This window comes from Gymnoscopelus braueri, assembly GCF_963280865.1.
Source record: "Gymnoscopelus braueri genome assembly, chromosome: 22".
Taxonomy (NCBI): domain Eukaryota; kingdom Metazoa; phylum Chordata; class Actinopteri; order Myctophiformes; family Myctophidae; genus Gymnoscopelus; species Gymnoscopelus braueri.
In genome coordinates this window covers 6248733-6392911 of record NC_137624.1, presented here as the reverse complement: position 1 = coordinate 6392911, position 144179 = coordinate 6248733, and the positions used below count along the sequence as shown (strand labels likewise).

General features: G+C 42.0%; 6 protein-coding genes and 3 long non-coding RNA genes across 9 annotated transcripts; 6 read left to right on the top strand and 3 right to left on the bottom strand.

The window, feature by feature from the left end:
* Nucleotides 1-13069: 13069 nt before the first annotated feature.
* LOC308078337 (extracellular calcium-sensing receptor-like) lies at nt 13070-24933 on the bottom strand (the record flags this gene model as incomplete). The annotated part of the gene is made up of 11 exons (XM_080419458.1): nt 13070-13983; nt 14063-14186; nt 16596-16823; nt 17312-17587; nt 19397-19603; nt 21017-21286; nt 21885-21971; nt 22845-22993; nt 23969-24107; nt 24713-24723; nt 24882-24933. The coding sequence occupies 11 exons, from the start codon at nt 24931-24933 to the stop codon at nt 13070-13072; spliced, it is 2457 nt and encodes an 818-aa protein (XP_080275584.1).
* A 2509-nt stretch (nt 24934-27442) lies between these two features.
* Nucleotides 27443-35565, bottom strand: LOC308078336 (extracellular calcium-sensing receptor-like; the record flags this gene model as incomplete). The annotated part of the gene is made up of 9 exons (XM_080419457.1): nt 27443-28356; nt 28461-28584; nt 30072-30130; nt 31139-31277; nt 32221-32454; nt 32928-33014; nt 33665-33692; nt 34090-34220; nt 35509-35565. 9 exons carry the CDS (start codon nt 35563-35565, stop codon nt 27443-27445), a joined length of 1773 nt encoding a protein of 590 aa, XP_080275583.1.
* A 5001-nt stretch (nt 35566-40566) lies between these two features.
* LOC308078334 (extracellular calcium-sensing receptor-like) lies at nt 40567-48340 on the bottom strand (the record flags this gene model as incomplete). The annotated part of the gene is made up of 8 exons (XM_080419452.1): nt 40567-41480; nt 41570-41693; nt 44388-44657; nt 45074-45160; nt 45697-45970; nt 46117-46247; nt 46896-47049; nt 48258-48340. The coding sequence occupies 8 exons, from the start codon at nt 48338-48340 to the stop codon at nt 40567-40569; spliced, it is 2037 nt and encodes a 678-aa protein (XP_080275578.1).
* A 20296-nt stretch (nt 48341-68636) lies between these two features.
* Nucleotides 68637-78159, top strand: LOC308078333 (extracellular calcium-sensing receptor-like; the record flags this gene model as incomplete). The annotated part of the gene is made up of 9 exons (XM_080419451.1): nt 68637-68746; nt 68887-69181; nt 71066-71152; nt 71842-72111; nt 72839-73030; nt 74553-74828; nt 76712-76939; nt 77040-77163; nt 77246-78159. The coding sequence occupies 9 exons, from the start codon at nt 68637-68639 to the stop codon at nt 78157-78159; spliced, it is 2496 nt and encodes an 831-aa protein (XP_080275577.1).
* Nucleotides 78160-82246: 4087 nt separating this feature from the next.
* Nucleotides 82247-94130, top strand: LOC308078332 (extracellular calcium-sensing receptor-like; the record flags this gene model as incomplete). The annotated part of the gene is made up of 9 exons (XM_080419450.1): nt 82247-82379; nt 82743-82984; nt 85896-86023; nt 86730-86997; nt 88332-88418; nt 88935-89213; nt 90353-90487; nt 93009-93132; nt 93217-94130. 9 exons carry the CDS (start codon nt 82247-82249, stop codon nt 94128-94130), a joined length of 2310 nt encoding a protein of 769 aa, XP_080275576.1.
* Nucleotides 94131-95608: 1478 nt separating this feature from the next.
* LOC308077775 (chronophin-like) lies at nt 95609-116005 on the top strand. Its single transcript, XM_080418697.1, has 4 exons — nt 95609-95990; nt 97139-97262; nt 100382-100652; nt 112155-116005. Exons 1-4 carry the CDS (start codon nt 95752-95754, stop codon nt 112532-112534), a joined length of 1014 nt encoding a protein of 337 aa, XP_080274823.1. The 5' UTR covers nt 95609-95751; the 3' UTR covers nt 112535-116005.
* Nucleotides 116006-123594: 7589 nt separating this feature from the next.
* LOC308078522 lies at nt 123595-125442 on the top strand. The gene is made up of 4 exons (XR_013932529.1): nt 123595-123616; nt 123845-123954; nt 124220-124354; nt 125337-125442. It is a non-coding gene; the product is annotated as an uncharacterized lncRNA (long non-coding RNA).
* Nucleotides 125443-127339: 1897 nt separating this feature from the next.
* On the top strand, nt 127340-128872 carry LOC308078365. Its single transcript, XR_013932506.1, has 3 exons — nt 127340-127392; nt 127650-127784; nt 128767-128872. It is a non-coding gene; the product is annotated as an uncharacterized lncRNA (long non-coding RNA).
* Nucleotides 128873-130755: 1883 nt separating this feature from the next.
* On the top strand, nt 130756-142969 carry LOC308077929. Its single transcript, XR_013932473.1, has 3 exons — nt 130756-130808; nt 131066-131200; nt 142864-142969. It is a non-coding gene; the product is annotated as an uncharacterized lncRNA (long non-coding RNA).
* Nucleotides 142970-144179: the final 1210 nt, after the last annotated feature.

Genomic DNA, 144179 nt, shown 5'->3' with positions numbered 1-144179 from the left:
GGGCATCCTTTCCGAAAAAGGCAGAGCAAGGAATTTTTGCTCTCGCCATCTTGTTTTTGAAAGAAAGTCTTTTTGGGATCCCGTTACTCTTTAATTTTAAGGTCCTTGTACTTTTACATTCTGTTTACTAAGTCTTTAATCTAAATTCTAAATCTTAGCCCTAAGTTCTTTTTGGCTGTTTCGCCTTTCCTAAGAAAGGATTCCCCATTAGGGTTAACCATTTTCCCTTTCTTCAAAGTTTAGGTTTTTAGGCATGTTTACAAACTATAAATAAAATTGCCAGTGAGCTTTGTGAGGAATGTTCACTGGGGACTGTGCATGGCAGGTACGTCCAGTCATCCTGAGTCCCACCTTAGTTGGACTGCATACCAAAATTCATCCATAGTCTCATTATAAGAATGGTACAGGATTAGGACTCAATAAAAGATTTTAGGAAAACAAATATAGTTATGGACCCAACCGCGATGGAGGGGCGCAGTCTCAAGCGAACTTGAGCCACGAGAGGCACCACCGAGCGCGCTAAGGCGCGCGAGTTGCCGTGCCGAACGTTGCGAAGTTCGCTTTGAGCCTACTCAGCCCCGTCCGAATTATGTACCGATAGGCACAGAATAGTAAATGATGTTTGTGGGGACTGCGTTTGCCCCAACTGAACCTCCCAGTGACTACTGGTCAATTCTAGTGCGTCTTTGCTGGGACTGACACCATTCTCCATTTCTGCTACAAGGGTTAGGGTTTAGAGTAATGAGGACCTTAAAACATTTAATTTTAAGGTCCTTATTATTTCACATTTGTTCATCTAAGTCTTCCTAGGTCCATTGTTTGATTATGTGTGTCTTAACCCACTTAGTCCTTTTGAAGGTTTGAGTGGGCATTTGGTTTGAGTACCCTCACACCTATTTGGGTTTTAAGCTATGGGTCAGGAAGAAGCCCCTTGTCTTCCCATAGGGTCGTTGATGCTTCTGTGTTTGTCCTTAATCTAGTATCCCGGTCAGGCGTTACTCCTCCTTCCTCTGAGTGGGTCCTTGTTCTTTTAGTTCTCTCTGAGTACCTGGTGGTCTCTTTGTGTTTCTGTGAGTTTGTTTGATTGAATTAAGAAGGGTTGTTTTGTGTGTTTCTAGTGTTTGTCATATTAAGTCCCTCTGGAAAAATTGTACCTAATCTGTTTATCCATTGTCTTTCGTTATATTGCCTTTGTCCTAGTGTCCAATTTGGGTTATGTTCTAGGCCAGAGACTTTTAGGGAATTTATTCCATGTGTCATAAAGTGTTGAACAATTATTAAATTGGTCTTCTTGGCATTATTTATATTATATCTATGCTGGTTTAATCTGGTGGCGATTGTGTTTTGTGTTTCACCCACATATTGAAGGTTACATTTGGTGCAGGTGATTAAGTAAATACAGTTTTTAGTGTTAGCTTGTATTTTTTGTTTAATGCCAAACACCCTTTTGTTGTGTCTGTTGGTCACCATTTGGGTGCTTTTAAAGTAATGTGGTCTCCTGTTAGTTGGTCCATTCGTTCCTTTAAGAGTGCTGTGGACTAGATAATCTTTGAGATTCTTATTTTTTCTGTAGGCTGAAATGATTTTACACCCATTTAAAAGAGTGTTTCCTCTGTTCTGGAAATTCCTTTTTATCCTGGTGTTAGCCAATTTGCTTTGTGAGGAGTATGTAGTTACCAGAGCCAGCTGTGGGCCCTGGTATTTTTCCTTTACTTCCAGAAAGGTGTCTTGGGCCTTTCGTAGGAAGGTCCTTGTGTACCCTCTTTTTCGTAGGGCGCAGAATAAGATCTTGCAGGCTGTCTTAAAATCCTGTTCTTGTGTGCAAATTCTGTGGAATCTTAGTAGCTGTGATTTAACAATCCCTGTGTAACAGTGTGGTGGGTGGAATGACGTTTTATGTAAGAGAGCGTGGGTGTCAGTTTCCTTAAAGTAGACTTTGAGATCTAATTTTCCACTGGTGTTAAACAGTGGTCCTTTGAAAATGGTTACATCCAGAAAATCAATTTTGTCTGTGTCTGTTACAAATTTTATAGTGATGGATCGGTGATGTGTGTTTAGAACTTCAATAAAATCTTCAAATTCCTCCTTGGAGTGCTCCCAGATCCCAAAAATATCATCCAAGAATCTAAAATAGTGGGTTGGTTTTAGAATACATTTTTTTAATGCTGTTTCCTCCCACATTGCCATGTAAATATTAGCATACGAAGGAGCAAACCGTTTTCCCATTGCTGTCCCCTTTGTTTGTAAATAAAACTTATTGTTAAATTCAAAATCGTTCTTGGTCAGATTAAGGCTTAACAATTCTAATAATTCAGCATCTGGCCTTCCCCTATCCGGATATTTGTTGAAAATTTCTTTCACTGCCTTCAACCCTGCATCCGTCTCAATGTTGGTGTATAGGCTGTCAATATCAATTGAGAATAACAAGGCCGTTTGTGGCATTGTTATTTTCTTGATTTTTTCAACAAAGTCATAAGTGTCTTTCACATAGCTCGGATGTTGGGTTGAGAGAGGTTTCAGGAAATATTCAACAAATTCTGCTGTCTGATAGGTTTCGCTGCCACAGTCAGAAACTATTGGTCGGCCCGGTGGGATTTCAAAGGGTACGGTCCATGTGGCCGGGTCTTTATGTATTTTTGGCAATAGATAGAAAACTCTTGGTCGCGGTGTATCCTGACCCGAGAGGTAGGCCTCTTGTTTGCTACTTATTAATTTCTTCTCTTTCAATTGTTTTATAATCCTCTTAGCTTCAATTGCTGTGTTTTTGTAGATTGGTTCCCTCAATTCTTTGTAATGGTTTTTATTACTAAGTTGTCTCTCTGCTTCAAAAATGTATTGGTATCGGTCCATTATTACTATGCAGGATCCTTTGTCAGCAGGTTTGATTATAATGTCTTTATTCTTTGCTAGTTGTCTAAGTGCCCTTACCTGTGGAGTTGTCATGTTGTCTGTTTCTTTCAAGTGTCCTGGGATCCTGCTCAATATCTTACTGTCTTCTCTCAGTAGTATTTTAAGGCTGTCTGGGAGGGAGCCGTCTGTTGGTTCCCAGGTGGAGCTCGTCTGGAACGGTGTTATTTCTCCCCTCTGTCCCATTCCAAAATGAGTGGCTAACTTTATCCTTCTATGATAATCTGATACATCTTTTTCCAGTCGCTTGGTCTGTTGTTTGTAGATGTCCAGTGTGGGAACAAATGATAATCCTTTCTCCAGAACGTCTCTTTGAGCTTGGTCTGGTTTGAAATAGTGTGATAAGTTAATTATGTTTGATTTTTGCCCCGTCTGCATTAGCCTTGTAGGGCATTCCAGTTTAAACTAGTAATCCAATTCTCTAGCATTGCTTTGGCTGTTTCTGGTACCCAGTGTATTTTGTCCCCTTCGGTTTTGAAATCCCTGTCTTCCAATTTGGGGGTGTGTTTTACCTGTGAGATGGACCTGTTTAGGTTGTCTAGTCTCCTCTGTTCTGGTACCCTGAGTTTGTCTGAGTAGTTAATCAAAGCTATGTGTATGTTGGCACAAGGAAATTTTTTAGTTGCCCAGTGAAGGGTTTGTAGCATCTTTTTATGTCCTGTTTGGTCTGTTTTGTTTTGTTTGTGGTTGATACCTACTGAAATGAGGCAGTGCGCCACCTTGTTGTTTTCCATGGTGTGGTCTTTCAGTAGGTCCACGCAGGATTGGAAGTCCATCCCTGGGAAGCTTTCGATCTGGATGTCACTTCTGGCAAAAGGTGGGATCCTTGCCAGGTTTGAGTCACCGAAAATCAGAATCTTCTTCTCTGGGTTAAGTCTCCAATTCTTCTTGTATTTGGACCCTGGGTGCCTGTGTGGTATTGTCAGGGGACCTTCTCTCCCGTCTGTTTCGTTGGTGTCCTCCTGTTGTGGTTCTGATCCCTCCTGGATGGCTTCTTGTGGTGTGGTGTCTGGGTTGGTTTGTGTCTCCGTGGTTTGGCTTGGTGCTGGGGAGATTTGGTTTGGGTCCTCCTGTGTTCCTTTGGGCTTCCTTCTCTTCCTCTGTTTCTTTGGTGATGTGGTCTTCCTTTGTGATGTTGCTAGGTCTGGATAGTTTTCCTGTGTCAGGTGTAGTGCTGAGGGTCCCATCTCCCGGATTACCTGTGCTTGGACTACGATGGTGTTTCTTGGTGGAATGCTGGGTCCTGGTGTGGGTATTCTTCTGGTGTCCCTTTCCGGTGGATCTGTGGATTGGGGGGGATGGGTTGGGGGAGGGGGGGTGGTTTGGATTGATGGGGTAGGGGTGGGGACCCGAGGGTGGGGGGAGGTTGGATGGGAGGAGATGAAGGGTGGGGGTGTGTCTGGTCTTAGCTCAGCGATCGCTGTCAGGGCCTGATCTAAGTCTGTTTGTTTTAATCTTTTGCCTAAATTTTTTCTTGCCCATTTGGTTGCTATGGAAAAAGGGTTTTTCCATTCCTCTGTTAGGCAGTCGGAGAGCTCTTGTTTAATTGTTGTCAAGTGTGTCATGTAGTGGTCTTTAAGAATCAATATTGTAGTGTGTTCCCAATTCCTTGCATTTCCCTCCAGCATGAGAGTGGTGTTTTGACTTGGCTGTGCCGGTTTAATCAAGGTCATTAATTCGTGTGTTTTTTTGGCTATGCTGGCTGGTGCCTTTTCAGAACGGGTTATGTTCTGGAGGTGGTGTGTGCAAACTATAAATTTGTTTAATAATCTAATTGTTTTAAGGAATTGGTCCCTTTCAAAGGGATCTGTGTGTGTGTGTGTGTGTGTGTTCTGCTCCTCTGTACCTGTCTGGTTTCTGGTCACTCTGGCTCCTGCTCCGTGGTTGTGACCGGAGCGAGGGTGTTCAGGTCTCTGCTCCTGGTGGACTCTACGTTGTTGATTCCAATCCCATTGGGGCCAGTGGTTCTGCTGTTTCCAGCGATCTCCTTGGTCCCAATGGTTCTGGTGGCGTCCTCCGTGGTGCCAGGTCTCCCCATCTCTCATTCCCGGTCTGTGGTTGTTTCCTTGGAGTTGATGGTTCGGTCTGTTCCAAGTTCCAGGTCTCCCCTGGTTTCTCATTCCGTGGTGTCTCTGCGCTCCTAGTTGATTCATACTTTGCAACGTTTCGGACTCTGTTTGTCCTTCGTCAGGCAATTGTGTTTGATTCCAATCCCATTGGGGCCAGTGGTTCTGCTGTTTCCAGCGATCTCCTTGGTCCCAATGGTTCTGGTGGCGTCCTCCGTGGTGCCAGGTCTCCCCATCTCTCATTCCCGGTCTGTGGTTGTTTCCTTGGAGTTGATGGTTCGGTCTGTTCCAAGTTCCAGGTCTCCCCTGGTTTCTCATTCCGTGGTGTCTCTGCGCTCCTAGTTGATTCATACTTTGCAACGTTTCGGACTCTGTTTGTCCTTCGTCAGGCAATGAGACAGAAAACTAATGCAATAAAATAAACAAAGTAAGTAGTAAAAAATAAATAAATAAAAATCAACAATGGAATGACCTTGTAAATAATAACAGCACCGAATGTCCCATGTTCAAATAAGATCATGCTATTATACTTGAGCATGCAGTACTTTGTATAAATGGTATGTTAGGGTTAGGGTTAGGGTTAGTGTTAGGGTTAGTACTGTATACCTTAAATTCAATATCTGTGTTGGGCCACGTTACTAGGAGCATGTTAACATTTCAAATATAGTAAATACCTATAGACCTATATTTTAAATGGCAGGAAGTGAGTGGTCTATGTAATAGATATTGAAAGATATGTATCTATACTTACATCTACATACATACATCCACACATCCACACACACATTTGTACCCACCTACAAAAATACCCACATACACCATACATACGTGTCAGTCGTTCAGAAGTCGTCGGTCCACTTAAGTCCTTTGTCATGAAAAAGCTAAATGAGGTATTTTTCTGAGGTCAAAGCTGGAATCAAATTAGTTTAAAATTACCTCGGTCATAGTTTTAGACCGTCTACAAGTACATTTTTGTTTCATCTGGGCGTCCCCAGAGTTGAAGGATTGTTTGCTTTTTTAATTTTCTCTTTAGTGATACTAATGTAATCCAGAAAGCCCTTTAAATTTTGTCAGGGCGAGGTGCTAATGAGTCGAACATCCAAATATATAGTTTAAACTATAAGATTACAAATCACAGCGGAAGAGCTGTAACGCGAGACGTCTCATTGTCTCCGCCAGGCCGAAAGGCATGGCGAGAGAGTATGTTTTACCCTCCGTCCGTCCGTCCGTGTGTCCGTGTGTCCGTGTGTGTGTCCGTCTGTGTTACATTCCACTATGGTTGCTCTGTGGTTTTCTCCTGTCTATCTCTCCCCTCTGTCACTCACTACAGGTCTGAAGTCACCAACCCATCAGCTGTCCATCAAACTGTTACCTGGCCCCGCCTTCATCCAATCACCACCATCTGCTGCCTATAAAAGGCTGGGTTCCACCTCAGCTCACTCTCTCACCAACATTTCACCTGTATACAGCTATATGCCCAGAGCTAACCAGAAGCTACTGAAATTGTTATACAGTTAAACCTGCTATGTGTATGCTGCTGCCTTGGGACAGGAAAGACAGAGGCCTCTGTACATAGCCATCACGTAGGAAGAACATTGTTAAGCACACTAGGTAAGGGGTGTTTGCCACCTATGTATTTTGACACTGGTCATTGTTAGTGTAGTTAGGTAGGCAGTCTTTTGTTTTGTACTAGTTACGATTTAGTCAGGTAGTTAAGCTGTTCTTTGTTCCCTAGCTGTTTTGTTTGTTATTTTGGCAACACCCGAGTCCCCTGGTAGTGGCTTACTTTTGTTTTGGTTACATCTTATGCCCTGTGCATACTTCCATGTACATATTGTAAATAAGACTGTTGCAGAGTAAAAGCACCTAGCACCTTTTGCTCAACCATTGTTTCGCCTCCATTATTTGCACACCCTTGCTCAACAATCCGTTTTTTCCATCCTGTGTTACAAACCCAGACCTAGACCCTAAAGGGTTTTCGTAACAGTCTGTCACCAGCTAATCTCCGCCACCGTTGGCTTGATCGCAACAAAACTGTGCACACACACTCCCTGGATGCCAATTCTGAACTTCTGCCCCAAATTTTTCACATGGGCCTTTTATAGCGTCACCAGGAGGCCGATTTGTGCAAAACATATTTTGACAGTACTCCTACAGATTTTGTCCGCAAATCTGTACACAGTATCTCTATAGTCATTAAACGAAACGCCTCTTTCAGATTTTTCATATTCCATCCTGATTGGCTAAAAATGGCTTCCAAAGTTTGCATGAGTGCTCCGTTTTCAACAAAATGCCTCAAATCATGAACACAGCATGCAATTTCGGTGAAAATTTTCACGCATATTTCCACTATGCCAAGGAAGAAATGCCACTAAAAAAATTCAAATCAGCCTCATGGTGGCGCTATAACAGGCCGATTCATGTTTTTACCTATAACTGCACCGATCTGTGTAAAACTTTGTATGCGCACTCCCTAGAGGTCAAGGAAAAACCTTTGCCCTGCATTTTTCACATCTGCCTTTTATAGCGCCACCAGGAGGCCGACTTATGTAAAACACATTTCTTTATATTACTCCTTCCGATTTTATCCAAATTTCACGCAAATCGGTACACATGATCTCCATAGTCATGTGATCAAGACGGATGTGTTTGATTTTTCATATTCCATCCTCATTGGCTAAGATTGACATCTAAAGTTTGCAGTAGTGGCTTGTTTTGAACAAAATTCCGCAAATCATGAACGCACCGTCCGATTGCGGTCAAACTTTGCACACACATTCACACTATGTTGAGGAACAAATGCCACCCTTTTAACATTGGCCTGTTATAGCGCCACCAGCAGGTCTAATTTAGCAAAACATTTTTTTTGCACAAAATGCCTCAAACCATCAAGACCTAAGAACAAATGGCACCCTTTAAACATTGGCCTATTATAGCGCCACCAGGAGGCCACAATAACCTACCTGACCTGGCGGAGACCTGTGCTCCGAGGAGCACTTTTTCTAGTTTCATTTCATTTCATTTCAGTTGACTGTGTCTGAATAACAACAATTGAGAATGACAATCAACTACTTATCACATCCAATCCCTACACCAAACACAGCTGAGCGTGGTATGGCGGTTATTCTAGATGTATAGAATAAATATAGATACACTAGTTTACCTGGTCATTAACCTATGTTAACATAGCACAAGAGTAGCTGCTCCCAGGGAGCAGCTACATGCCACTAGGCTCTTGTGATCGATGTGAACATAGCACAAAAGTAACAATTTGATTTGATTTGATTTATTTGAAAAGCCAAAACCACATGGTCACCGCAGTTCGAGGATTACACAAGAAAGTCGTGAGACTTATTTCCGTTGAGGTCCTCTTACAATTAACAGTCAACACGTTAAAATACATTACAGTACAAAACATGTAACTAACGTCACACTACAAAGACACAAGTAACATACACAGTAAAGCCACAGTACACATTCACGTTACGCAACAATACAAAAACATTAGACATACACAGTACATGCATACAAACAATACAAGAACACAAGTAACATACACAGTATACATATACAAACAAGTGCTACCTTATCTTTCCTAGTCTAAAGACCCTCTATAGGGGAACCTTTTCTAATAGACATGATTTAGTTTTCTGCTTAAAAGTCCTCAGATTGGTTGTCAGTTTGAAACTGTTTTCGAGGTCATTCCACTGTGTGGCTCCTATGTAAGTAAATGATTCTCTGCCAACTTTACTTTTAAAAGCCGGATGGCTCACATCAAATGCTGCACGCTCATTTCAAGTTCAGGAGAGTTTGGAAAAGGCAGTTCTCTTGAAAGCTGCCTTCGAGTATGGCATGGAAAGGGGGCATTTGCATTTCTTTCACCATAGGAAATGCTGAATTCATGGTCTGGAGAGGGCACTTTTAACAGACGGGTAAAAGGAAAGGGGCTTAATCCTCCTTTGTGTGTCTATGTGTGCTCGTGCCTGGCAGAGGGGTCTCTGAATGCTAGGACCAGGGGCCTCCTCACCTCAATCTGTCCCTGTGTCCCTGTATGCTCTGGGGCATGCCCTCCATGACCTGTTGCAATGTGTGCCATGCAGGTAGAGGGCCTTTCATTGGGCACAGCTGTGCCAGTTTGCAGATAATACTACCATGACAGGTGTGTGCTAAGTCAGAGTGTTTAAGTAACCAAACACTGGTGTGTGTGTGTGTGTGTGTGTGTGTGTGTGTGTGTGTGTGTGTGTGTGTGTGTGTGTGTGTGTGTGTGTGTGTGTGTGTGTGTGTGTGTGTGTGTGTGTGTGTGTGTGTGTGTGTGTGTGTGTGTGTGTGTGAGAGAGAGAATGCAGAGTGAGAGTGAGAGAGAGAATGCAGAGTGAGTGAGTACAGCTTTCATGGAAACATGATGACATAATGACAATTAGTAGGGGGTACTAAGTGAAAAATCGTTACGCGGCGGATAAAAGCATGAAATTTGATACAGATGTCCCTTGGGTCATCCTAAAACATCCTAGAAGGGGTGCCCAAAAAAATCTTAAACAGGAAGTGAGTTATGGACAAAATCCAAAATGGCCACGTAAACTGTTGACCGTTGACTCAAAAGACATCAAAAGAATCTCCAAAAAGCATAAAATTTGGCACACATGTCCCTTGGGTCATCCTAAGACATCCTAGAAGGGGTGCCCAAAAGAATCTGAAACAGGAAGTGAGTTATTGACCAAATTGAAAATGGCCGCCTAGTGTTGTCGATTGACTCAAAAGACAACTAAAGAATCTCCAAAAAGCATAAAATTTGGCACACATGTCCCTTGGGTCATCCTAAGACATCCTAGAAGGGGTGCCCAAAACATTCTTCAACAGGAAGTGAGTTATTGACAAAATTTAAAATGGCCGCCTACAGTGTTGGCGATTGGCTCAAAAAGCCTATAGAATCTCCAAAAAGCATACAATTTGGCACATATGTCCCTTGGGTCATCCTAACACATCCTAGAAGGGGTGCTCAAAATAATCTGAAACAGGAAGTGAGTTATTGACTAAATTGAAAATGGCCGCCTACAGTGTGAAAGATCATGCAAGATACCTAAAGAATCTCATAAAAGCATGAAATGGGGTACAAATGTCCCTTGGGTGATCTGAACGCATCCTACAAGGGGTGCCCAAAGAGGTTTTAAACAGGAAGTGACCGCCTAAAGCAGTTGACACAAAAGAAAACATAAAGGGACGTCATAAAAGTGTATCATTTGGTACGTACATTGAGTGCTTCTTAATATATCCTAGAAGGTGTTATTTCTTTGTTTGTTTGCTTGTTTATTAAACTTTTTAGGAAGGGACCATGTTGAAGAAATTCTAAATGGCTGTTTAAACAGTTGACCACGGCAGTCTGCATATTATGCAGACTCAATACGACAGGTTATGCAGCGCATAACCTGCCTTATTTTGTAGTCTACCTTCTGTTTTCATTTCTACATCATCTTATTTATTTTACATTCTGCATTTTTTATTTTATTTTACTCTTTGAATCTTCTTTATTTATCTAACTCTCTGCATATTCTTATTTATTTTACTCTGCATCTTATCTTACTCTGCATATTCTTATTTTACTCTCTGCATCTTATTTATTTTGCACTCTTCTTGCTGGTTTTACACTCTATCTTCTCATGTATTTTCTTCTTGATCATTACTGTTTTTTTGTGATTAGTGTTTAGTAACTACATGTATTCATGTGTGCCATTTCGCAATTACCAGCACATTGGCATAATGCTCTGCAAGGTAACCCAGCATCCCGGCATCTACACTTTCTCGAACAGAAGGGCTCAGCTTTGCAGCCACACTTGAGTTCTCTACAAACTTTGGCAGACTCTGGCAAGAGTGTCCATAAAGGTGTCCACGAATCAGTGACTTTAATCCATCCATATTTGTCAGGAGATGGTAGAGATTGCATAGCTTTCAGGCTTCTGGACCAAATGCCAGATTGGCAAACTGCTCGATTTGAATGTTGTAGCAGTGCAGCCCGTGGGGGAGGAGTGTTTTCCATTGAGAGACTATTAAAACTTTTTTTTGGCACCCCTTAAGATGCATTCAGATCACCCAAGGGACATTTGTACCAAATTTCATGCTTTTATGAGATTATTTTTTATGAGTGTCTTCTGCATCATCTGTCAACACTGTACACGGCCATTTTCAATTTAGTCAATAACTCACTTCCTGTTTCAGATCATTTCAGGCACCCCTTCTAGGATGTCTTAGGATGACCCAAGGGACATGTATGCCAAATTGTATGCTTTTATGAGATTCTTTAGTTGTCTGTTGAGTCAATCGACAACACTGTAGGTGGTCATTTTCAATTTTGTCAATAACTCACTTCCTGTTTAAGATTTTTTTGGGCACCCCTTCTGGGATGTCTTGGGATGACCCAAGGGACATGTATGCCAAATTGTATGCTTTTATGAGATTCTTTAGTTGTCTTTTGAGTCAATCGATAACACTGTAGGCGGTCATTTTAAAATGTGTCAATAACTCACTTCCTGTTTAAGATTTTTTTGGGCACCCCTTCTAGGATGTCTTAGGATGACCCAAGGGACATGTGTGCCAAATTTTATGCTTTTATGAGATTCTTTAGTTGTCTTTTGAGTCAATCGACAACACTAGGCGGCCATTTTCAATTTCGTCAATAACTCACTTCCTGTTTCAGATTCCTTTGGGCACCCCTTCTAGGATGTCTTAGGATGACCCAAGGGACATATGTGCCAAATTTTATGCTTTTATCCGCCGCGTAACGATTTGGCCATTTTTTGTGCTTAGTACCCCCTACTAAATGTCTCATTGTTTCTGATGTTGGGGTCACTTTGGGTATCTTATATGCCTGTGTTTGTGTATTTATGGAGCTGCCAGTCAGATTATGACACTCATTTGGTCATTTGGGAGCAGAGTTTGATGCAGAAACGCATCTGGTGAGATGAAGATGCCTTAGGGATCACACTTGTTTTCTCTCTATCAGAAGCCTGACTACACGTTTTCAGATATACCCAGACCATCCTTATTTTTCTAGAAGGGATGTCACTATGATAAAATACCAATGAAAATTACATTTATAAATATTGAATCAAACAACTTGTGGGGGCAAGGGGGGTACGTAAAATTCAGTGAGAAAATTCCCTTTAATGTGAGTAATTTAATGTGAAACAGCTGTCCCTTAACTGCATAGGGTCCAGTCACAGACCCCCCCTGCTGCTGTTATTTGGTGGTGGGGTCAGGCAACCAATTACAATTAACGTGTTAATAAGTTTATGTGAAAGATGTTTACATGATATCAATGTCTGCTTTCTGTCACACTGAAAAAGAACAGTTCCGTGAATGTGTTGATGTCATTGCTAACTACACAATGCAACATAGAGTTGGTGGTCTCTGTACTTTGTGCTTTTATTTCACTGAATAATCCACCATAGTGGGAAGCAAGGCTATATGTGGGGTGAGCAGCCAGGGACATTCCTTGGAGTTTCAACAGATCTAGAGTTGGACCAACAATTGGAAACATGATTAAAAAAGGAAGAAAACTTTGGGGGGAACAAAAAAATCTATCAACATGGATGGCTGGCATATATTGGTTGGTATTGTTATGAAAGGGTAGGGTGGTCCATTTTAACCCTATAATTGGGTACTTGTCCGACAGCCCATTATTCAGAGACACCCTATAGTCCGACAAATGAAGTTAGTGTAAGCTTAGAGACTAGAGTTAGGGTTGGGGTTGGGGTTAGGCTTAGTGATAATGTGTGCAGCCCAACAAATGGTGCTTCGCTCGGAATGAAGAACCACCGGTCGATTGCCATGGTAACATATAGGTTGCCTCTTACATACCTGTAGTACTTAGAGAATATAGGTTTAAAATTAAAAACTTAAGGGACCATAATCAACTTTTTACCAACGTTTCTTTATGATAGATCATACATGTTTACATCTCTGACTGGGTTACTGATTTTAGTTTAATCTGCTAGAAAACAGAATCTTATACTAACAAGGTTATCGGCATTCAGATATATCCATAAACACTTATTGTTATAAAATACACACAAATAATCTGTTTAGTCATTGAATTTGTACTTTTATGTCTTGGTGGCACCTCTACTCATGATGGATTTCTTAGTGTTTCTCTCAGGTTTCAAAAGGATTATATAACACTTTGGTCCAAAAAGTGCCACCAAAATGCCAAAACTAGATGCTAAAATAGCAAATACCTCCACTACATCTGCATATTTACCCGGAGAGCTGATATACGCTGGGATGAAGGCTATCCACACGGCACAGAAGATCAACATGCTGAAAGTGATTAACTTGGCTTCATTGAAGTTGTCTGGAAGATTCCTTGCCATAAATGCCAGGACAAAGCTAAGGAGTGCCAGTAAACCGATATAACCTAACAAGACTGCAAAACCAACTGTTGACCCAACATCACACTCATAGACTATCTTATTATGGTGGTATTGTGTGTTTTTATGAGGAGTTGGTGAGGCAGACACAAGCCAGGCTGTGCAGATCATTGCCTGGATGAAAGTAAGAATCAGAACTGTTCCTCTTTGCTGCATAGGACCAAACCACTTCAGAATGTCTGCACCCCCAGGCTTGGAGGCCTTGAACACAGCCAACACCACCATAGTCTTTACCAGGATACACGAGACACACAGCACAAAGCTGATCCCAAATGCTGCATGCCTCAGCTGACAAGTCCAGAGCCTGGGACGGCCGATGAACAGAAGTGAGCACAAGAAACATAGTTTGAGTGACAGCAAAAGTTGGAAGCTGAGTTCTGAGTTGTTGGCGCGTACCATGGGTGTGTTTCGATGATAAATGAAGATTCCCAGGACAATGGCACAGATAAGTGAGCCAAACAATGAGATGGTTGTCAAGGAGATACTCAGGCCCTCATGGTAGGAGAGGAACTCCATGCTCTTAGGGACACACTGCTCACGCTGGGGATTGGACCAGAAGTCCTCTGGACAACTGGTGCACTCTGTAGAGTCTGACAAAGAGGACAAGATTAAAGGACTGTATGATTGTAAAGATAACCTACCACACTTTGCTATATGATTTAAACTTACCAGTCTCATTGCTGATCTCTCCCTCAGAACAAGCCATGCAGTCAAAGCAGCAGACAGGTTCTCCTTTCCTTCTGGCCAGACGGGTTCCAGCTGAACAGCTCTTACTGCACACTGACTGAGGAGGCTATAGAGGAAAGTAACAATGATCACATTCAGTCTGAACTAAATTGCATTTCCATCATGAGCTTGAATCTGGTCTGAGGACACAGACGCTATCCTACAATCCTGTTTTCACCAGACTGACTGGGGGATGTTTAAGAACACCGCTGGGAATAATATCAATGAACTCTCAGACTCGGTCACTGGCTATATCAGTAAGTGCATAGACGACATAGTTCCAAAAAAGACAGTTTGGATCTATCCAAATCAGAAACCGTGGATCAACAGCGGAGTACGTGTACAGCTGCATGAACGCTGGTTTCAGATCCGGCAACATGGAGAAGTGTGCCGCGCACGGCCCTAAACAGCGCCATCAGGAAGGCGAAAAAGGCCTACACTGCAAAGATCGAAGACCAATTCAGCAGTGGCGACATCAGGGACACGTGGTAGGCGGTACACACCTTGACGGACGGCAAGGCAAAAAACAGAATTAAAGTGAACCTGCCTGCCTCCCTCCCCAACGAACTGAATACCTACTACGGCCAGTTCGAGACCAGCTCCAACCGCGGCATCCAGGCGGGGCCATCAGCAGCACCAGCAGAGGAGACCCCTCTAACCATCTCGGAGGGCGACGTGCGCACAGCCTTCACACGGGTCAACATCCAGAAGGCGACAGGACCTGATGGGATTCCAGCCTGGGTCCTTAAAGCATGTGCAGACCAGTTGGCGGGTGTTTTCGCTGACATCTTCAACCTCTCCCTCTCCCAGGCTGTGGTCCCTGCAGGGTTGAAAATGTCAACCATTTTGCCCATTCCCAAAAAGGCCAAAGTGACATGCCTGAATGACTGGAGACCTGTCGCTCTCGCCCCGATAGTCAGCAAATGCTTTGAGGAGCTGGTGAGGGAATACATCTGCTCCACGCTACCTGCCTCACTGGACCCGTGGCAGTTTGCATTCCGCAAAAACAGATCCACCGATGACACTATTGCCATGGCTCTCCACACCGTCCTCTTGCACGTGGACAACAAGCTGCTGAAGGACAAACATGTACGTATGCTCTTCGTGGACTACAGCTCAATATTCAATACCATCGTGCCAGCAAAACTTGACACAAAGCTCAGAGACCGAGGGCTACACCCAAGCATGTGCGACTGGATACAAGACTTCCTGTCCAACCGACATCAGGTGGTGAGAATGGGCAGCATCACATCTGACCCCCTGACCCTCAACACTGGAGCACCCTAGGGGTGCGTGCTGAGCCCTCTCCTCTACTCCCTGTACATGTATGACTGCACAGGCACACATGACTCCAACACCATCATAAAGTACGCGGACGTCACAACAGTGATAGGCCGAATCGTCAACAATGACAAGTCTGACTATAGAGATGAGATCAACTCACTGGCACTCTGGTGCCGGGAGAACAACCTCTCTCTTAAAGTCCACAAGACCAAGGAGCTTATCGTGGACTTCAGGAGGCCGCGGAGAGATCATGTGCCCATCATCATCGATGGCACTGCAATGGAAAGGGTCAGCGAGTTCAAGTTCCGCTGCGTACACATCGAGGATGAGCTCAAATGTGGGACACATACCACACACGTGAGGAAAAAGGCTCAGCAGCGACTGTACTGGCTCCGCCGCCTGAAGAAGTTCGGAGTAGGACACCGCATCCTCAGGCTGTACTACAACAGCTCAGTTGAAGGTGTTCTATCAGGCTGTGTTGTGGCCTGGTATGGAAACTGTACGGCCCGAGAAATGATAAGCCTACATAATGGGAGGCGAGCTCCCCACGCTCCAGGAACTGTACAAAAAGCGGCCGGGCAAGGGGGCCTACCGCAGTATCAAGAGTAGCACTACCAGGTTCTTGAACAGTTTTCACCCGGCTGCCGTCAGACTGCTGAACAAGGCATGAGCCTTGTTCAACAGCCTGATGACAGGCGGTGCTGTCAGGTTGGTCTCGGACCTTTGCTCTTCCTTGATCCTATCTGTGGATTATACCAGGGACAAATTACTTGGATTTAGCTCTTCCTTGGACCTACTTGCGGATTATACCAGTGTCAGTCTACTTTATGTGGATTATGCGGTCGACGCGCACTGACATTTTGCACGTTAATCCCATGTACAACGCACTGACTTTTGTCTTTTTATAGTTTTTTCTAGCACCTTAACTAACGTCCATAAGTATATCATGCACAGTATACGTCTGCTGCTATGCTCACGCACCTTAATATCTTATCTCAGGTAAATATGTAGATAACTTGTTTGAGCTCCTTTCCCCCCCCCTTCCCTTAGTTTTTTTCTATGGAAATAACAATACGATGGGAACTATGCACGAAAACGAATCTCACCCACTTTTTTACTTCTGTAAACCTGTGATGTGACAATAAAGATGATTCTGATTCTGACATTAGTTATGTTAGAAAGCTGAAGTGACCTTTTTGGATTCAAAGTTCCAGAAGATTCTGTCTTCATCAAGGATGAGTTCTTCACCAGCAGAGACTGATTTCTTGACCACACCTACACTGTGAACCTTTATGCTTCCGTCAGGGAGCCACACCCAGTTCATAACATCATAGGTTGGTAAAGAATCCCCATTTTCATCAAAATACACATGATCACCAAATGATGTGGTGAAGTTGATCTTTTCCAAGTAATAAACAAGCTAGAAATGGTGAAGGGAAAAATTATGCAGACAATACAAAAAATGTAAAATCATATATATATATATATATTTTGTTTTAAATAAACTTAAACTAATATAGCCTATGCAATAGTTACATTGACAGGGATTGTATTTACTATACCCTTTTAGTATTGACAATAGACTGTATACATGAACTCTATTCTGTCCAAGCCTTCTGTCTAATGGACTTGTCAGTTGTGGCTCAGGGGACAGCATTTGTTTTCTGGACAATCATCTACCTCAACATACGGGTTCCGTGGAACTGTGGTACTGCTTCAAACACTAACAAACATATAGTGTCAAGCAGTAAGTATTACTACACATCACTATAAGAAAATGTATTATTTCATAATTCATAATGAATTCTTTGCTTTCTACCAATGTCATATTTTTACATATTCATTACAAGCCTAAATTAGGTTCAAACTATAAACATTTATGGGTAAAACTGTGAATTAATATCACACCTGCCATGGCTGTATTGTTTGCAAACTGGCACAGCTGTGCCCAATGAAAGGCCCTCTTCCTGTCACACATTGCAACATGTCATGGAGGGCATGGGCCAGAGCATACACAGCCTTGTACACATTATACTCTAGCCTAAGGTTAGACACATCAAAAAGTGTAGTGTCTGATGTTCCTAGGTCCTCTTGTCCAGTACAAACCCTTCCACCAGCATCCGCCCACTCTGATGGAAGGGGTGCAAATTTACACCGAAATGTGTGCTCCCAAAACTGCCTCACCTGAAGAAACAATGAAGACACACACACACACACACACACACACACACACACACACACACACACACACACACACACACACACACACACACACACACACACACACACACACACACACACACACACACACACACAATATCGTTTTACCACATGAGTCCAGAGATCATGCCCAGCAGTTTGTAAAAGATATATAGGAGGAGTAGCAATTACTGTGTTTTAAATTAAGTTTAAAATATCAGAACATCAAGTAATAGGGAAATGGACCGTCATGTGGAGTTGACTCCAAGGAATCCATGGGAAATAGATTTTGATTCTATGGCCTATGGGTCAAGAATTATTGGCAAAATTGTAAAGTGGGCTGTTTTACAGCCACCATGAGGCCAATTGGTGATTGTTATTGGACTGTAGGGACCTATTTTGCGCCCAAGTCGCCTTACCCACTATTTGGGGATTTAGCATGGCGCAAGGGGCGTTCCCGTGGCCAAGTTGCTATGTTCCGACACCAGCCTAACTCTGCTGCCACACGAGGTGCTTGGACACGATACCCAACATTTACATCATACGCTATAGCCTTTGATTGCCTTTCAATGATACCATATTTGATAGACATAATTATCACTCACATGTTACCGATTATAGAGTATTACCTCTTTATTACCTGCGCAATGGATTAATAAAATTGAAGTGTGTATTTTGGAGTGAATGGCATCGCGCAGCACAAATTATCTTGTTTGAATAGACTATCATACAAACACAATTGACACAAGGAATTGACACTCTCACTTCTGCTGATTATAGGAACATTTGAATCACTGAGATTCGTTGAGAATTAGGAGTGAGGGAGACCTCTGAATGTTGTGCGCCCGGCCCGACTCCAAACATGTCCATTGCAGGCGCGCTCTACCAAACAGATTGGGCATAGAGGGTGGTTTTAGAATCTGCTATGCGCTTTCCCAAACGTGTGTGGGCAAGATAGCAATTTTAGGGATAGCACAACAATACGCCCATGGCCACACCTCCAGGCGCAAATAACGGAGTTGGCATAATGGATAGCAGGTAGTGCGGCCGTAAGATACCGTTTGGGGACATTGCCAGCTGCCTTGTGCGTAATTCACGGGTAGCGGGTAGTGCCAAGGGATAGCGCAGGGTGGAAAATAGGGCCCCATACCTCCCAAGAGTGGCAAGTGTAGCCCTTGTGGTGTCCAAGAGAAAAATACTTGTCTATGGGAACATTTTATCCAGTAACAAATGTATATTAATCAAATTATAAAGCATCATTTGCTAAGCAAAATGCACATGATTCCCTATGAAGTCGATTTGACATATAACTTGTGTGCGGGCCATGAACATTGTGGGAGTAGCAGTGTGTCAAACTTTTGGGGATACTATATTTTACTACAAGAAATAAGAACAATACTGTAGTACACTAATAGGCTCTATGCACAGCAGCCATATTGGACAGAAATTGGGCCTCTTCCTTGCTTCCTTCACAGGTGTTACCAATGATACTAATGAAGGCTCTGTTCCATTTAGTGTAGCACAGTGGTCTCAAACTGTTTAATTTCGAGGACCCCCATAACTCTGAGAGTGTACAAATGTGTACACTCTCATAGTTACACCCCAACAAGGAACCATGAGGGTCCCTGGACCACACTTTGAGACCCACTAGACTAGTGTTTCCAGTGAGCCAACATGCACAATATCAACACCCTGCCTTCATTAGTATCATTGGTAACACCTGTGAAGGAAGTAAGGCCCAATTTCTTTCCAATGTGGCTGCTGTGCATAGAGCCTATTAAACAGAAGACTCACTATGCTATTTTCAAGGCTGTTGTCAGGGTCATTGTCAGGATGTATTTTTAACAAGAAGTCCTTGAGACCTGGTATCTCTCCACGACGGACGGCAATACCCAGGGTGCCTCCCAAGTACGGCATGAGGTGAGGCGTCTGGAGATTAGGATCTGTTGTCCAGCACACATCGGCTATCCATTGCAGACCTGTCACATTCTGCTTTACCACCTGTTGATTGTGTTGCACAAATGTGCATTAGTATATACAATATAAAGGCAAATATCCTAATCCAAATAATCCTGTTTTCTATAAACTTTCCAGAAAAATGCAATATAATTATATAATTATTCTAACAATATAAATATTAATAATAATCATAATAATAATAATAATCCAGGAGAAACTGTGTGGGCTCACTTAAAGCCATTATAAAGTAGAAATAGCATTTGAGAGGAATATATGTTTAAGTGTAGTAGTAGTAGTAGTAGATATAGAAAAAATATATAGTGCCGAGCCAGAATGATACATGGTGCTGTTTAGATGCCTCAATAAAATTATAGGACACAATCGTTCAGAAATACTGTTTGTTCACAAGCTGGTCCTGCTGGCTCTCATTGACTCCAATGTGAACTTCCAGATCCAGTTTTGCCTCCCATGCGCGTCAATGGCACCTGACTAGCCTTCTCCTATCATAGCCTTGTTTCCAAAAGTTGTCATAAACATTCCCTGTTCCGGGTCAGTTTCCCATAGCTTCATTTGATTGTCTCAGCAGCAAAAAAAAAAACACTTCCTGTGTGGTTCCGATTCAAATCCGCTGCTGGCCCAATCAAATGAAGCTATGGGAATATGACTCGGAACAGAACATGTTTATAACACCTTCTGGAAAAGGGAACTGCAGTTAGAATGGAATAGAATGTGAAAATAGAACTAATAAAAACGGTTTCAACTGCTGCTCATTTATTTGGGACACTGGATTTCTGCTATTCTTCATTAGACTGCTCAAGCTCCTCAAATGGGGGGGGGGGGGGGGGTATTCTATCTGTAAAATGTGTTCAGGCCATTCAATCAAATATGAAGATGCTTATATTTATTGAAATACAAGCGTATGTGACTGCGCTTATCTGCGTTTCCCCTGCGTTTGGACTGTTGGCAAAAGAAATGGCTCCGTCCTATTGGTTGGTGCCGGTCACTGCCGGGTCTGGTTCACCAATGTTGAACCCGATACGTTGGACTTCACGCTTGTGCACATGCTTAAGCTCTGTCAACTCATCGTAGCGGGACGCTCCTCGCTCTCGTTTTTCCCATAATGGGAATGGACGGCACTTCTGGCCACCCATTGCGACTGTATGCGACGGTGCCTTTAGTTATAACAGTGAGATGTGTGAATGGTGTGATTATTTGTTTGCTTATTGTGCAGAGAAGTAGTGAAATCAATGGCAAAATAAATAAAAAGTGTAAGAGAATTACACAATTGCTGAGCATTTAAATTGATGAGACCCAAAAAGATATTAAATTGCATTGCAATTAAAAAGATGCCACAATTTAATTGCAACCTATTTCTTTCATATGGATCTCTCATATGGACTAATTTCAGATTCCTTAATTATGAATCCCTAAATTCATATGTATCAAACCCCGAACCTCCTCCAATAGGTTAAACATATGGATCCCATATGCGAATACAATGACCACACGAGCTGTGGATTTCTTCATCACAGTGACAATCCTCTGAAGTTCCGTTGGGTCACTGTCCCAGGGCAGAACCTCCAAATATGCCAGACAACCAAAACCAGACTGGGCCAGCTCAGACTGGAAGATTCGGGCAGCATTGCGGCCATAGGCATCATCACCTATCAGCAGTCCAGCCCAGGTCCACTCGAACCGCCTCAATATCTGGAGCATAGCTCGCACCTGAATGAATAAAGTATGAAGTAATAAGTGCTTAGGTTAGATTAGTGATAAATCCATGAATCTCCTACACAGATTCGATGAAAAGGTCTAATCATTCTCTTTTGATGCTGTCAACAAAGACATTCAGCTCCAGCAGTAATATTCACAAGCAAATCTGAGATGATAATCAATATCAATTACATTCACTAGAGCAGATTATCCTACGTTTTTTTAAATATAATTATGGTTCATGGCCTCCTTCCTAAAATGTATTATTTATGGCCTACCAGTAGAGTCAGTGTTTTGAAACTAAGCTGCACAAATAGGCTATTTCTCAGTAGAATTTGTAAGGATTCCTAACTGCTTGTTCCTTGTGTTGTTTTTTTGTCATTTCCTAGATGTGAAAGATTTTTTTTTCTTTTTTTTGTAGAGACCTTTTAACACTTGGTTGCATTTGGCTACACTGCCATTTGAACCAAATAATAATTGTACTAAATATAATAGCAATGCAGTACATGCGTGACAAAAAAGGCTGACAAAATAATTATCTTTTGTTTTGTCAAGTGTGTGAAAAATGTACTACGTGATACCAACATATATTTTCTCTGTAGAAATTCACCTGGAAGGCACCACTTGGAATTGTTCTAAAGAAGGAGGGGAACTTATTTCGGTCACTCAAACAGGAACACATGGCATAGTAACTCACCTGCAAAAGGGACAAAACATCTGTTCTGTAATTAACACTATGTTTCTTTTTGACAGACTTCCCCAGAAATACCTCTCCACACACACTTTCGTGCTATGCTCCAAATCACTCACTACTCATGTAGATTTCGCTCACTGCTCCAACTCCAAATACAATACAATTTCACACACACGCACACACACACACACACACGCACACACGCACACACACACACACACACACACACACACACACACACACACACACACACACACACACACACACACAGTAGTCTTAAACACCGTAGGCTAACTTAATATCACACCTGCCATGGCTGTATTGTCTGCAAACTGGCACAGCTGTGCCCACTGAAAGGCCCGTTTCTTAAACTAAAAAGGTACCATAATGACTGACTATCCACAGGTTTTGTTACAATTTGTAGCAATTGTAGAAATATTAGGCTTTAAATGTCAAATGTTTCAAGCATGTTCAAATCATATTTATTTCAGACCACTTTCCAAATGCTTTATTTATGTTTTACATTTTTGAAGAAAAAAAAAGAAATAGCCATTTTAACATTGAGCTGCCCACATTGTTTGGGTGTTCACTCTTTTGGTTACCGTTTGTATACTCATATGTTAGATCTGATCATGCGACCGGCTCGACTCCGAGCCAGTCTCCTGATATACTTTCAGGTCCGGGCAGAGATTTAAACCTCAACACAAATGCACTGCATTCCGACCTGTTGAAAACCTGCTGCCACCCTACAAAAAAAATTGGCCCTCTCTGCTCACATGCTCGTTGGTTATATTTTAGATTTGTAAATATATTTAAAAAAAAATGTAAGCATATCAAAAGTGGTGATGGTACAATGGGATTCAAGTACAAACTTACCAGGGGAACTCTGTACAAACCTAAAACACTAGAGGTGGCAATAGAATGTGTTGAGGAATCAGCACCCACAATTCCGAGCACTGGAGGGGACCCAACACAGCTCTCATCCAATTGAAACTGTTCCTCTCTCCCACTGACCAATGACAAAGCTGCACGGAATGCAACTCCAAGCGAGTAACATGTATCATAGAGACTATATCCCAGAGTCACATTGGGTAGTAGGCTGGGGTTTCTGTTGATCTCAGTAATGGCAAAAGCCATAGTCTGGGCGTACCTGAACATTTCAACATCAAATCTAACACACAAAATGTCATTGAAACCATGAATATGTAGAAATAAACAACATCAGATAATCCTCTGGATCTATCTATCAAAACAAGTTCCCTGTTCTCTTGCTTGCAATTGTATTTGTGATACTCACCCATAGCAAGTGGGGTCCTGTCGTTTGGAGGTGAAAGACAGCTCAGGAAAGACAGAGAAGGAGTGTATAGTAAACAAGCCGCCCAGAACCAAGTCCCCAGTCTTGTAAACTCTATTGAGATTAAACTGTGCCTGTAACTCACAAGAAGAGGAAGGTGAGGAAGACAAAGCAGAGAATGAAGAGAACAATATCATGGACAAGTACAGGTATGAAAGCAGGTGTATGTGTAGAGAAGCCCTCATGACTGTCCTCCTCTGTCTAACCCCTTTCCCTAACCCTTTGTGCAGTTGCTACATTTTATACACAGTGTTATGCCATCCCCTGTGCTACCCTATGCCACTACGTAATCTTTCACAAGACCTATTTGGGCAGAAGCAGAAATAGGGGCAGGGCTAAACGTATAGCAATCCTGTCACACCAAATGATATGTGTCCTGTGATTTGTCGATGTGTAGTGTGTGTGTGTGTGTGTGTGTGTGTGTGTGTGTGTGTGTGTGTGTGTGTGTGTGTGTGTGTGTGTGTGTGTGTGTGTGTGTGTGTGTGTGTGTGTGTGTGTGTGTGTGTATATATAGTGTGAGTGTGCGTGCGTGCGTGCGTGTGTGCCCTCCACACCCTCCTACGTCTAGGACAGACGTAGGAGTCTACAAGTCTACAAATGCCTTCCTCAACCCATGGAGCCTCTACTCAGGATCACTGGGGTCTACCCTGGAAAGCTGTACGTAGTGGCTCCATCGTGGGGGCAACCCTGGACGGGGTGGAGGAGGTGATGAAGCTCTCTGTAGCGAGGAAGCTGGATGCTATTATGGTGTAGCAACAGGGGGGAATGATAAAGTCATTTCCACCCTGGGAACAAACCAATAGACTTACAGTAGACAGTCCTTTTCTGTTAGCTATGAAGATGTATAACGAGGCACATGTTGGCCACTCCTCTCGTTCAGCGGTCTAACTGCCCGGAAACAAGCAGCTCAGTATGGTATGCTTGTGTGCGTTCTCTTGTACTGTTACTTGTCTTGCACCATGCTTGTGCTGCTGAGGGTGACAGTCCAGGGAAGACAGAGAAGGAGTGTATAGTAAACAAGTCCCCAGTCTTGAACTCTGTTGAGATTAAACTGTGCCTGTAACTCATATGAAGAGGAAGGCGAGGAAGACAAAGCAGAGAATGAAGAGAACAATATCAAGGTCAAGTACGGGTATGAAAGCAGGTGTATTTTCATCCCTCTGGGCTATGGGATACATGTCTGTCCCTCCGGGCTATGAGGAACATGTACGTCCTTCCAGGCCATGAGACATCTTAATGGGTTAACTATCTCTATTATACATTTTGTACCATTACAGTTGAAAAGTGTGGTGTGTGTGTGTGTGTGTGTGTGTGTGTGTGTGTGTGTGTGTGTGTGTGTGTGTGTGTGTGTGTGTGTGTGTGTGTGTGTGTGCGCGCGTGTGTGTCTCACTTGCAACGTTACTGCGCACACACAGCGCCAACGACAAACAAACACACCCGTTGACCCAGATATATCACTGCCACGGAATTAAGTATTTAATTCATCCGTCTACCGTACCCTTGCCAGCAAAAACGGCACCTTTGAACCTTTTGAAAAATCCTGGAATATTCTCTCTGACCTCCTTTCTCACGGAGATTGGCTATTACAGCCCTCCAGGCCATGGGATACATGTCTGTACCTCCAGGTTATGGGATACATGTCCTCACCGTCCCTCCACGCTAAGGGATACTGTTATTGGGTATGATGTTATGCAAACTCTAGGCATTTATAGACCACTGAGAAACCCGGAACACTAGTAGTATTGCCCTCGTGGAAACATGTTTGAACTAGAAAAAGTGCTCCTCGAGCACAGGTCTCGTATATTTCCAAATAGTAGCCCGGGCGTTTAATCTACGCAAAATCGACCCTGGGCGTTTAACCCTTGCATTGTGTTAGAAACCGGCATACACTTTTGGTGTTAAATTGTTTAGCAAAAATCGGTGGAGCTATAACAGGCCCATGTGAAAAATGTGGGGCATGCAGAGGTTTTGCTCTGGCATCCAGGGAGTGTGTGTACACAAATTCACGTTGATCGGGCCAACGGTGCTGAAGATTAGCTGTCCACAGACAGACGGACGGATGGACGGACGGACGGACACGGACGGACGGACGGACGGGTGTAAAACATAGTCTCGGCCTAGCCTTCGGCCTGGCACAGACAATTAATGAATCCTAGAACAGCGGTCAACCAATCAGGCTTTTCGGTGCATCACATGGATGGGACACAGCTCTCTGGTAAACAAAGAGGACGATATGTGTGTAAATAAGCGGTCCGCTCATAATTCCAACCTCCCGTTATTTTGACGTCGCAATAGTCCGACAAATATTAGGTTAGTGTGAGTGTAGGGTTATAGGGATAGGGATAGGGTTATAATGGGGCCAGTCGGACCAATGATCTCTGGGTTTGGAATATATGACGCTAATGTGCCATCGATTTAATTTCCATTTAATCAGACAGTGACAACAATAGCAAATGTGTAGTTTTATTTCCAAGCCACACCATGCACAAACATAAACACATAATCCAAAATGTACAATACAAACTAAAGATTAATCATTTAATAAAATAATTCCGGAACAAACAATAACAGACGAAGGAAATGCAAGTAAATACAGATAAACATAAAATGTTGCATTGTCGAGAAGAGTGAGGACTAACAGTCCTGAGTGAGGGCTTTTCATAAAGGGCTGATCAAACCGCTATTGGCAATAACACCTGAAGCACACTTGCCTGCTATTGGCAATAAAATATAGGGAATTGGGGCTATTGGAGTTACTGCCATGTCCACCAGGTGTGGACAAAAGTCACAAAGGCCACACCAAAGGGTCATACTATAATCACCAAAAGTACCCGTAACCACCCAGAAATACCCCAAACTACCCAACAAAATCCCATAACCCAAACTACAACACATGCAGCCCAAACAGTTACCCAAAACAACCCAAAGTACCCTAAAGAACTAGCCTGGAATCCAGACTGAGTCTTTTTCTCACCTAGCTACTGGCCAGGGTCCTATTTGACTCGTATTTCAATTACGTAGGCAAGTCAGGAAGTGACTCGAGTTTTACATTGTACAACACTTTTATTTTTGTCTTTCTCCTCGAAAATAAAACCATATATATATACTTTCTATCTCCCTTTCATTATGTTAGAAAGCTGCCCGCATGTTTTGTGTTAGCGGGTTAAATTTGACCCGTGATTTAAATCAGATTTTTTTTATCACATGACTCCAGAGATAAAGGACAAAAACATTATCTCCGCCTCCTGGCCTTAAGGAGATAATGAACAAGGGTGTACATGCGTGTGTGTTGCGGGGCCCAATTGAACCTAATTTGATCCACAGAGCAACCCACAAATTATTTTTATGGTACATGCAATAGACATTATCACCTGCCCCGTCATATTTCACCCGTAACACCACAGAAATTATTATTATTCATATTTGTACAGACCTTCAGATTTTACTATAATGGTGAAAATGTATTTTGTTGTGTTAAAATAAATGTTTCTGAGGATATCATGTCTTGTTCCAATAAAAAAAAGTGGTACTTTTCACATACTGTTGAAAACTGGTCAAAATGTACCCTTATGCAATGGAAGGAATATATATATATATATATATATATATATATATATACACACACACACACACACACACACACACACTCACCGGCCACATCTCTCCAACTGCACGTTAGCGCAAATTTCTGATCAGGCAATCATATGGCGGCAACTCAGTGCATTTAGGGCTGTAGACATGGCCAGACGATCTGCTGCAGATCAAACCAGGCATCAGAATGGGGAAGAAAGGTGATTTAAGTGAGTTTGAATGTGGCAGGTGGTGCCAAACGGGCTGGTTTGAGTATTTTAGAAACTGCTGATACACTGGGATTTTCTTGCACAATCTCTAGGGTTTACAGAGGAAGTGGCAAAAAAAAGAGAAAATATCCATTAAACAGTAGTTCTGTGAACAAAAAAAATACTAAATGTTGCCTTTTAGTGAGGGTAATCAACTTTTAACCAACTTTTTTATGATAGATAATTGATGTTTGCATCGTTGAATGGATTACTATTTTACTTAGTTTAGTTTGGTAGTAAACTGACTCTACTATACTACCGTAATAAGGTTATCAAAGATTCTATGTCTTGGTGGTGCCTCGACCCATGATGGACTTCTTCGTGTTTCTCTCAGGTTTCAAAAGCATTATATAGCACTTTGGTCCAAACAATGCAACCAAAATGCCAAAACTAGATGCTAAAATAGCAAATACCTCCACTACATCTGCATATTTGCCTGGAGAGCTGATATATGCTGGGATGAAGGCTATCCAAACAGCACAGAAGATCAACATGCTAAAAGTTATTAACTTTGCTTCATTGAAGTTGTCTGGAAGATTCCTTGCCATGAATGCTAGAACGAAGCTGAGGAGTGCCAGTAAACCAATATAACCTAGTAACACTGCAAAACCAACTGTTGATCCAACATCACACTCATAGACTATCTTATCACTGTGGTATTGAGTGTTTTTATAAGGAGTTGGTGAGGCAGACATGAGCCAGGTTGTGCAGATCATTGCCTGGATGAAAGTAAGAAACAGAACTGTTCCCCTCTGCTGCATGGAACCAAACCACTTCAGAATGTCTGCAGCCCCAGGCTTGGAGGCCCTGAACACAGCCAACACCACCATAGTCTTTACCAGGATACACGAGACACACAGCACAAAGCTGATTCCAAATGCTGCATGCCTCAGCTGACAAGTCCAGAGCCTGGGACGGCCAATGAACAGAAGTGAACACAAAAAACATAGTTTGAGTGATAACAAGAGAAGAAAACTGAGTTCTGAGTTGTTGGCGCGTACCATAGGTGTGCTTTGATGATAGATGAAGATTCCCAGGGCAATGGCACAGATAAGAGTGCCTAACAATGAGATGGTTGTCAAGGAGATACCTAGGGCCTCGTGGTAGGAGAGGAACTCCATGCTCTTCGGGACACATTGGTTACGCTGGGGATTGGACCAGAAGTCCTCTGGACAACTGGAGCACTCTGTAGAGTCTAATAAAAAAGGTCAAGTTTAAAGGGACAGACAAGTACTGTACAGTATCATTCTAACATTCTAAAGATACTCTGCTGTACATAGCTACATGATGTAAACCTACCAGTCTCATTGCTGATCTCTCCCTCAGAACAAGCAATGCAGTCAAAGCAGCAGACAGGTTCTCCTTTCCTTATGGCCACACGGGTTCCAGGGAGACAGCTCTCACTGCACACTGACCGAGGAGGCTACAGAGGAAATGAACTATGATCAAACTCAGTCTAAACTACATTCACATCATGAGCTCAACATATACGTTAGAAAACAGTGACCTTTTTGGTTTCAAAGCTCCAGATGATTCTGTCTCCATCAAGGATGAGTTCTTCACCTGCTGAAGCTGACTTCTTGAACACACCTACTTCGAGAACCTCTGTGCTTCCATCAGGGAGCCACACCCAGTTCACAACATCATAGATTGGTAAAGGATCACCATTCTCATCAAATGATACATGATCGCCAAATTCCACAGTGAAGTTGATCTTTTGCAGGTAATGCACAAGCTAGAGCAAAATTATGAAGAGCAAAAGACGTTTACCTACTACTGTACAAAGCCTGTCAAAGTAATCAGTTGACAGGGACTTTTGTTGTATTAACTAATATAAATTGGTATATTTATTATATTGATCCCAATTCAGATTCTTTCAAAATTAGATTTCTTGTTTTCCCGTTTCTGATCCAAAATGGTAAAATATAGTATTATAGGAAAATATAGTTTAGAAAACAAAACTTTATTTTAAGCCAATGATGAAACACAATTATAGGCATAGTATTTGTGAGGTTAAGGTAATGTTCCAAACAACATTCTGTTGCAAGTTTCAACTCAGCTCATTGCAATGATTTTGTCACGTCGTGAATCATTGTCCTGAACTAGGCTTTAGTGTGCCACACATCAGCCAGTGCTAGCTACCGTATGTGGTACAAAGGACCACAATGGAAATAAGCCCTCAAGTAATTTTTCATGTTTTATGCTTTTGATAACTATGTACAAATATGTGTTCATATATGCTTTTTTTGTCAATCAATCACACATCAGCCAGTATGTTGGCATAGCCTCTCATTAGTTATAAATGGTAAAAGGATTACTGAGAAAACTGAAGAGTGACTCTTTGTGTTGATGTGTAGTACTACTGACAGTGCCTCATAGATAGCTATTAGTGATGAGCGGGCCGACCCGTAACCCGCGGGTCCCGCGGGTCAACCCGTGGCGCGGGTGGTCGAGTCAGGATTTCAGAGGCAATTATGCGGGCTGCGGGTGAGCGGGTCAGCCGCTCTCACAAAAATAAAATAAAATAAACCCTATTTTGAACAACATGCTTGTTTATTTAGCCCATGACAATGTTGTGCTGTAGACATTTAAAGAGACTTTGGATACTTAAAAGAGCACTATATAAATTTGAGCTATTATGATGATCGCGGGATCTTCCGTGTCCCAAAGTGCATCCCCCTTAACATAATAAGTACCCCCATCTCTGTAACAGTGTTACTGCTTAAATACTGATGAATGTACTGCGAGTCAATTCATATTACTACACACTCTAAGAAAATGTATACATTTTTTTCATTCGACTAGGTGTTTCTTTTCTTTCTTTCATTTTACCAATGTCTTTTTTTATGTATTCATTATTATAGTAAATTATAATCGATAAACTGGGTAAACTGTGAATTAATATCACACCTGCCATGGCTTTAATGTCTGAAAGGTGGCACAGCTGTGCCGAGTGAAAGGCCCTCTTCCTGGCACACATTGCAACATGTCATGGAGGGCATGGGCCAGAGCATACACTGCCTTGTACACATTATATTCTGGTCTGAGGTCAGACACATCCAGTAGTGTAGTTTCTGCTGTTCCTAGGTCCTCTTGTCCAGTACACACCCTTCCACCAGCATCCACCCACTCTGACGGAAGGGGTGCAAATTTACACTGAAATATGTGCCCCCATAACTTCCTCACCTGAAGAAACACAATGAAGACTTAAAGGTTTAATGACATTCACTTTTACACCACATTCAAAGTCTTTGTCCTGGTCCTTCAAAAGTGTACAAAAAGTTTTAAGTGAAAATTCCATTCCAGTGATCCATGGCAGGTGTTTTTCTCTCACATTTCTAAAGCCTTTTCAACTGCAATGAAAAAAGAAATCTTTGCCTGCGGGTGTCGCTGGTGAGGGATTTTGCCTGTCAATCATCGCCTCTGCTCCGCCCCCCCCCCAAAGGAAAGGATAGGGGAGGGGAGGGGCGAGGAGGAGAGTGGGCGGGATTAATCGACTGTGACCTCACTGTCGAAGGGCCAAGCTCAGATTACTTTTCAGCCTAATTATTCAGAAAACCCCAGACCACAGAAAATCCACTGAATGTTCTAAGTTTAGGTTTTTTGGGCGTAATTGAGGTCATAAAACCCCAAATAAAACATTGAAAATAAAAAAAGTGAAAATGAATGTCATGATACCTTTAAGGTCCGTAGACACAGGGTGCGTAAGGACCAAATTAAGCAAAAATGTGTATTCTATTCACACTTCAGTGTGAATGTACACTTGTGTGTGAATGTACTCATGAAACAAGCCTCATTTTGAAAAAAATAATAATAATAATACATTTTGGGTGAAATAATCGCAGGGAAATTAGAGTTTGAAATGGATTAAATACAAAAAAGGGGAGGAAAGAACAAATAAACACCCACTAAGGTATTTTCATGGCTGCTGTCGGGATCGTTGTCAGGATGTATTTTTGACAAGAAGTCCTTGAGACCTGGTATCTCTCCACGATGGATGGCAATACCCAGGGTGCCTCCTAGTGACGGGGTGAAGTGAGGATTCTGGAGTCCGATGTAAGCTGTCCAAGGCTCAACTGTTATCCACTGCACACCTGTTAGATTCTGCTTTACCACCTGTCGATTAGGTTGTTTAAACACAAAAGAGCACAGCAATAATCCACTGTCTGTATTTCATATCAAGACAAATAATATAATTATAGCAACATGACAATTCTTTATAGCAGTGATATGTATGAATGGTGTGATTATTTGTTTGCTCTTTGTGCAGAGAAGCAAAAAGAGAAAGTGTCTAAGGGCGGATTCACACTATGGTCCCGGGTGCGCACCCTGGACCACTTGGCTGATGTTGTGGTAGTGTGAACGTTGCGTATCGTTCCCCGAAACGGATCACCGTACCGTACCCGAAACCATCTCCGGAGGTAGTCTCGGATCCGGATCATGCGTATTTGCGTACGGAACGATGCAATGTGAATCCATCCGTACCAACAGGAGGAAGTGGACTGCTAATCATATATCATTTATATATTTTTATAATGACACATTATTTTAGCTGGGTTATACCTTCTGATAGTTCTACTTGAATGTTGACAAGAAATAATAATCCCGCTAGTGTTTGAGTAGCGCGAGCACACACTGCTTTGGTTGTGTATTGTTGTTCTGTTATTATTATAACTCAAGACAACGTGAGGATCACAGTCAAACTTTATTATTCACTTTAAACTCTGACAAGTGACTTCTTCTGTGAATGACATTCTGGATCTCCCAAAGCCCCATAGTCAACAGCGCCTCCATGAGGCACATATTTACCATTACTGCTAAATTAAATGGTCTCGAGTCTTGGCCAGTGTGAATGCTGGCCAGCCAAGCGTACTCGGGAACGGTTTGATTCAAACGGACCCAGTGTGAATCCGCCCTAAATTGCAACACTTCCAGTAAACTTCAACCTATTTTTCAATGTAATTATTTTTCCAATAATTAATGATCATTTCAGATTCCATATTACATGTAACAAATCGCTAACCTCCTTCATGAGATTAACCAAATAGCTCCCGTATACATATAGAATGACCACACGAGCTGTGGATGTCTTCATCACAGTGACGATCCTCTGAAGTTCCGATTCCTCGTGGCCCCAGGGCAGAACCTCCAAATAAGCCAGACAACCCAAGCCAGACTGGGCCAGGTCTGTCTGGAAGATTCGGGCAGCATCGCGGCCATAGTCGTTATCAATAAACAGAAATCCTACCCAAGTCCACTCAAATCGCCTCATAATCTGGAGAAAAGCTCGCACCTGAATGGATAAAGAATGGAGAGAAATGTGCTTAGGTTGGATAATTCACATACTGGTGAATCCATGAATGTCCGACCTACACAGATTACACAATGAAAAGGTTTAATAATTATCTTTTGATGCTGTCCACAAAGACCTTCAGCTCTAGTCATAATATTCAGACACAAATGAGAGGTGATTATAGTGTTTTAATGTGTGTGTGTGTGTGTGTGTGTGTGTGTGTGTGTGTGTGTGTGTGTGTGTGCGTGCGTGCGTGCGTGCGTACGTGCGTGCGTGCGTACGTGCGTGCGTGCGTACGTGCGTGCGTGCGTGCGTGCGTGCGTGTGTGGCTGTGTGAATGTGAAGAAGGCCATTGCTGAAAAATATTAAAAGGTGCTATGCATGATGAATTACACTCACTAAAGGACGTTTTTGTCAAGTGTGTGGAACATGCCCTACTTGATACCAACAGATGTTTTGTATGTAAAGTTCACCTGGACAGCAAGACTCGGGATTGTTCTAAAGAAGGAAGGAAACTGAGTCCGGTCACTCAGACAGGAGCAGGTGGAATAGTAACTTACCTGAAAAAAGACACAAAACATATTTCATTTATTTTTCCTGTACTAAATGCAAAATTGTGTTTACAATTTCCCCCTACAAGCAGAGCATGTGAATGGAGAGTGGGGAGAAATCCCTCTCTACCCTCACAAGGCTACGTTGCACTCAGAAATTCCCTGCCACACAAAATCATCACTAAAAAAAAAATGCATTTTTCCATTTCAATCTATGATGACCTGATAATGAAAACATAAAGGAATCAACAATATGGCTTTGCAAATTACAGAAAGATTTGAATGACAGAAAATCACTACGTTATAATGCATGTAACATTCTGATTATGATGACTAAAGAGGTTACACCCCTCCCTTATTATAAAAACAAAATACATTAGATCTAACCACAGGGCTGTAGGATTCAGGTCTGGGGAAAGAATCAAAGCCCTAAAGTATGCATTGTGCTATGACCTTGTAAAATCCTACACCCTACATTGAATTTCTGCCCTATCTCCACTACGCTCAAATGCTCTGCCTGCAAGTAAATATGGTCGATGTCAAGAGTATACAAAGAGTATACAGAGTACATTGTTTATACTTTTATAAAATGTAATTCATTTAAATGAAACGTGTATAAAACAGGTGATAGTAAAACTGAGTTCAAGTAGGAAACTTACCAGGGGCACCCTGTACAAACCTAATATTCTAGAGATAGCAATAGCATGTGTTGAGGAATCAGGACCCACAATTCCGAGCACTGGAGGGGACCCAACACAGCTCTCATTCAAATGAATCTGCTCCTCTCTCCCACTGACCAAGGACATTGCTGCACGGAATCCAACTCCAAGCGAGATGCAGGTGTCATAGAGACTATATCCTAGAGTCACATTGGGTAGTAGGCTGGGGTTTCTGTTGATCTCAGTAATTGCAAAAGCCATGGTCTGGGCCAGCTTGAACCCTTCAATGTTAAAACTAACACACGAAATGACACTGTAACCATGAATATTTTTCTTTGTAGAAATATACAACATCAAGCAATCCTGTGGCAATATCACTACAAGTTCCCTGTTCTCTTGTGTGTTATTGTACATGTGATACTCACCCATAGCACGTGGGGTCCTGTGGCTTGGAGGTGAAAGACAGCTCAGGGAAGACGGGGTACAGGGTGATATAAAACAAGCCGCCCAGAACAAAGTCACCAGCCTTGTAAATTCTGTTGAGATTAAACTGTGCCTGTAACTCACATGAAGAGGAAGGTGAGGAAGACAAAGCACAGAATGAAGAAAACAATATCAAGGTCAAGTACAGGTATGAAAGCAGGTGCGTTTCTAGAGAAACCCTCATGACTGTTCTCCTTTTCCAAACCCTTTGTTTAGTTGATACATTTTATACCCAGTGCTATGCCATCCCCTGTGCCAATTTATGTTGTCTTACATAATCTTTCACAAGACCCATTTGGGCACAGGCAGAAGTGGGGGCAGGGCTAAACACACATCCACAATCCTGTTACACCAAATTCTATGAACTGTCAATGTGCTCAGTTGCTAGATTATTGTATATATGTTTTAATTATTTCTATGCAATGCTTGAATTTTGTTTATTTATTCTAAGCATTTATTGTATTGCATATTTATTTTGTATTTAATTGCACTGATGCCTATTGTGACCCAGTGCTGGGAATTTCTCCTTGCTAAAATATTAAAACAAAACATACTTTATACAGTACATCTCACCACGGCTATGTTGGCCACTATTCGCCCACTGTAGGTCATAAAATGTATGGTGGATTTTAGTAAATAATTCATAATAAATAGAAGAAAGGAATGTGGTTTGATGTTTTGTGGATGTTTGTAAGGGCATGTAAACACACATGTGCAAAAACCATAAAGCTGATCACACCAGCAGTGGTATTTTGCTGCCACAATCTGACAAAGCGATGAGGATCAATGCATTGTCTATGGTAAAGAAAGACCGCCATTCACTTTCCCCAATGCACAAGGAGGCGGAACTAATCCTAAATTAAAAGGGTGGTCGGTCGGTCGGGTGGGCAGGCGGACGGGTGGTGGACGTCACAAACGTAACATGCGGTCTGGCAAGGCGCACCGTTGATCCGATCCACACCAAACTTGGCACAAACACTGGTGAGGGGTCTGCCATCAGAATAGCCATGCCATGGGCCACAGGCGCACCATTGCTCCGCCGCCTCTGTGTTCCCATTGGCTGGGGTTTAAAAAGCCATAACTCCAGTTCCCAGCATGCTATGGGCTCCAAACTTGGCGGGTGGTCTTACGGGACAGGCTGTAATTGTTTAAGCCCCGCCCCTCTGTGTTCCTATTGGCTGGGCTCTAAACAGCCATAACTCCAGTTCCCAGCATGCTAAAAGACCCAAACTTGGAGGGTGCTCTTGGACGACCAATAGGGACAGGCTGTAATTTGCTGATTCCCCGCCCCCTCTGTGTTCCTATTGGCTGGGGTTTAAACATCCATAACTCCAGTTCCCAACATGCTAAAGGCTTCAAACTTGGTTGGTGGACTTACAGGACGGGCTGTAATTGCTGAAGCCCAGCCCCTTCTGCATTCCTATTGGCTGTTGTTTAAACAGCCATAACTCCAGTTCCCAGCATGCTATAGGCTCCAGTCTCTCCGACTTCCAATTCATCAGAAACAACCACTTCCGGCTTTTCCTTCCTACTTTCGGTTTGTTGGGTTGCATTGAAACTTCACCGACACACTCTCTGAAGGGTGCAACCCGGAAGTGGATCCGTTCACTTCCAGTTTTACCAGGAGGTGGTCAAAGAGATCCTTTCCTACCCCCATTTTCAGTGTTGGGACTAACGCGTTACAAGTAACGGGTTACTGTAACGCCGTTATTTTTTTCAGTAACTAGTACTCTAACGCATTATTTTTTTAATTCAGTAACTCAGTTACCGTTACTACATGGTGCGTTACTCCGTTATTTTTTATATAGTATTTATACATACAGCGAGGCGAACAGTGACTGAGAAATGTACTTCTTTACTTTACACCAGTCTGTGTCACATGCGGAGACGCGCTGTGGGCGGTTGCCATCCTGACCGGTTAACAATGACACGGCAGTTCATTCATTATCACAGCAAATCAGGCACATTTCAAATCCTCTGCTTTGCAAGCTCTCTCTCTCTCGCTCGCTCGCTCTTTCTTTCTTTCTCTCTCTCTTAACAGCGTGTGTGTGTTTCTGGGAGAGAGAGAGAAAGAAAGAGCGTGTCACACTCACACGCTGTTAAGTTACACCTATTTCCTGTTAATAATAACCAGTGTAAAATGTGCTGCATTGGGAGGTAAATGGGAGACACTTTATTGTGAAGGTATGACCGGAAAAGTTGTTTTTGCTGCTGCGTAGTTGTTGCGACATATTATATCTGTTGTCTGCACGACAGTCAGACAGAGGGTCCGGTTATATTATATAAAGTTGTGTATTTAACAGTCAAACACAAGTTGTATCATTTCGAGTTAGAATATGTCTCAGACACTAGGCTACTACAAGGGCACTTGTGAGTAAAGTTGGCAAGTTGCCCTACAGTTTAACAACAATGCAAGTTGAAGATGAAATATCCAACACAGATGCATAAATACTCTTAACAGCTGCTATAGGCTACTGCAACTGTGGCATCCAGGTGAAATAGGCATCAACTGCCTTTAAGGCTCTGCCACTGCCTAACTATACAGTATAACCTCCTGTGAGTGAGTAGTGGTCTATAATTTATTACCCTAACAGGTCAGCTGATCCACGTTAGGATTAATCTGAAATGCCCATTTTTTTTGCAGTGCCCTTTGATTAGAAAATGCAAGCGCAATTGATCATTGAGAAACCATTACGCACGCAGCATGCGCAAATGGTAATGTAGGTAATTAATGTATTAAATACATTAATATATATTTTGTATACAGTAGCAGGGTCATCTTGCACATTATGTGCAAGATGACCCTGCTACTGTATATAAAATGTGTATATTACTCGTTCATCATGGTTCATGTTCAAATAGCTCAATCCAAAATAAAATGCTGTAGGCCTAAGTGTTAGGCTGTATTTACGCACCTGCTTGTAATTAATGCTTAAACATAATTATGACCGGTATTTTTGTATCAGATGTCCGATAAATTTGAATCATTCCGGACATTGGGACCAGCAGATTACAATCCTATAGCGCGACCCCTGGTATAGACCACATTGCTTAGCAGAGTTCAGTGATGCAAATGCATGTCAAGTTGATCAACAGATTGTATTATTCTCCAATGCAATAACAGTACTGAAATGAAGGCTATAAGGGCAATAATGGGAGCCCTTTTTTTTTAAGTAACTAAAAAGTTACTTTTCACAGTAAAGCATTACCTTTTGGTGTAAGTAACTAGTAAAGTAACTGAGTTACTTTTAAATGAAGTAACTAGTAATGTAGTAACTAGCACAACACTGCCCATTTTTAGTACAAGGAATCCAACGGTCAAGACCGGAAGTTGATCTGACCACTGGAAGTGGGTGAAATTGCAATTTATCCTCCACCCTGATAACTTTTTTGCCCCTACCCCCAAGGTAGGGGCAAAGGTCGCACAGGTATGGGTCACACAGGTATGACAGCGGACCTGGGTGCTGCAAGTGCAACAGTTTCAACATTTCAAGTGGCCACAACATCAACATCAATAACTAGAAATGTACATTTCAGAGAACTTTTTTATTGTGCCCTGCAGCTCACTAACTCTCTTGTTTTTATTTTGTCCCAGGGGCCTTGGGCCATGAGGTGCCCTCTCACCAAATAGGTTTGATTTATTTAATTACTTTCAGCCAACATGCAGAAGGTTAAAAAGACAATCGAGGATAATTATACACAGAAAAGTCATCGACTTATTTCCACTGTGGTCCCATTACACAAATCGACAGATACTGACAAACATTAATAACACAAAATACACCTATTAATAAAACATAGATTTACATTAGATACAAAAAATGGAATACTACATTTTTCATAACAATAGTCTGAAATAAATAATTTAGGAGCTCAAAACATGCTACTGCTACCCTCGCAAGTAGTCATGATTGAATTCTACCTTTAAAGTGCTAATAATTCCTCCATGCAGAAATCTGCAAACCCTGAGAACACTTCTGTTCTCCGGATCTGGAATATATGACGCTAATGTGCCATCAATTTCATTTCCTAAAGCAGCTTTCACACCTACATTTCCCTTTAATCAACCTGAGCAAACAGCATTAAAGTGGTTTATTAAACTTTTCCTGGTTCTGGACACTTTAGCCGACCGTGTCAGGATCTGGTCTGTGTCCTTATGTGTTTTATTTAGTGTTCATTGTTGTTCTGTGGTGTACTTAGGTTTTTTTTTACTGTTGTGCTTCTTTTATTTTGAACTAACGTTTTTATTGTTTCCTGTTTTCCTTGTTTCCTGTTTTCCTTGTTCCTGTTACCTGCCTTGCCTTGTTACCTTGTGATTAGTTTAATTCTCCACCTGTGTCATGTTAATCACTTAACCAATCATGTCTCAATTGTCCATCGAGTTCACCAGTGTCCTGTTAGTCGCTGTGTCTATCTAAACCCTGTGTTTGATGAATAATTTGCTAGATTGAATGTTTTTGTATAGCCATTGTGTTACTCTGTGTTCCTAGAGTTTTATTCTTTCTGGACTTGGGTTCTTTGTTTGTTCCACACATTTAGTTTTTGGGTACCAGGGTTGACTAATTGACAAACTGGGTTCTGGATGTTGTACATTAAAATCCTGTTTCCATGCACTTTCTGAGTCATTCTCCTTTTGGGTCCAAATCTAACAGACTGTGACAGACCGCCCAAGGTTCTCCAATTACAGAGACAGTGACAACAATACAACAATGGCACATTTGTTGTTTTATTTGCCAGCCACACCATGCACAAACACAAACAAAAGATTAATCAACTAATCAAATAATTACAGGCTTGATTATAAGCTCAGAAACTCAATATATAGCAGAAAAAGGAAATGCAAGTAAATACAGATCAACATCAAATATATAATTGTCAAGAAGAGTGAGGACTAACAGTCCTGAGTGAGGGCTTTTTATAGAGGCCTGATCAAACTGCTATTGACAATAACATCTGAAGCACACCTGTCTGCTATTGGCAATCAAGCAAAATAAATTATTTAGGCTATTGAGTTACAAAGGCCACGCCCATGGGTCATATTAATCACCTAATGCCAACAACAACCCAAAAGTACCAAGAACCTCCAAAAGTGCCTACAACCACCCAGAAATACCCCCAAACTATACCCACCATAACCCAGAATACCAATAAAGTACACAGAACATGCCCAAACAGTTACCCAAAACAACCCCACAACATGTGGGCAAAACATGCCAGTACAGAAACAATCCCAAACTACTGTAGTACCGCAAAATACCATAATGTATCCAAAACGACCCAGAAACATGCAAGTGTATTACCAAAAACAACCCAAAATTCCCCCCAAAAAACAAAACAAGCCTGTGCAGTTGCCCAAAACTACCCCAAAATACCCACAAAGTACCCAAAATATGTCTAGCATAATATATATAAATATATATAGATAATACACACACACACACACACACACACACACACACACACACACACACACACACACACACACACACACACACACACACACATACACACACAGCCACTTTTAGTCACTCCTTTGCAATTGCACGTTAACGCACATTTCTAATCAGACAATCATATGGCAGCAACTCAGTGCATATAGGCTTGTAGACATGGCCAGTCGATCTGCTGCAGATCAAACCAGGCATCAGAATGGGGAAGAAAGGTGATTTAAGTGAGTTTGAACGTGGCATGGTTGGTGGTGCCAAACGGGCACTGAGTATTTTAGAAACTGCTGATATACTGGGATTTTCATGCACAGCTATCTCTAGGGTTTACAGAGGATATGGCGACAAAAGAGAAAATATCAATTAAATAGCAGTTTTCCAAAAATGGCTTGCCAGAGGTCAGATGAGAACGCCAGGGGTAGGGCAGCAGAACAGGAAACTGAGGAGAGAATTCGCACAAGCTCACCAAAATTGGTCAATAATTGGTCAATAGAGGATTGGAAAAACGTTGCCTGGTTTGATGCATTCTCTGTAAACCCTAGACACACCAAGCAGCTTTAACTCATTGAAAATAGGCCTTCAAAATGATTGTTAGACAATATTAGCTGAATGTTATATTTATCCATTTTAAACCTACATATAATAATATATGTAGTATACTGTATAATAATATTAATAATAATAATATGAATAGGCTATGAATATAATTTGCCTCTTTGTACTCTGAAACACAGATAATGAATAAGTGAACATTTTATATAGATCCCAAATTGCCAAAATTACTCTTTCAGGGAACTTTCTTTGATAGATAATTTATGTTTGCATCTCTGAATGTATTACCACCGATAGTTTAGTCTCATAGTGAACTTAATCTACTACTAACATGGTTCTAAGCAAACAAAGATACCAATACACTTGTTTGATGTTATATTGTTATACAGTACAGAGATAAACTGTGTTTATTACATTTCTGTTCTATGTCTTGGTGGCACCTCGACCCATGATGGACTTCCTAGTATTTCTCTCAGGTCTCAAAAGGATGATATAACACTTTGGTCCAAACAGTGCCACCAAAATGCCAAAACTAGATGCTAAGATAGCAAATATCTCCACTGCATCTGCGTATTTGCCTGGAGAGCTGATATATGCTGGGATGAAGGCTATCCACACGGCACAGAAGATCAACATGCTGAAAGTGATTAACTTGGCTTCATTGAAGTTGTCTGGAAGATTCCTTGCCATGAATGCTAGGAGGAAGCTGAGGAGTGCCAGTAAACCAATATAACCTAACAAAACTCCAAATCCAACTGTTGATCCCACTGCACACTCATAGACTATCTTATCACTGTGGTATTGTGTGTTTTTATGAGGAGTTGGTGAGGCAGACACAAGCCAGGCTGTGCAGATCATTGCCTGGATGAAAGTAAGAGCCAGAACTGTTCCTCTCTGCTGCATGGCACCGAACCACTTCATAATGTCTGCACCTCCAGGCTTGGAGCCTTTGAACACAGCCAACACCACCATAGTCTTTACCAGGATACACGAGATACACAATACAAAGCTGATCCCAAATGCTGCATGCCTCAGCTGACAAGTCCAGACCCTGGGACGGCCAATGAACAGAAGTGAACACAAAAAACATAGTTTGAGTGACAACAAGAGAAGGAAACTGAGTTCTGAGTTGTTGGCGCGTACCATAGGTGTACTTTGATGATAGATGAAGATTCCCAGGGCAATGGCACAGATAAGTGTGCCTAACAATGAGATGGTTGTCAAGGAGATACCCAGGGCCTCATGGTATGAGAGGAACTCCATGCTCTTAGGGACACACTTGTCACGCTGGGGATTGGACCAGAAGTCCTCTGGACAGCTGGTGCACTCTGTAGAGTCTAACAAAGGGAGCAAGATTAAAAGGACAATTGCAGTATTGTGCTAAAAAAAAAAAACTACGGTACATAGCTACATTATTTAAACTTACCAGTGTCATTGCTGATCTCTCCCTCAGAACAAGCAATGCAGTCAAAGCAGCAGACAGGTTCTCCTTTCCTTCTGGCCACACGGGTTCCAGGGGAACAGCTCTCACTGCACACTGACTGAGGAGGCTGCAGAGGAAATGGACTACAATCAAACTCAGAAAGTCAGAAATTGCAGTCACTTCATGAGCTTAACATTAGTTATGTGAGAAAGTTGTGACCTTATTGGATTCAAAATTCCAGATGATTCTGTCTCCATCAAGGATGAGTTCTTCACCTGCAGAAGCTGACTTCTTGAACACACCTACTTCGAGAACCTCTGTGCTTCCATCAGGGAGCCACACCCAGTTTACGACATCATAGATTGGTAAAGGATCACCATTCTCATCAAATGATACTTGATCGCCAAATGCCATAGTGAAGTTGATCTTTTCCAGGTAATGCACAAGCTAGAGCAAAATTATGAAGAGCAAGAGACTTTTACCTACTGTACATAGTGACAGCCTGTCAATGTAACCAATTGACATGGACAAATTGGTACAGTTATGATTATAGTGATTACATTTCCAATTCTGTTTCAGAATGGATGGATGGATCTGTTTCCCCATTTATGTTCCAAAATGGTTAAAAAAAAGAAAAGAGAGAGAGGTTTAATGTTCAGCTAACAAAATATATTTTAAGCGTTAACTGAAGTAAATACTACAGTAATAATTACTGGTATTAGTACAGCCTGTGTAGTAGCACCTATAGTGCCAATCCTGAAACTTGTTTTCCTTAAACAGGTGTTTAAATTAACACAAAACAACACAGTTGTCCTGTTACATCGGCCTAAAAATGTATGTTTACTAAAGAGCTAGAGAGACCTGTTACTGAACAAATACTATCAAAATATAGAGAAATGTAACACTTATTTAAAAATGAATAACTTACTGCACCTGTAATGAATATAACCTCTAATACATTTATTACATGACAACAAAACAGAAAGCAGTAGCAGTTGAACCATTTGAGGATACCATTTCGAGCTTATTCTGTAGGTTTTATTTATGTGAAACCTACTGAACCACAGTTTGATCAACGCAATCATATATGCACACATACTAGAAGCGTGGGGTGGGGGCAATTATTTTTAGCACATAGTACACTAGTGACTGGACCTTTCAACACCATGCATAGTGGTTAGAATAATGAGTGGACATGCCGTCGATCTGATACTGTTTGTTGTGTGGCATTCTCTCAAGCCTAGGCAAACCGACAAACCAGTTTTGGAACGCCACAGGGGAAAAAATGCAGCGGTCTGTTCACTCCGACTCCGTTGCAGGTCAGCTGATGCCAACTGATGACGGATGATTGAGTTGAATTGCAAGCAGCAACGCATGCATTACGAATCACACAAACACTAATCTGTCCATCACTGTATTTTCACACACACGCACGTACACACACACACACACACACACACACACACACACACACACACACACACACACACACGCTGCTTTGAACACTGGTTACTGCTTCAAACACTGATGTATTGCCAGGCAATTCATTTTACTACACATTACTAGAAGAACATTGTTTTTTTTTTACCAATGTCACAAGTCATGTTATATTGTTCTAAACTGTATTCCAACTAGAAAACAGGTAAAGCGTGAATTCATGCCACACCTGCCATGGCTTTATTGTCTGCAAATTGGCACAGCTGTGCCCAATGTAAGGCCCTCTTCCTGGCACACACTGCAACATGTCATGGAGGGCATGGGCCAGAGCATACACAGCCTTGTATATATTATACTCTGGCCTGAGGTCAGACACATCCAGAAGTGTAGTTTCTGATGTTCCTAGGTCCTCTTGTCCAGTACACACCCTTCCACCAGCATCCACCCACTCTGACGGAAGGGGCGCAAATTTACACTGAAATGTGTGCTCCCAAAACTGCCTCACCTGAAGAAACACATGAAGTCTTTACACACCGGGTGAGTAAGGACCAAAATATGTGAAAAAGTGTAAATTCACACTTCTGTGTGAATGTACTCATGAAATGATAAATTTGGAAAATAATAATACTAATAATAATAATAACAATTATTATTATTATTACAATTACTATTATTATTAGTATTCATGTTATTATTATTATTATTATTATTAGTAGTAGTAGTAGTAGTAGTAGTAGTAGTAGTAGTAGTAGTAGTATAATAATTATAGTTTCATGTCGGTTTGAAATTGCAGCTTAAATACTAAATTAAGCAAAAGACTCACTAAAGTATTTTCATGGCTGTTTTCAGGATCATTGTCAGGATGTATTTTTAACATGAAGTCCTTGAGACCTGGTATCTCTCCACGACGGATGGCAATACCCAGGGTGCCTCCTAGTGACGGGGTGAAGTGAGGATTCTGGAGTCCGATGTAAGATGTCCAAGGCTCATTTGTTATCCACTGCAGACCTGCTGCATTCTGCTTTACCACCTGTTGTTTGTGTTTGAAGCGTAAAGGCAAATGAGCACAGCTCCACTGTGCTATACTGTAATTCATATATAAGACAATAATATAATTATAACAATATAATTAGTTATATTGTGTGTAATTATAATTTTACAAATGTTTCTGTGTGTTACAAATTTAGCATTAGTGTTAATGTTTTGTTTGAGTAGTTTTGACATAAAAAAACTAATAAAAGGTATAAACAAATAAATACTATTGCTAAGCATTTAGATTGATTAAGCTAAGAAAGTGACGTCTAAAAACTCGACGTCTTCAATTATCAATAATAATTTCAGATTCATTATGAATCCCTAAATTAACATGAAACAAAACCCTAACCTCCTTCATGAGATTAACCAAATAGCTCCCATATACAAATAGAACGACCACACGAGCTGTCGATGTCTTCATCACAGTGACGATCCTCTGAAGTTCCGACTCCTCGTGGCCCCAGGGCAGAACCTCTAAATAAGCCAGACAACCCAAACCAGACTGGGCCAGGTCTGTCTGGAAGATTCGGGCAGCATCGTGGCCATAATCGTTGTTAATAAACAGCAATCCTACCCAAGTCCACTCAAATCGCCTCATAATCTGGAGAAAAGCTCGCACCTGAATGGATAAAGAATGGAGGGATATGTACTTAGGTTACATTTTTCACATACTGGTGAATCCATCCATCTGTGTCCTACACAGATTACACAATGAAAAGGTTTAATAATTGTCTTTTGATGCTGTCAACAAAGGCCTTCAGCTCCAGCAGTACTACTCAGAAGCAAATGAGAGGTGATGATAGTGTTTTAATGTGTGTTTTAATTTCTCTGTGTGAATGTGAAGCAGGGCATTGCTGAAAAAGAGCACTTGTGCTCAGAATACCTACCCGGGGTAGATAAAAGTAAAATAGAAAAAAAAGAAGACCAAAAAAAAGGTGATATTTACTATCAATTACACTTCCTATGGACATTTTTGTCAAGTGTGTGGAACATGCCCTACTTGATACCAACAGATGTTTTGAATGTAACGTTCACCTGGACAGCAAGACTCGGGATTGTTCTAAAGAAGGAAGGAAACTGAGTCCGGTCACTCAGACAGGAGCAGGTGGAATAGTAACTTACCTGAAAAGGGTACAAAAACATGTTGTACAATTTTTCCTGTGCTAAATGCTAAATTGTGTCTATAAATTTTCCCTACAAGCAGAGCATGTGAATGGAGAGGAGTGGGGAGACATTCCTCTCTACCCTCACGAGGCTACGCTACGCTCCACTGCTCAAAGAGATCCCATGCCGTTAAAAAGCCGTTCACTGCTCTTTGATATTTCCCTCTGCTTACAACATAAAAAAAGAAAAGGGAAAATGTAAGATTATGGAGACATTTTAATGACAGGAATCCACTGTGTTATAATACATTTCACATTCTGATTGTGACCTCAAGATTACAACCTATAGCAATTATATAAATCACGAGGCCAGCCTGCCTCTGGGCCGTAGGATTCCCACTTTAAGGTCGGGGCAAAAAATTACACAGATGCATTGCACTCCAAACCTTTGAAAACCTGCACCGGCAGTAACCCTACATTCAATTTCTGCGCCCTCCACTACGCTCAAATGCTCTGCCTGCAAGTAAATATGTGATGGTGTAAGTGGGAACTTACCAGGGGCACCCTGTATAAACCTAATATTCTAGAGATAGCGATAGCATTTGTTGAGGAATCGGGACCCACAATTCCGAGCGCTGGAGGGGATCCAACACAGCTCTCATCTATTTGAAACTGCTCCTCTCTCCCACTGATCAATGACATTGCTGCACGGAATCCAACTCCAAGAGAGTAACAAGTATCATAGAGACTATATCCTAGAGTCACATTGGGCAGTAGGCTGGGGTTGCTGTTGATCTCAGTGATTGCAAAAGCCATGGTCTGGGCCCATCTGAAACCTTCAATGTTAAAACTAACACACATAACGCCACTGTAACCATGAACATTTAAAATATGCAACATTAACTAATCCTATGGTACTCTCTATCAAAACAAGTTCCCTGTTCTCTTGCTTGCTATTGTATGTGTGATACTCACCCATAGCCAGTGGGGTCCTGTGGCTTAGAGGTGAAAGACAGCTCAGGGTAGACAGGAAACAGGTTGACAACAAACAGGCCACCCAGAATAAAGTCGCCAGCCTTGTAAATTCTGTTGATATTAAACTGTGCCTGTAACTCACATGAAGAGGGAGGTGAGGAAGACAAAGGAGAGAATGAAGAGAACAATATCAAGTACAAGTACAGGTATGAAAGCATGTGTGTGTCTAGAGAAGCCCTCATGACTGTCCTCCTCTGTTTAACCCCTTCCCCCAAATCATTTGTCCAGTTGCTACATTTTATACACAGTGCTATGTCATCCCCTGTGTCACTTTATGTCACAACATCCATCTGGGCAGAGTCAGAAGTAGGGGCAGGGCTTAACATACATTATCACTCCTTTCAAATCAAAATAATCTTGTTTTAAGTGTATCCTGTATGTGTCAATGACCTCACCAGGGCTACAATGGCAAGTATTCACCCCCCGTAGGCCATGGACTGCATTATGGATTTTAGGAAATTGTTTATTTAGATATATATGTGCATGCAAACACACAGCTTTTTACATGTTAAAAACAAGAAATGTGTTCTCTCCGGCAGGCCTGGTTGCCTACCCAGGGCTGTGTCAGTTGTGGGGTGCAGCCGTCAGGACACAAGGAAGCTTCCGGGGAATAGACCCCTTAACAGACGACATCACATGAGAAGAACCAGTATGCGCGCACAGGCCGGCACCAAATGAAACCCATTCTGTCATGTCTCGCTAGGACGCGCCTCACTAGCCAACACTCGATGCGCAAAACGCTTGGTGTTGGAAGTGGTCGAGGACCGGTGCCCTTGCGTGAGGGACGTGATCCACGGAGACTCCGGAGAGGCGTGAGACGTGAGGGCGTGCTTCTGAAAGGAGGGGGTACCATTCTCACACCCTTTGATTGAGCTGTGGGTCGAGACATATAGTATGAACATGCTTTGCTATGTTGATATGTTGTCAGGATTTGTATATTGTCGGGCATAGCAGGCAACAGCACAATCAGTTAGTTCAGAAGTCACACCCCCAAGGAATAAGGAGTTACAGTGGTCTTCGGCCCTGGGCTCTGGTCTTCGAGGCCCGACTGGCTCCAATCGGACAAGGGTCTTCAATGTATTAACCCAAGCCCTACCTGAGATCCAAACACAAAATGTATTCAATCTCTCTCTGATGTGACCTTTTTCTGATGCGTGGAGCACGCAATTCTCTGATGCGTGCTGATGCGTCAGATACATGCAAACTCGGACATAACACACGTCACAACTAAGATTTAAACTTGTAGTGTTATTAAACATAACTACAAGTGACACCACCGACAAAAAAACTCACATATTAATAGGCTACCGTACCGTGTCCCGACTGTCCATTACGGAGACACGCAAGCAGCATGCCATGGCGATGCATTCATGCCATAAAGAGGCACGTTACGTGATCCAGCAGCAAATAAGTAATTAACAATGTATGGTCTACCTTTCTTTGGTGTGAATTGAGAAGAACGATGTTTAGCATTTCATATTCCCCAAGAATATCCATTGAACTGTGCAGGCATACTTGTGTTATGAAGAGCCTTATGAGCGCCATTCATTGTTCATTTTGCATTGCAAGCACTGTGCGTCACATCCACTAACACACAGGCTACTCCCAGATCGTGTAGAGACTAGACAAGAGTTATTAGCGTAATGCAGACTCATTCAATGAAAGTGGAAAGTTTCAATTCACTGGTTAATACTGCCCTGTGATGGTTGACAAGAGCTATTAATAAACTTAAAATAAATGAAAAATGGCCCGAGCCCGGCCCTAGTCAACAAGTCAGGCTAAGGCCTGTTGGGGCCCGTTGGGCATTCAGATCTCTAGTCTAGACCCCTGGGGGACTCCGGTCAACTAAGGATTTAGGGTTTAAGTGGTTAACTATAGGAAAGGGATAATGTGATTGTTTAGAAATAAACCGTCGGGGGGTTATTTATCAATAATGACCTGTTGATTATTCCGCTTATTACACGTCTACTTTATAATACATTAATTAATACCTTGACCCAAAAGTAACAACAGAACGAAGGATTTAATTTCCGCTGATAAGATTCGACTTTTTACAGGGGCCAGTTACAAATTGCAGATACCTGTCTAGGTGCTCTTTTAGGTCGGTTTTGAAGGAGGATAAGGAGTCACACTTTTGGTTGGACTGTTGGCAGGCATTCCACATTTTGGTGGCATAGCAGTAGAACGAATGTAACCCCTTGTTTGGGCTGAAACTGGGTTGAACGAGATTGGTGGAGCTCCCTCTGGTGTTGTGCTTGTGTGCGTCTTTAACGTTACTGAAGTAGTTTGACAGGTGTCTCTGTAGTGTTGCATATCTTGAAGACCAGGCCCAGGTCTTCTACCCTGAGCCGTCCCACCCTAGCATAATGAGCAGGGGTTAGGTGAGTTATAGGCGTGAGGCCTACCAGCTCCTACACGCCGGAAGACCCTAAACTGAGGCATCAAGATCCGCCAGGTCCAGAGGAAACAAGAGAGGTGTCCACTTCAATCCCGGGAATTTGTGTTGGGTTAGTGGGTTACTGGGGACAGTAGAACATCTCAGGTGGACTTTGTGTTGGGCGCTTGGGTTACTTGGGAAAGTAGAACATCTCAGATGGTCTTTAGATTGGGTGAGTGGGTTACTGGAGACAGTAGAACATCTCAGCTGGACCTTGTGTTGGTTGAGTGGGCAGCTGAGACAGTAGAACATTTCAGGTGGCGGCTATAGCGTCCCGGGCTGTTAGTGGCGGAGGGGGGACTGCCTTGGTATGTTGTGTCTGTTATGTATATTGTGCTTATTATTTGGTCAGTATGTGCAAGGGAAGGCTTGTATTGGGGTTAAGGTGTCATAGGGTTCATCTGTTATGTGTGGTAATCAGTGTGTGTCACATCAATAGAGGGGGGTGTAGTAGGGGGGTAGTAGTTGTGGTGTCGCCCGTCTCTCCATTTCCTCATGTACTTAAGTGGGTAGATAAATGTCCTCAAGACGAATCCACCGGTCATTACAATACAATACCAAACAATGTCGTTTATTGTGATATATTTACATTTGGAATAGTTTGTATAAAGAACTACTTTTTATGTACTGTTGCTCATCCCTCTCGGTAATATGACATTGAACAGAGACCTGTGTCCTCGTTAATTAATGTTGCCATGTTTTGAATCAATCTCTGGTGACCTGTCTCATTGTACCTCCAAATTAATTATTTTTCCAACGATGCACCTATTGAGCCACTATTTCATCACCCCTGGGCCAGATGTCATCACTGGTAAACACACACAGCTGCCTTTGCTTGCCCAGCCCACGACTAATTAGTTCCCACCTGGGTATAGTCTGTTGTTGCCAGACTATCAGAGATGTTTGCCTACCGACAGTGGTGTAAAGTAACTAAGTACATTTACTCAAGTAATGCACTTGAGTACAATGTTGAGGTACTTTTACTTTAATGGAGTATTTCCAATTTGTAATACTTTTACTTCTACTCCACTACATCTCAGAGATAAATATTGTACCTTTACTCCACTACAATTATTTGGAAAATTTTAGTTACTAGTTACTTTGCAGATATAAATGATTACATTATAAAACACTACTTTAGCCCTATTTTATACCTAGACTATTTGAAAATAGCCAATCTTCATCATCAAAATTCATCTGCTATTTTCAAACATTTTTGTATTTTTACTTTTGGTACTTTAAGTAGCCTACATTCTGATACCAATACTTTAAGTAAAGTAAATTTTGAATTCCGGACTTTTACTTGTAACAGAGTACTTCTACATTGCAGTATTGATACTTTTACTTAAGTAAAACATTTGATTACTTTTTCCACCACTGCCTAACGATAAGTCTGGACACTTCTGAATGCAAGGTAGTTGCAAGAACACCGGCGAGAAGACAAAGCTACGCCCACTGCTTTACAAACCAGTCATATCACCTATCCAATAGGAAGGGCCGCCCCCAAAGCCTTTGGATTGGTTCTGCAATGCAGTTAATTTTTTTGTCTTACCTCTAATTGTTTCCACCCAGTTCTTGCAATGTAAACTGAGATTGCATCACTCTCTACTAGTTGTGTGAATTGTTTAGAGACTCTGGTAATTTCTCCAGGAGCTCACAAACAACCTGTTCCTCTAGGGGACACAATGCATGACATTGATAGTTTATTTATTTATTAAAAAAACTTAATGCCACAAAAATATATATGAAAATCAGGTGTAAAGCATAAAATTGTTAATAAAAAGAGACGAGGCAGGTCTCACACAAAGGCAAGTCTACACAGCAAATATACAAACGCTATCCTACTCTAAAATGAAGAAACCCCATAATTTTCTCAAAATCTGTTTTTGTAACATAGTTCTACAGATTTTGCTCAAAGCTCACACGAATAGCACTACACATTATCGGTGGATTTGTTATATTCTATTTGGCAAATATGATGCTTTATCCGATCAACTTGTAATCACAACTTGAAGGGCCTCTACACAATGCAGAGGCAAAAGCATTTTTTTCTCTCAAATGCAACAAAAGTTGCTGTTTGTTGCAGGAAAAATGTTTTTACGGTGTGGTTATGCCCTCTTATAGAATTTGTTTTCTGTCTATAAGAGGGTTGGTCTGTGTGTCTGTTTGGCTGGAGCTAATCTCACAAACCGCTAGCCCAATCAGCACCACATTTTTTGAGCACACTGTCAATGGCCTAACTTCCTCCACAAATTGAAGTCAATGGGGCTCGGATCAGGCTGAAACCTTGCCCAAATGTGGCGTCATACATCAGATATACGTCATAGATGACTGATGTCACAGGCTGGCCGCATGTGTCTGATATCCACATTGGAGCCACACTGCTCCCATAAGGTTCCCAGGATCCACATGATTGTATTATCTATTTATGTACCTACCTACCTACCTACCTACCTACCTACCTACCTACCTACCTACCTACCTACCTACCTACCTACCTACCTACCTACCTACCTACCTACCTACCAACCAACCAATCTCCCCTAATAGGCTCTTTGCATGTAGTCCCAGGTTTCCAGAAGGTGGAATACCCGTTTCCTATTGTCCAGACTTGAACTGGACAACAAAATGTGAATCCGATTCTGTTCTGCTGTCAAGCCAATCTACTTAAAGCAGATTCAAACTTAAAAATGTGTCCAAGGCAACAAAAAAAAACACTGAAATGTAATAGACACAAAATGATTTTGTATGAGAGTATTGCAAATGCATGTTAAGCCCTGCCACTATTTCTGCCTCTGTTGTGATTTTTTTTGTTTTGTTTTTTGTTTTAATGATTTTTATTCAGCATTAGTATCAGGATGTAGTAAGTGTGGTTACAGGTACAATAAGACTCATGCCTTTTTCTTTTTTTTTCTTACGTACAGGAACAGACATTACAATACAATTCACATAACGTTTAACACTCAGCTGGTTCAGAGTACAAGGCTGGTTCAGAGTACAAGGCTGGTTCAGTTCGACACAACATTCAATTTTCCCCATACCCTCCCTCCCTCCCTCATGGGTCTTTAGTCACCGTTCATTTCACCACGTGGAAAAAAGAAAGAAAAAAAAAATCAGCAAAGTCCACAACAAGCTCTAGAGGTAAAAAAAAAAAAAAAAAAGGGAACATAACCTAAGAATGCTCCTTTCCCCTTTTTCTCTCCCTCTCCCCTCCTCCCCAACAGAGAACAAAATAGACGAAGGTAGGAAGACAGAGTGACGGCGTGAGGGACAGGTGGGGGGGGGGGGGGTCTCCAGATCAGTGGAGGGGTTTTGTCACAGGCAACCCTATGTGGCATCAGGGAGTCTTGTCAGATTAGTAAGATAGGTTATTATGGTACCCCAGGCGGACATAAATCCACCTGGTGATCCTCTTAAGTCAAATTAAATTTTCTCTAGTTTCAGGAATAACATTACATCTTTCAGCCATAGATCTGGTTTCGGGGCACATGGAGATTTCCACTCTAGGAGGATTTTCCTCCGTGCCAGCAGTGTAAGAAAGGCAATACCATTCTGTGTTAATTTATTAGAAGTCAGATCTTTGGGCAGGACCCCAAAGATAGCAGTTACAGAGCTAGGCTGTAAGCTAATGTTAAACATTTGTGATAAGTGTCTAAATATGGTAACCCAATAACTCTCCAGTCGAGGACAAGACCAAAACATATGGGTTAAATTTGCCGGGGATGTATGGCATCTATCACAGCTGTCATCCACAGTAGGGTATATTCTAGACAGTTTGGCTTTGCTATAATGAGAGCGGTGTAAGACTTTGAGTTGTATCAAGCTAAGTCGAGCACACGAGGTACTGCCATTCACTCGGATCTGAGCTTTGTTCCAGATATCGTCTGTGATGGATTCCCCAAGTCTGTTGTGAAATATTACGGAGTGACATACATTGGCACAGGGGATGGGAAAGCACTGTGTAACTAGAGGTTACGAATGTAACCCCGGTTTTAGTAGGTTCGGAGTTTACTACTCACTATGGGATATCAGCGCCCTCAGGCGATGACACAGAGCAACACACACGCTCCCGACGCCAATACTGATTGGCTAAGGGTATGTCACGAGTCCGGAAGACCCGGGAGTATAAAGCTCCCTCGTGACGTAGGCTCTTCCTCTTAACATTCTCCTCTCTGCATGCCAAATGCGCACAGAAAGGGGTGTCTGGTGAGTAGTAAACTCCGAACCTACTAAAACCGGGGTTACATTCGTAACCTCTAGTTTTACCACGGTTCTCCGTTTACTACTCACTATGGGATTCATAAACCCCCCTTGAGGTAATGAGCCACACAACCCTGACAACCCCGCACGTCCCTCAGCTCCTAGGTCACGTCCCCCCTGGACGTGACCTATGGCCCCATGGGCGCCCCCAACCCACCGGGCTGGGATGCGGGATAGATAATCAAGCTAGGCCCTGACAGACTCCAGAGTCCGCCTATTTACTAACAGGCAGACACAAGCCTGCCTCATAACTCAATATGAGGAACAGGGCCCCATCTCCTGGGAGCCAGCCCAGCTGGTCCCACGGAAACCCCAGAGGAAGTCGAGAAATAGGGAGAAAGCCCCAAGCCTACTCCCTTCCCTCCACTGGCCTGGAGGCAGCCGCTACGCCTAGGACCGCGCGCGCCAAGGATGACGCCGCCACGTCCAGGCTGTAGAAAACCGCAAAAGTCGATTGGGACGACCCATTTTGCGGCTGCACAGATCTCCTGGATCGAAGCTCCCCTGTAGAGAGCCCAGGATGTAGCCATGCCTCTAGTAGAGTGAGCCCTCAGACCCTCCGACAGGGGCACCACTACTCACATAAGCCAACCTAATGGCATCTCGGATCCATCTAGAAAACGTTGCCTTATTGACCGCCTTCCTCTGAACCCCAAGGCCCAAAAGAGACAAGGAGCTACGTCGATGAACGATTGGCCGCTGTCTTCTGACAATAGAGCTTCAACTCTCACTGGACAGAACAATGCAACCGCCTATCCTCCGCCGAAACGAAGGGAGGCGGATGGAAGGCTACCAACTCACCCGGATCCGGGGCCACCCCGGTCCTGGTAACGAACGTCAGGTTAGGTTTAAGCAAAACCCTCCTGTCATTGTTAAAACACTTCATGCACTCCGGACTCATCAAGAGTGCATGCATGTCACTGACCCGTTTAGCCGTAGACAGGGCCACCAAGAGGACCGTTTTGAGACTAAAGATCCTCAGATCCACAGACTCAAAAGGCTCGAACGATGGACAGCATAGTGCCTCCAGCACAACCGTCAGATCCCAGGCTGGGAACAGTGGCCTGTTACCCGGCCTGGCTCTCCTGGCGCCGCACAAAACCGGCGCACCAAGGGGTGCTGGCCCACCGTCTTGCCATCGAAACTTCGTGGCAAGCGAAATGGCCGCCCCAAAACACCTTCACTGTTGAGAAGGATAAATCCCGATCTAGCCTTCTCTGCAGAAAGTAAGAATGCTACACATCGAGGCCTGGAAAGCCACCACCACTGGTGACTGTTCCAACCCCCATCTGACCTCGTAAGCATTCCTCGTGGACACGGCCCTTGCGCCCTGGATGGTAGCCATCACGTCAGGGGGAAGGCCACACGAGCTCAAATTCACCCTCACGGGCCAGACCCATAGGTCTAGGTCCTGAGGGCGTCCCCCCTCCCTGCCGCAGCAAGTCCCTGCCGACAAGGAGGGCCCAAGGCACGTCGTGAAGGAGAGGAGTTATCTCCTGACCTCTACGTGTCCCATGCTGGGGCCACCAGCAACATCACCAACCCTCGGAGCCTGACCCTCCCCCACATGGGGAGGATCAGCTCTATTGGTGGGAAAGCATAAAGCAGTTCGTTCAGGAGGCTCGGCACCTGGAACGCCTGAATGGACGCGAGACGTGAGTCGCATCACAGCGCCATCTCGCACGCCAATCCGTCCAACACCAGGGAGGCCAAACCTTCCTGCTTGTTGACATAGCACATGGTCGCGGTGTTGTATGTTCTGATCGAGACAGAACAACCCGGAAACCGAGCACCGAACTGTTTGAGAGCGAGGAAAAACCCCGTGAGGCTGGCGTCCGTGGTGATGACCTTCTGTGATATCACAGCGCCTATACTGACCCCTTGGGACAGAAAAGCCACCTGCGACCACGATCCGAGTGTCTCCACGACACCCTGGAAACACCACCACTAGCTGAAAGCCTGAGGTGAGTGGGATCCGAAGAGCCCGCTGCCACCTCTATACAGGTCTCATGTAGAACCTGCCCAAGCGGAGTAAGTGAATGACTGAAGCCATGAGACTCACCGCCTGCATGCCTAGTTTGTAAGTGACTTGACGCCCTACGCGAAAAGACCTCACACAAGCTAAGACGCTGTCTAACCTGCCCTTGGACAGCCGCGTTCTGAGCGTGTTCGAGTCCAGCGAGATCCCCCAGAAGGTGGTCCGCTGAGATGGAACCAGAACGCTCTTCTGGACGTTGACTGTGAACATAGCGACGTCAGGTGGGAGAGGGCCACGGCCGTGTGCCGTGCCACCTCCTCCTCTGAGCCAGCAATTAACCAGTCGTCGAAGTTAAGTCGACAGACCGATCCCCTGTCGCCGCAGTGGAGCTATGGCCGCATTGGTACACTGCACGAGCACTCGCAGGCTCAATGACATACCAAAGGGAAAAACCGTGTACTCGTACACTCCCCTTTGTAGCCGAAGTGCAGGAATTCTCTGTGTGGAGGCCAGACTGGAACGTGGAGGCAAGCAACCTAGAGGTTGATGCCCGCCCATCAGTGCCCCTGATGTACCGTTTTGCAACAGCTTTTACGGTCGTCAACAAAGAAATGGATACTTGTTGAGGCCCTTCAGATTCAGAAAGGGCCGTACGCCCCCCCCCCCTTTTTCTCACCAGAAAAAGCTTTGAACAGAAACCCAGTCGGTTCTGATTCGTAGATATTTCTCTGGTAACGCTCATGCTCAAGAGAGAGAGAGAGAGAACCTTCTCTCTTAGAGTCATGGCTGCTTTTATCTTCCGCCTGAGATAGACACACTCGTCTGACCTAGGAAGTAACACAAGGCATGTGGAAAACACACCAGTTCAACCACAATGTGTTGTTGTTGTTCAGGGGAGCCTGGCCAGTACAACCACAGTGTGTCACTGCCGTACTGAGCTTAACCAGTAAAACACAGTGCAACGCTGATGTACTGGGATAAAAACAGATTCAGATTGCAACCCTCCCAAAAGCTGCTCACCGAGCGAGCGAGTCGGGAGGAGGCGCTGCTGTTATCAGTCCCGTGGGCAACGTGCACATTTCCACGGGGACCGATGACGTCGCCACGCGGTCCAGCGGACTCGTACTGTGGCGTCCATTAGAGACTGTTAGTGTCTGCCATGCTGTGAAACAGGCCTGTCAGGCACAAAGGGCTCATAGAGGAGGCCATCGACGCCCAGGGACCCCCTGGGACCCCTAGCGTCGTGACCTCCTGACCGGGGCTGGATTACGTGCTTGTGTATTTTAAGACATTTTCAAAGGAACAAAATAAAGCACAGAGACAGTGTAAAACAACATAAAAAGTTTAACATACTCTTATGAAAACCCTTTATGTGTGTCTCAAAGCACTCAATGAACCTGAGCCTCCATCGTGGTAGTGTAGACAAAGGGCTAACTAGCTTAGTTTGTAAGCTTAGCCTGGTCTAGTCTAGCCTAGCTACAGGTCGCTTTTAGCTTTTAGCTGCTACCTGTAGCTGTTTGGCTAACCAAGAACGAAGGAGAGCTATGCCCACCGCAGCGTTGTTTTAGGGGACTGGCTAAGCGCTGCACCAAAACAACACTGCTCTTTAACTGTGTCGATGTTAGTGAGGCTAGTCAGCCGCTAAGTGAAACAACATCAGCCTGACTCTATGGGCTCATAGAGGAGGCCCTCGACGCCCAGGGACCCCCTGGGACCCCTAGCGTCGTGACCTCCTGGCCGGGGCTGGATAATGTGCTTGTGTATTTTAGTACATTTTTAATGCAACAAAATAAAGCACAAAGACAGTGTAAAACAACATAAACAGTTTAACATACTCTTATGAAAACCCTTTATGTTTGTCTCAAGGCACCCAGTGAACCTGAGCCTCCATCGTGGTAGTGTAGACAAAGGGCTAACTAGCTTAGCCTGTAAGCTTAGCCTGGTCTAGTCTAGCCTAGCTACAGGTCGCCTTTAGCCTTTAGCTGCTACCTGTAGTTGTTTGGCTAACCAAGAACGAAGGAGAGCTATGGTCACCACGTGTTGTTTTAGGGGACTGTCTAAGCACTGCACCAAAACAACACTGCTCTTTAACTGTGTCGATGTTAGTGAGGCTAATCAGCCACTAAGTGAAACAACAGCAGTCTGACTGGAGGCTATGCCAACCTAGCATACCATAGTAATAGTCACGGTTAACTCACCAGGAGTGAAGAGACGTTGACATCCGTTTCCATGGAAACAGGTGACGTCGGCACCTAACCCACAGGGCCCGTGCAAGCGTGGGGGTCACGTGACTGAGTACGGAAGCATTCCACGCTGCTCCCTTGGTGTTTACAAAGTCCGTCGCCATCTTGTCTAGGCTTCTTGGCCTGGCTAAAGGAAGCGACGGAGCCACCTCCACCGAAGGAAGCACTCTGTCGCCCTCCAGAGGCTGGCGTGACACGGTGCTTGGCAGGTTGTAAATATTGGGGTGACCTTCGACCCGCGCCGCCATCTTGCAAACCTTCCTTCCCACAGTGGGCCTCTGGCGCCCTCTGCCGGATGGATGGTAGAATTGGAAAATTCTGGCGTGACCCATGTACACTGGTGTATAGAAATAGCAATGGGTTTATTACCTTTGTCTTGTTTATAGCATGCACAGTATTCATCCCAGCAGCGTTTGGAAAGTCACCAAGGGACTTTCCAAGCGCTTTGGGCTTATAAGGGGTGGTTATCAACACGGGGACCACCTAGTGATCCCTATGCATCGATGCACCCCGACAGTTGATGAAAACAGGCAGAGAAGTATCCCATTATTGTCTATCATGCTGTGAAAGCAGGCCTGATAGGCACAATGGGCTTATAGAGGAGGGCATCGACGCCCGGGGACCCCCAGGGACCCCTAGCGTCGTGACCTCCTGACCGGGGCTGGAAGTGTGCTTGTGTATTTTGGGAAATTTTAATGGAACAGAATAAAACACGGAAACAGCATAAACAGTTCAACATACTCTTATGAAAACCCTTTATGTGTCTCAAAGCACCCGATTGTAGCCTCGTTCTTCGTGGTACAGACGCCGGCTCTGAAGAGGCTAACGAGCTGGTGTTGTCCTAGCAAGCTAAGCTAGAACAGCGCTGCTAACAACCTGTTGCTTAGTGAGGCTAGCCATTCGTTGAAACCAGCCGCCACAGGTTCGAGGATCTCTTCCTCGGTGGCTGCGGGAGGTTCTCCCCGTCCGGGGCTCGTCGTGGACACCTCCTGGGTGTCCTGGTACGACGGGAGCTCCAGGAAATCTTCCCCGTCCTCCGCCATGTCGTCATCGTGAAGAGCCATCGACTCCTCGCTGGCAGGGGGGGGGGAGGGAGGGCCGCTGCTATCATGCTGCGGTGGGGACAAGCCCCCATCGCAGCAGCAGCGGCGGGAGGTGGCGTCAGCGTCGTGGACGCTTGACGCTCTAATCTTGGCATCGGCACCGGTGGGGGTCCCATGAGCCGGGGGGCCGCTTGTGCTGCCCGACTGGGGTCCCCGGTCCGGTGGCGGTGGAGGTCTCACCGTTATCTCGTCTAGTCCAGCCGACCAGGGTCCTAGCCCTGACGAGCCGAGCGTCAAGTTGAGAAACGGTTAACCTCGTGCAGTTAGGGCACGCATCTGTCTCACCCGGGTGGGTCCTGGCGCAGAACGCGTGATCGACCCCCAAGCAGTGGATGAAGACGCGGTGGGGGTCGTCTGCGGCGATGAGGGGGTCGCATTCCGCGAACCCGCAACTCCTCGGTGGTTCCATCTTGGTCCTCGGTCTGGGAAAACAACAGGCTAAAGCCTAGCCAGTAGCGTAGCCTAGTAGCTGCTAGTATTAGCCTAGCCACTGAAAGAATGAATGAGCTAGTAGCTGCTAACCGGTGTTAGCAGCTAACCGGCTTTTTCAGCTAACCGGCTTTTCCAGAACAGACCAAGAAATAAGGAAAACTGAGAGGATAGGTAAATAAATAAATACTTAATAATAAGTTCCGGGAGAAAACTTATTTGCAAGGATTTTCCCGTGGGGATATAATCCTTATTCCCGCTTTGGGTTATAGTTGAAAATTTCCTTGCTTTCTTGTGTGTGAATTTCTGCGCATTCGCATGCAGAGTGGAGAAAAGAGGAAGAGCCTACGTCACGAGGGAGCTTTATACTCCCGGGTCTTCCGGACTCGTGACATACCCTTAGCCAATCAGTATTGGCGTCGGGAGCGTGTGTGTTGCTCTGTGTCATCGCCTGAGGGCGCTGATATCCCATAGTGAGTAGTAAACGGAGAACCGTGGTAAAACCAACTGGCTGTGAACTCTGACAATCAAACCACTTGGTTGTCTGAAGAAAGGAACCCGCGTACGTGTGTGTGTGTGTGTGTGTGTGTGTGTGTGTGTGTGTGTGTGTGTGTGTGTGTGTGTGTGTGTGTGTGTGTGTGTGTGTGTGTCCAAAAGGAGGGCCAAGCAGTTAGCAAGTTACTGCTCATTATCAGCTATTATAGGAAGCCGCTCAATTTGGGGGAGGTGTTGTTTCCTTTATCCATGATTTATGTCCGCCGATGTCTGACTTCTCCTTGTGCTGTTTACTTTGTCGTGGTGGAGAAGCTTGTGTGTCTCCATGACCCGGGTAGCTATAACGACGGAGGCCTAGCCCCCAGCAGGTTCAACCATGTCGGGCAGGTATCCCGGGTAGAGCCCAGACAAAAAATCACCACCTGGCCCTCCAGGTTGGGGGTGGGGCGTGGGGCCAACAACCCCACCCCATAAAAATAAAACATGTTACGGAAACTAAGAAGATAAATAATTCAACAGACCTAGCAGTGGACTTGAGCCAACCCATTGGCAGCATGAACTCTCCTGATGAAAGCCTCCAGTAGGAAGTCAGAAGGGGGAAAGATTGTCTACTCGGGCCCAAAACAAACATCCGCCTAGGTGCATGGAATGTCCGCACCATGTTCAAGACATCCAAAACAGCACAGATCATTGGTGAAATGAGGAGATACAGGCTGGACATACTGGGTATTAGCAAATGCCGATGGGCCGGCTCCGGATGCCAAGCAATGAGTGATGGCTCAGTTATCCTCCACTCTGGGCATAACGATCAACACATTCGCGGTGTGGCCCTCATAATCTCCCAGGAGAAGGCCAACACCTTGTTAGAGTGGGAACCCCTCAGTGACATCAGAGCCCGCTTCAACTCCAAGCACTGCAAACTCTCCATCATTCAGTGTTATGCACCTAATGAAGCGTAGGCAAAGGACAAATAAGGTATGTGGAGTTTTTATTTTTATCCCATGATTTTGTAACCCATTTTTTCACCCAGTGCCAATTGTCTAAGTAATCCTGGGCACTACACTCCCTCTGCAAGCCTAGGGAGAGGGAAAAAATGGTCTCGCTGACGTCACCTTGAATGCAGTGTCATTGTCAATGGAAAACCATCTGAGTGCTTCAACGTAGAGTCTGATGTGCGGCAGGGGTGCGCCATGTCTCCCATTCTCTTCCTGATGGCCATCGATTGATTTGATTGATCTGATGGAGGAGGTTGGAGTTATATTATTATACCCTATGTTAATTTAAGCATTAATAATAAGAAATCTGAAGTGAGTTATATCAAATAAATCCCTTCATATATTACATAAGGTATATATATATATATATATTCAACCAAATCAAGGTAGTAGCAGAATGTGAAAGGTCTGCAATGGATAGCCGGTGCGGATTGGACAATAGAACTTGATTGATTGATTGATGTGCATCCTCACTTCAAGCCGTACATCGGAAGCATGCTGGTTGTTGCCATCCATCGTGGAGAGATACCAGGTCTAAAGGACTTCTCGTTAAAAACACATCCTGACAATGATCCTGACAGCGGCCATGGATATACCTTAGTGAGTCCTTTGTTTCATTTAGTATTCAAGCTGCAATTTCTAAGTGTTTTCATTTATACTCATGTCTTCATTGTGTTTCTTTAGGTGAGGCAGTTTTGGGAGCACACATTTCAGTGTAAATTTGCACCCCTTCCGTCAGAGTGGGTGGAGGCTGGTGGAAGGGTGTGTACTGGACAAGAGGACCTAAGAACATCAGACACTACACTTTTTGATGTGTCTAAACTCAGGGCTGAATATAATGTGTACAAGGCCATGTACTGTATGCTCTGGCCCATGCCCTCCATGACATGTTGCAATGTGTGCCATGGAGAGGGCCTTTCATTGGGCACAGCTGTGCCAGTTTGCAGACAATACAGCCATGGCAGGGGTGACATGAATTAATAGTATACCTGTATGTAATGTTCTAATTGGATGTTGTATAACAATACATACATGCAAACATGAGATTGGTGAAATGCATGAAAAATAGACAATATTTTTCTAGTGTTAGTGTTGGTTATCAGTGTTTGTGGCAGTAACACAATTCCAGAGAAGCCTTTGAGGGATACTTGTTGAGATAGATTTGTGCTAAAAACAATTTACTTTTTTCAGGCCAAGGACCCCTTAGCTGAGAGTGATGAAGCAGGGACCCCTACATATTGTATAAAAGTGTGGCTTCATTTACTTCATAGACTTGTGCACAGCACTATCATCCGTGTTGTGTAAATTCATGTTTGTGTTTATTTCAGACACTTAACCACTTGAACTGTCAATACTTTGTAAAATTGACCTCTGTACTTGGTTTGCTCCTCTTTCCCTCTACACCAAACGTCGAAGCATGGAGTTCCTCTCCTACCATGAAGCCCTGGGTATCTCCTTGACAACCATCTGTGATAGGCACACTTATCTGTGCCACTGCCCTGGGAATCTTCATCTATCATCGAGACACACCCATGGTACGCGCCAACAACTCAGAACTCAGCTTCCGACTTTTGTTATCACTCAAACTATGTTTCTTGTGCTCACTTCTGTTCATTGGCCGTCCCAGGCTTTGGACTTGTCAGCTGAGGCATGCAGCATTCGGGATCAGCTTTGTGCTGTGTGTCTCATCTATCTTGGTAAAGACTATGGTGGTGTTGGCTGTGTTCAAGGCTGGGGGTGCATACATTCTGAAGTGGTTCGGTGCAATGCAGCAGAGAGGAACAGTTCTGGTTATTACTTCCATCCAGGCAACAATCTGCACAGCCTGGCTTGTGTCTGCCTCACCAACTCCTCATAAAAACACACAATACCACAGTGATAAGATAGTCTATGAGTGTGCAGTTGGATCAACAGTTGGTTTTGCAGTGTTGCTAGGTTATATTGGTTTACTGGCACTCCTCAGCTTCGTTCTAGCATTCTTGGCAAGGAATCTTCCAGACAACTTCAATGAAGCCAAGTTAATCACTTTCAGCATGTTGATCTTCTGTGCCGTGTGGATAGCCTTCATCCCAGCATATATCAGCTCTCCAGGCAAATATGCAGATGTAGTGGAAGTATTTGCTATTTTACCATCTAGTTTTGGCCTTTTGGTGGCACTGTTTGGACCAAAGTGTTATATAATCATTTTGAAACCTGAGAGAAACACTAAGAAGTCCATTATGGGTAGAAGTCTCACCAATACGTAGAAGCAGAAATGAAATGATAATACATATCCTGTGTATTTTATAAAAAAATAAATACCTGTTTATAAGTTAGGGGTTAGGGATGTCAAACACTTAAAATTGTTAATCAGATTAATCACATATTTAAATCACAATAATAAATCATGATTAATCATCATTCATCTCTGTCACTCTCACTCTCACCCGATGTGATTTGAGACCCTTTCTATGTAAATTGTTAAGCCTTTTCTGACAATAACTCACTGTGTTTTTTCCCCCATCCCGATGTGGCTACGCACAGGTTCTCTTTCTAATGTTTCTTGTTTGGATCATTGTTTGTATTATCTATCATCCATCAGATAACAGAGCGTTAATGCGTTAATTGGCATTTCTTTTATTCTGTCAAATTAATTCCATAAATGAATTAACTAAGTTGTATTGACAGCCCTAATATAGATATATTTGATTGCTGATGACCTTGTTTTCTACCAGATTATATTAAAAGCAGTCATCCAGTCAGAGATGCAAACATATTGTAGAGAAAATATACTGCTGATAAGAAAAAATAGCACCTCTTCATCCTCTTTGGGTCAAAGTACTACAGGTATGTAGGAGCCACATTATATAGTGTGTGTGTGTGTGTGTGTGTGTGTGTGTGTGTGTGTGTGTGTGTGTGTGTGTGTGTGTGTGTGTGTGTGTGTGTGTGTGTGTGTGTGTGTGTGTGTGTGTGTGTGTGCGTGCGTGCGTGCGTGTGTGTGTGTATATATTGGTATTAGGTATTTAATTAGCTATATTATAGCTATTTCAATTTCAGGTAGTCATGTGTATTTGTTATTTGTATTTTATTGTTTGTATATGTGGGAACTGCGGATGGAAATTAGCTCAAAGCTAAATCCGGCATGAGATCATGGTCAGTTGATTGTTTTCACGTTCATGTATTGAATGTTCATATAACGTGAATTTCCCCATCCAAATAAACAAATAAAGTTTAACACTACCAACCAATGTGCACATGGCTGGCCAATGTGGCCATCCACGTTGATTTTTCTAAATCATGTTCAACTGCTGGCCTAAGTCTAAGGTCATCCTGCTAGATTTCATGATGGAATGTTCCTTGCTTTTCTCCCCTCCCATAGCCAGGCTATAACAGCCCTGCTCCCCACCATATGTCATCAACTCCTCTGAGACTCAGACTACAGAAATACTACAGACTACAGAAATGCTGCCATCTGATTATGAGCATTAGTGAGGACCATGTATATGAAGATAGGTAGATAGTGGGATTGCTTTCTTCAACATTCAGGCCTGTTTAATTAGGTTTTTACTGATAATCCATTCACTATCTTCTCATATAAAGAAGCCAATTACTGCTAATGTTTTGATGTCCTGCTGGCTGCTGTGGTTGTGTTAGGGAAAGAGGGGAAGTCCGCACACCGTTTAAGCTCCCAGTAGAAAAGTTTTATTAAAGTTAGGCAACGTTCTGACCGCAAATGGTCTTCAACAGGTCATATACATTACATGGCAAGGCATGTTAAATACAGGAGGAAAGGAACGATACAATCAAAGGCAGCTCTGTGTCACGTTCCGCCCGCAGCCCTTGGACCTTGAATGCCCATATATGGTATTAGACTCTTTAAGGCTGTTCTTTAGGCCTGGTTAGGCCATTGTTCTGTTGTATCGTTCCTATTGTATTTCTGTTACTTTGTTGTTGCCTTTTGCCCTGTTGTTGTATGCCTTTATTTTGTAGTATTGTTCTGTGCCTTCCTGTCTGCCTAGTTACTGTTCTTCTGCCTTGTCTCACCTCCCGGTGATTATTAGTTATCTCCTCCTGTGTCCTGTTAGTCCCTCTGCCTATCGTCTCTTGATTTGTCTGTTGATTGCACCTGTGTCCTGTTACCCCTGTGTCTATATGCCCCTGTTTCTTCAGTGCCTTGTAAGGCATTCGTGTAGTGTTAGTGTGTTTTGTGCAGTAGTTAGGCTGAAAACCATTTGTATATTGAGTCCTTGTTTTGCCTGCCCCATTTTATGGGAAGTTTAAGTTTGTTAAATAAACCTCCTGAACTTTGATTCCTGTCTTGTGTCGTACTGCTTTTGGGTCCTCTGAACTCGCACCCTGACACTGTAGTAGTAATTAACCTACAAACACACCCACTAGATCTACAGGCTCAGGCTGAGTAGAGTGATGCCATATAGAGAGCTTGTAGATCTAGGGAAGAGAAAAGGTGGTGGTAACGCGGTGAATTAACAACCTGGCTAACCTGGTTGCTTCTGTGTGATCATATATCTCTAACCCAGGCTGAAACGTCTTAAAGGAGTAGTTCACCCAAAAAATTACTTATTTTCTATCTATTACACACCCCATGAAGCCTTGAATTCATGGATTAGTTTTAGTTTTAGTCGCATTTTTGAGCCAATAATTTGATGACCAGTGTATTTCCGGTAGGAGACACAAAGAGTCTACTTTGTGTCTCCTGATACATTTGCATCTTTCTGCCGGTAATCAAATTATTGGCTCTGGAATGCGACAAAAACAAATCCATGAATTCAAGGCTTCATGGGGTGTGCAATTCATAGAACATACAGTAAGTCATGTTTTGGGTGAACTACTCCTTTAAGGTGAAGGATTATTTCCACTCCCTTGAGTCCGTCAGGTCTGTCCATCTGTCCGTTCATCAATGAACAACCAATCTCGGGGACCGGTGGACCGATAGCGTGAAACTTTGCACGTACACATTCCTGTCACGGCCCAATTCTCAGGCCTTGGACATTGTCCGTTTCCGTTTTCCCCAGCTTTGGGCCATTTGCTTACATCCCTGTTCTGTTTAGTTTCGGTATTCTACCCATGCCTCGTTTATAGTTTTCTTAGTCTTTGTAGTTCAGTTCTCTATTGATTCTAGTTCTGCGTTAGTTTGTTGATCTCCTGGTGTTTCTTGTGTATCTTATTTTGTAGTAATGTTCCTGTACTTCCTGTCTGCCCTTGTTGTTACCCGTCTTGCCTCATCCGCTTTGTGACTATTTAGTTATCGTCCCAACCTGTGTCCTGTTTAGTTCTAACCTATCCCTGTGTTGATTGTTGTTGAGTTCGCCTGTCTCTAGTTAGTTCCCTTTGTATTTATTACTCCCCCCAGAAAAACGTGATTATGCAATCGCATAAGTCAATGCGTAATCAGCCAAATACCGCAGATTACGGAGGGGTGATTTTTTTTTTAAGGGCGCATATTCACCTCAATAATCGTATGATTTAATAAACTCCACATTTTTACTAAAACATTCCCCAGCACTTTATGTGATGAATATGCTTGTTTCTCTGGTATGCTTGCTTACAGGAAGTAATTAGAAATGTCTCACAACGTGTCGCATAGTGACATGTTGTGAGCTTGTAGATCGGCTATTTTCAAATAGCAATGTATCCTATGTTAAAATTGGCTAATGGGCGGACGGGCAGACCACGGCCAATGTGTTTATTGAGTTTAATCATAAACTCATGGTGTTTGGGGTTCATGGTGATTGGTTTGCTATGTCACAAATAAAACAGTGATTCAAAGAAAAAATAACGTGTATCCTCCGTTTCTTGGTGCGGAACCAAACTGCAAAAACAGAATCTTGAAAAAAAGTAGTTTGTTTGTTGTTTCCCAAATAATAGAGTGTCCATCAAGACTAATCCTTCCAATCTGAAACCCACTGGTCATTGGTCGTATTTTGGGCCAGGAATAATTTTAATGTATTGTTGCTCAACCCTAACCCTAACCCTAACCCTAACCCTCTGTATTATGACACTGATAGACCCAGCTACGGTAGCACTGCTGTGTCAAAACGTGTGTTAGCATGTTTTGAAACACTCTCCAATGACTCGTCTCATTGTACCTGCAAATTAATTATCTTCCAACATCGCACCTGTTGAGTCACTATTTCATCACCCCTGGGCCAGATGTCATCACTGGTAAACACACACCTGCCTTTGCTTGCAGGCAGGTGTTTAATTAGTACCCAATGCATCTTTTTATTCTAATTGTTTCCACCCGGTTTTAGCAATGAAAGCTGAGAGATTGCATCATTCTCTAGTTACTTGCTCGTAATTTTCCAGGTGCTGGTGCTGACAAACAACCTGCTCCTCTAGGGGACACAAGGAATGCCATCCACTGTAGCAAAAAAAATGTTTTTAAGTAAATAGCACCCATTCGCCTGCACGCACATAAGTGTGCACGCAGCTTTCTGCTCGAGACGAAAAACCTCTATTAATTCATTAATTATGGTCCTCGTCTGTAGGCCTCTCTAGGCCTTCTTGGTTCTCTCTCTCTCTCTCTTTATTCTTTTATGAAAGATTTATTTTTGGCCTGGTCTTTTAGGCCTTTTTGACAGGACTGTCAAAAAAAGGACTGACAGGAAATGGGGAGAGAGAGATGGTGAGTGACATGCAGCAAAGGCCGTCGGGATCGGGACCCCGCGACACGCTGTCAGGCGACACTGAGCCTGTGTGAGAGAGAGACAGGCCTGGACCGATACGCCAGCGGTCCAAGCCTGCCTGTCTCTCTCTTTCTCTCTAGGCCTCCTTGGTTCTGTCTCTCTCTTTCTCAGCAGGCCTCCTTGGTTCTGTCTCTCTCTTTTTCTCAGTAGGCCTCCGTGGCTCCGTCTCTCTCCTGTCTCTCTAGGCCTCCTTGGTTCTGTCTCTTTCTTTCTCTGTGGTAGGCTTCCTTTGTTGTGTGTGTGCCTCCTTCTCAGAGGAGGTCCCTGGTCGTGTGATTTTCATCCCCAAAGGGCTAGTCTAAAATTAAAATTAAATTAAAATTAAAGGAAAACTGTTTTAAAAGTTCTAATCAATCATTTTACATAAGGGGATGAAACAAGTCTTCAAATAAAGGGTGCGAGCACGACTCCAGCTCTTTTCAACAATACTAAACTTTCTTACGGGGTGCACGGTCGGGAAAAGTAACTTTATAATAAATCTCTGTAGGAGAATACCAGCACTCACAGAACCTTTTAAGGCAGAAACGTACGCATTTCGGCGTTAAGCCTTCATCAGCGTTGTGTCACAACGGACACAGACACAACGCTGATGAAGGCTTAACGCCGAAACGCGTACGTTGCTGTCTGCTCTGCAGCATACTACCATGCTTAAAATATATATATATATATAAATAAAAGTGCCTTAAAAGGACTGTTCCGTGAGTGCTGGTATTCTCTTACTGAGATTTATTGTGATGAAACAAGTCTGTCTGTCTAATTTGTCTAATGATCAAGTTTAATGGTGGAATAAGCGAAACAAAACTTTAATACAGTTGCTCTCAAAGTAGTGTCCAGGGACACTCAAAATGTGTAAGGTATTTTACCACATTGCGCTCCATAAATGCCTGCAGTGTCGCACCAGATTTACAACTAAAAATGGGTCATGATACAATGGCGCTGTTAACCTGCAAGACACCGACATAATATGACATATGAAAAGAGCAGTGGTGTAAAGTACTTTTACTTCTACTCCACTACATCTCAGAGGCAAATATTGTACTTTTACTCCACTACAATTATTTGAAAGCTTTAGTTACTTGCTACTTTGCAGATATAAATTATTATATTATAAAACTTACATTAACCACTTTAACCATATTTTATACCTAGGCTATTTGAAAATAGCCGATCTACAAGCTCACAGCGCGTCCCATCGCGACGCGTTGTGAGCTTGTAGATCCGCTATTTTCAAACATTTTAGTACTTTTACTTTTGGTACTTTAAGTACATTTTGATACCAATACTCTTGTACTTTTACTCGAGTAAAATTTGAATTCCGGACTTTTACTTGTAACAGTACTTCTACATTGCAGTATTGACACTTAAGTAAAGAATTTGAGTACTTTTTCCACCACTGGAAAAGAGAGAGGTTACTCCAATATGCTTTACACAGAGCTAGGCCTGCACTCACATCTTGGACACACCCCAACACAGTTAGCACCTTAGGCTCCACGACTTGTGCCATATAGGGCCGTCAAAACAGCACATACAGTGTACATTATTGTATGTTAAGCCCTGCCCATACGTCTGCCTCTGCCCAGATGGGTGTCGTTCAAGATTACGTAGTGGCATAAGGTAGCACAAGGGATGGAATAGCACTATGTATAAAATGTAGCAACTGGACAAAGAGTTTGGGAAAGGGGTTAGACAGAGGAGAACAGTCATGAGGGCTTCTCTACACATACACCTGCTTTCATACCTGTACTTAACCTTGATATTGTTCTCTTCATTCTCTGCTTTGTCTTCCTCACCTTCCTCTTCTTGTGAGTTACAGACACCGTTTAATCTCAGTAGAATGTACCAGGCTGGTGACTTTATTCTGGGCGGCTTGTTTCCGATCCACTACTACTCTGTCTTCCCTGAGTTGTCTTTCACCTCCAAGCAACAGGAGTTAACTTGCTATGGGTGAGTATCACAAATAAAATGGCATGCAAAGAACAGGGAACTTGTTTTGATAGATAGTACCACAGGATTAGAAAATTGATATATTGATATATATTCTACAAAGACAAATATTCAAAGGTGCAGTGATGTTTTTGTGTCAGTTTTCACGTCGAAGGGTTCAGACGGGCCCTGGCCATGGCATTAGCCATTAGTGAGATCAACAGAAACCCCAGCATACTACCCAATGTGACTCTGGGATACAGCCTCCTCGATAACTGTATCACACTTGGAGTTGCGGTCCGTGCAGCTTTGTCATTGATCAGTGGGAGAGAGAAGCAGTTTCATTTGGATGAGAGCTGTGTTGGGTCCCCTCCAGTGCTCGGAATTGTGGGCGATTCTGTCTCAACCCATTCTATTTCCATCTCTAGTATAATAGGTTTGTACAGAGTGCCCCTGGTAAGTTTCCTACTTGAATCCCCTTCTTTTTTTCTTTTTCTTTTTGGGGTTACTAATTTGTCCAAATCTAAAACATTATAAACAATGTATAGTCTTTTCAACATCATTTTACTTGCAGGCAGAGCATTTGAGCAGAGAGGGCACATTTTGCATTTAGCTTGAAGCAGGCTTTCAGAAGTTAAGAACCAATCTGAATCTGTGTTAGAGGTCTGATTCATTACGGACCCAATTCCTACAGCCCCGATATTCATACAGTGATATTCAGAATTGTATATGTAGAACTTTAGAACTTTGCACTCACTGTCATACACATAATAAGGATACAACGTAATAATACAAAATACATTGCAACATGTCTTGTCTCCCCGATCTCGCAAGGTACCGCATGTGATTCCGAATGTATTTCATGTCATCCACATTTTTCTGTAATCTGCCGACGTGTGATTGCTAATTCCTTGTGTCATTGATGTTTTTGTCATCAGTAAAATCAAAGGTAAAATGGAAGTGTCAGCTTATGCTCTATAGCAAGTCAATTCAAGTGCTTACGGGAGAGAGAGAAAGAGAGAGAGAGGGAGAGAGGGGGTTAGGGTGGGGGGGGGGGGTGAAAAGAGAGATCTCACTACATCGACCTGCCATAAACAAACATGCAGAAGATACCTTTAAATAATTGTGGAAATACCGTTGCTGTGTTTAAATGCTGTTTACGCATTTCCATAATCTAGTAGGGCTGTATCTTTAATTGTACCTAGATATTTATTTTTTGTTTTTATTTCACACTTGCTTTGGCAATGTCAATGTACAATGCAGAGAAAGCCCCTTTGACAGGATTTGCAGTTATTGCCTATCTTGAAGCCAACGTCCACGTCTTTTACACTGCCCAGGAATGCATTAGGGCAGAGGTCTTCAACAGGGGGTCCGGGACCCCTAGGGGGTCCTCAGAGTTACTACAGGGGGTCCGCCAAATCTTTGTGTGATAGGATTTTAGTTTTTACATTAACCACTTGAACCCTAGCATCCCTATTCTGAGGGGAACATTAGCCGAAAATAGCCGATCTACAAGCTCACAACGCCTCGCGCTGCAAGGTGTTGTGAGCTTGTAGATCGGCTATTTTCGGCAAAGAAAGGGGGGGGAAGAGCAGACTAAGTACAGAGTGAAAGTTTACTTAGTGATGATGGTTTAAGTGGTTAAATGTCTGAAAATACACATTAACATGAAACCAACATCTATGAAAAGCTTTAATCCGCAACACAAGTTTATGCAGTATATAGTGGGGGTCCCTGCTCCATCTCTCTCTCAGAGAGAGGGGTCCTTGGCCTTGACGTTGAAGACCCCTGCATTAGGGGTTCAAATGTGGATGGTGTGCATTTTGCGACAGTGTTGCTGTCCATGGTGCTGAACCCATTAAGACCGGGAAAGCATCTGTGTCATTTTAGATTTGAGCAAAAAAAAGCATTATTTTGGCTACTAAAAAATAGCAGATCTACAAGCTCATAGCGCGCCACTTTGTGCCGCACTACGAGCTTGTAGATCTGCTATTTTTGAAAAATCACAAACATTTGTGCAAATCTTTAAATATATATGATTTTAAAGCCAACGCATTACACTCAATTCTTTGCTTCTGGGTGGTCCCTGGAACAACATATTTTGAGATGAGGGTCGGCGGACAAATACATATAATTTTGGGTGGTCCTTGACATGAAAAAGTTTGAGCACCACTGATATTGCAACATAGGTTTTTCAGAAAACTGTTAGGACTTAGGAGACATTTGCAGAATCGGGTCCTAAGGAGTATTCATTTGGGTTTGGGGGGTGGTGAGCGTCGGAGAAATGAAAAAACGAATGTAGTATTATTACAGAACAGATGTTTTATGCCTTTTTTTCAGGTAAGTTACTACTCCACCTGCTCCTGTCTGAGTGATCGGAGTCAGTTCCCATCCTTCTTTAGAACTGTCCCAAGTGATGCCTACCAGGTGAATGTATAGTTGCTATAAAGTAGTACATGGTCTATACACTTACCCCCTTTTTTTTACTGTACATACATTGATTATTATTTATTTTTTATTGTTCATCAATAATGATGTTGTTGTAAATTATTGTCCAATGACAAAAACTAAATCCATCCATCCATCAGTGGTGGAAAAAGTACTCAAATGTTTTACTTAAGTAAAAGTATCAATACTGCAATGTAAAAGTACTCTGTAAGTAAAATTCCGGAATAAAAAATGTACTTGAGTAAAAGTACAAAAGTATTGTTGTCAAAATGTACTTAAAGTACTAAAAGTAAAAGTACTAAAATGTTTGAAAATAGCAGATCTACAAGCTCACAACGCGTCGTGTCGCGATGCGTTGTGAGCTTGTAGATCGGCTATTTTCAAATAGCCTAGGTATAAAATAGGGCTAAAGTGGTTAATGTATGTTTTATAATGTAATAATTTATATCTGCAAAGTAACTAGTAACTAAAGTTTTCAAATAATAGTAGTGGAGTAAAAAGTACAAATTTGCCTCTGAGATGTAGTGGAGTAGAAGTAAAAGTACTGACAATTTAAAATACTCCAGTAAAGTAAAAAAAATCCCTCAAAATTGTACTTAAGTACAGTACTTGAGTAAATGTACTTAGTTACTTTACACCACTGTCATCCATCCATCCAATCCATTCAGGTGCGAGCTATGGTCCTGATTATGAAGCGGTTCGGGTGGACCTGGGCAGGACTGCTGATAGCTGATGATGACTATGGCCGATACGCTGCCAGATCCTTCCAGACAGACCTGGCCCAGTCTGGTTTGGGTTGTCTGGCTTATCTGGAGGTTCTGCCCTTTGACCATGACCCATCTGAACTTCAGAGGATTGTCACTGTGATGAAGAAATCCACAGCTCGTGTGGTCATTGGATTTGTATATGGCATCCATATGCAGGCTCTCATGGAGGAGGTTGGTTTTTTTTTTATTTATTTTTTTTACTCTCTTTAGATAAATTGATCCACAGATGAAAGGTGGGTGTAAACATCATCGGGATTGGTCGACCACCTCCGGATATTGTAGTAACAGCCGATAATTCAAACAATGAGTTTTGTTTGTTTGTTTTTTGCCCCTCAGGAGAACACTGGAGTTACTTGTGTTTTCAGACATATATAAGAATATAAGCCTGATTATATAAGATTATATAAGAAAGAATGAATGAATAAAGAAAGAAAGAAAGAAAAAAGGGGGGGGGGGGTTGTCATTTTACCCCCACACTTTGTTTGTGGTCCAAATGATCTAGAAGGCCCAGGTAAAAAAAAGTCATATTAAAGTGAAGACATCCTTCCATAAAAACAATATATGTTGCAGTTTAATTGCAAGCATATTTTTTATCAATCAATCTATCTATCTATCTATCTATCTATCTATCTATCTATCTATCTATCTATCTATCTATCTATCTATCTATCTATCTATCTATCTATCTATCTATCTATCTATCTATCCCCTCTCTCTCTCTCTCTCTCTCTCTCTCTCTCTCTCTCTCTCTCTCTCTCTCTCTCTCTCTCTCTCTCACACACACACACACACACACACACACACACACACACACACACACACACACACACACACACACACACACACACACACACACACACACACACACACACACACACACACACACACACATCAACAGGTGGTAAAGCAGGATGCTTCAGGTCTGCAATGGATAGCCAGTGAGCCCTGGACGACAGATACGATACTCATGACTCCTCAGTTCATGCCGTACCTGAGAGGCACCCTCGGAACTGCCGTCCGCCGTGGAGAGATACCAGGCCTCAGGGAATTCATGTTGAAAATACAACCTGACAATGAAGAAAATGGCATAGTGAGTCTTTTGTTTAGTTTATTTAAGTCATTTCAAAGCGACGTCAGTTTTTTCAATATTCTCAAGGTACATTATTACATTTATTAGGGCTGTGCATCCCTCCCTTATAAGACGATCCGATACGCATCTAGATACATGGGGCTCTGATATGGAATTATTTAATATGGAACGGTTTGTTGTGATTTGATTCATGCAATTTGATGTGATATGATAGAGTTCTTACCATTTGTTTAATGTAGACATTCATTTTCCATTATGAAGTAAAACAAGCCAATTATATAACAGTTGCATAAACTACTAACCAGTGTGCAGTGTGGTTAAATGCACTGTATACTGTCAGTACATAGTAAACACTATAATTGAATGCACTGTATATTGTCAGTCGAAAGAAACTGTGTGCTGTTTCCAATTCAGGATATATCCTATACTGTCAGTAGACAATGACAGTAAACAGTGTCGTACCAGTAGCCACAGAATACTACTTCTACAAGCTAAATATGGGCCACGATATGACAGCCTGTCAGCTTATAGATGTGTTCTTAGGCTCTAGCAATGTAGCCTACTGTATAATTAATGTTTTGTTGAGAGTGAATGAGAGTGTGTTTGTCTTAGGGTTACCTTGTGCAGGGCTGCAAGTTCAGCAAAACATGTGATTGAATATCCTCTATGTCACTCTTGTTTAATTTCATTGTTTTACTTTGATTTACAACTCTGGTATTTGAAATGAAATTTCCCCAACACCCTCAACTACAAAACAGGCTTTTAGAGGCCGTGATTACAGTAGCTCTCGCCAAGTTGTGGCTGGAAAAAGTGTTTAATCTCCATGTTCTTGCTTGAACATGGAGTAATAATAGTATCCATTGAATAATCATCACCCGCATAGATTTTACCATGTTGTTTTTCTGCCGCTGTATTTAATAATTGCTTTATAGAAATTAACAAGTGGCCAAACTTGTATCCAGTTTTTCTTCCTTCTTATAAAACCCAATCATCTTTCAAACTTTAGATTATAGTTTTGATGGTCCACTGTTGTTGTTTACCTTGAGCTCTCTCCACAAAAAAAGGTCAACACAAGAAGGTATTTATTGCAAATGAGGGGCGGTCATTAATATCTATAACTAAGTAATGACTTGTAATGACTAACCCTTTAGATCAGAGAGTTTTCCACAGCATTGATTTTACTATTTGAAGATCCTCAGTCCTAATAAAAAATTGCTAAATCAAGAGGAAGTTGATTTTCATATATAAAAAAACAGTACTGGGTTTTGTGATGTTCTATATATTGTCTGAATCAGCTTTATTTGCGTTCGTTTACGGGCTAAAAGAGTGACATTGACAGCCGTTTCACCGTAAAATGTCAATGAGGAGCATATTTTGAATTATCAATTTCTAATCAATGTAGCAATTATTCTTGATTTTGTGTCCAACTTTGGAGTTACATCATGGTAAGGTAACTACACAACCCAAACCTCTAGCCCTTTAACCTAATATATACGCTTAACTCTTCATCATGTTTCTTCAGGTGAGGCAATTTTGGGAGCAAACCTTTCGGTGTAAATTTGCACCCCTTCCGTCAGAGTGGGTGGATGCTGGTGGAAGGGTGTGTACTGGACAAGAGGACCTGGCAACAGCAGAAACTACACTTTTGGATGTGTCTGACCTCAGGGTAGAGTGTTATGCGTACAAGGGTGTGTATGCTCTGGCCCATGCCCTCCATGACATGTTGCAGTGTGTGCCAGGAAAAGGGCCTTTCACTGGGCACAGCTGTGCCAGTTTGCAGACAATACAGCCATGGCAGGTGTGATATGAATTCACAGTTTACCTGTTAATGTTTCTAGTTGGATCTAATTTAGGCATAGTTTGTAAGTATGACATTGGTAAAATAAATCACAAAGAATTGCCAAAGAAGGATGAAAGAAGTTTTATACGTTTTCTTATAGTGAGATATTGTAATACTAATTGCCTGGCAGTACATTTTTATCAGTGTTTGGAGCAGTACACAGTTATAAAGAAGCCTTTTGGGGAGATGCAAGCTGGGACAAAGAAGGACATGTTTTCCAGGCTGATTTGTTTTTCTTCTAACAGCCAGATATTTAATGCCCAAATAAAGTGACAAACTAATTGTTTCTAACCAAAATGCCATTCATAAACTTGGAACAAGACTTTTGTCAGTCATTACAGTTTTCCAGTATATTCTGGTGTTGAGCACCTTTTCTTGCAATGTAAAACAAAGAATCTGCTTCGCAGTGCCGGCCAGTGTGTGCATGCGTGTCTTTTCAACACACACACACACACACACACACACACACACACACACACACACACACACACACACACACACACACACACACACACACACACACACACACACACACACACACAGAGTCACTTGTTGAAGCGGCTGGCACCGATTAAAAATGGCTAAATTACCTTTCCATGCATCTAATAAATACATAAGAAATGCCACAGGCCCAAGCCTGGCATGCGTAGAGAGAGGAGAGGTTTAGGGTCAGACGGTTTGAGGGTGGGTAGGTTCAGGTGGGAGAGTGGAGAGAGAAATGCATAAGGTTATGAGGTGGGGATCTGAAGACATGAATAAAGTATAACAGAGAGATTAGAGGGAGAACAGGGATCTGGAGAAGACTAGGTCCAATGCTTTACCAGCTTTACGAGTAGGAGGAGAAGGAGATCTCAAATGAAGACAGAAGAGGTGAAACAGTGAGATCTTCTTCTCTGCGGGTAGGTTGAAGTCACCCAGTAGAATGAAAGGGGTGCTCTTCCAGGAAGTCCCCAAGTGGACCTGGGGGATGATAGAACGATAGAGCACAATGATGGAGAGAGGGACAGGTTGTGCAATTGAGATAGCATTGAATTGAAATGTGAAAGGAGCGAGAGAGATGAGAGAGATTAAAAACACATACATTTGGGGTGCCCACTGGCCTAGCGGTCCAGGCGCATACCACATACCACATACCACATGCGACAGCGTGTCGCAGGTTCGACTCCCGATCCCCGCGACCTTTGCTGCGTGTCACCCCCCCATCTCTCTCCCCATTTCCTGTCAGCCTACTATCCTATCAATAAAGGCAGAAAAAGCCCCAAAAGATATCTTTAAAAGAAACACAGAATTTCCACTTGGGAGATATGAGTAAACCAGTACCACTGCCTCGGCCTGAAAGTGCAGCAGGGCTAGCAGCGTTAGAAAGTGCAGCAGGGGTAGCACTGTTAGAAAGTGCAGCAGGGGTAGCAGTGTTACCTGGGGTGATCCAAGTCTCAGTGAGAGCACAGAATTGCAGAGACTGGAGGACTGAGGGACTGAAATAAATTCAGCCTTCTGGGCTGCAGTTTCAGAGACCTCCTTCCACAAGGATGTGGTGACCAGGTGACCTATAGCTGGATAGGTGAGTTAAGAGGGGTTTCTGTGGCGAGAAAATTTGCGCCTAGGACTTTGAGAAGAGGAGAGACAAATTCTGTTATAAGCAGAATCAATCAAAGAATCAAACAGAATAGATTAGTCTACGTAAGAAGACAGCAAAAAAAGAGAATCAAGGCATAAACAACAGCAAAACTTGGCAGCGATTAGTGAATAAAGTCATTGTAACAATTGTGTAATATACTGTTTTTTTGTGTTTGTTGTTTTAGTCTCTTGTTCATCATAATTCTGCTCATCACCATTTCTAGCTTATGTATTACCTGGAAAAGATCAACTTCACCACATCATTGGGTGATTATGTATCATTTGATGAAAATGGCGATCCTTTACCAAGCTATGATGTCATGAACTGGGTGTGGTTCCCTGATGGAAGTGCAGAGATTAACACTGTAGGAATGTACAAGAAGTCAGCTTCTGGAGATGAAGAACTCATCCTCGATGAAGACAGAATATTTTGGGACTTTGAAGTCAAAAAGGTCACTTCAGCTTCCTAAAAAAAACTACTGTAATGTCAAGCTCATGATGTGAATGTAATATAGCTTAGACTGAATGTGATCATTGTCATTTCCACTATAGCCTCCTCGGTCAGTGTGCAGTGAGAGCTGTCTCCCTGGAACCCGTGTGGCCAGAAGGAAAGGGCAACCTGTCTGCTGCTTTGACTGCATTGCTTGTTCTGAGGGAGAGATCAGCAATGAGACTGGTAGGTTTACATGATGTAGCTATGTATAGTAGGTTATTGATACTGTACTTGTCTGTCCCTTTAATTTTGCCCTCTTTGTCAGACTCTACAAAGTGCACCAGTTGTCCAGAGGACTTCTGGTCCAGTCCCCAGCGTGACCACTGTGTCCCTAAGAGCGTGGAGTTCCTCTCCTTCCAAGAGGCCCTAGGTATCTCTTTGACATTCATCTCATTGTTAGGAACTCTCATCTGTGCCATTACCCTGGGAATCTTCATCTCTCATCGAAGCACACCCATGGTACGCGCCAACAATTCAGAACTGAGTTACCTTCTCTTGCTGTCACTCAAACTATGTTTTTTGTGCTCACTTCTGTTCATTGGCCGTCCCATGCTCTGGACTTGTCAGCTGAGGCATGCAGCATTTGGGATCAGCTTTGTGCTGTGTGTCTCGTGTATCCTGGTAAAGACTATGGTGGTGTTGGCTGTGTTCAGGGCCTCCAAGCCTGGGGGTGGAGACATTCTGAAGTGGTTCGGTGCGATGCAGCAGAGAGGAACAGTTCTGGCTCTTACTGTCATCCAGGCAATAATCTGCATAGCCTGGCTTGTGTCTGCCTCACCAACTCCTCAGAAAAACACACAATACCACAGTGATAAGATAGTGTATGAGTGTGATGTTGGATCAACAATTGGTTTTGCAGTCTTGTTAGGTTATATCGGTTTACTGGCACTCCTCAGTTTCCTCCTAGCATTCATGGCAAGGAATCTTCCAGATAACTTCAATGAAGCCAAGTTAATCACTTTCAGCATGTTGATCTTCTGTGCCGTGTGGATAGCCTTCATCCCAGCATATATCAGCTCTCCAGGCAAATATGCAGATGTAGTGGAGGTATTTGCTATTTTAGCATCTAGTTTCGGCATTTTGGTGGCACTGTTTGGACCAAAGTGTTATATAATCCTTTTGAAACCCGAGAAAAACACGAAGAAGTCCATCATGGGTCGAGGTGCCACCAAAACATAGTTATATCAATTCTATATAATCAAACGTGCACCAGAACATGAGAAAGAGGACAAAAGTTGACTCTTCAGTGAGTGACCTCTTGTAAAGCTGGTGTCCATGTTTGGTTCAGGACCACATTGAGGCATATTAAACAAATGCCATAAGTTCTTAAAGGTTATGTCAATTGCTGACTCCCTGTGTTTCTAGTTTTTATGAATTATATCCTATCTGTGGTTCAAGTCAGCTACCTCCGGGGCTTTCTAAAAAAGACATCTAATAGACTCTGTGAAGGGAACTACAGTCATGCACAGAGCCTATTGGGCAAGGATATTTACATGAAGAAATATAGTCAAATATACAGTGTTCCTCAGTCTATATATCGAAAAATCAAAAATAAAAATGTGTAGAATATGAAGCTATGTCTACATAATAATGGTATTGTGATATTTTTTATCATCAAACAACAGGTCAAATATACAGTGTTTCTAATCTAATGATAAAAAAAAATCTGCTTCTTTTCTTAGAAATTGACATATATTACTATTATTATCATCATTGACATAATATGCATTATAATCACAGGTACATCGCTAACTGTATTCGAAGAACAGCTACAGAACTGGACACAGGCTGAATCCACTATCAACAAGTGTCCAGTGTCCCATGAGGCCTTGTATGAATTATGGGCATCACTTTCTGTTGCCAGTCATTCAATTAATTTGAGCCATCCGTGTCAGTCAATAATAATGTGGGATCACAACCTGCCTGAAATTTTTAAAAAGGGTCAAATTTACCCTATGCGGGGTCGGTAAAAGGGCCTTTCTTTGTGGAGTTTGCATGTTCTCCCTGTGTCCCCTACTCGCTCTCTGCGGGTATGGGTTCCCAAACTTTTCAGCCCGCGACCCCAAAATAATGTTGCCATTGACTCGCGACCCCACCTAACCCTGGAGGTAATTTATGCACATAGACTTGCACGTTCGGTGCGTATTTGTAATGTAAAATAATTTCGCGACCCCAAGTGGGGTCCAAACTTTGGGAACCACTGCCCTACCGTAGGTACCCTCACAAAAGAACATGCAGTAATCCTGGTCTCTATCCACAAGTTTCCTAGGGCGTTGTGGGCATCACTTCCTGTCAATTTGATCCAATCAAATCCAATGAAATCCAATGATATCCAATGAAATCGACAGGAAGTGATGCCCACAACCCCTAGGAAACGTGTGGATACTGCCTCCCCCTGGCCCCTGGTGGAGGGTAAAGGAACTGGTGGAATAACGTGTTCCTTCCACGTGCTATGTCCAACCGGGGAAACTGCATGGGGATTAAATGATGCTTGTTAAGTAACTTCAGCACTTGATAATAAGCATTGATCATTAAATTGAATCAGCTGTGTGGAGGGAGATATTGTAGAGAAAGTAAGCAGACTAATACCCTTTCAGATTTATGTCAGGTTGTGTTCCCACATTATTTTATCCCTCAATTGAATGGAATGACTGACAACAGGAAGTGATGCCCATAATTCACATACCCCCCTTCCCCTGTAAGCGTAACTTGTGGATTGGGACTCGGGAGAATTTAAGGTTAACACAATAATCAGCCCAAGTGGAACTAACAGACACATTACAAGATGAGGTGACATCTGGTGGACAGACAAGGACGCACAGGAGGAGACTGGAGGGACAGGCAGGAGAGACGCAGCCGGCAACTCCTGTACCATCATAGCATCAATTGCTTCCTAAAAGGAAAATAACAACTCTGATTAACATATTTGTACATGTATACAAATAATACTGACAAGATGAATATTGGTAAGGTACCCGCTTCAACACCATTTTGGGACAACAGTTGTTCCCCTCCCTCTGATCTGCCTTTCACCTATAGTATCTCCCTTTGTCTTCTGTCAGTTGTTCCTCTGTCACCTCTGGTTCCTCCTCCCTCTCCGACAAAGAGTAGAACATTGAGTTGTGGGTGAGCTTCTTTGTGGGTGAGGACAAATTTATAGTTAAATACATGTTTCTGAATATTCTATGTTTTAAAAAGGAAAGATTTTGCATCACGCATTTAATTAAATGGTTTGGATAAGTGTTTATATGTATATTTCAGTTTTGGGGATTCGATACAGCCGACTAGTTGCACAAGCTCCACACAGAAACGCAACCTTGTCCGCGGTTCGAACCTGAGACCTTCTTTCTGTGAAGCAACAGTGCTAACCACTGCACAAGTGTGCCACCCCTAACCCAAACAACAGAGACATGACCGACCAAACACACTTTTACAAACTTTGTTCATATACTATCTAAATAAAAATACTTAGCATCTGTGGGCAAGCAAACAGCATCTATCTATCTAAATAGAATTAAGCCACATCCCACTGAGGAAGTTACATCATCATCACCATCATCATCATCATCATCATCATCATCATCATCATCATCATCATCATCATCATCATCATTATCAGGCACATAGCAGGATGAAACACCAATGACTGCATTTTTCTTTTAATTATTCTTACCTTTTCTACCTTAAAGTAATACTAGGTAACGTTTTCAACAAAACTAAAGTTAAATTGTATATCTTTTGTGAGTGGCAAAAGTTTCACAACACCCACTCCATGAATTTCACCCCCGGAAGCCTTTTATTTATATATTTTCTATTGAACGTGGACTGGGGGGACTTTCCCGGGAAAATGACGTTCCTGGCCGACGTCATGACGTCGGCCAGGAACTACCGCAACGGTTTCCTGTTTGGCCAGGAACTATCGCGCTAATAACACAAAGGAACCTCACGCTGATTTTAAGAGAATGTAGGATTGGAAGATCGAAAAAGAAGAGAAAAAGAAAGCACAGCTCATGGTAACTAATGCTCCACTGGCTAAGAGAAACGATCCGTAGATAGTATAAAACAATTAAAAGATCGCTTTTTGAAACGCTTCCGGCTTCCGGTGAAAACGAATGGAATTCTGGGTAATCGAGGACAACGGAAAATGTAAGCAGTGACGGTAGTGACCAGCAGAGGTTGCTAAAAATCGTTATTTGTGATTCTGCATTGTACAACTTTAAGAATTAAATAATTAAAGGTTCACCCTGCACATTTCAATTGTAGAAGGGCATATTCTGACCTGGAATGGGTGCCAGAAAGGCCCTCAGAGGGTGTTTCTTATGAAGCCCAGTGGGCTGACAGGCAGAACACAGGTCAAAGTCAGGACACACTGTACACTTAAACCTGGTCCCCATAATTCTTCTCTCACAGCCGTCAACAACCATGCCAGGGTGCATGGTCTGGGGTCGTGGGGGACCACAGAATTCACCTCGAAGCTCTTTTTTTCTTTGAAAACACTTAATCAGTATAAATGAGTATAAAACTAGGAAAAGTGCTCCTCCGAGCACAGGTCTCCACCAGGTCAGGTAGGTTATTGTGGGCCAGCAATGTTCGGAATTCGCCAATCAGAATGGAATATGAGAAATCGGGCGGAACCGTCTTGATCACTTGACTATAGAGATAACATGTACCGATTTGCATGACGTTGTAGGAGTAATATTAAAAAGAAAAGTTTAGCAAAATTCGGCCTCCTGGTGGCGCTATATAATAGGGCAATGTTAAAAAGGTGGCATTTGTTCCTCAATGTAGCGTGACAAAATGTATGTATGCAAAATGTCACGGAAATTGCACACTGTGTTGATTTGAGGTATCTTGTTCAAAACGGAGCACTCCTGCAAACTCTGGAAGCAATTTTTGCCAATCAGGATGAAATATGACAGAATGACACACGGACGGACGGACGGACGAAAGGAAGGACGGACAGGGTGCAAAACATATACTCTCTCGCCATGCCTTTCGGCCTGGCGGAGACAACAATAAAACTGTAGTAATATTGCTAGTGTACGGAATATGATCAACTTAATTACTTTATTCATTTATTATTACTGTCTCTTGTAAAATGTTGGTAAATTTTTTGTCAAATTGTGTCTACTTTGTAAACTAATCTAACTTTGGTAAATGTTTGCGGACATGGGTCAAATAGCATTCACAAAATATTTGATTTGTTTAAGGTTTGTTTATTTATAATCTACTGTAGTTGGGCATGGATTTAACATAGGACAAAAGGATGAAGCGCATATCTCTGTCAGGCCAGGTGGCCTACCCAGGGCTGTGTAAGAGGCAGAATGTGATTGTAGGAATGGTGTGCCAGGGGGAGAAGACGACAGCCTCCCTGTGGCCTCCCCTGCAAGTAACAAATGGTGCAAGACCAACTTGTGAAACAGATGTTGCCACCCAATCGTCGAGCTGGAAGACCAGGGCGTAAAAGGCCGGGGGGATGTAGGTCCGAGCCAGGACGGGCGACTAATCTTCAGTAGACAGCATGGTCTGGCAACCTTCGTGAGGGATGACCTCAGCTGGACAGACAGTGGCCGTTCATCGCCTGGCTCCAGTGTTGAGTGGCTGGTCACTCAAATCCAGGAAACATCAGTGGTCAACGTCTAATAAGCCTCCTCAATCTACGTTGACCATGTTGGCACTCCCGCTGGTCCCGGCACCCGCCATCTATGCCGGGGATTTCAACTGCCAGCATACAGACTGGTGATACAGCCACACATCTGCAGATGGAGAGGCGCTGAGTGAATGGGTCTCCAATGCTCTTCTCCTGTTCGACCCCAAAGAGCACCCAAGCTTCCACTCTCCCCGATGGAACACCCCCACCAACCCAGAGCCATGTCCTTCGCCTTGTGCCACAGAGCTGACCCCACACCAGAGAGACGCATCCTTGACAGGTTCCCCTCGATCCCACCGCCGACCATCCATCATCCAGCTCCCTTCTCTGGTGCAGCCAGTAGCGGGCAAGCCTGTCAGGACATGGAACTTTAGGAAGGCCAACTGGCCGACATACACAGCAGAGACAGAAAGAACATCAGTCTGTCTCCGGGACCCAGATTCTGCTGTTGTGTGGGTTGTGCAAATGATGTGAAAATAGCAGATCTACAAGTTCGTACAAGCTTGTAGATCAGCTATTTTTCATAGTTTTTAAATGTTTTTATAATAATAGTTGTTTTTTTTTTTCAAATGCTTTGGACATGGTTTCCACCCGACAGCAATGTTTTGTGTTTGTGGAGCTTCCTGTCAGAGGATAACACTCAGCTGAGGGACTAAGCGGAGCTCTCTGGTTAGTTGAAGACGCCTAAGGCTTCACCCTTGTTTTCCCTCACGCCATAGCCACGTTAGATAGCTGACAACAACCCCTCCGACATCGTCTCTTTCGTGTTTTCTGTCTCGGTTCCCACTGGAATCTGTCTTTCAGGTCTTTTGCATCATGGGTCTCTTAAGAGCACACATGGGCAAATGGCGGCCCGGGGGCCACATGCGGCCCCCACCTTCACTTAATGCGGCCCACAGGTTAATATTGGAATACTGATATATTATTGATTTCAGCTGTTCCAATTCCAAATATGCAAACATGACCCACTTTAATTACTTCAGTCTATTAGTAGTTTAATGACTAGTATTAAAATGATATTGTCTGTTTTTTATGTCCAATGTATAAAGTTAACATACGTATAACTAAATGCATTTGAAATTAAATACAAATGTTGCTTCTAGGATTCCAATAAAAAAATAGCAAAAAAGAATTCAAGATTAAAATTCAAAAGTAACAAAAATAGCATATCTACAAGCTCAAAACGCGTCGCGATGTGACGCGTTTTGAGCTTGCAGATCTGCTATTTTTGCTACTTTTTTTGTGACATACTAGATTAACTGGAATGACTAAGACTAAGATCCTTGTGTAGAGAGTTTGATTCTGTTCGTAAAAAGAGTTGGAAAACACAAAAAAGGTACATATTGAAGGAACTACTTCTCCCATGAGCCATTGCGCACAGATTTCCAATGACTCCAGCCAAATTGATCATTTAGCTTAGTTCTGTATAACTTTAATCGTTTCTGCGATAATTTACGATTGTGTCTCTTGGCTATGGGATCAAGGAAGTAGAAACTCAGGTGAGATTGTTGATGTTGTGCTGGTGACCAACACAACATCAACACACTACATAAAACTAAGACAACATCAATTCAACACATCTACACAACAACACAGCCTCAACGCCAACACAACTACACAACGGCAACACAACATAAATAAAACTACACAACATTGACAGAACATCAACACACACACTCGCACACACACACACACACACACACACACACACGCGCACACACACACACACACACACACACACACACACACACACACACACACACACACACACACACACACACACACACACACACACACACACACACACACACACACACACACACACACACACACTCACGCGCGCGCAAACAGGCATGCAGGTGCGGGCCTGCACTAGTCCTGGTTAATGCTGTTTGTAAGAAAACAAATGGGCATAATATATTGTACAGTAGTTACTAACCATTTAAAACAAATATCAATGAACTAGAAAAAGTGCACAGGTCTCCGCCAGTTCAGGTAGGTTATTGTGGCCTCCTGGTGGCGCTATAATAGCCCAATGTGAAAAGGGTGGCATTTCTTCCTTGGCCTAGTGGGAATGTGCGTGCATTCATGATTTGAGGCATTTTGTTGCAAGAATGTGTATTGCTAAATTAGACCTGCTGGTGGCGCTTTAACAGGGCAATGTGAAAAGGGTGGCATTTCTTCCTCTGCCTAGTGGGACTGTGCGTGCAAATTTTCACGGAAATCGCACAACCGGGCCAACGGTGCCGGAGATTAGCTGCTCGCAGACAGATGGACACACGGACAGACGGACGGACGGACAGGGGGTAAAACATACTCTCTCGCCATGCCTTTCGGCCTGGTGGAGACAATAACAAATCTACAAGCTCACAACGTGATGTGATACGACGCATTGTAAGCTTGTGGATCTTCTATTTTCATTATATTTGAAATATGCCTTAAGTGCATGATTCATAATGTTCTTTTTACCCTTAATTCCTAGAAATGTAGTAGATTCAAAAGCACAATATTTGTCTTTGAAATGTAGTGGAGTGAAAGTCACTCCACTACAGTATCCAAAACTACCATGAAATGTAATGTTAGTTACTCATGACACTGGTCGTGCTGAAACTTGGCCTAATGCAGAAATGCAGCTGATTCCTTTGATTCCAGTTGACAGATTATTGACATCATGGTAAAGCATATGCCTGTATATGTGTGTGGGTCGAGGTCACTGTCTGCTAGTGATGACGTATTATTGATGTATTATTGTGTTAATCTCTCATGCTATGCTGATGAATTGAATACATAGGACCCCAATGGAAACAAGTCCCCAGGACTTGTTTGTGTTTTCCTTTTAGTCTTACCGTACCACGTGCTGTTTACATTTCTGACTAATACTGTATTCAATCAATCAATCAAATACACACTTGGAAATTGTAAGCACAAAACCCAACAGGTGAAACAAATGATAGCTGCTTCACTACAAGCACCACTGATTATTAATTATTATGTTAAGCCCTGCCCCTCCTTCTGCCACTACCCAGATGGGTGGTGTGAAAGATTACGCGATGGCATAGGCCTACGTTGGCACAGGGGATGGCATAGCACTGGGTATAAAACTTAGCAACTGGACAAAGGGTTTGGGAGAGGGGGGTTTAGACAGAGTAAAGTCATGAGGGCTTCTCTAGGCACACACCTGCTCTCACACCTGTACTTGACCTTGATATTGTTCTCTTCATTCTCTGCTTTGTCTTCCTCACCTTCCTCTTCTTGTGAGTTACAGGCACAGTTTAATCTCAACAGAATGCACAAGGATGGGGACTTTGTTCTGGGCGGCGTGTTTCCAGTCCACCGCCCTGTCTACCCCGAGTCCAATTTCACGTCCAAGCCACGCGAACCCACCTGCAGAGGGTGAGTATCACAAACACAATATCGAGCCAAGAGAGCCGGGTGCATTTTCTGTGGTTTTTAAGGGTCTAACGTGGATTTTGGGTGAAAACACAGTGTGTATTGTGCAACTTAAAGTTACAAACGGCCAAAGTGGCATTTTCAGGCACTGTTTGTTATGCTGTTTTTGAATGATTGGGCTGTACTGGCCTCTATTTACACTTTGGGGGTTAAATGACCCCTGTCCCCTGTTTAAAATGACATTTTCTAGTGTGTTTTCAAGGTGGTTCAAGATGGATATTTGAGTCAAAATATTCTAGTTACAAACAGCCAAAGTGGCATTTTCACGGAAAAGCACGCTTATGCTGTTTTTGAATGATTAGGCTGTACTGGCCTCCTTTGAATCAGAATCAGAATGTTATTGTCTAGTGGGAGCAAAATACTGTTCTCAGTAACTCATATTGCTTGTTACATTAAAAACAACACACACATTAAAAAGAGGCAACGGCATTCAAAACATAAAAAGGGAGAGAGAAAGCAGCAGTAAAATAAGGGGTAGAAAAGTGCTAATGCATTCAAAGTGCAATATATTGGCACTTTAGAGGTGTAACGGCCCCTGTCTTATATAGTACGTTACCATACGATTAGTTTATGTTGTATATTTCTACAAAGATAAATATTTAAAAAAAATAAACATTATGTGTGTTAGATTTGAAACTAAATGGTTCAGGTTCGTCCAGACCATGGCTTTCGCCGTCACCGAGATCAACAGAGACGCCGGCCTGCTACCCAATGTGACTCTGGGATACAGCCTGTATGACAGCTGTCCCGTGTTCGGGGCGTCCCGCGCTGCGTTGTCCCTGGTGGGGAGAGAGAAGCGGTTTCCGCTGGATGAGCGCTGCGTTGGCTCCCCTGCAGTGCTGGGACTGGTGGGTGCAGCAGGCTCAACAGGCTCTATCGCCATCTCTAGAATATTAGGTTTGTACAGAGTGCCCCAGGTAAGTTTCCTATATCTCAACCAGTGGTGTAAAGTAACTAAGTACATTTACTTAAGTACTGTACTTAAGTAAAATTTTTAGGTATTTTACTTTACTGGAGTATTTACAATTGTCTATACTTTTACCACTACTCCACTACATCTCAGAGACAAATATTGTGCTTTTACTCCACTACAATTATTTGAAAACTTTAGTTACTAGTTACTTTGTAGATTTTGATTATTATTACAAAACACACATTAACCACTTCAGCCCTATTTAAACTTTGGCTATTTGAAAATAGCTGATCTACAAGCTCACAACGCGTCGCGATGCAACGCGTTGTGAGCTTGTAGATCTGCTATTTTCAAAAGATTTTAACACATTTTATACATATGATACCTTGTAAAATGGGACATTCTGTATTCATGAGTACTTTTACTTTTGGTACTTTAATTCAATTTTGATACCAACACTTTTGTACTATTACTCAAGTAAATTTTGAATTCCGGACTTTTACTTGTAACGGAGTACTTCTACCATTGCAGTATTGATACTTTTACTTAAGTAAAAAAATGTAGTACTTTTTCCACCACTGCCTATAACCCTCTTTTACCGTAACCAACTTGATTACGTTTTTCTTAAAGGTTGGGTAAGTGATGTTTTCTTAAAATAAGTATTACATAGCTCTATGTTTATCATTGCTATAGAGTGTATTATTCTCTGTAATAGGAATCTCCCTGTCTCTCAAGCTCTTAACACAATGAAAATGTATTTTCAGGCCGGGATACCAATCCAATCCAATCAGGAGAGAGAACTCACACAGGATACAGGATGAACAAAGTGAAATTGGATGTGATGAGACAAAGACATGACTTGAGCAGACAAAATTGGAACTGGAACACTATAAAATGGAATCTGACAAACGGGTACTCTCTCCTGACTGGCTGAAATTGCTAACCCACCTGAAATCTATTTATTTATTGTTTATTAAAGAGCTGGAGAGACAGGGAGACCCCTGTTACTGAACAAACACTCTATAGCAATGATATACTATCACAACATTAACCACAAACACATCACTTGCCCTGTCTTGAATTAAATATGATGAACAATGTATAGTTTTTTTTACAGTTTGAAAGACATAAAATATTTTTAGTGCTAATAAAAATAAAATAGATATAGATATCCTATCTCCATATTTTTATTTTTTGTGTTTTTTGGTAGATTAATACCCGACTTGAACAAAGCATCAAAGTGTTTTGAGCTTGTAGATCTGCTACATTTGCTATTTTTGAATTTGAAAAGTAACAGTCGTGGACCACGATATTACAGATGTATTGTGTCTTTTGCAGATCAGTTTTGCTGCTACCTGCTCCTGTCTGAGTGATCGCAGTCAGTTCCCTTCGTTCTTCAGAACTGTGCCAACTGATACCTTCAGGGTAAACGTGTACTGACATAAGAGAGTTGGTATATCAACGAGGGCTCAAAATAATAGATATTATCAAATATAAAAACAATAAATAATAATAATAATTTAATTAAATACTTGTTTAATAATCAATCCCTATCTAGTCACACACACACACACACACAAACACACACACACACACACACACCCACGCACACACGCACACACGCACGCACGCACGCACGCACGCACGCACGCACGCACGCACACACACACACACAAAAATCAAAAACTTTACAGATCTGTAATGTTCACATGACACCATTGTGCGACTAAGTATGGTGCCCTTGTAGATCTGCTATTTTGGAAAGATATAGACAAATAAAAACAAAATAATGATTAATAACAACAAAAAACAGTAAAGTTTTGAATAAATTACCGTTAACTTGTTGCAGAGTATTTTTCTACACTCATGGCATTGCTACTTTTACTCAACTAACAAATCTGAAGACTTCTTCCACCACTTCAATTATTTTTATCCAACCAGGTGCGAGCTATTCTCCAGATTATCAAGCGGTTCGTGTGGACCTGGATAGGACTGCTGTTCATGGATAACGAAGCCGGCCGTAATACTGCCCGGGCCTTCCAGTCGGACCTGGCTCAGTCCGGTTTGGGTTGTCTGGCCTACGCGGAGCTTCTGCCATATGAACTAGAGAGACACGACCCAGCAGAGCTGCAGAGAATCGTCACTGTGATGAAGGGATCCACAGCTCGCGTGGTGGTTGTATTCGCATACGCCTTCAGCATGATTAATCTCATGAAGGAGGTTGGGATTATGATATCACAGCTGTTGTCAGGCAGAAACCCTCTTATTCCCATACTTTAACTTTTTATTACTAAATTAACGCTCTACTTGATCATACTACGGCGTCACACGAAAGCATCAAAAGTAGCAGATCCACACGCTCGAAACGCGGCGCGGAGCGGCGTGTTTTGAGCTTGTCGATCTGCTACCTTTGATGCTTTTGAATTTTAATCCTGAAAATTAACAGTCTCTGTCATGTGGGAGGTTTCCACCCGACAGAGCGCACAACGCATTGTGAGCTTGTAGGCTAATTTCACTTTTTACATTTTAAAGAACAAAAGCTAAATTCAATTTCTTTCCCACAAAGTCGATAATTTGTAGTAACTATTATTTATTTTTTTAAATTGGTTAAATTGATCTGTTCGATTAACTGTTGCACCTCTACATGTTGATTTAGGGATTCATAATTATGAGGTATCTGAAATGACATATTGTTGCTGTTGGGTGGAAACCTTGTATGTCTAAAACCATTACTTTTCAGGAAAAGGAGAAACAAAAGAACCTAGAAATTAGCCATATATATATATATATATATATATATATATATATATATATATATATATATATATATATATATATATATATATATATATATATATATATATATATATATATATATATATATATAAACTAAATAAGACTCGTGCAAAATCTTGTTGGACCCCGACTGGAGGTGCAGGTCAGCACAAGAGATATGTATAAAGCTAAAAGAAGAAAACCTTCAAAAGAAGGGACAGCACACTCCTCAGGACTGATTTTGCTTTTTTATTTGTTGCACAACGCGTTTCGCTTCCGCTTCCTCAGGTGCTATGAGCATAACAATGCGTTTCGCTTTCGCTTCCTCAGGTGCTATGAGCATAACACCTGAGGAAGCGGAAGCGAAACGCGTTGTGCAACAAATAAAAAAGCAAAATCAGTCGTGAGGAGTGCGGTCCCTTCTTTTGAAGGTTTTCTTCTTTTATTTTTATATATATATTTATATATATATATACAGTAGGTATACAGTATATATACAATACATTCAACAGGTGGTAAAGCAGAATGTAACTAGTCTCCAATGGATCGCCAGTGAGTGGTGGACAACCTCCCCCGTGCTGCAGACTCCTCGCTTCATGCCGTACCTGAGAGGAACTCTGAGTCTCGCTTTCCACCATGGAGACATACCAGGTTTCAAGGAATTCCTGTCAGAAACACATCCTGACAATGACCCTGACTACAGGCATGAAAATAACATGGTACGTCATATTGTCGGGCGTAAACGCCATATGTCCCAGAGTGTTACTTTCCAGGATAGAAATTCAAAAATAGCAAGTTTCAAGCTTGTAGATCTGCTACTTTCGATGCTTTTGTGTGCCGTAGCAGCTGTAGCAGGCCCGGAGCCAGGATGAAATGACGGAGGGGCCAGTTGAAAATGTAATATAGTAAAAAAATATGTTATCATTTTGTTATTCCTATTCATTGATTTAACAACTCAATAGCCCCTGAAAGGGTAAAATACAACACAAGAAAGACTACTATTTATTTCATAGTGAAGAAGTCACACATCTGAGTTTTCTCATTGATTTAAATAACCTTACATTACACAGAACCACACTGGAAAAAATAAAAAATAAAAATTTAAAGAAGAAAGTTTAAAGAAGCTGCAGGCTATATATGAAAATGAGTGTGATTACCTAAAGGTCAGCTAGTGATCAACAATTATTAAGTACTAGACCATACCCGTGGGGGGATATGCGCACATGATTTGGCGACCCGGGAGCCAGTGAACACCAAAACACTAATAAACAGCTGACATTTGGGGAAAGCGAAAAACGGGCTTCGGTTTTCCGTGCACATGGTAATGGTCAATGGTCAATTCAGATCAATAGAGGAGAACCGGGCAGAAAACATTTTGGCCTCACAACCCACACAGAGCTTTGTGGAATTATAGGAGGATTATATAGCAATTTATAATGGGTTATGATTGCATCATGAGTACTTACACGTGCTTCATAACTGTAATTATGCATTGTTCTAAGCAAAAAGTGGAAGAGACAATCAGCGTTTGCACTCGGCCCTGTGATTGACAGACGCTGATTGGCTCGTCCACATTTTGGTTTCTGCAAAACGCCCACTCAGCAATTGGGGCCAGACCGGTCTGCAGAAGACACATGATAATGTGAATTCACGCGACCGGGATGGTTTGCCAGGCTAATTATGAACTACTTTGTTGTGATTATTTTAATAAAGCATTATGAGTATTTAAGAGTGTTTATAACTAAGTATGTTAAGTATAAGCATATAAGTATGTTTCTAAGGCATTACAGACATGGGATAGATAGCAAGTGTTACCGTTTTCATTGATTGTGTTTCTTCAGGTGAGGCAGTTTTGGGAGCACACATTTCAGTGTAAATTTGCACCCCTTCCACCAGAGTGGGTGGATGCTGGTGGAAGGGTGTGTACTGGACAAGAGGACCTAGCAACAGCAGAAACGAGCCTTCTGGATATGTCTGACCTCAGGGTAGAGTATGGTGTGTACAAGGCTGCGTATGCTCTGGCCCATGCCCTCCATGACATGTTGCAATGTGTGCCAGGAAGAGGGCCTTTCATTGGGCACAGCTGTGCCAGTGTGCAGACAATACAGCCATGGCAGGTGGGATATGACTTCACAGTTTACTGGCGCTGCAACCTTTGATTATTATTATCTTAGCGATTATTCTATCAATCTCATCTATGAAATAATCAAGAAGCGTTTATCTATCTCTCTGGGATGTGCTCTCTCTCCCACAACAATGACAAGTTGATGTTTAAGCTGTTTGAGCTAAGCTATGTGTGCTAATAACACAAAGTGGATTTGAACATTGCGCGTGTGAATGGGCGTGCTGGCTATGAAGATGATATCCAAAGTGCCCTCCCGCTCATAAAACACAGTGTGTGGACACGGGCCATAAATGAAAGTCCTTTATAAGTTTGCAGCGTGTGTGTGTGTTGTGGCGTTCTCTGTTTCTTTGTTTAGTGTGCGTGTGGGAGTGTGCGTGTAAAAGTTCCTCACAATTTGCCCAAAGGTGTCGAAGATTAGCTGCTCACAGACACACGGACACACACACACACACACACACACACACACACACACACACACACACACACACACACACACACACACACACACACACACACACACACACACACACACACACACACACACACACACACACACACACACCTACACACATCCACACACATGGACGGACGGACAGACAAACAGAAGCGGCGAACAATTGGTCTCCGGCCTTTGGCTGTACGTCCGGCCTGACGGAATCAAATCATGTACTTATATCTCGCTCTCCATATTTTTTTCTAATCACCATTGCTAGCTTTTGTATTACCTGGAAAAGGTCAACTTCACCACATCATTTGGTGAATATGTATCATTTGATGATAATGGTGATTCTTTACCAATCTATGACGTTGTGAACTGGGTGTGGCTCCCTGATGGAAGCACAAAGCTTAACTATGTAGCTGTGGTCAAGAGAACACCCTCCGGAGATGAAGAACTCATCCTTGATGAAGACAGAATCTTCTGGAACTTTGAATCAAATAAGGTTTCTTAAAGCTTTCTAAAGTAGCGAATGTTGAGCTCATGAAGTGAATGTAATTTAGCTGTCTCCGCCAGGCTGAATGGCCGAAGGCCAGACGACCAAAAACAATGTTTTTGCTCCTGTCCATCCTTTTCTTTAGTTTAGACTGAAATTGATCATTGTTACTTTCCTCTGTAGCCTCCTCGGTCAGTGTGCAGTGAGAGCTGTTCCCCTGGAACTCGTCTGGCCAGAAGGAAAGGGGAACCTGTCTGCTGCTTTGACTGCATTGCTTGCTCTGACGGAGAGATCAGCAATGAGACTGGTGAGTGTACATTATGTAGAAATAGTACAGTAATCTTTAGGATGATACTGTTGTCTGTTCCTTTAATCTTGTCCTCTTTGTTAGACTCTACAGAGTGCACCAGTTGTCCAGAGGACTTCTGGTCCCATCAACAGCATGATCACTGTGTCCCTAAGATCATGGAGTTTCTCTCCTACCATGAGGCCCTGGGTATTTCCTTGACAACCATGTCATTGCTAGGCACACTTATCTGTGCCACTGTCCTTGGAATCTTCATCTATTATCGGAGCACACCCATGGTACGCGCCAACAACTCAGAACTCAGTTTCCAACTTTTGATGTCACTCAAACTGTGTTTTTTGTGCTCACTTCTGTTCATTGGCCGTCCCAGGCTCTGGACTTGTCAGCTGAGGCATGCAGCATTTGGGATCAGCTTTGTGCTGTGTGTCTCGTGTATCCTGGTAAAGACTATGGTGGTGTTGGCTGTGTTCAAGGCCTCCAAGCCTGGAGGTGCAGACATTATGAAGTGGTTCGGTGCCATGCAGCAGAGAGGAACAGTTCTGATTCTTACTTTCATCCAGGCATCAATCTGCACAGCCTGGCTTGTGTCTGCCTCACCAACTCCTCATAAAAACACACAATACCACAGTGATAAGATAGTCTATGAGTGTGCAGTGGGATCAACAGTTGGTTTTGCAGTGTTGTTAGGTTATATAGGTTTACTGGCACTCCTCAGCTTCCTCCTAGCATTCTTGGCAAGGAATCTTCCAGATAACTTCAATGAAGCCAAGTTAATCACATTCAGCATGTTGATCTTCTGTGCTGTGTGGATAGCCTTCATCCCAGCATATATCAGTTCTCCAGGCAAATATGCAGATGTAGTGGAGGTATTTGCTATTTTAGCATCTAGTTTTGGCCTTTTGGTGGCATTGTTTGGCCCAAAGTGTTATATCATCATACTGAGACCTGAGAGGAACACTAAGAAGTCTATCATGGGTCGAGGCACCCCTAAGACATAGCAGCAGTATAGCAACATCATTTTTTAAACAAATTAATTGAATAAACATAGAATCAAACTTATACCAGGAGATGATATATATTCCATGAAGAACTATCCCCTACTAAAGAACGATTTTATCTAGAGAATGGTTCTTTGTGTTTTATGGTTTTGATGTAGGCCTACCCTATTTTTGGTCAAAGTCTTTGAAGAACCAGAAATTGTTCTTCAAATAGCCATTTTTGTATGGTGCCAATCTACAAGCTCATGTAAGATTTGGTGTTCAAGGGCCCAGGGGGACTAAATGGTTCTTTAAATAACCTTGATCTTAAAAGTTATTTCTGGAACCAAAACGGTTCTTCTATGGCATCACTCTGAAGAACCAGTTTAGGTTCCAGTTGGCTCTGTATTTAATGCTGGATTTTACCGTGCTGGAGAATCATAAATGCTATGGTTAGAAAGCTCCCTTCACTATGATACGAATGTGAACAAGGAGTTAATGGAAATAATTATAATAACATGTTTACAGTAGATAACTTTAATGCATGACCTCAAGTTGTCAAATGTCTTTGACTCCATGTAATAAAATTGATATGTCCATATTTGCGTTGTCAAGTGTTTCACTTTGCTTCATATAAAATATACAGTAGCTGTAGCTTTAATCAGTAACTGTGCTGAAGCACACACACACACACACACACACACACACACACACACACACACACACACACACACACACACACACACACACACACACACACACGCACGCACGCACGCACGCACGCACGCACGCACGCACACACTAAGGTATAGGTTCTTTCCCCTTTGGTTCCACACTCCAGTCCAGTGGGTGGCGTAATGCACCTGTAAGCTGGTTAGCCAACCGTCAAAAAATATTTTGAAGTGCTAGACGGGAAGTCTTAGTTTCATTACTATGGGATTTATGTTGTTTTTCAACATCTATTTTAATACTTATTTTTTTGCATAATTACACCCCCCACCCCCACCCAAAAGAAAAATAAATTGCTCATAGGCATTGTCTCGATTGTAGTCATTTAAAATAAGACAGATAAAAAAATGTTTTTAAGACAAACTAAAATAAAGCATAATAAAAACCAACAACATAAATTAGGTGTTTTCACATACATAAATAAAAACATTGACGACAATACAAAAAAAGATAGTATTTCTGGCTTTATTAAATATTTCTGGGTTTATAAAATAAGTTTGGGTTCATACAATAATCCTGGGTTTATTACATGTTTCTGGGTTTATTGCCTAATCATGGTTTTATTTTTATTTTAAAAATCTGCTCAAAATTCTGGGTTTGTGAAATATTTCTGTGTTTATAAATAATAATAGACTTAAAAAATAAGAGATGTACCGACACCGGTTGGCACGGGTTTTATTTTGAAGTTCGAGAGGGGAAGTCCTATCCCATTCCAGAGCGTAGGGATTTATCGGTGCGGCGGTTATATTATACCTCTATGGTGCGGTGGCGGTGGACTCTTGCTTGGTTCTGGTTCCTCCCCCCTCCTTCCCAGCACCACCACCAGCAGCAGGTCCGGTGGGTCCAGCCAGTCAGTCAGTCAGTGCTCTGATCAACCAGACCAGACCAGACGTGGGGAGGACTGGACTGGGGGATGATGGCTAGCGGCAGCAGCGGGGTCGGTTGTACCGCGCGGCTGCAGGGCGGCTGCTCGGTGGTCCGCGGGGCGGAGCTCCGCGGGGTGCTGCAGCGGGCCAGCAGCGTGCTGTTCGACTGCGACGGCGTGCTGTGGAACGGCGAGGCCGCGGTGCCGCGCGCTCCCGAGGCCGTGCGGGCGCTCCAGAGCCGCGGCAAGCGCGTCTTCTTCGTCACCAACAACTGCACGAGACCCAGGTCAGCGCCGACTCTCTGTCGTACATCGGTGTCATAATAATAATATGAATAATAATAATAATATTAAGAATTATTTTATATTATAATTATTATATTAGGATAATAATATAACTAAATAGCTAAAAAAGCCAATCTGCAAGATCCCAACACACACTTTTTTTGTTGTTATTATTATAACATTATTGTTATTATTATTGTTATTACTATTGTTATTATGAATGTTGTTATTGTTATTACTATTGTTATTAGTCATTGTATTATTATTATTATCGTTATAAATATTATTATTATTATTGTTATTACTATTGTTATTACTGTTATTATTATTATTGTCCTGATATTATTATTATTATTGATATTAAAGGTAGGGTAAGTGATATTTTTTGGTTAAAACAAAAAGTATTTTGTTAAAAGGTTCAAATACTATATTCTGATAGTAATCATTGCTATAGAGTGTTTTTTCAGTAACAGATGTCTCCCTGTCTCTCCAGCTCTTTAATAAACAGAAAATACATTTTTCGGTAGGTGTCAAAATCTCAGCCAATCAGGAGAAAGTACCCATTTTTAAGCTTAATTTGTATAGTGTTCCAGTTCAAATTTTGCCTGCTCATTTCTTAGTGTCATCACTTCCAATTTCACTTGTTTAATCTGTATCCTGATTGAGTTCTCTGTCCTGGTTGGATAAAATTGGAAATGAAACTGAAACTGAAACGAAAATGCATTTTCTGTTTATTAAAGAGGTGGAGAGACAAGGAGACTCCTAATACTGAACAAACACTTTATAGCAATGAGTACTATCAGAATATAGAGCTATTTAACACTTATTTTAACCAAAGCAAATCACTTACCCTACCTTTAATTACTATTGTTATTATTATTTTTATTTCATTAAAAGTAAAAAAAAACTCAGTCAGCAAAGATTATCGATATTTTTGTAATCGATAAAGTTATCATTGATAAATCAGTTATCCATCATTCTTTATAATCTATTAAATCAATTTGTTTGATTAAATTCCCAATAGTTATTTTGAGGTCATGAAAAAAGTACTTTTGGTCAAATGTTCCCTTTTAAAACGTTGCTACATAATAATAGTTATGTAATAATAGTAATTTGTTCTTCGTGTCCAACAACTTGCACGCCGGCACAGGGCCAATTACGTCACCAAGTTCAGCCGACTGGGGTTCAGTGACATCACAGAGGAGCAGATCTTCAGCTCTGCGTACTGTTCAGCCCAGTACCTGAGAGACGTAGCCAAGGTCCAAGAAGGAAAGGTATGTACGGTGCAACAAAGTGCTCTGATCGCTTAACCACAAGAACCCCAGCATCCATATTGTTGGGGGGGGGGGGGACATTAGCCGAAAACGGCACATCTCCAAGCTCACAATGCGTCGCCTTGCTGCACGTTGTGAGGTTGGAGATCGTCTATTTCTGGTGAAGAGATTTGGTGTTGACTGAAAAAACGAGGTCCAAGTACCGAGCCAAATCAAGTCCAGCTTACTAAGTCTAGAGGGTTTAAAGGGATATTTCACTTTCAAAACTAATTTGGGTAATTTTTTATCGTCTATTCAGGCTTTTGGTTGCTTGATTCAGTATTTAGATCTTTGATATTTATTTTATCAGACACGCCCCCCTTCCTATACAAACCCATTGTAACGTTTTTTAACCCTGTTAGATTCATCATAAACACCCGTCCTTGGTTCTGGTGACTGACATTGTCCTAATATGTGAGGAGACGGTGTTTTTTCAATTACTTTTTTCATTTATTTTTAATATTCTTAAAAAAAAATCGAAAAACACGGCCCCCTCACGTATTAGGAGGGCAGGATGAGTCACCAGAACCAAGGACGGGTGTTTTTGATGAATCTAACATGTTAAAAATGTATTTATAATGGGTTTGTATAGAAAGGGGGCGTGTCTGATAAAATTAATATCAAGCAACTTAAAAACTGTCTGGGGGGCTCACAAAAGCCTGAGTAGACGATAAAATGACCAAATTATTTTTTAAGTGAAATATCCCTTTAAGTAAAAGTATGTCAAACTTGCCCACCGATGATGTTACTGGTAGGCAGGTTTCTGAACTGTCCACAGGTTCAGAATCCTGTGGACAGGGTCGTAGAGCATTAGTGAGCATTGTTGCACATCAACCTTTCGACGCAAGATTTTGACCCTTATATAACCAGATAAGTAGACTGAAAAACACTTTTATTCACAGCAAACGACTTGGGAGAGTAGGTATAAGAGAGAGGGACAGGTACACACATGTGCATGCACGCATGCACACACACATACACTATTCTGCGTCAAGTACTGTGCATATTTGGTGAATATAAAACGATTGGAAGCCCAGAAAAAGACACTACATGCCCCACAACACAACAAAGGCACAACAAAGGAATGCTATCTGTCAAGATGGTCCATTAATGGGTAACCTGAAACTTGAACTCTGTAAGATAATTGAAGGATTGTCATTCCTCACTTTTTTTTTGATTGAATATTTTATTAGGCAAAAAATGTAAAACAGCACAGTTACATTTAAAATACTTTGTCTAACAGGTCCGTTCATAACCAATGAACTACATGAAGAAAAGGTTGAAAATGGGTGACGTGGTCCTTTTAGGTGCAGTACTTGAGTGCATGTTTAGTTAACATGTAACTTTTCTCTTCTGCCCCAGATTTGAGCTAATAGAGACAGCCTGCTTGTCTAGGTGAGACATGACCTTTGACCCGATCTAAATGTCTCAATAGAAGAGCAGGGAGACAACATACAACCACCCCAATTGTATAAGTTATATTGTATTAACATACTCTACCATACGTCTTATTGGTTTCGTAACTGTTTTATTTTCACCATGCTGGGTAGTTGGCCCTGCGATGGCTAGTCTGCTGGTGGGGCTGCCACCTTGCAGCATGCTGACAGGCTACGAAAACCCCCGCGTAGAGCGAGGGATTCGGGGGCGGAACTGTTAATATGTGCCATCCTGGTACCATAAGCCCCCCTAGGGTTACAGGCCCACCGTGCACCGAGCCCGGTCAGGCACCAGGTAGGGTTAAGCCGTCACACCTCGTCAAGGTTACACAGTTCCTTGTCCTGGTGGGGGTGAGGCCCCCAGGACAGTGACAGGCCCCAGGACAGTGACAGGCCCCAGGACAGTGACAGATTGGACAAAATTACATTGTATTCATAAATAAAAAAACACATTACATTGTGCCGCTTTAAAGCGTCCACTTCAAAATCCCTCATCAGGGACTATATACTCTCCACGGAAATAACGCATTTTCAACCGAAAGTCAGTTGTTTCTGTCAATATATTATCAACGTATTTTCAGTATCCCTGTCACAATTATTACATAATCGCCTGATCACAATTATTTTAGATTATCGCAATTATTTTATGCATAATCGTCTGTACCATACAGATTGGACAAAATTACATTTAGAAAAAGTTACATAGTGCCACTTTAAGGTAGTGTAAGTGATATGTTTTGGTTAAAGGACGACTTCACCCATTTCCAACCTATCTTCATATAATTGGTCCACACTAATGCTCATGATAATTTGGTACCATTTTTGTCGACTCACTCTGTGTCTCAGAGGAGGGCTGTGGACACTTCAGAAACTCACCTACCAGTGACATTGGCTAATAACACGCTTAACAAACTTTAACTTTAAATCTTTTTTTAGCTGATCTACAAGCTGACAACGCGTTGCGTAGCGTTGTGAGCTCGTAGATCAGCTATTTTTGCTACTTTTGTGTGACACTGTAGTATGACGAATTAGTGCATTAATTTACGGGGGAAAAAATGCAATATGTTAGGATTGAAAAGAAACCAAAACACAACATGACGGCAATGTGGAACATAGGTGAAGTGCTTCTTTAACATATTAAGACAGGGAAAGCATCTGTGTCATTTTAAGATTTATTTGGCTATTAAAAAAATAGCAGATATACAAGCTCTCTACAAAAAATCTTTGAATATATATGTATACATTTTTTTAAGTGAAGATTTGTAACTCAAATCTTTGCTTCTGGGGATTCTACAAATGTCTACAAATGTCTAAATCCTAACAGTTTTCTGAAAAATGTATGTATGTTGCTATAATATCAGTGGTTCTCAAACCTTTTTCATGTCAAGGGCCCCCAAAATGATATGTATTTGGCCACGGACCCCCATCTCTAAATATGTTGTTCCAGGGACCGCCAGAAGCACAGATTTGTGTTAAAAAAAATATATATATATTCAATGATTTGCACACATATTCACGATATAAAAAAATAGTAGATCTACAAGCTCTATGAGCTATTTTTTAATAGCCAAAGAAAAAAAAATGACACCCGGTCTTAATGTGTCAAGTGCAGTACATGAGTAAATATGTACATGTTTCCTCCAGGTGTTTGTGATCGGCTGCCAGGGCATCCGTACGGAGCTCCAGGACGCCGGGGTGTCGGTGGTGGAGGACGTGGACCCGGACTCGCAGACGGGGACCATCTATGACTACCCGCTGGACCCGGACGTCCGGGCGGTCCTGGTGGGCTACGACGAGCAGTTCAACTTCATCAAGCTGGCCAAGGCCTGCTGCTACCTCCAGAACCCCGACTGCCTGTTCCTGGCCACCGACCCGGACCCCTGGCACCCGCTGAGAGGAGGCAGGATAGCACCAGGTGTGTGTGTGTGCGTGCATGCGTGCGTGTGCATGTGTGTGCGTGTGCGCGCGCGAGTGTGTGCTTGTGTGGCTGCGCGCACCAGGGTGAAACGATAGCAGGGTTGCTATTTCTTAGAAATTATTTTACCAATAACTTTTTAAACATTTTCATTTGAACCCTGTCCTGTATACGCCCATTCAACTTCAAACTCCATGTTAGCCATGTTAAAGTCATTGAAAACACATATCCCTGCTTCTGGTGACTGATATTGTCCTTCGAATGAATGTTAGACTCATTGAAAACATATGTCTCTGCTTCTGGTAAATAATATTGAACTTCTAATGAATGTTAGACTCATTGAAAACCTATGCCTCTGCTTCTGGTAAATAATATTGAACTTCTAATGAATGTTAGACTCATTGAAACCACATTAACCATCTAACGTGGTTAGCATGGAGTTTGAATGGGTTTATATACTGTTGGAGGGGGCTGTGCCTGATAAAATAATGACCGGAAATGTAAATATTGAAGCAAGCAACTTTAAAACTGCCTGGGTTGCACACAACAGCCAGAGTAGTAAAATGACCCCAGAAGTGAAATACCCCTTTAAATGTTCCCTTTTAAAACATGCTGCATTGAATAATTTGTTATATATTTAATGGTATAATATATATGTGTTACATGCATTTGTTTGTTTGTTTCACAGTTTATCTGTTAACAGTACGAAACGCCCCAAGCGATTGTAAAAGAAAATGATTCAAAAACATGATAATGGTAGTCAAACACCTAAACACCCCTTTTCCTGTCCGTCAAAAGTAACGTTAAATGCACATCAAAGGAGGTGTGTCTGCCAAATAAACTATAGATAACTGACACAAGGTGTCTGCACTTTCTCAGAAAGAAAGTACAGTGTAAAAACAAATAAAAAATATAGCTGCAAGCAGCGATAAGCGGGGCCAGGGAATAGAGAGAGAGAGAGAGAGAGAGAGAGAGAGAGAGAGAGAGAGAGAGAGAGAGAGAGAGAGAGAGAGAGAGAGAGAGAGAGAGAGAGAGAGAGAGAGAGAGAGAGAGAGAGAGAGAGAGAGAGAGAGAGAGAGAGAGAGAATAGATTGAAGAGAGAGAGAGAGACGGAATAGATTGAAGAGAGAGAGAGATAAACGGAATAGATTGAAGAGAAAGAGAGAGAGAGAGAAACGGAATAGATTGAAGAGAAAGAGAGAGAGAGAAACGGAATAGATTGAAGAGAAGAGAGAGAGAGAGAGAGAGAGAGAGAGAGAGAGAGAGAGAGAGAGAATCGGAATAGATTGAAGAGAGAGAGAGAGAGAGAGAAACGGAATAGATTGAAGAGAAAGAGAGAGAGAGAGAGAAACTGAATAGATTGAAGAGAAAGAGAGAGAGAGACTTGGAAAAGGAATAGATTGAAGAGAGAGAGAGAGACATGGAAACGGAATAGATTGAAGAGAGAGAGAGCGAGAGAGACATGGAAACGGAATAGATTGAAGAGAGAGAGAGAGACATGGAAACATAATAGACTGAAGAGAGAGAGAGATGGAAGCAGAACGGATTGAATGGACATCTCAACCTATTGCCATTAACAGGAATTGAACCCTCAACCTTTGGATTAACAGGCTGCAACACTACCTATAGTGCTATAGCTTTGTACAGATTGCGGTTGTCTGTTGAAGATAAAAGTGAACCAGTGAAAGCAGCCGACCTACAAGCTCAGAAACACGTTGCTATCTGAAAAGTTTTGAGATTGTAGATCGGAGAGAGAGAGAGAGAGACATGGAAACGGAATAGATAAGGATAATTCCTTTAACAGGTCCGTTCATGAAAGTCCTTGCGGTCTTGTTTCCAATGAGGGCCTGTGAGCAATTAGGGGTTAAGAGTCTTGCTCAGGGACAAATTTCATTTGCTGGCCTGGCCTGGAATTGTACCTGGGGCAACTAGGGCCTCTGGCTCCCTAGGCTGGCTCACTAACCACTCAGCTATGGCCGCCCCTCAAAAGAGAGAGAGAGAGAGAGAGAGACATGGAAACGGAATAGATTGAAGAGGGAGACATGGAAACGGAATAGATTGAAGAGAGAGAGAGAGAGAGAGAGAGACATGGAAACAGAATAGATTGAAGAGAGAGAGAGACATGGAAACATAATAGATTGAAGAGAGAGAGAGATGGAAGCAGAATGGATTGATTGGACATCTCAACCTATTGCCATTAACAGGAATCGAACCCTCAACCTTCGGATTGACAGGCTGCAACACTACCTATAGTGCTATAGCTTTGTCCAGGTTAAGGTTGTCTGTTGAAGATAAAAGTGAACCAGTGAAAGCAGTCGATCTACAAGCTCAGAAACACGTTGCTATCTGAAAAGTTTTGAGATTGTAGATCGGCTATTTTCAGAATGAAGTATGTCATACATTGAAAAGACATACCTTCTCAGATAAGCATTTCATGTTATCTTTATCAATTGCATATGTATTCATTAATACAGTCTTGTTGTTTGCAATGCACTTTAAATGAAGTCTCCACCAAGTGAGGCTTGAACCGGCAACCTTGCTGTTGTGAAACATTCACTTAAGCGGGAAGCCATTGGACCAACAGACCTGATCCAGTGAAAACGGAGGTCAAACAGATGATACCATTTCACGCAAATAACTGAAAAATCCTGGGTTTAAGTGTTTTTCAAACTGCTCAAAATTGCGGACAATCTAAGGGCGGAGAGAGAGACATGGAAAAGGAATAGATTGAAGAGAGAGAGACATGGAAACATAATAGATTGAAGAGAGAGAAAGATGGAAGCAGAATGGATTGATTGGACGTCTCAACCTATTGCCATTAACAGGAATCGATCACTCAACCTTCGGATTGACAGGCTGCAACACTACCTATAGTGCTATAGCTTTGTCTAGGCTGAGGTTGTCTGTTGAAGATAAAATTGAACCAATGAAAGCAGCCGATCTACAAGCTCAGAAACACGTTGCTATCTGAAAAGTTTTGAGATTGTAGATCGGCTATTTTCAGAATGAAGTATGTCATACATTGAAAAGACATACTCTCAAATAAGCATTTCAGGTTATCTTTAACAATTGCACTTGCATTAATTGACACAAGTAAGACGCGCGAACGCTGGAAGCGAACGCAGATTGACTGAGGCTGCTATATTTCAACCACACTGTAGTAGTGCACTCTGCCGCACTCTGCCGGCTGTATACAGGCAGTGCAGCTGCTGGCATTTCAGCACGGAGTTTCGAGTCACATGGGGGCGCGAGCCAATGAGAGCGTGAACACACACGGAAAGACCATAAATAAGGGACAGACACACACACACACACAACCCAAGCACGGTGATATAGTAAGCTCCACTTGGTCGGAGGCCTCCTTCCGCGTTCGCAACAATCATGTTGTGTGCAATGCAACTTAAATGAAGTCTGCATCAAGCGAGGCTTGAACTGGCAACCTTGAGATTTTAAGGCACACACTTAAGCGAGAAACCATTGGAACAACAGACCTGACCTGGTGAATGAGAGAGAGAGAGAGAGAGAGAGAGAGAGAGAGAGAGAGAGAGAGAGAGAGAGAGAGAGAGAGAGAGAGAGAGAGAGAGAGAGAGAGAGAGAGAGAGAGAGAGAGAGAGAGAGATAAACGGAATAGATTGAAGAGAAAGAGAGAGAGAGACATGGAAACGGAATAGATTGAAGAGAGAGAGAGAGAGAGCGAGAGAGCCATGGAAACGGAATAGATTGAAGAGAGATAGAGAGAGAGACATGGAAACGGAATAGATTGAAGAGAGAGAGACACGGAAACATAATAGATTGAAGAGAGAGAGAGATGGAAGCAGAATGGATTGATTGGACATCTCAACCTATTTCCATTAACAGGAATCGAACCATCAACCTTCAAATTGACAGGCTGCAACACTACCTATAGTGCTATTGCTTTGTCCAGGCTGAGGTTGTCTGTTGAAGATAAAAGTGAACCAGTGAAAGCAGCCGATCTACAAGCTCAGAAAGAACGTTGCTATCTGAAAGGTTTTGAGATTGTAGATCGGCTATTTTCAGAATGAAGTATGTCATACATACTTCATACCCTCTCAAATAAGCATTTCAGGTTATCTTTATCAATTGCATTATGTATTAATTGACACAATTACTGGTAGTGTCTGTTGATATTTATAAGTATTTCCGTCCATTATGAACCAAGCCTCTGTGTCCCGAACTACTCTAGATCACTGGTTCACAAACCATTTACCAATAAAGGCATTTTTGTGTCTCCTCGGAACGAAAACTAGTGAAAGTAGCCGATCTACAAGCTCACAAAACGTTGCTATCTGAAAAGTTGTGAGATTGTAGATCGGCTATTTTCACAATGAAGTTTGTCATACATTGCAAAAACATACTCTCTCCAAGAAGCATTTCATGTTACCTTTAACAGTTGCACATGCATTAATTGAGAGAGAGACATGGAAACATAATAGATTGAAGAGAGAGAGAGATGGAAGCAGAATGGATTGATTGGACATCTCAACCTATTGCCATTAACAGGAATCGAACCCTCAACCTTCGGATTGACAGGCTGCAACACTACCTATAGTGCTATAGCTTTGACCAGGCTGAGGTTGTCTGTTGAAGATAAAACTGAACCAGTGAAAGCAGCCGATCTACAAGCTCAGAAACACGTTGCTATCTGAAAAGTTTTGAGATTGTAGATCGGCTATTTTCAGAATGAAGTATGTCATACATTGCAAAAACATACCTTCTCAGAAAAGCATTTAATGTTATCTTTATCAATTGCATATGTATTCATTAATACAGTCTTGTTGTTTGCAATGCACTTTAAATGAAGTCTCCACCAAGTGAGGCTTGAACCGGCAACCTTGATGTTATGAAACATTCACTTAAGCGGGAAGCCATTGGACCAACAGACCTAATCCAGTGAAAACGGAGGTCAGACAGATGATACCATTTCACGCAAATAACTGAAAAATCCTGGGTTTAAGTGTTTTTCAAACTGCTCAAAATTGCGGACAATCTAAGGGCGGAGAGAGAGACATGGAAACGGAATAGATTGAAGAGAGAGTAGCCTGAGGCTACGAGCTCAATCCATGGTCTTGAAGGGCGGACCCAAACACAGCCGCCTGGATTTGTGCGTGGCTTCCTATTGCTTCACCAATCTATGTCCCCGCCTCCCCTCCCCTCCCCCCCTCGGCCTGTGCACGGAGCACGCTGACGTCACCAAATTTAGAGCGACGCCCCTCTGCACTCTGATTGGTTAGGAGATAACAAGGTCCAAGACCATCGTTCCTACATCGCTCCCCCAGGCTTTTTTTCTTTTGTAACAAAAAAAAAAGCCTGGGTTTCCGAGGCTAAAGAGAGAGAGACATGGAAACAATAGATTGAAGAGAGAGAAAGATGGAAGCAGAATGGATTGATTGGACGTGTCAACCTATTGCCATTAACAGGAATCGAACCCTCAACCTTTGGATTGACAGGCTGCAACACTACCTATAGTGCTATAGCTTTGACCAGGCTGAGGTTGTCTGTTGAAGATAAAACTGAACCAGTGAAAGCAGCCGATCTACAAGCTCAGAAACACGTTGCTATCTGAAAAGTTTTGAGATTGTAGATCGGCTATTTTCAGAATGAAGTATGTCATACATTGCAAAAACAGACCTTCTCAGATAAGCATTTCATGTTATCTTTATCAATTGCATATGTATTCATTAATACAGTCTTGTAGTTTGCAATGCACTTTAAATGAAGTCTCCACCAAGTGAGGCTTGAACCGGCAACCTTGAAGGTGTGAAACATTCACTTAAGCGGGAAGCCATTGGACCAACAGACCTGATACAGTGAAAACGGAGGTCAGACAGATGATACCATTTCACGCAAATAACTGAAAAATCCTGGGTTTAAGTGTTTTTCAAACTGCTCAAAATTGCGAACAATCTAAGGGCGGAGAGAGAGACATGGAAACGGAATAGATTGAAGAGAGAGAGACATGGAAACAATAGATTGAAGAGAGAGAAGGATCGAAGCAGAATGGATTGATTGGACGTGTCAACCTATTGCCATTAACAGGAATCTAACCCTCAACCTTTGGATTGACAGGCTGCAACACTACCTATAGTGCTATAGCTTTGACCAGGCTGAGGTTGTCTGTTGAAGATAAAACTGAACCAGTGAAAGCAGCCGATCTACAAGCTCAGAAACACGTTGCTATCTGAAAAGTTTTGAGATTGTAGATCGGTTATTTTCAGAATGAAGTATGTCATACATTGCAAAAACAGACCTTCTCAGATAAGCATTTCATGTTATCTTTATCAATTGCATATGTATTCATTAATACAGTCTTGTAGTTTGCAATGCACTTTAAATGAAGTCTCCACCAAGTGAGGCTTGAACCGGCAACCTTGATGTTGTGAAACATTCACTTAAGCGGGAAGCCATTGGACCAACAGACCTGATACAGTGAAAACGGAGGTCAGACAGATGATACCATTTCACGCAAATAACTGAAAAATCCTGGGTTTAAGTGTTTTTCAAACTGCTCAAAATTGCGAACAATCTAAGGGCGGAGAGAGAGACATGGAAACGGAATAGATTGAAGAGAGAGAGAGACATGGAAACAATAGATTGAAGAGAGAGAAGGATCGAAGCAGAATGGATTGATTGGACGTGTCAACCTATTGCCATTAACAGGAATCTAACCCTCAACCTTCGGATTGACGGGCTGCAACATTACCTATAGTGCTATAGCTTTGTCCAGGCTGAGGTTGTCTGTTGAAGATAAAAGTGAACCAGTGAAAGCAGCCGATCTACAAACTCAGAAACACGTTGCTATCTGAAAAGTTTTGAGATTGTAGATCGGCTATTTTCAGAATGAAGTATGTCATACATTGCAAAAACATACCCTCTCAAATAAGTATTTCAGGTTATGTTTAACAATTGCACATGTATTAATTGACACAATCATGTTGTGTGCAATGCAACTTTAATGTCCGCATCAAGTGAGGCTTGAACTGGTAACCTTCAGGTTGTGAGGCACACGTTTAAGGGAGAAGCCATTGGACCAACAGACAAGAACTTGTGAAAAAGGAGATCACACAGATGATACAGTTTCACGCAAATAGCTGAAAAATCTTGGGTTTAAGTGTTTTTCAAACTGCTCAAAATTGCGGACAATCTAAGGGCGGAGCTTACTGGTCAACGTGATACATGTGTTCCTCATGAGTCAAGGCACATGTGTAAGCAGGTTTAATGGCTGTCGGCCAAACGAGGCATGACTTTTGCCTGTTTAAAGTTTGCACTTTCAAAAAATCGCTATAGCGCCCCCCTTTGACCAATTGGAGTAAGATTGGTTTCAGTAATATTTGGAATGACCCTCAACATTAACGCAAAGTTTCAAAGAAATGTGAGTCTGCATGTATGTGTTAGGGGCAGATGAATAATTGTCATAAAACTGCAATATTCATTGGCTCATTAAAGCTTCATTTTTTCACTTATGGAAAATCTTTTGCATCAGTTTGTCGGCATAGGTCCAAAGTTCATGTGTAAAACGTTTCGTGCAGATTACTAAAAAATCCCAGGAGGAGATAGGTTTTAACTGTTTTTCATATAATTCAAAATGGTGGGAGATCTAAAGGTCAGAGGTCAAAAGTCAGAGGGTTAAAGTTGTTCATCATGAGTAGACGCATGTGTGTATTGAAGTTTTATGGCTGTAGGTCAAACAGGGCATGAGTTGTACCTGTTCAAAGTTGGCATTTTCAATTGAGTGCTATAGCGCCACCTTTTGACGAAAGATTGTGAGATTTATTTCTTGATAGTTTTTCATGACCATCTACCATATGGCCGAGTTTCGTAAAAAGCGACAGCACGGTTCACCCAGAACTGCGAAAAGTGGCAGAAGAAACAGAATACAGGGAATAATAAAACAGGTCCAGAGCTGAGCTCTGGCCCCGTAAATAGACATATATTGCCAATGAATGTATGAATTGATATACATACACTGGCCCTCATTTATCAACGCAGCGTATAAACCGGCTTATATTTTTCCATATATTCGGCCGTACACCAACGTCGAAGTCACATTTATCAACGAATCCTACACAGCTGATCCGAGCCTACATTTGGTCCCAGGCTTGATAAATGTCACGGCTGAAACCTAGCGTCATTTAAATAACACGCCCTTAAATATTCTCAAAACGCCCCGATTTTACGACATGAAGAAGGACCAGAATACGACCAAAGACATCAAAAGCCAATGAGAAAGAGTTTCCCCCGCCTGCCTCGCCACACACGCACACGCACATGCCCCCTCTCTCTCTCTCTCTCTCTCTCTCTCTCTCTCTCTCTCTCTCTCTCTCACACTCACTCACTCACTCACTCACTCACTCACTCACTCACTCACTCACTCTCACACACACACACACACGCCCGCCCAGCTGTGTTTTTCATGTATTGTAATCCGTACCGTAGCGGTACAGTCTTTGTCACGTAGGCTTGTAGCCTACATGAATGACATATTATGATACCAATCACATCGCCATGAATGGAATACGTTTGTATATTCATTTATTTAACCCATACCGAGCAGTGCACAAGCAGTCATGTACACAGCTGATCCGAGCCTACATTTGGTCCCAGGCTTGATAAATGTCACGGCTGAAACCTAGCGTCATTTAAATAACATGCCCTTAAATATTCTCAAAACGCCCCGATTTTACGACATGAAGAAGGACCAGAATACGACCAAAGACATCAAAAGCCAATGAGAAAGAGTTTCCCCCGCCTGCCTCGCCGCACACGCACATGCTCTCTCTCTCTCTCTCTCTCTCTCTCTCTCTCTCTCACTCACTCTCTCACTCTCTCACACACACACACACACACACACACACACACACACACACACACACACACACACACACGCCCGCCCAGCTGTGTTTTTCATGTATTGTAATCCGTACCGTAGCGGTACAGTCTTTGTCACGTAGGCTTGTAGCCTACATGAATGACATATTATGATACCAATCACATCGCCATGAATGGAATACGTTTGTATATTCATTTATTTAACCCATACCGAGCAGTGCACAAGCAGTCATGTAGGATATTCCCCGTGAGACTCGGACGGGCGGCAGTGGTTTCGGTCCGCCACGTTAATAAGAGATTGGAGCGTCGGGTTTATATCCTTAACCCAGCCAGGTTGTGGTCTTCAAAACTCTCTATGACATAACTCCATAACATAGGACAAGCTACTGTAAGTTTGTACACCTCACTGTCCATGAAAAGATCGTCGGCAGTCCCGACCGCGGGACTCCCGAGTCCCGACGCAAAAGCGCTTGTATATTTTGAAAATAGCAGATCTACAAGCTCACAACGCGTCGCGATGCGACCCGTTTTTGAGCTTGCAGATCTGCTATTTTAAAATAGCCAATGCAACTGAATGACTGTTAAAGCAGTTTGTTTAAATTACTTTATAAAATGTTATATTTTCACAGGGATTATTTATTAGTGTGTAGATATACATTTAGGAGTGGATTATGTGTCCAGATGCCTGTCAGACAGTCAGACAATGCTGCTCCACAGGTCTAGAATGGAATAAACGGGCGCAGCCAACGTCAACAACTGGTCTCGACCAGACGTGAGATCTCAGCGTATGGTAGGATGAAGCCCACGTCAGGATATATTGATAAATGCCGAAAGGTGCGGTGATCTCGCCCTACGCCCATTATTTGGGCTGCACCGCGTTGATAAATGAGGGCCAGTATGCGCAGGCTATTAACAGCGAAGATGAGAATCAATATATGTACAGTGTCAACAGCACTTTAAACAGTGAGTATCTCGATAATACACTGTTGTAGGTCTATTGTAGGTTATTTTTTCCTTGCCTGAAAATTACTATAATAATAATAACTCAGATAATTGACCTTTTGTTTCCAGCCATGCCATCCAGGTGGCAGGAGGTTGTAACACAAAGCAGTTTCTCAGGAATGAATACTACAGTGGTTGAAGATTACTCTCTGATTAGCCACTAGAGGGCAGCATCTGACTAGAAATGACAGGCCAGGCAGCAAACCAGAATTCTGTCTTTGAGGAGCCATGTACTGGATGTCTGTTCATAAAGATATAGTTCTGGATACTATTTAAAGGTGGTGTAAGTTATTATTATACGTTATTTTATTTATTTTGTTAAAACAAAAAGTCTTTGATTCAACTTTTTTTTGTTTTGTTATTGTAATAGTAATCATTGCACCTCCTCTTTAGTAAAATAAAAAAAAAGATAAAATATACATTTGGCTCGGTTGGCAATTTAATCCGATCAGGATGATTGAATGAAATCAGAGCTTGTAGATCTGCTGTTTTCACTGACCCAGAATAGGGATGCTAGGGTTCATAAGGCTAAAGAACGTGACAAAATGTAGCTGCAAGCAGCATTAATAAAATGTGACTTTTGATGGTTTTTCGTAAATTAATGCCCTACTCCGTCATGCAAGAGTGTCGCACAAAAGTAGTGAAACTAGCAGATCTACAAGTTCATCAAGCTGGCCAAATGTGACGTGTTGCGCGCTTGTAGATCGGCTATTTTCACAATCTTATTTCATGTATTTTTTTTATAATAAAAAAAGGAACGGTTTTGGACATAAAGGTTTCAACCCGACAACGAATTCAAAAGTAGCAAAAGTAGCGGATCTACAAGCTCAAAACACGAGCTTGCTCATCTGCTACTTTTAATGCTTTTGTGTGACGCTGTAGTATGATCAAGTACGGTGTTAAAAAAAACCTCAAAAAGAGGTTTCTGCCCGACAGCAATGATATCTACTTGGAACGGATTTGTTTCGTCTAATTGTTATTTTTCTGCATTGTATAGATCAGTTATTTTGGCTATTCAAAAAAATAACAATTAAAGTATAAAATTAATAAATATTATTTATTTGTATATTTAAGTTATTTGTCATATCTGCCCTGTGCAACGTTTGATTAAGTAAGCCCACAATTCAACCCTTGATGCTGAGGGCCAAGCAGGGAGGCATTGGGTCCCGTTTTTAGAGTTTTTGGTATGACCCGGCTGGGGATCGAACCCCGACCTCCCAACCTCGGTGGACACGTCTAACCGCAAGGCCACTGATTACGAAGCCTGAAAGGCAAACAGAAATAATTTTTGTATTCATTATATCGGTGGCTCTCAAACCTTTTCATGTCAAGGACACCCAAAATGATATGTATTTGGCCGCGGACCCCCATGTCAAAATATTTTGTTCCAGGGACCCCCAGAAGCAAAGATTTGAGTTACAAATGTTCGCTTTAAAAAATATATATATTCAAAGATTTGCACACATTTTCAAGATCTTTCTAAAATAGCCAAAGTATAAAAGGTTAAAGTGGTTAAAATGACTGTAATGCTTTGAGAACCAACGCATTATATTATGTTCCACTTCCAATTTGGATGACAATGAATCGTCAACTCAAATGTCGTAACCGTGACAGCTCTGAATGTGACATTGTCCGTCCCTTTCCCTTCCGCAGGCTCGGGGAGCCTCACGGCGGCGGTGGAGACGGCCAGCGGCCGCACGGCCACCGTGGTCGGCAAGCCCAGCAGCTTCATGTTCGAGTGCATCGCCAGCCAGTTCGGCCTGGACCCCGCGCGCTCGCTGATGGTGGGCGACCGCCTGGAGACGGACATCCTGTTCGGCCACAACTGCGGCCTGGGCACCGTGCTCACGCTCACGGGCGTCTCCACCCTGCAGGAGGCGCTGCAGCACAGGGACAGCCAGGACGGCGGCGGCCAGGGCTGGGAGGGCCGGGGGAAGGGCCTGGTGCCGGATTACGTGGTGGACAGCGTGGCGGATTTCATCGAGGCGTACCGGGAAGAAGGAGAGGAAGGAGAGGAGGAGGAGGAGGGCTGATGATCGGGAGGAGGGTTTTCGAAATGTCAAACGTGCCATTGCTTCGGATTTTTTTTTCCGTTAGGACTGGGCGATATGGACAAAGACAAATATCACAATGTTTAGTTTTTTTTCTTCACTAAATACCTCAATATCGATATTGTGACGATAATATCGTAATTGTGAAGATCGCGTGATTTAATTTTTACATTTTAATTTTATGTTATTAATTGAATTATGATTTTTTTCCCCTCCAAAATAGCATAAATAGCTGATCTACAAGCTCATGATGCATTGTGAACTTGTAGAACAGCTATTCTTTGGCTTTTTCTTTTTCTTTTTTTGGACTATTTTGTATAGTATACTAATATCCATAATCCCAGGCGATACCTAATCTGATATCACAACATCGATATGATATCCATAAGCTATTGCCCAGCCCTAGTGCTCATGAGCAATGGAGGGGAAGATGACTTTTTTAAATGTAATCGGTTCTTAGATCGCCCCCCAAATTGAAATAAGCAACGTGAATCATTGTGATTACTTCATCAAAGTCATGTGGCCTGATTACTTTTGATTCCTTTTGGATTGCTTTGTAAAGAAATGTTTGGATATTGAACCCATATCAAAACAACAGAAGTCACCCTTTTCCAATGTAACGCTATGTATGGTACAAAGTCGCTGCTCTCCCTTAAGATTGTGTTACACATTGTGTTAGATTTATTTACTAGCTCATGGATTTTGAGTCGTGACTAATTGGTAACCATATTTTCTCTTCTGTAATTGTGACAGATTGCGGTCATATTGGCTTTGTCGTTAAATTACAGTGTGAACTTAACAAACCCCAGCGTCCTTATGCTTGGAAAACCTTCGCAGAGAATAGCAGATCGACAAGCCCACAACTTTGCTGTGAGCTTGTCGACCTGCTACTTTCAGCAAAGACATTTAATGTTGAGCGAAAACAGAAAAGTCACCGGTACAGAGCCGCGAGGGACTCCGCTCAACAACGTAAATAAGTTTAAAGGTAGGGTAAGTGATTTGCTTTGGTTAAAATAAGTGTTAAATAGCTCTATATTCTGATAGTACTCATTGCTAGAGAGTGTTTGTTCAGTATTAGGAATCTCCTTGTCTCTCCACCTCTTTATAAAACAGAAAATGCATTTTCGTTTCAGTTTAATTTCCAATTTTATCCAACCAGGACAGAGAACTCAATCAGGATACAGATTAAACAAGTGAAATTGGAAGTGATGACACTAAGAAATGAGCAGGCACAATTGGAACTGGAACACTATACAAATGAAGCTTAAAAATGGGTACTTTCTCCTGATTGGCTGAGATTTTGACTCCTACCGAAAAATGTATTTTCTGTTTATTAAAGAGCTGGAGAGACAGGGAGACATCTGTTACTGAAAAAACACTCTATAGCAATGATTACTATCAGAATATAGTATTATTATTATTTTTTTAATTACATTTTTATCCCACGATTTTTGTAACCCTATTTTTTACACCCAGTGCCAATTGTCTATGTAATGCTGGGCACTACCTTCCCTCTGCCAACCTAGGGAGGCCAGGGCCGAGCTCATGCCTCCTTCAATGCATGAGAGCCAACTGACCTTCTTGTCACCTGACAGGGGAGAGTTTCCCTAGTTGGACGTAGCGCGTGGAAGGAACACGTTATTCCAACCAGTTCCCTTCCCCTCCATCAGGCGCCCCGGCTGGCCAGGGGGAGGCAGTATAGTGACCAGGATTACTGCATGTTTATGTGAGGGTATCTACCCTAGGAGACACGGGGAGAACATGCAAACTCCACACAGAAAGGCCCTTTCGCCAACCCCACCTAGGGTATGGGCACTGATGACGCGGAGGAGAGAACACGCCCCCAGCGCCCACAGCGTCCCCTGCGGGAATTGAACCCAGGACCTTCTAGCTGTGAGGCACTACCGACTGCGCCACCGTGCCCCCCAGAATATAGTATTTTAACCTTTTAACAAAATACTTTTTGTTTTAACCAAAAAATATCACTTACCCTACCTTTAAGTGTATGATGGAGCCACACCTTTACGGATCACGTGAAACTGGTCTGTCCTCAACCCTTTGTCATGGGGTCCGACTTAATGGACCCTGGAGGGGGAAATAGTTTTAAAGTCATGTGATAATGGAGACGAGACTGCAGTGGTTTTGGAAAGATGGAGTTATGTAGCATCGAGTAAATAACGTAAAGCATGCCCTAATTAATGCATGTAAAGTATATGAGACTTGATGAAGGGGTGTGTGTGTGTGCGTGAGATGAAGGGAACAATTTACATTTTTTACATGAGCAGTGTTAATTTTTTATTTCAAGGAAATTAATTACGGGCATATCGGACTGTGTGAACTTACAGTTTGTAGATACAGTACATAAATAACTTTGCTCATGGCCAATTGCTAGAACGAAACATATAGATTTGTAAGAAATGCTTAGCAAGCACAAACGAGCACAAGAGCATCAAGTAAGTACGGAAGTAGACCGGTCGGAGTGGCTTAATGTCGGTATCAGACCAACAAGGGTGTTTATCAGGATCGAGCACACCATTCAAAGTAATGGGGCGGCAGAAAAGAATATGGCGGCCGCGTCCATTATTGAGTTCAATGGAGAAGTGGCGCCCTGTTATATTCGGTTCCTCAAGCTATATACGCTTTTCAGTGTGCTATGATGAGTAGACCCCTTGGGAGATGGATTGCTCAGGTGGAGCGCAACACCTACCATCAGCTCCCAGTACTCACAACAACACCTACCATCAGCTCCCTGTACTTAACGCACAACTTAGTTACCCAAGCCGTGCGAGTCATACGCTGAGTTGCCGGTGCCCGGGATCAAACACAAAACCTTGCGGTTCAAAAAGCAAGTGCTCTACCAACTGAGCAACCTGCACAATACAATATATAGTATTCATTTGAGAAAGTGCTCAAAACGTTTGGAAATCTCACCATCTCACAAATGATGGCATTAATCTTCACTTGCAACACCACAAACAGTATGTTTAGGGCTGAACGTTTGGGGGAAAATATCAAGTTTTAATATTGCGGTTAAATGAATTTAATCTCTTTGAAGTGAAGCTACCGAAATTGCAGTAGTTACTATTGCAATGTTGATTAGTTGTTCAGCCCTATTGGTGTTACAACCGTGTGGCCATGTTTCCAGACCTTTTGGACACAATATAATTGTGTAGCATAATGTAATAACATCAGTTCTATGTGCTGCTGTGGTTAATTTTGTTTAGAGACAACTTAGTTCATAGCATTAATTACACAAAACTGATATTACATATCAGTTGATTATGTTGAAGGCAGTGTTAATATACCAACTTATATTGTACACAATTTCAACAATTAAAGCACTTTGGTCTGATGACTTGACTTGTCGTGACTTGTTGCAGTGATGACTTTTTGCTATAGTTTCTGCATATTGCCACTGTCGGGTGTCCAAAACCGTTACTTTTCAGGAAAAAAGAAAAAAGATCCAATTAGTCAGTACATCAGTTACAACATTTCGGCCTAACGATTTGGCCTTCCTCAGGTGAACTGATTTGTGTCAGTATCATGTCAGTATCTTAGGCGGTATATCGTGTCAGTATCATGGTCAGTATCATGTCAGTATCATGGTCAGTATCATGTCAGTATCATGGTGGTCAGTATCATGTCAGTATCATGGTCAGTATCATGTCAGTATCATGTCAGTATCATGGCCAGTATCATGGTCAGTATCATGGTCAGTATCATGTCAGTATCATGGTCAGTATCATGTCAGTATCATGGTGGTCAGTATCATGTCAGTATCATGTCGGTATCATGTCAGTATCATGGTCAGTATCATGGCCAGTATCATGTCGGTATCATGTCAGTATCATGGTCAGTATCATGGTCAGTATCATGGTCACAATAATCTTTATTGTCACGTCATAGGTTTACAGGTGTAAAACAGTGGAAGAATTCTTTGTGCAAGCTACATCATTTTAGTTGTTTCCAGAAAGAAAAAATACCTAATTGCCAAAAATACCAAAATAAATTAAACCAGTGTGAAATGAGCGGTTTATATCACAGTGATGGAAGCTCACTTCAAAAAAATTATAATATTTTTTTTGAAGTGCGTGGTGCTATTTATAGGTTATGAATTTCATCATGCGTCTCGCTAGCCAATCACAGTACTGAGCAAAGGGTCTGAATACTTATCAGCCAATCACAGTACAGGTTATGAATTTCATCATGCGTCTCGCTAGCCAATCACAGTACTGAGCAAAGTGTATGAATACTTATCAGCCAATCACAGTACAGCGACCCCAACCCCACTTATAGGAGCGGCTACACCGCTCAAAAAGACCATTACTACTGTATATCAAAAGTAATCATCAAACTATACTATAAAAACTGGTTATTTAATTGTACATACATTGTTTTGTTTTGATTATGTTCCACTATCGCTTTGGCAATACAAACGTTTTATCAGAAATAGATAGACAGGGGCGTCACTACCGTCACGCAGACAACGCGGTTGCGTTGGGGCCCATGACGTTAGGGGCACATCCCCACCCAGAAAAAATAAATAAATATATATATATATATATATATATATATAATTTTTTTGTAAAATGAATTAAAAAATAAACCTGGGTGTGCCCCAACATTGTAATTGTTAACCGTTGTTTATGTACCCGAAATCCGTCACAAACCCGCTCAGAAACCACTAAATAACCGCCAAATTTTCGCGCGCACGCGCATTCGCGCGCGTTCATGAGGGCCCGCCGTGATCACCTCACATCTGGGCATACTGTTGCCTCGTTACGCGACTGAACAGAGAAATAGAGAGAGAGAGGGGGGGACGCACACGCACACGCGTGTGCGTGTGCGTGTGTGCGCGCGTGCGTGTGCGTGTGTGGGCGGCTCAGACTGTCTTAAACACTTTTTAAGTCAAACAGTCACTGTTCTTGTGTTTCTTTTGTCATGGCTGCCAGTTCCCACCTGATGTTGTGTGGGAGTTCCGACTGCTCCAGATCGGACTGCTAGCTTGCATAATGTCTTCAGACTAGGACTTAAGTCTAAGATGTAAAGGCCTTCTATGACAAAGAGGAGGATACAATCTCCCACCATGCAACAGCACACGTAGCCGCAGGAAGATGTTTTAGGTTAAGGGTGCTGTATGCGCATGCGTGCGTGGTGTGTGAGCTCTCCATTGTGGGCAAATGCTGAATGTTGCCACTGTCGTTCTGAAAGAAACTGTGCAGAAGGCGTGTTCAGCCAGCAGTTGGTCTGTGTCAAACACTCTGATGTTGTCCTGGACCCTAAAGCCCCACAAATACAAACATCTTTGTACCGATGATGGTGGCGGATTGCAATAATGAAGCAGGTGGTGGCGTGCCTCTGGTGTTGTGCCTCAGGCCATTGTGGTGGTGTTCATCTTGAAGATGTAATTAGTGCTTCCAGTCAGCCGAGTAGATCCTCCATGTAGCCTATTGACCTTCCCCAAGACACAGGCTGAGTTGAAGCACTTTCCCTCTGGAATAGTCCCAGAAACTTTGCGCTTAAGCCACCTGTGTCTGTCGACATCAAATGCATAAAGTACGTTGCAGTAAAAACAAGACCAGGAGACCTGGTTCTGCCAGACCCAGAATGAAGTCCTAGTCCATTTGACAATCCGATTTAAAGGACATGGTTGTGATGTTGACATTGCGATGTCATTGCACGATGACATCATTATGTAGAATACACAATAACTTTACTCTAACTGAGTGGTTCTTAAACTGTGAGTCGGCACCAAATGTGTAACATTGTTTTCTCAACAGTCAAGGGACTTTTTAAGAATGTAAAAAGAAATTGAGAATGAATTGAGATTAAAGAACAAAAACAAACAAACAAAAAAATAAGACCATTACTGTTGGAGGATTAAAGCCCACCCGGGCAAGCTTATTAACAAAAGGGTAACCAACAACGGGGGGAAGAGGGGTGTGGGCTCCACTGGCTGCTCCGCCTCAGCTCGGGATCCCGGGAAACTGGAGAGGAGAGGAGAAGCAGGGTCAGTGACACATTCACAAGGAAGGCAGGTGTGCGCTGCCACTGTGTAAAGTGAACAGGCTAAGAGCTCTACTAAACTGGGAAACTAGTCAGGCAAGCTATACTTTACAATACGAGTGGAAAGGTTAAGATCCAACGCTGCGCTGCATGCAGGCCAGGCTCTTGTAGCCTCTGGGGGTGATTGCCAACGCTGGGCAGGTGAGGAGATTGGGAACTGGAGATAGGTGTGCTGAGAATGTGCTTTAGAGCCCTCTGGTGGTGCTGACGAGTACAGAAAGGCCACAGCACCAGGATGTAGAGAGGGGGAGCGAGACATAACAATTACTGCGTCAAAAGTAATCAACAAACTATACTATAACAAATTGTCAAACATTGGCCTAATTGTCTAATATTACCTAAGAAAGAGGCATAGATTGTGAAAATAGCTATTTTGACAGTATCGGTGCGACGAGTATAACTAAATGTAAAGCCTCAACTCCTACAAACAGTTCAAATACGATTATTTTCGGGGGTCATGGCCTGAAATGTTTGAGAGTCACTGGTCTAACTGCCATTTGGAAGATGTCAACAGAACGCCAACACGACGTTCAACACATGAACCCTAACGTCCCTATTTTGGGCATTACATGTCATTACAGGTGGAAATATGTACAACACCCTAGCGTCTTTTTGGAAGCTGTGCAGATGGTGTGCTCGGCCAGCATTCGGTCTCTGTGTCAAACACTCCCCAGGCCCCCAAAATGTTAAAGTCTTTCAGAAATAGCAAATGAGCTAAAAAAAAAAAAAAAGTAAATTTACACACCCTCAGCCAGTGCGCACGCACGCACGCACGCACACACACACACACACACACACACACACACACACACACACACACACACACACACACACACACACACACACACACACACACACACACACACACACACACACACACACACACACACACACACACACAACCATATGGACCCAGGCACGGCACAATAGCAGCGTACACGTACATTATGGCAGGGGGGTGGGGGATGGAGGATGGAGTTGCCTCCCGTTGCCATGAGAAACCTGTGTACTTTAGCCTCTAGTAGGCTATACCTGGTGAGTGGAGGAGACGCTTGTTTGTTTTTTTCCGATCTTAACCCCGGCTTAAATTCAATCCGGGAACGCATCATGTGTCATTTTTAGATTTCTTTGGCTATTTGAAAATAGCAGATCTACAAACGTGTTTCTTAAAGCGAACAGTTTTAAGCACATTTTTTCAATATTTTGTTCCAGGGTTTTGAGTTACAAATGTTCGATTTAAAAATACATATATTCAAAGATTTGCCAAAAATAGCAGATCTACAAGCTCATAGCTGCGGCACTCGGTGCCGCGCTGTGGGCTTGTGCATCTGCTATGTTTGAATAGCCAAATAAATCTAAAATGACAGAGATGCATACCCGGATTGAATGGGTTAAAGCCGTTATCATAATTCATTGAGCGTTGGGAGTCCCCCAGGGCTGTGAACTAGGCCCCTCCTTTCTTTCCTTTTCCCTCCACACCAAGTCTACACATATTTGTACACACTAGAGGACAACAGACCTATAAAGTATGTTTTGATCGATGATGGGGGTAAGAAAGTTACAAATAATGTCTGTTTCCATCTACGAATGTATGTGAATAGAAGTATAGAACCCCAATTGATATGTTCAAAACAATCCCGGCCGGGCCTTTTCTCCTCTCCTAATTGGTGTAATGACACTTCCCCCTTAAAGGTGGTCTTTGTAAGTAAGTAAGTAAGTAAGTACATTTTATTTATATAGCACATTTCACAGAGGAGTCTCACAAAGTGCTTTACATACATCAATAAAACAACAAAATAAAACAAAAAGGCTGTACAAATTTCTCTCAGGTGGGATAACAACACAGGTAAGGAAAATAAAATCATGTAACGACAACAAACGCCTGTTCAAATAGAAGCGTCTTGAGTTGTTTTTTAAAAATGTCAGCCGAGGCTGCATCTCTCAGGACTTGGGGGAGAGCATTCCACAGTTTGGGGGCTACAGCTTGAAAGGCCTTGTCACCCTTGGTTCTAAGGTTGGTGTTTGGGGTCTTTAACAGGCCCTGTTCCGCAGACCTTAGGGCCCTTTCTGGGACATAGCGTGGGACCAGATCAGTCAAATAACTTGGAGCCTGACCCTGTAGAGCTCTATAAGTGAGCACCAGGACTTTGAACTGGACTCTGAAATTGATGGGGAGCCAATGTAAGGCGACTAAGACTGGAGTGATGTGGGACCTTCTGTTTGTTCTGGTTAGCAATCTGGCGGCAGCATTTTGAATTATTTGGAGGCGGTCCATGGTGGTTTTGGTGAGGCAGGTGAAAAGTAAATTGCAGTAGTCCAAGCGTGATGAGATAAATGCGTGAATGATCATTTCTAATTTGGGGTGGGAAACAATAGATCTGAGCTTTGCAATGTTTCTGAGGTGAAAGAAGCATGTCCGGGTTATAGAGTTGATGTGTGTATCAAGGTGCATTGATTGGTCGAAATGTACACCGAGGTTTCTGAGATTCTGGCGGATGTTTTGTCTAAGGGGCCCCCTTTGTCTCAGAGGAGGGCTGTGGACAGTTCAGAAACCTTCCTACCAACAACACCATCGGCAGACAAGTTTGGTTGTTTCAAACAAGATTTCAATTGTTTTATTATTATTATTGATGCAAGAACAAAGAACAAAGAACACATTTTCCAAAAAAAATATTTGAAATAAATGAAAAAAGTTATCGAAAGAACACGGCCCCCTCGCGTATTAGGAGGGCAAGGTGAGTCACCAGAACAAAGGACGGGTGTTTTTGATGAATCTAACATGCTAAGTTTGAAGTTATAATGGGTTTTTATAGGAAGGGGGCGTGTCTGATAAAATGAATATCAAATATCTAAATACTGAATCAAGCAACTTAAAAACTGTCTGGGGTGCTCTCAAAAGCTTGAGTAGACGATAAAATGATCCAAAAATGTTTCGAAAGTGAAATATCCCTTTAACCCCTAACTGCTCCCCCCTGCGCGTTCCCCCACGAGATGAAGAAAGGTAACATTTGTGGAATGTCTTAGATCTTTTAGTTTTTTTTGTTGTTTTTAAGCTGGAGGAGGCGGAGGAGGCGGAAGAGGAGTTCCCCCGCAGGACGAAAAAAGGTCAAAAATATAAATGTATGGAATGCCCCTCCACAGGTCTTGAAAGCTGCAGCCTCTGCGGGCGATTTTGAGAACCACTTGTGGAATGTCTTATATTTGTTCAGGGGTGAAAAACGTACTCAAATTCTTTACTTAAGTAAAAGTACCAATAGTGCAATATAGAAATACTCTGTTACAAGTAAAAGTCCAGAATTCAAAATTGACTTGAGTAAAAGTACAAAAGTATTGGTATCAAAATGTACTTGAAGTACCAAAAGTAAAAGTACTAAAATATCTGAAAATAGCAGATCTGCAAGCTCACAACGTGTCGCGATGCGACGCGTTGTAAGCTTGTAGATCGGCTATTTTCAAATAGCCTAAAATAAAATAGGGCCAAAGTGGTTAATGTATGTTTTATAACGTAATCATTTATATGTGCAAAGTAACTAGTAACTAAAGTTTCAAATAATTGTAGTGGAGTAAAAGTACAATATTTGCCTCTGAGATGGAGGAGTAGAAGTAAAAGTATGGACAATTGGAGATACTCCATTAAAGTAAAAGTACCTCAAAAGTGTACTTAAGTACAGTACTTGAGTAAATGTACTTAGTTACTTTCCACCACTGCAAACCACCACCCCCCAAAATCTCCTGGATTCTGACAGTCCAATGTTGGCAGCCCTGACACACACACACACACACACACACACACACACCACACACACACACACACACACACACACACACACACACACACACACACACACACACACACACACACACACACACACACACACACACACACACACACACACACACACACACACACACACACACACACACACACACACACACACACACACACACGATGTGAAGGTAAATCCAAACTTCATACATAATAATACTGCGATAATGTGATAAACGGCAGAAGAATAAAACCTACAATAACAAGAAGGTCCAGGTCAAGCACACCTGGGCTTGTCTCACGGCACCACTGTTTGGAGACCACTGCTTTACACCAAACTGTTCTATTCAATGGGCACTGCTTATCAACTCATGCAACCTACTTTGGGCATGTCATTATACTGTAGAAAAAACATTTCATTTAAATTAAAAAATATATGTATACATTTTCTTTCATTAAATAAGCTAAAGCTAAAAGCTAAAAAATCTACAGGACTCATGAGCTTGTACGTAGATTGGCTATTTAATTATTCATCATATGACAAAGGTATGGACTTGAGTGGTTAAATGCTATCAAAATGAATTCCAAACTATATGGCCATCACATCATTTTTTGTGTCAGACGATCTGAATTGGTTCAAATTGTCATAAAAATGTAAAACACATTCTACTAGAAACTTACTGCAGCGGTAATCAGATCCAGTCATGGAACCAAGGTTTATGTTTACAACATCATACTCTTTATTCACTGACTTAAAAGAAGTCCAGCAAGATAATTACAGGTTTTGCATAAACTCTTGGCAGGTCAAATGTCTCATGCTTAGAGACACCAGGGATAATTTTGACATGTCCTGCTCATCTGCATTCCCTCTGTATTCTGATCATGTGAAAGCGTGTACAATTTCACAACCACATGAAGTGTATATAAGCAACAAGAGCTGCTGTTTCTGATATTCAACACTTCAACACAGGAAGAACCACAACACATCATTCTACTGAAGGTTTGACTCCTCTCCTCTCCTCTCCTCTCCTCTCCTCTCCTCTCCTCTCCTCTCCTCTCCTCTCCTCTCCTCTCCTCTCCTCTCCTCTGACTTTCAGAAGTATCTCTAACATGTCTGTTTCTTTTACTGAAGGAAATCATCTTCTTCGTCATGAACATGAGGGTGCTGAGCGTGTCTCTACTTCTCGGTGCTGTGATGGCTCTGACTGCTGCTGCTGCTGCTCCTGCTGCAGGTGTGTGTGTGTGTGTGTGTGTGTGTGTGTGTGTGTGTGTGTGTGTGTGTGTGTGTGTGTGTGTGTGCGTGTGCGTGTGCGTGTGCGTGCGGGTGTGCGTGTGTGAGTGAGAGTGAGAGAGAGCTTAGTCATTGACGGTGTGTGGAAATGCATGCATGGACTATAGGATTTCATAGTTGTTGTTGCTGCTTTCAAACAGTTGACTTCAAGTGTCTGTTGTCTTTTCAGGAGAGCATGTGATCGTCAAGAGATGGGCAAGATGCCCAAATGGATGGAATGAATTGTTTGGTAACTGTTACAAATTTGTCAGAAAACTGAGGCCTTGGGCCCGTGCAGAGGTAATTAGAATGAACAAACATATTATGAAATACACAAAACATTGTCTTTTACTCTGTCAGTCTATGTATGTATGTACGTACGTACGTACGTACGTACGTACGTACGTACGTACGTATGTATGTATGTATGTATATGTATGTATGTTTCTATCTATCTATCTACAGTATCTATCTATCTATCTTTCTATCTATCTATCTATCTATCTATCGATCGATCTTATTTGACTGTTAGTCTTTTTTGTCTTCTGTTTATTCTGTTCTGTAGAAAAGGTGTTTGTGGCAGGGTGGAAACCTTGCATCCATACAGAGCAAAGCAGAGCTCACATTCATTCAAGACCTGATCCTTTCCACAACTGGTGCAACGACTCCCGCGTGGATTGGAGGCTACGATGCAACAGAGGTACAGTAACAATACACTGTTTGATGAAACTTCACCTCCTATTACACTGATACTATACCTGAATGTCAACATACACCTACTATACAACACAACATGGTGTCTATTGTCCTGACATTGTCAGAGGGAGACCTAATTAGTTATATTTACTCAGTTGCATTTTCTTAAGTAATGTTTTGATGTATATTTCTGAAGGCTTTTAAATTTTTAATTTTATTTATACTTTTTTACAAATGTAATGGAGTAAAAGCAAACATTTCCATACGATTTGGTTACATTATGTTTGTTCCTTTCATTGTTACCCATGTTTTATTAAAATGCGTGTCCTATTTGCTTAAAGGTTGGATAAGGGATTTTTTTTGGTTAAAACAAAAAGCTTTATGTTAAAAGGTTAAAGCTCTATATTTTGATAGTAATCATTGCTATAGAGTGTTTGTTCTGTCACAGGAGTCAGAATAGCTATTTAACACTTATTGTAGCCAAATTTTGCCCTACCTTTAATTCATTCAGAGAGACAATTATGTTTACTTCTATTGGACAAACACTTTATATTTTACACAGTTCAATTACATTCTGATTATTTAAACAGTAACTCAGATCTTTTCACTAGACACTTTATTACAAGAGTAAGAAAGGGTCTACTCTAATTCTTTTTTATATATGAAGACTACTTTTACTTCACTTAAGTCATTATTCTTTTGATAATAACGACTAGAAAGGTGCGTGATTGTTGTGCAAAACAAACCGATGAATGAATGGATTATACAGTAAGTAGTGGGCTCGCTCAAACGTACTTTTTTACAATGTGGAAACCATGCACTGTTGAAGTTCTGATTGGATCTTTGCAGTAGCCTAGTGATGACTGGTGAGTCTTTATATTTACGGTCCATTCGTGGATGTGTTTACGTTTCAGGCCGGTTGAGAACTCTAAATGGTGACATGTTCTATTGTATTGATTTATTATTATTATTATATTGTCATCTAGGAGGATGTTTGGCTGTGGAGTGACGGTCGCCCAATGACCTTCACTGACTGGGGCAGTGGACAACCTACCAACTCTATGGGAATCCAGCACTGCATGGCTGTGAACCGGCATGGTAAGTCTCAACAATCTGAATTGAATAAAAGAATAAGATATAAAAAAATCTAAAATAAAAAAATATATATATACATATATATATATATGTATATATATATATTGACTATGAACTTGACTATGAACTATTACTATAGTAAGTCTCAACAATCTGAATTCAATAAAATAATAATAGTAAATAAATAAATATATATCATATTAAATATATATATATATATATATATATATATATATATATATATATATATATATATATATATATATATATATATATATATATATGTATTATGCAAAAAATATTATGAATTAATTAATTTATTCTTTTTGTATACATGTTGAATAGCTCTATATTCTGATGGCTATCATTGCTTTAGAGCAGGGGTTCTCAAACTGTTTTATACCACGACCCCATATTATGAGGGAATGTTTTTGGCGACCCCATCAACCTTAAAGGAGGAGTTCACCCAAAAAATTACTTATTTTCTATCAATTACACACCCCATGAAGCCTTGATTTCATGGATTTATTTTTGTTTTTGTGGCATTCCTAAGACAATAATTTGATGACCGTGTGTATTTCCGGTAGGAGACACAAATAATCTACTTTGTCTCCTACCGGATACATTATTTGACCCCACAGATCACTATTTTTAATAACTATGTTCTAATATTAGTCTATTATAGCTAGATAACATCATTATCCATTGTCTTCATTACGGGAAATGGAATGAGTGAATTTTAAAAATTTTATGATTGAAAGATACCTAACCCTAACCCAAAATAATATTTTAAAAGTGTTTATATGGATATGAATGCATAACAAGTCAGCTATGAGGTGGGAGTGGGAGAAAAAAATACATTAAAATAATTATTTTTTGAGTATTTTGGGCTGAGTTAAATCACAGGTAAAATTGCACAAAAGTGTATGCAGGTTTCTAAAACAATGCAAGGGTTAACCTTTCAACAAAACAATTTCATATCACTAATGACGTCTTTAACAACTCAATATAATACTTAATGTGTCTGTAAACAATTTTAATGCTCAACTTTATCTTTGCATTTATATAACAGGTGACCAACTTTGGGACGATGATGAGTGTGATCACAAACATGCCTCTGTCTGCAAAAAACAAGCTGGAGCCCAGTGAATAACATGGAGATTACACACACATGCACGCACAAATACACACTATTACATATTATTGCATGTCTGTCTGTCTGTCTCTCTGTGTGTGTGTGTGTGTGTGTGTGCGTGTGCGTGTGCGTGTGCGTGTGCGTGTGCGTGTGCGTGTGCGCGTGCGCGTGCGCGCGTGTGACTCCTATATCTATAAATATACTCATGTCCAATATACTTCTTTGCTATCGCTGTAACGCTACTGAAGGAATGAAGAGACAAGTGACATTAACAGGTGTTGTGGTGACATTAACAGTGACATCAGCTCTTGTGGTGATAATGAGAAGAACATGAATGGAACAGATGGTTTGATTTAAGCTGCTTATAACTTCAATGTCTTTACTTGCATCAATAAAAGAATAACAAATAATTCAGAGTCATTCATAGTGAATCTACAATGTTGATGTCCTGTACATTTTTGTACTGGATTCTGCTAGAAGGTCTATTCCAGTGTTTTTAAAGTCAAGGACACCTTGCTTGGTATACACACAGTGGTGGAAAAAGTACTCAAATGTTTTACTTAAGTAAAAGCATCAATACTGCAATGTAGAAGTACTCTGTTACAAGTAAAAGTCAGGAATTTAAAATGTACTTGAGTAAAAGTACAAAAGTATTGGTATCAAAAGGTACTTAAAGTACCAAAAGTACTAAAAAGTACTAAAATGTTTGAAAATAGCCGATCTAAAGCTCACAACGTGTCGCGATGCGACGCGTTGTTACTGGTAACTGTTACAAATTTGTCAGAAAACTGAGGCCTTGGGCCCGTGCAGAGGTAATTAGAATGAACAAACATATTATGAAATACACAAAACATTGTCTTTTACTCTATCTGTCAGTCTATGTACGTACGTACGTACGTACGTACGTACGTATGTATGTATGTATGTATGTATATGTATGTATGTTTCTATCTATCTATCTACAGTATCTATCTATCTATCTTTCTATCTATCTATCTATCTATCTATCTATCGATCGATCTTATTTGACTGTTAGTCTTTTTTGTCTTCTGTTTATTCTGTTCTGTAGAAAAGGTGTTTGTGGCAGGGTGGAAACCTTGCATCCATACAGAGCAAAGCAGAGCTCACATTCATTCAAGACCTGATCCTTTCCACAACTGGTGCAACGACTCCCGCGTGGATTGGAGGCTACGATGCAACAGAGGTACAGTAACAATACACTGTTTGATGAAACTTCACCTCCTATTACACTGATACTATACCTGAATGTCAACATACACCTACTATACAACACAACATGGTGTCTATTGTCCTGACATTGTCAGAGGGAGACCTAATTAGTTATATTTACTCAGTTGCATTTTCTTAAGTAATGTTTTGATGTATATTTCTGAAGGCTTTTAAATTTTTAATTTTATTTATACTTTTTTACAAATGTAATGGAGTAAAAGCAAACATTTCCATACGATTTGGTTACATTATGTTTGTTCCTTTCATTGTTACCCATGTTTTATTAAAATGCGTGTCCTATTTGCTTAAAGGTTGGATAAGGGATTTTTTTTGGTTAAAACAAAAAGCTTTATGTTAAAAGGTTAAAGCTCTATATTTTGATAGTAATCATTGCTATAGAGTGTTTGTTCTGTCACAGGAGTCAGAATAGCTATTTAACACTTATTGTAGCCAAATTTTGCCCTACCTTTAATTCATTCAGAGAGACAATTATGTTTACTTCTATTGGACAAACACTTTATATTTTACACAGTTCAATTACATTCTGATTATTTAAACAGTAACTCAGATCTTTTCACTAGACACTTTATTACAAGAGTAAGAAAGGGTCTACTCTAATTCTTTTTTATATATGAAGACTACTTTTACTTCACTTAAGTCATTATTCTTTTGATAATAACGACTAGAAAGGTGCGTGATTGTTGTGCAAAACAAACCGATGAATGAATGGATTATACAGTAAGTAGTGGGCTCGCTCAAACGTACTTTTTTACAATGTGGAAACCATGCACTGTTGAAGTTCTGATTGGATCTTTGCAGTAGCCTAGTGATGACTGGTGAGTCTTTATATTTACGGTCCATTCGTGGATGTGTTTACGTTTCAGGCCGGTTGAGAACTCTAAATGGTGACATGTTCTATTGTATTGATTTATTATTATTATTATATTGTCATCTAGGAGGATGTTTGGCTGTGGAGTGACGGTCGCCCAATGACCTTCACTGACTGGGGCAGTGGACAACCTACCAACTCTATGGGAATCCAGCACTGCATGGCTGTGAACCGGCATGGTAAGTCTCAACAATCTGAATTGAATAAAAGAATAAGATATAAAAAAATCTAAAATAAAAAAATATATATACATATATATATATATGTATATATATATATTGACTATGAACTTGACTATGAACTATTACTATAGTAAGTCTCAACAATCTGAATTCAATAAAATAATAATAGTAAATAAATAAATATATATCATATTAAATATATATATATATATATATATATATATATATATATATATATATATATATATATATATATATATATATATATATGTATTATGCAAAAAATATTATGAATTAATTAATTTATTCTTTTTGTATACATGTTGAATAGCTCTATATTCTGATGGCTATCATTGCTTTAGAGCAGGGGTTCTCAAACTGTTTTATACCACGACCCCATATTATGAGGGAATGTTTTTGGCGACCCCATCAACCTTAAAGGAGGAGTTCACCCAAAAAATTACTTATTTTCTATCAATTACACACCCCATGAAGCCTTGATTTCATGGATTTATTTTTGTTTTTGTGGCATTCCTAAGACAATAATTTGATGACCGTGTGTATTTCCGGTAGGAGACACAAATAATCTACTTTGTCTCCTACCGGATACATTATTTGACCCCACAGATCACTATTTTTAATAACTATGTTCTAATATTAGTCTATTATAGCTAGATAACATCATTATCCATTGTCTTCATTACGGGAAATGGAATGAGTGAATTTTAAAAATTTTATGATTGAAAGATACCTAACCCTAACCCAAAATAATATTTTAAAAGTGTTTATATGGATATGAATGCATAACAAGTCAGCTATGAGGTGGGAGTGGGAGAAAAAAATACATTAAAATAATTATTTTTTGAGTATTTTGGGCTGAGTTAAATCACAGGTAAAATTGCACAAAAGTGTATGCAGGTTTCTAAAACAATGCAAGGGTTAACCTTTCAACAAAACAATTTCATATCACTAATGACGTCTTTAACAACTCAATATAATACTTAATGTGTCTGTAAACAATTTTAATGCTCAACTTTATCTTTGCATTTATATAACAGGTGACCAACTTTGGGACGATGATGAGTGTGATCACAAACATGCCTCTGTCTGCAAAAAACAAGCTGGAGCCCAGTGAATAACATGGAGATTACACACACATGCACGCACAAATACACACTATTACATATTATTGCATGTCTGTCTGTCTGTCTCTCTGTGTGTGTGTGTGTGTGTGTGTGCGTGTGCGTGTGCGTGTGCGTGTGCGTGTGCGTGTGCGTGTGCGCGTGCGCGCGTGTGACTCCTATATCTATAAATATACTCATGTCCAATATACTTCTTTGCTATCGCTGTAACGCTACTGAAGGAATGAAGAGACAAGTGACATTAACAGGTGTTGTGGTGACATTAACAGTGACATCAGCTCTTGTGGTGATAATGAGAAGAACATGAATGGAACAGATGGTTTGATTTAAGCTGCTTATAACTTCAATGTCTTTACTTGCATCAATAAAAGAATAACAAATAATTCAGAGTCATTCATAGTGAATCTACAATGTTGATGTCCTGTACATTTTTGTACTGGATTCTGCTAGAAGGTCTATTCCAGTGTTTTTAAAGTCAAGGACACCTTGCTTGGTATACACACAGTGGTGGAAAAAGTACTCAAATGTTTTACTTAAGTAAAAGCATCAATACTGCAATGTAGAAGTACTCTGTTACAAGTAAAAGTCCGGAATTTAAAATGTACTTGAGTAAAAGTACAAAAGTATTGGTATCAAAAGGTACTTAAAGTACCAAAAGTACTAAAAAGTACTAAAATGTTTGAAAATAGCCGATCTAAAGCTCACAACGTGTCGCGATGCGACGCGTTGTTACTGGTAACTGTTACAAATTTGTCAGAAAACTGAGGCCTTGGGCCCGTGCAGAGGTAATTAGAATGAACAAACATATTATGAAATACACAAAACATTGTCTTTTACTCTATCTGTCAGTCTATGTACGTACGTACGTACGTACGTACGTACGTATGTATGTATGTATGTATGTATATGTATGTATGTTTCTATCTATCTATCTACAGTATCTATCTATCTATCTTTCTATCTATCTATCTATCTATCTATCTATCGATCGATCTTATTTGACTGTTAGTCTTTTTTGTCTTCTGTTTATTCTGTTCTGTAGAAAAGGTGTTTGTGGCAGGGTGGAAACCTTGCATCCATACAGAGCAAAGCAGAGCTCACATTCATTCAAGACCTGATCCTTTCCACAACTGGTGCAACGACTCCCGCGTGGATTGGAGGCTACGATGCAACAGAGGTACAGTAACAATACACTGTTTGATGAAACTTCACCTCCTATTACACTGATACTATACCTGAATGTCAACATACACCTACACTGTAACCAATCACTGTAAATTTACGGTGGATTTTCAACAGTATCTTTACTGTTTTTCACAAAATTGTAAAATACTGTTAAATTGTCATCCCTTTCCTGTATATTAACAGTTATTCTGTTATTTAACTAATAACAGTAGAAACCGTAATTTAGCAGTACAATAATGTTAAATAGTCATCCCTTTCCTGTATATTAACAGTTTATGCTGTTATTTTACTAACAACAGTAGAAACTGTAATTTAACAGTAGAATGCAGTATTTTCTGCCAAGCTGTGGAAACACACCCACTTTGTCTCTGTTCAAATTCAGTCACACTGCATCAACATCTTACTGATGATTGTCGGTCTGTTTTGATTATAATAATAATGTTATTTTGTTAGTCAAACTGCTCACACATTATTCAGTGTCAAGACCTGACTGGCTATTCCTGAGCTTGACTTTTGGACAGCACAACTTCAACTGGAGAGCAAAGCAGCACTTCACTACATGTGGAATACAGCCAAGGAGGTAACAGGTATATTACAATTATCTCCCTAATTTGTCAAGTGTCCATTAAAGTATTAATTTGTCTACATGTTTATTTAAATATTGATGTTAAAGTTGGTTTCATTATAGGTCTGATTGCCAAAGTGGGCAAAGTTAGTTGTGTAGCTTGTTGTGTAGCTTGTTGCTAGCAGCTAGCAGGTGTTGTTTCAAACCTAAAGTGTGTTTGTGGTCATATGATCATTTGTTTAACTTAATTAAAAAACATCTTACAAATATAGGCTGTAGGCAACTTATTTAACTTAAGTTAATCAGTCTATTCTTTTGTGTTATGATGTTAGCTTGCTAGTATTGCAATGGTTGGCAGACTTGCAGTAGGCTGGCTCCTTTCCTGTTATTATTATGGCCCATTGTGTTCCTTTCTAAGCTGAGAATACCTTTGTAGTCAAAGATATACATTTAAGTGAGCAAGATGATATTCAGACATTTAGCTATGTTTTATCTGAAGTTGCAAGCCAAATGTCTTATTCCTGCCTCTGTGATTCAGTCTATCATAGAGGACTATCAACAGCTGCATGACATCAGTCAGTCACATCTCCTTTCAAACTCAAGGAAAAACTTGTAAATATTGGAATTGCAGAACCTGACATAGATAATATAATTGATACCCTTAAATCTGAAGTTCTTTTCAGAAAATATAATATCCAAACATTGAAAATTGATCAGAGAAGAAAAACTGTCTTCAAGACTAATTTCAATTATGTAGAGCCAATGCCCATTTATCTGGGCCAGAATAAGTCTGGCAAGGAGTGTTTTGCACAATACATCCCCATCAAAGACACTGTTACATCTCTATTGCCTACTGTGTTGGAACACTGGCAATCAAACACTAATGTCAACTCAGAGTATGTGCTCAGAGATGTTTGGGATGGCAAAGTCATTGAAAATAACCAGTTGTTTCAGCTACACAACTCCTCATTAGGCATAATTCTCTATCAGGATGCCTTTGAGGTTGTAAATCCACTTGGGTCAGGGAAAACAAAACACAAAGTCCTAGCAGTATATGCCACCCTTGCTAACATTTTACCCCACAATAGGTCAAATATTGAGAACATGCAACTGGTGTTGCTATGTAAGGGAAAGGACTTTAAGGATTTTGGCATCGAGGCCCACGAGCTAGTGTTTAGCTCTTTGATAAAAGATCTAAAAGATCTTGAGACAAGTGGCATCACCATGCCTGATGGTAAGAATTACAAGGGAACTCTGTGTGCCATTGCAGGTGATAACTTGGTTCACATTGCATTGGAGGCTTTACTGAGAATTTCAGCAAAAGCTTACACTTTTGTAGATATTGTGAGATTGCCCGTGAAACATTTGTGTCAGATCCTCTTGCCAAGGGCCAAGATCGTACAGAAACCTCATATCAGGAACATGTCAGGTCTCCAAATATAAGTCAGAATACCACGACCCCATTTTATGAGGGTTTTTCTTTTTGGACGAGGAAAGTTTAACTGTTTATGTTTTATATGGTTGACTTAACTTCTCTCTCTATATATTTCCTGCATTCCAGCTCAGAGCTTCTTTCCGGCTCCAGCTTCTTGGCTGACCCATCTTCCGTCCACCTCCCTGAGCATTAAAAGGTATCCTCAAGTACACTAATGTCTACACATATATAACATTAACCACTTGAACCCCTGAGTCATTATTCTGGGGGATGCATTTGCCCAAAATGGCCGACATGCAAGCTTGCAACAAGTCGTGATGTGTTGTGAGCTTGTAGACTGGCTATTATTTGGTGTAGATCACAAAAGTTCAGTGTAGGCTAACTTCTCTCTCTTCTTAGGTGTTTATTCCAGCTCAGCTGCTCCAGTCTCGGCTGACCGTCATAGCTGACCCATCGTCCGTCCACCTCCCTGAGCATTAAAAGGTATCCTCAAGTACACTAATGTCTACACATATATAACATTAACCACTTGAACCCCTGAGTCATTATTCTGGGGGCTGCATTTGCCCAAAATGGCCGAAATACAAGCTTGCAACAAGTCGTGATGTGTTGTGAGCTTGTAGACTGGCTCTTTGGTGTAGATCACAAAAGATCAGTGTTGGCTTAACTTCTCTCTCTTCTTGTGCATTGCAGCGTGGCTCTCGGCTGACCGTCAGAGCTGACCCGTCCGTCCATCTCCCTGAGCAGTAAAAGGTATCCTCACGTACACTAATGTCTAGCCTAAACATCGTCTAAACATCGTCTAAAGATCGCCTAGACATCGCCTAAACATCACCTACACATCGATGGGTCCATTTGGTTTCATTTTACGCTCTTAAAGATCTTATAAGGGTCCATTTGGTTACCAACTCCATCATTTATCTGGGGACCACCTGGAACCCCCTCAATGACCACGGGTGGTCTCTGGACCACTGGTTGAGAACCACTGAGCTATGGGAATCAAGTTATTTATATTCATACAGGTCTATCTATGTCATCACGCAGCATGTTTTCGTTCACATGATGTATTTAAGATTGGACGATAAGATTTTGATATAAAAATACACAAAACATTTTTTTTGGCATCTATAGTTGGGTATGTCCATATTAAGACCTCAGATGTGCTCTAAAGTGTGATAAACTTATTTTTCATTGCACTACGTCTTAAATGTGTAAATGTCTTTCAGGCTCAAATATTTGGTGACCAGACCAACATCTGTCCCACCATCGCAGAAGTAAAAGGTATTTTCAGTGATGTCTATACATTGCACAATTAATCTCCTGGTGTACATGTTAGCTTAAATTGTTGTTCTCTATTCAAGTGATTTTGTGCCTTTTCCAGAGCAGCCAAAGGTAATCTTACCTACACTAGTGTCTACACATTGAACCTTAGAGTCCATATTCTGGGGTGAACATTTATCAAAAATGGCCAATTATACTAGCTCACAACACGTTGAGCTTTCAAAGTAGATCTGCAATTTTTGGCAAAAAGATTTAATGTAGAGGGACATATAATGGCAGAGGTACTACTACAGACTAGAGCAGGGGTTCTCAACCTTTTTTATACCACAACCCCATATTATGAGGGTTTTTCTTTTTGGACGAGGGAAGTTTAACTGTCTGTTTTGTATGGTTGACTTAACTTAACTCTCTCTTCTTAGATTTCCTGCATTCCAGCTTGGCTCTCGGCTGATCGTCAGAGCTGACCCGTCCGTCCATCTCCCTGAGCAGTAAAAGGTATCCTCACGTACACTAATGTCTACACTTCACGTATAACATTAACCACTTGAACCCCACACATCGCCTAACATCGCCTAACATCGCCTAACATCGCCCACACATCGCCTAACATCGCCTAACATCGCCCATACATCGCCTAACATCGCCTAACATCGCCCACACATCGCCTAACATCGCCTAACATCGCCCACACATCGCCTAACATCGCCTAACATCGCCCACACATCGCGTAACATCGCCCACACATCGCCTAACATCGCCTAACATCGCCTAACATCGCCCACACATCGCCTAACATCGCCTAACATCGCCCACACATCGCCTAACATCGCCTAACATCGCCTAACATCGCCACACATCGCCTAACATCGCCTAACATCGCCCACACACCGCCACACATCGCCCAACATCGCCTAACATCGCCTAACATCGCCTAACATCGCCCACACATCGCCTAACATCGCCTAACATCGCCTAACATCGCCCACACATCGCCTAACATCGCCTAACATCGCCCACACATCGCCTAACATCGCCTAACATCGCCCACACATCGCCTAACATCGCCCACACATCGACTAACATCGCCTAACATCGCCTAACATCGCCTAACATCGCCCACACATCGCCTAACATCGCCTAACATCGCCCACACATCGCCTAACATCGCCTAACATCGCCTAACATCGCCACACATTGCCTAACATCGCCTAACATCGCCCACACATCGCCACACATCGCCCAACATCGCCTAACATCGCCTAACATCGCCCACACATCGCCTAACATCGCCTAACATCGCCTAACATCGCCCACACACCGCCTAACATCGCCTAACATCGCCTAACATCGCCCACACATCGCCTAACATCGCCTAACATCGCCCACACATCGCCCACACATCGCCTAACATCGCCTAACATCGCCCACACATCGCCTAACATCGCCTAACATCGCCCAACATCGCCTAACATCGCCCACACATCGCCTAACATCGCCCACACATCGCCTAACATCGCCTAACATCGCCTAACATCGCCCACACATCGCCTAACATCGCCTAACATCGCCTAACATCGCCTAACATTGCCCACACACCGCCTAACATCGCCTAACATCGCCTAACATCGCCTAACATCGCCCACACATCGCCTAACATCGCCCACACATCGCCCACACATCGCCTAACATCGCCTAACATCGCCCACACATCGCCTAACATCGCCTAACATCGCCCAACATCGCCTAACATCGCCCACACATCGCCTAACATCGCCCACACATCGCCTAACATCGCCTAACATCGCCTAACATCGCCCACACATCGCCTAACATCGCCTAACATCGCCCACACATCATCTAACATCGCCTAACATCGCCACACATCGCCTAACATCGCCTAACATCGCCCACACATCGCCACACATCGCCCAACATCGCCTAACATCGCCCACACATCGCCTAACATCGCCTAACATCGCCTAACATTGCCCACACACCGCCTAACATCGCCTAACATCGCCCACACATCGCCTAACATCGCCTAACATTGCCCACACACCGCCTAACATCGCCTAACATCGCCTAACATCGCCCACACATCGCCTAACATCGCCTAACATCGCCTAACATCGCCCACACATCGCCTAACATCGCCTAACATCGCCCACACATCGCCTAACATCGCCCACACATCGACTAACATCGCCTAACATCGCCTAACATCGCCTAACATCGCCCACACATCGCCTAACATCGCCTAACATCGCCCACACATCGCCTAACATCGCCTAACATCGCCTAACATCGCCACACATCGCCTAACATCGCCTAACATCGCCCACACATCGCCACACATCGCCCAACATCGCCTAACATCGCCTAACATCGCCCACACATCGTCTAACATCGCCTAACATCGCCTAACATCGCCCACACACCGCCTAACATCGCCTAACATCGCCCACACATCGCCTAACATCGCCTAACATCGCCCACACATCGCCCACACATCGCCTAACATCGCCTAACATCGCCCACACATCGCCTAACATCGCCTAACATCGCCTAACATCGCCCAACATCGCCTAACATCGCCCACACATCGCCTAACATCGCCCACACATCGCCTAACATCGCCTAACATCGCCCACACATCGCCTAACATCGCCTAACATCGCCTAACATTGCCCACACACCGCCTAACATCGCCCACACATCGCCCACACATCGCCTAACATCGCCTAACATCGCCCAACATCGCCTAACATCGCCCACACATCGCCTAACATCGCCCACACATCGCCTAACATCGCCTAACATCGCCTAACATCGCCCACACATCGCCTAACATCGCCTAACATCGCCCACACATCGCCTAACATCGCCTAACATCGCCTAACATCGCCACACATCGCCTAACATCGCCTAACATCGCCCACACATCGCCACACATCGCCCAACATCGCCTAACATCGCCTAACATCGCCCACACATCGCCTAACATCGCCTAACATCGCCTAACATTGCCCACACACCGCCTAACATCGCCTAACATCGCCCACACATCGCCTAACATCGCCTAACATTGCCCACACACCGCCTAACATCGCCTAACATCGCCTAACATCGCCCACACATCGCCTAACATCGCCTAACATCGCCTAACATCGCCCACACATCGCCTAACATCGCCTAACATCGCCTAACATCGCCCACACATCGCCTAACATCGCCTAACATCGCCCACACATCGCCTAACATCGCCCACACATCGCCTAACATCGCCTAACATCGCCTAACATCGCCTAACATCGCCCACACATCGCCTAACATCGCCTAACATCGCCCACACATCGCCTAACATCGCCTAACATCGCCTAACATCGCCACACATCGCCTAACATCGCCTAACATCGCCCACACATCGCCACACATCGCCCAACATCGCCTAACATCGCCTAACATCGCCCACACATCGTCTAACATCGCCTAACATCGCCTAACATCGCCCACACACCGCCTAACATCGCCTAACATCGCCCACACATCGCCTAACATCGCCTAACATCGCCCACACATCGCCCACACATCGCCTAACATCGCCTAACATCGCCCACACATCGCCTAACATCGCCTAACATCGCCTAACATCGCCCAACATCGCCTAACATCGCCCACACATCGCCTAACATCGCCCACACATCGCCTAACATCGCCTAACATCGCCCACACATCGCCTAACATCGCCTAACATCGCCTAACATTGCCCACACACCGCCTAACATCGCCTAACATCGCCCACACATCGCCTAACATCGCCTAACATCGCCCAACATCGCCTAACATCGCCCACACATCGCCTAACATCGCCCACACATCGCCTAACATCGCCTAACATCGCCTAACATCGCCCACACATCGCCTAACATCGCCTAACATCGCCCACACATCGCCTAACATCGCCTAACATCGCCTAACATCGCCACACATCGCCTAACATCGCCTAACATCGCCCACACATCGCCACACATCGCCCAACATCGCCTAACATCGCCTAACATCGCCCACACATCGCCTAACATCGCCTAACATCGCCTAACATTGCCCACACACCGCCTAACATCGCCTAACATCGCCCACACATCGCCTAACATCGCCTAACATTGCCCACACACCGCCTAACATCGCCTAACATCGCCTAACATCGCCCACACATCGCCTAACATCGCCTAACATCGCCCACACATCGCCCACACATCGCCTAACATCGCCTAACATCGCCCAACATCGCCTAACATCGCCCACACATCGCCTAACATCGCCTAACATCGCCACACATCGCCTAACATCGCCCACACATCGCCCAACATCGCCCACACATCGCCTAACATCGCCTAACATCGCCCACACATCGCCTAACATCGCCTAACATCGCCCACACATCGCCCACACATCGCCCACACATCGCCTAACATCGCCTAACATCGCCACACATCGCCCACACATCGCCTAACATCGCCTAACATCGCCCACACATCGCCTAACATCGCCTAACATCGCCCACACATCGCCTAACATCGCCTAACATCGCCCACACATCGCCTAACATCGCCCACACATCGCCTAACATCGCCCACACATCGTCTAACATCGCCTAACATCGCCTAACATCGCCTAACATCGCCCACACATCGCCTAACATCGCCTAACATCGCCCACACATCGCCTAACATCGCCTAACATCGCCACACATCGCCTAACATCGCCTAACATCGCCCACACATCGCCTAACATCGCCTAACATCGCCCACACATCGCCTAACATCGCCCACACATCGCCTAACATCGCCCACACATCGTCTAACATCGCCTAACATCGCCTAACATCGCCTAACATCGCCCACACATCGCCTAACATCGCCTAACATCGCCCACACATCGCCCACACATCGCCTAACATCGCCCACACATCGCCTAACATCGCCTAACATCGCCCACACATCGCCCACACATCGCCTAACATCGCCTAACATCGCCCACACATCGCCTAACAGCGCCTAACATCGCCTAACATCGCCTAACATCGCCCACACATCGCCTAACATCGCCTAACATCGCCTAACATCGCCCACACATCGCCCACACATCGCCCACACATCGCCTAACATCGCCCACACATCGGGAAATCTGGTAGCATCACACACTACAGAATAATATTTTAAGATTATCTTAAACATGCAACACACAATGTGGTTTTCGACCGGCCTTTCTCTCGGTTCAGCACAGCTCCCGCCATGCCGTTCCACTGTGACATTAGCTATCCAGATAAATATCAAACGTGTTTGAAATTTGTCTGCAGCAGACAATTGGGTGTCCGACCCAAAATTACCCTGATTATCTTGTAATCTGAGTCCAGCTTTAGTGTCATCTACATTGACAACACGAAGGCATAAACATGAGCCCCCGCCTCCCCAAGATGATACAGACCAACCTATTTCAATTCCTGTCTAACTTTAAAAATTGAATGTAAATGTATCTTTTAACTGATCTATTCTGTCTCTGTATCATTAGGCACCAGAAGTGACTGTACGGCGTGCTGTTGTCCTCAAAGGCATGTCCATTCTTCTTGGGGACGACTGCAGTGCATTCTACAAGACCTGCTTTGCAGTAAGTACAGTAGTTGGCACACAAAACATTTTGTTTTGCACAAAAAATGTTTTCATGAGAAGAGCAAATCCAGTGGATTGCAAACATAACATAATGCTTAACTTGTGTTTTCCTTTGCAGGATACAGGAGTCAGAGATGCGGACATATCAACTGTCGCTGTTGGTGTGCTGACTGTTCTGAGTGAAGATTCGCCTCAAAACGGTCCAAACTCGGTGCACCTAGAGCCCATCTCCACTGCCATCATACTTGAGGGAGGTATAGTCATGGACGATATTAGAGATTTGCCTCAGGCAGTTTGCCTGTTATTTGGGCTTACATATGCGCTGCATTTGGATTACCCAAAATGCTTGTAAAAAACACTCACTTTCATTCAGAAAGTAATGCTTGGATTGGGGAAAAAAGCCCTCCCACAGAAACTGCAAAGTCTGAGAAAACGTTTACTTGAGTAAGGCCAGTGAAGTGTCATATCAGAAAGCACTTTGAAAACATCAATCTCTCTTAATATCGTCCATGACTACTCTCATGAGAGAGGGCGTTCGGTGGTGGCAAGTATAATGCACTTTATTAATTTGTGCGTGCGAATGCTAACTTTTGTTATAGGGTTAGGGAAATTGGAACACCTGAAAATGCAATTATTTTTGTTTACTTACTTTCAAAAAACACACACACATACAGCACCTTAATTGTTTTGGAGATGTGATGTGACAGGATGTTTTATTTTATTTACAAACAAAAAAGTGCTCTTTATGTTCTGCAGTTCAGTATCAAAACTTTTGTTTGAGCTAAAGTTTTATAAATTTTCTGACATGTTTACAGTAAAAGACAGTATTGTTTAGCGAGATGTTGTTTTCCTCTCTCCTCTGTTCTATCCATCCTCTCCTCATAGAAGACAGCTCAGTGTCTCCCCTTGGTGCCCTCCTCTCCTCTCCTTCTATTCTATCCATCCTCTCCTCGGGGGAAAAAAAAAACATGCACGTACAGCAGCTGTACAACTGTTTGCTCATCTACCTTATGAGTCTGTCAGGGAAAACTTTTATTATTGATTGCATTTAAAAAAAAAAGAAGAAAAAAAGACAAAAAAAAAAGGTTTTAATGGAGACTGTTTTGTAAAATTAATGTCTACCTTCCTACATTTTGTAATGTTCCAAATATTGTTGATTAGCAGCTTTAAAAATAAACCAACTGTGTTGAATATCTATACCTGTGTGTTTTGTATTAGTGGTATATCAAGAATTGAATGTCAAATTATAAATTAGCAGATTTTATTGGCTTTTATTGTGAAAACTAACATGCTAGAATAAACTGTAAAATGACAGTAAAACCCATAGTTATTATACTGTATTATACTGTATTACAAAAATACTGTATGCTGTTAAATTACCATAAACCCACACTTAATTTACAGTTATATACTGTAATTGAAAAAAATGGATGCTGTTAAATTACCATAAACCCACACTTAATTTACAGTTATATACTGTAATTGAAAAACTGTATGCTGTTAAATTACCATAAACCCACACTTAATTTACAGTTATATACTGTAATTGAAAAAACTGTATGCTGTTAAATTACCATAAACCCACACTTAATTTACAGTTATATACTGTAATTGAAAAAACTGTATGCTGTTAAATTACCATAAACCCACACTTAATTTACAGTAATATACTGTAATTGAAAAAACAGTATATCTACTGTAAAATGAATTACAGTAGATGTACTGTAAAATAACAGTAAATTACAGGCAACTCTGCTGCCTGTAATTTACTGTAATTTTACAGTGAAATTTGTTACAGTGTACTATACAACACAACATGGTGTCTATTGTCCTGACATTGTCAGAGGGAGACCTAATTAGTTATATTTACTCAGTTGCATTTTCTTAAGTAATGTTTTGATGTATATTTCTGAAGGCTTTTAAATTTTTAATTTTATTTATACTTTTTTACAAATGTAATGGAGTAAAAGCAAACATTTCCATACGATTTGGTTACATTATGTTTGTTCCTTTCATTGTTACCCATGTTTTATTAAAATGCGTGTCCTATTTGCTTAAAGGTTGGATAAGGGATTTTTTTTGGTTAAAACAAAAAGCTTTATGTTAAAAGGTTAAAGCTCTATATTTTGATAGTAATCATTGCTATAGAGTGTTTGTTCTGTCACAGGAGTCAGAATAGCTATTTAACACTTATTGTAGCCAAATTTTGCCCTACCTTTAATTCATTCAGAGAGACAATTATGTTTACTTCTATTGGACAAACACTTTATATTTTACACAGTTCAATTACATTCTGATTATTTAAACAGTAACTCAGATCTTTTCACTAGACACTTTATTACAAGAGTAAGAAAGGGTCTACTCTAATTCTTTTTTATATATGAAGACTACTTTTACTTCACTTAAGTCATTATTCTTTTGATAATAACGACTAGAAAGGTGCGTGATTGTTGTGCAAAACAAACCGATGAATGAATGGATTATACAGTAAGTAGTGGGCTCGCTCAAACGTACTTTTTTACAATGTGGAAACCATGCACTGTTGAAGTTCTGATTGGATCTTTGCAGTAGCCTAGTGATGACTGGTGAGTCTTTATATTTACGGTCCATTCGTGGATGTGTTTACGTTTCAGGCCGGTTGAGAACTCTAAATGGTGACATGTTCTATTGTATTGATTTATTATTATTATTATATTGTCATCTAGGAGGATGTTTGGCTGTGGAGTGACGGTCGCCCAATGACCTTCACTGACTGGGGCAGTGGACAACCTACCAACTCTATGGGAATCCAGCACTGCATGGCTGTGAACCGGCATGGTAAGTCTCAACAATCTGAATTGAATAAAAGAATAAGATATAAAAAAATCTAAAATAAAAAAATATATATACATATATATATATATGTATATATATATATATATATATATATATATATATATATATATATATATATATATATATATATTGACTATGAACTTGACTATGAACTATTACTATAGTAAGTCTCAACAATCTGAATTCAATAAAATAATAATAGTAAATAAATAAATATATATCATATTAAATATATATATATATATATATATATATATATATATATATATATATATATATATATATATATATATATATATATATATATATATATATATATATATATATATATATATATATGTATTATGCAAAAAATATTATGAATTAATTAATTTATTCTTTTTGTATACATGTTGAATAGCTCTATATTCTGATGGCTATCATTGCTTTAGAGCAGGGGTTCTCAAACTGTTTTATACCACGACCCCATATTATGAGGGAATGTTTTTGGCGACCCCATCAACCTTAAAGGAGGAGTTCACCCAAAAAATTACTTATTTTCTATCAATTACACACCCCATGAAGCCTTGATTTCATGGATTTATTTTTGTTTTTGTGGCATTCCTAAGACAATAATTTGATGACCGTGTGTATTTCCGGTAGGAGACACAAATAATCTACTTTGTCTCCTACCGGATACATTATTTGACCCCACAGATCACTATTTTTAATAACTATGTTCTAATATTAGTCTATTATAGCTAGATAACATCATTATCCATTGTCTTCATTACGGGAAATGGAATGAGTGAATTTTTAAATTTTTATGATTGAAAGATACCTAACCCTAACCCAAAATAATATTTTAAAAGTGTTTATATGGATATGAATGCATAACAAGTCAGCTATGAGGTGGGAGTGGGAGAAAAAAATACATTAAAATAATAATTTTTTGAGTATTTTGGGCTGAGTTAAATCACAGGTAAACACAAAAGTGTATGCAGGTTTCTAAAACAATGCAAGGGTTAACCTTTCAACAAAACAATTTCATATCACTAATGACGTCTTTAACAACTCAATATAATACTTAATGTGTCTGTAAACAATTTTAATGCTCAACTTTATCTTTGCATTTATATAACAGGTGACCAACTTTGGGACGATGATGAGTGTGATCACAAGTACTGTACTTAACTACAATTTTGAG

Coding starts and splice junctions, on each gene's coding strand:
- LOC308077775 (XM_080418697.1), top strand. CDS start 95,752: ATGATGGCTAGCGGCAGCAGCGGGGTCGGTTGTACCGCGCGGCTGCAG. Junction 95,991..97,138: donor AACAACTGCACGAGACCCAG/GTCAGCGCCGAC, acceptor ACGCCGGCACAG/GGCCAATTACGTCACCAAGT. Junction 97,263..100,381: donor CCAAGGTCCAAGAAGGAAAG/GTATGTACGGTG, acceptor TGTTTCCTCCAG/GTGTTTGTGATCGGCTGCCA.